Source organism: Oryctolagus cuniculus, chromosome 17 (genome assembly GCF_964237555.1).
Source record: "Oryctolagus cuniculus chromosome 17, mOryCun1.1, whole genome shotgun sequence".
NCBI classification, from domain to species: domain Eukaryota; kingdom Metazoa; phylum Chordata; class Mammalia; order Lagomorpha; family Leporidae; genus Oryctolagus; species Oryctolagus cuniculus.
The window spans coordinates 5,116,828-5,234,860 of record NC_091448.1 but is presented as its reverse complement, the minus strand read 5'-3'; the positions used below and the strand labels follow the sequence as shown (position 1 = coordinate 5,234,860).

At 49.6% G+C, this 118,033-nt stretch overlaps 1 protein-coding gene and 1 long non-coding RNA gene across 4 annotated transcripts; both read right to left on the bottom strand.

Annotated features, from left to right (window-relative positions):
- Positions 1-1,632: 1,632 nt before the first annotated feature.
- On the bottom strand, positions 1,633-87,261 carry GRB2 (growth factor receptor bound protein 2). 3 transcript variants are annotated; one of them, XM_002722939.5, is made up of 6 exons: positions 87,091-87,261; positions 78,814-79,027; positions 12,621-12,718; positions 6,651-6,773; positions 2,668-2,836; positions 1,633-2,167 (listed from the first exon to the last, which is right to left on the bottom strand). In XM_002722939.5, the coding sequence occupies exons 2-6, from the start codon at positions 78,889-78,891 to the stop codon at positions 1,982-1,984; spliced, it is 654 nt and encodes a 217-aa protein (XP_002722985.1). In that variant the 5' UTR covers positions 78,892-79,027; positions 87,091-87,261; the 3' UTR covers positions 1,633-1,981. The 3 variants fall into 3 exon arrangements, with proteins under 3 accessions (XP_002722985.1, XP_069916437.1, XP_069916438.1); XM_070060336.1 differs by lacking the exon at positions 87,091-87,261 and adding an exon at positions 79,444-80,017; XM_070060337.1 differs by lacking the exon at positions 87,091-87,261 and adding an exon at positions 79,213-79,358.
- LOC138846018 (uncharacterized) lies at positions 30,261-54,748 on the bottom strand. The gene is made up of 2 exons (XR_011383367.1): positions 46,709-54,748; positions 30,261-35,344 (listed from the first exon to the last, which is right to left on the bottom strand). It is a non-coding gene; the product is annotated as an uncharacterized lncRNA (long non-coding RNA).
- Positions 87,262-118,033: the final 30,772 nt, after the last annotated feature.

Sequence of the window (118,033 nt, the reverse complement as noted above, 5' to 3'; positions counted from 1 at the left end):
TGGGCCATCAGCAGGGAGCTGGATAGAACTGGAGCAGCCCAGTTGGGATGCCGGCGTGGCAGGTGGAGGCTCAACCCACCACGCCACAGTGACAGGGCTGGCATCACTCCCGAGAGGCCCCGACTGCCTGACCTTACACCTTACGCAGTTTCCAAATTTTTACATAAAATGAAGCAAGGGGGAGCAAAAAGAAGCAGAATGAAGAATTCATTGTACGTTTATTATTCACAGTTAATCACTACCTACCAAGTGCCACCCGCAGAGTTACAGGATTACGTACATAGGTCTTTTTAGTTAAACACGGATTTGTTTTTAAATATATACACACAAAACTTAGTTCAGCAAGGCTTCATGATATACACCAACTCCAAAATAAAACAATCAGACGGTCCAGGTGTGGACGCCAGGTGTTCCTTTGATCAGCAACGCGGGAGGGAGGGCGGGAGCAGTCGGACGGGAGCCAGGAGAGGCGTGAACATGCTCTGTCCACAGGAGCAGCGGCCTCCAGGCCTCCGGGACCCGCAGGCTGAGTCTGTTTCCACACCACAGTCTGGGGAGATGCCACTGAAGGGTCACAGAGGCCCAAGGCCACCAGCACTCCCAGGGAGGGAAAGCAGCAGCCTCGTCCGTGTCCTGGGGAGGAAAAGCCCACGAGCCCAAACGACAAGGGACGGAGAGCTGACACGGAGAGCTTAGAGGGGCTCCAGCCTCTGTCTTCCCAGCGCCCCCCCCCCCCCCCCCCGGGTGGGGATGGTGCTGGGGGCCGGCCTGCTGCGAACGGGACAAGGAACAGTGTGTCCCAGCTTTTGCACACTGCCCTGCTGCTCACCTGGACAGGTGAGGGGACACAAAAGGTGAGAGCCATGACCTAATGTCAGGAGCAAGAAAAACACAAATACTCTCCTTCTGCAACCTAACGCAGGCCCACAGTCCCACCTGCCGCAGCTCAAGAACAGCAGCCTAACAGCACTTCCTCCACTGGCTCTCCTGTGTCTGAGACTTGCTGGCTCCAGGGGTCTGAGCGGGGGTCTCTGGGGTCGGCAGGGTAGACAATACCCGGACCACAAGGCAAGGACTCAGATCCAGCCAGACGCCGTAGAGCTGCAGCCGGCCCTTCCCCGGCACACCAGGGCCGGCGGCTCCCTCAGACCCTGGCCTTCTGGCTTGGTACGGGTAGAACGCCCCCCTCCCCGCCTTCCGCTGTCTCCTCCCTCTACCCTGCTTTCCCCTCCCCTGAGGGAAAAGGATTTACAGAGAGTGGGAGACGAACCGGCTGGAAGGCCAATTTGGACTGTCTTTAATTTATCTGAAAACAAAACAAGTAAGACACATCCCTCCTAAGCAACCCGGGACATGGGGAAAGGCACCATGGGAAACAGCAATGCTCAGGGACGCCGCTCCCACGTGGAGCCAGCGACGGAGGCTTTCAGTCCGACTTTCTCAGGAAGCCGAGGGGCAGGTGACACGCCTCCCTCCCACCCCCGACAGAACAGCCCCAGGCTGGGCCCGCGGACGCCACCCTGACCCGGCAGAAGCTGCCCGCCTGCTCCTTTCTGTGTGCACGCACGGAGAACACAGCAGTAGTTGTTCCAACTAAACAGACATTTTGCATAGAGAAGATACCAGCGCACGTGGTTTCTTTTCTTTTATTATTGGCATCAGCTAGGACTATACGTGGCCTTACACGTCATGCACTGAAGAACGGGAGAAAAAGGACGAGAAAAAGGACAAAGGCGGGGCAAAGGAGCAGCGGTGAAAATCTGTAATAAAAACTCTTTTCTTAATAGGTAAGTTTTGGCATTTTTATATCCAATGCCCCCTCCCACCCCCCGAAGTTCCAACCCAGGTCAGAGAGTCACGGGCGTGAGGTGACCCAGCCAGGTGTCCGGGCTCCTGCAAGGCTGCTGGGAGAGGCAGCCCGGGGCTGTCATTCTTTCGTGTTTTCAACTTTTCACGGCTTTAAATAACCTCCCCTTGATTCTTAGACATTCCGGTTCACGGGGGTGACGTAATTGCGGGGGAACATGCCGGTCTGCCCGTGGCAAGCCCCCTTCCACCAGTTGGGGTCAGAGTTATCCATGACATGGATGAAATCTCCCCGGCGGAACCCCAGCTCTCCGTCCTCCTGGGGGTCAAAGTCAAAGAGGGCCTGGACGTACGTCGGCTGCTGCAAAAGAGGAGCAGGGAAAACACGCGTGTGACACCCCGAGCCTGGAGTCCTTCCTGCGCTGGGCACCCACGCTCGGGGGCTGCACTCCCCAGGGCGTGTCAGCAGCATAGTCAGCACCCCTGGGAGTCTGGGCTCCTGCACAGCCCAGGATCCAACACCTCTGAGCTCCTGTCGCTGCCAACACCCTCGAGGGTTTGCAGTCAAAACATCTGGATGAGCTTGAAAACATAAGGTGGTGGACTCAGCTGGGCCGCCAGGGACAGGCGCACAGGTGCGAGCACAGGCCCCAACCCTCCCTACAGGACACCCCTCACAGTTTTCTTCCCGGGACAGAATAGCTGACAGACAGGTGGTGAGCGAGCCACACACCTGACTGCAAACCGCAGGCCTCTGTGTGAGCTAAGGGTGATGTCCTGAGCACGGGGGCTGGAAGTGACCCTCTGAAAGGCACCTGCTCCTAACCGCTGGAGGTGAGCCCGACTCTGCCCCAGCCTTACCTGCGGCACCTGCTCTATGTCCCGCAGGAATATCTGCTGGTTTCTGGAGACAGACGTCGACCTGTGGTAATCCACCAGCTCATTCAAGGAGTTGAACTTCACCACCCAGAGGAAATACTTCCCCGCTCCGTCTCGGAGCACCTTGAAGTGCTGCACGTCATTTCCAAACCTGGGGGTGGGGCAGAGAACACAGCACGTGGGTCAAAGGGCTCTGGCCTGGCCCATGAGGCCCTCTGCCAAACAGGAGGGGTCCAGAGAAAGCCACTGTCTGGCAACGCTCCTCACAGCCTGCGGGCCGGTTGGCTACACGCCACTGAGCCTGGCTGGAGAGGGTGGGACGGCCGCTGAGCGTGCCGAGACCCTCACCGTGACTGACGGTCACCCGCAACAACACAAAGAGCCCTCACGGGACAGGCCAGGCCCCACTCGGTCTAATTCTACAGGCATTTATGGGATGGAGAATGAGGCCGGCGCTGCAGCACACTGCGCAGAGGCGCTGCCCGTGGCACCAGCATCCCATGCGGGTGTCAGTTCAAGCCCCAGATGCTCCATTTCTGACCCAGCTCCCTGCTAATGCAACTGGGAAAGCAGCAGAAGATGGTCCGATATCTGGGGCCCCTGCCGCCGTGTGGGAGACCTGGAAGAGGATCCTGGCTTCAGACCCGCCTAGTCCTCGTCATTGCGGCCATGTGGGGAGGTAACCAGAGCATGGAAGACCCCCCCCACCCGCCGCCGCCCCTACCGCTCTCTGTCTTTATCTCCTCTGTCTCTGCAACTCTGCCCTTCATGTAAATTACCTTTAAAAAAAAAAGGAATGTCCCAACCCATGCTGTGCCCTGCACTGTACCAACTACATCAGCCTCACTTAAGACAAGGAATATACCTTAATTAACTACGCTTCAAGCAAAAATAATTAAAATCTCAAAGGTGGGATAGAAAATAAGGTGAGGAAGCAGATACGCTCAACAAAGCTCCAGGTACCAGAAATACTCCAGTCATTTCCCACTTGGGGATTTGAGTTCTACTCACGGGATAAAGGCCGTGGGGGGAAAAAGGATGTACTGGGACAGCAAAAGAGGCCCAGGCACCAAAGTCCCCACACCCTCCATCGCCAGAAAATCCACTCCCCTTAATGCTGGCCAGCAACACAGAGCTGCCAGTGACACCTGCTGTCCCGTTCCCTGCTGAATCCTCCAAGGACTCAGTGAGCACGTGTTCCTCAAAGCCCTCCTTTGGGTCGGTATTGCGCCATAACAGGTAAAGCCCTCGCCTGCAATGCTGGCATTCCATACGAGCGACGGTCAAGTCTGGATGCTAATGGCGTAGGAAAAGCAGCAGACGAAGGCCCCAGTGCTTGGGTCCCTGCCACCCACGTGGCAGACTGGGAGGAAGCTCCCGGTTTCAGCCTGGCTTAGTGCTGGCCATTGCAGCCGATTTCTCTTTTTCTCTGCAACTCTTTCAAATAAGTAAATAGATAATTTTAACGTCAAAGGCCCTCCTTCAGTATTAAAGCCTAAAGAAGCCAACACTTTCCAAAAACAGCCAGCAGGTGGCAGGACTGGGCTTCAAGGAAGCCGGAGTGCAGGATACCAAGTGGGGTTGGGGGAAGACAATCCAGTGGCCCTGGCATTCCCTCCCCCACTATCCATAGTGTGGTTTGTGTGTGTGTGTGTGTGTGCTGCGGGGGGTTCTAAGACCCCCAGTGGATGCGTGAGACGGTGGATAGTACCAAACTGCATATATACTGCTTTCTCTTGCAAACACCACACACACACACACACACACACTTCTATGATAAAGTTAAATTAGTAAGTTAGGTATAGTAAACTAACAATACACAAGACAATTGTAACAACCAACAACCACAAAAAAATAAAAGTCATTTAAAATCTGAACTGTTTGTTCCTGGAATGTCCCGATCAGTATTTTTAGACCACAGTCACTTGTGGACCGTGAAGCCGCGGATGGGGGTGGCTGCTGTACTGCTTTCTCACACACCCACACACAACACACAACACACACACACACGGGGGAGAGAGGAGGGGGAGGGGTGTGTGTGGGGGGGTGCAGTGCTAGTGAGAGGGCTTCTGGAAGAAGGGCCTGTCCTGCACCTCTGGCCCTGGGGACTCGCTGGCGGTGGACGCGGTCAGTTTCTTAGGTGCGTAAGGTCCCGGGTGAGCACTCTGCCAACTACAAGGGCTCGAATCACTGACTCAAAACATCTTAAAAACCAGAGAAACACTGCTGAGGCTGTTGATTCTTGAGCCTCCTTGGTGACACATTTTCTGTTGTCACAGGCAGTCTCACACTTTATTTCTCAGACAATGAATAGAGAATTTGATAAAAGGGAGTGCTGCGGGTTTTGGTGTCTGTGGCAGGAGTGTCCCACACTGAGTGCCCGGAGGTGCTGGCCACCAGCCAATGACCAACTGCTTGTATTCCTAGTCGCACGTTTACTTTATACTCAGTCAGCATAAAACACAAGGGACCGAGATGCACACAGATGATGACCCCACCGCCCTCCCCTCCCCGGGCCACGCTCTGCAGCAGAACTTCACTTGCGATGTTCAATCAAGCCCTTCAAGGAGTCCTTACTGGACAGGCCTTTGGTTAAGAAGCCTGCACAAACATCAGTGTCTGAGCCCCAGCTCTGCTCCGACTCCAGCCTCCTGCTCACGCAGATCCTGGGAGGCAGCGGAGGCGGCTCACTCACAGGAGCCCCTGTCACCCACGTGAGACCTGGATGGAGTCTGGGATCCTGGCTTCAGCTTGGCCCAGCCCCAGCTGTTGCAGGCATTTGGGGAGTGAACCAGAAGGGGGGATCTCTTTTGGTCTCTGTCTTTCAAATAAAATGGAAAACAATCAAACAAACAAATACCCACAATCATGGGTCCTAATTCACATTTTAAAAAAGACACATCTCTATATTTAAATCTGCTGTTAAAAAAAAAATCTATACTTTAACCACACATTAATCTTAAACCAAAATACTAAGTTCTCTTTTAAAGTCTCGTGCTTTATATCATTTGTAAATTATTCTCTTACCCTCATGTTAAAAATAATTTTAGGGGCCAGCGCTGTGGCGAAGCGGGTGAAGTTGCCACCTGCAGTGCCACCATCTCATATGGGCGCCGGGTTGAGGCCCGGCTGCTCCACTTCTGATCCAGCTCTCTGCTGTGGCCTGGGAAAGCAGTACAACATGGCCCAACTCCTTGGGCCTCTGCCCCCATGTGGGAAGACCCAGAGGAAGCTCCTGGCTCCTGGCTTTGGATCAGTGCAGCTCTGGCCATTGCGGCCAATTGATGAGTGAACCAGCGACGGAAGACCCCTCTCTCTCTCCTTCTCTCTGTGTAACTCTTTCAAATAAATAAAATAAATCTTTAAAAATTATAAAAATAACTTTAATGTAATCTATAATAAAACGGCAATCTGAGCTTTAACCTAATTTAACCTAATTACCCATATACATGTGTTTATGTGTATAAACACTAAAGTGATTTGTAAAATTTCCGAGGGAGGGTTTCCTATGATAATTTATTAATCAGAACAGGACTGAAAGCAAAAAAAACAAAAGCAAAGAAAAAAACCCACATGGAAATGAGAACTCAAAATCTTCTCCACTCCTGCTTGCTAGCTCCTTACCACAAATCTACCACCTGGGACGGCTCCCCCCAAATCCTCCCCAGCACCTTGTTAGTTACAGGGAGGTCCAGGACGGGACTGGTCATCTGAGCACTGAGTCCACTGCAGGAACCCCCGGCGGATGCCCATGGAGGGACGCTGCCTGCCTCAGTCCTGGAGACGGCTCCCCCGGGGCTCCATCCAGGGCAGCAAGCCCGGACCATCAGGGTTTCAAAATAAAATGAAAATGCTGTCCAGGCTGGTTGGACCCCCGGCAGTCTGCGTGGCCAGACACCGACGCTGGCTGCACGATTCCCGTCAGCGGCAGCCGGCTTCCCGGCAGCGGGGCAGGAAACACTCACTTGACGGAGAGGGAGAAATCGCCGGGCGCGCTCTCGCTCTCGCGGATGAGAAAGGCCCCGTCATGCCGCTGTTTGCTGAGCATTTCTTCTGCCTTGGCTCTGGGTATTTTGCCAAAAAACCACCTAGAGAAAGAAGGCAAGGGAGTCAACAGTTACTTCCCCTGAAAGGAACGGGGACACCCACCCCTGGAGATGGGGGTAACAGAGCACTCCTTGCCACAGGGGCTCCCCGACAGACCACCCTTCTCCTCACTCCAGCTCCCAAGAGACTCAGCAGGCACTATGCAGGCCACTCTCTGTGGATACAGATGCTTAGACTGGCTTCCCAGGCCAGAGGATGTGAAGCCAGGAGGAACCACACAGGCAGAGACAGTCCCTGACTGGTGGCAGCCACTTGATGGGGGACTAATAATGAAGGGAGGAAATCGGGGAGGCAGGGCTACTTCTGCTCAGAGCCCAAGGGGGAAGGCACAGCCTCCACAGTGACCACAGTCGGCGACCTCTCGGGGCCCCCGTGACACCCAGGACACCACAATTCACCGTGTGTGCAGCAGCTACAAAATCACGATTTTCACTTGCAGTCAGCTACAGACTCCTCAGCTTCCCTGATAAACCACCCGGCCCGAAGAAACGTGGCTGAATTCACAGAAAAACTGGAGAGTGAGTGCCTTGTGGCTCACCAGGAGGAGAAGGCAAGAGCTTAGTCACAGCCACCCAGCTACTGCAGGTGAAAACCACTGCTAATTAGGACAAGACACTAAAAACAGTGTGCTCTCTGAAAATCCTCCTTAATGTTTTTGTCTTACTTAAGCAGCACTCACTCAATACGTGAACTATATTAAAGGCACCAAACAGTCCACTAAAGTTACAAATGTAACTGCATCTCTATCTCACTCCTAAGCAACCTTATTACGAGATGTCTCTAAAATAGTGTACCAGACAAAAACCCACAGCGAAACACCTGAACTGCCCAGAAGTCACCTGGCCCCCTCGGAGACCTCGGACCATGCTCCTAAATGGAATTACTTGTGACACCAGCTGCTGAGGAGCTGGGACGTTAAGTCCTCCGTGTCTACTAAGACTCAAGGGTAAGTCCTCCGTGCCTGGAAACCAGGCCACAAGGGCAGTCATACAGGAGGAGGACAGATGACCTCTAAGTACGGAAGGACAGCTGCCAGTGACAAGAGCACCTCCCAGTTTCCAGTGTCAGCTTTCGAGCTTACACTGCCCCTGATGGGGTGCAGGTCAGCGGGAATCCACCCAATAGCCTCTCCCTCAACCCCACAGTCACAATCTCCTCCTGGGCCTCCAGATCTCCCCATAGGGGTGCTCCTTTCTCTTCCTTCCCCCAGGAATAAAGAAATGACTATAGAGTAAAACAGCCTAGCTGTATGTGAAGCAAAAACTAAAAGCAAGGAGCTGGCATCTGGCGTAGTGGTGAAGGCACATCCCCCACATCCCATATCACAGTGTCTGGATCTGAGTCCTGGCTCCACTCCCCTCCGGCTTCCTGCTGATGTACACCCTGGAGACAGCGGGTGATGGTTTAAGCAGTTGGGTCCCTGTCAGCCATGTGGGAATCTGGATTGAGTTGCTGGCTCCTGGCTCAGGCCCTAACCAGCTCCAGCCCACTGCAAATGGGAGCTTTCCCTGTAATTAAGAAACGAATAAAATAAAATAAAAAAGCAAGAATCTTCTTTCAAACTTCCTGGAGGCAGCTGCTGTTGGTAGTTACATGCATTTATTTTCAGTCCCTTCCTTGTGGGGCACGGATACAGTTGCAATGTTTTCTTGTCCTTGGCTTAAAACCAACTTAATTCTGTTTTCAATTTTAAAAAATCACAGTGAAGTGTTAAGTAAAAATACAGAACAGTACTCTAATTGGAATTTTTATAAAATACAACATGCCAGACTCAGATCAAGACAAAATTCGCACAAGGGATCATTTTATTAAACAAAAATTTATTTTCTATCTCCTGTTTCTACCCAACTACCTGTCTCCTCTCTCTCTCTTTTTGACGTCCCACCCAACAGAAGGGACATTACACTCTGTGATGTATGGCTAATCTGTTTTAGTTAAAAACATTAACAGCACCATTCTACATTTCCATAGCATTTTTTATTCCTTGTTAGTTGGATTCAATTCCTTTAATGGTTTTTTTTTTTTTTAAAGATTTATTTATTTATTTATTTATTTTTTACAGGCAGAGTGGACAGTGAGAGAGAGAGAGAGAAAGGTCTTCCTTTTGCCGTTGGTTCACCCTCCAATGGCCGCCGCGGCTGGCACGCTGCGCCTGGCGCACCGCGCTGATCCGAAGCCGGGAGCCAGGTGCTTCTCCTGGTCTTCCATGGGGTGCAGGGCCCAAGCACTTGGGCCATCCTCCACTGCACTCCCTGGCCACAGCAGAGAGCTGGCCTGGAAGAGGGGCAACCGGGACAGAATCCGGCACCCCGACCGGGACTAGAACCCGGTGTGCCGGCACTGCAAGGCGGAGGATTAGCCTCGTGAGCCGCGGCGCCGGCTCCTTTAATGGTTTTATTTATGAGGAACTGCATGTGCCTACGGACAAAACGCTGGAGCAGCTGCTGCGGCGCAGTGGGGTAACCACCGCGGGCACCCACAGCTGAGGGTGGATTTGAGCCCAGCTACTACTTCCAAACCAGCTTCCTGCTAATGTGCCTAGGAAGGCACTGCAAAATGGCCCATGTACTCATGGGAGGGACCAGGATGGAATCCTGGCTTCTGCCTTCAGCCTGGGCCCCCAGCCCTGGCTGCTGTAGCCATCTGGGGGAGTGAATAGTAGATAGAAGATTTCTCCTTCTCTGTTGCTCTGCCTTTCAACTAACAGATAAATCTTATCACCAAAAAAGAGAGCGAGAGAGAGAGACACTGGCATGTGGTGACTGGGTTAGGCACTGCCTGCAATGCTGAGATCCTCTCTGATGAGCACTGACCGAGTCCCTGGTAGCTCCCTGCTACCGCGCCTGGGGAGAGAGCAGGTGATGGCTGAAGCACCCACGTGAGAAACCTGGATGGAGCTCCAGACTCTCTCTTTCTCCCTCTCTTTGTAACTCTGCCTTTCAAATAAATATATAATCTTTAAAGAGGAAAGACACATTTATACTACAACAGAGATAGCAAGGGGGAAAGCGGAAAACCTTATTTCCCAATTTAATTTTTTACTATCCTTTACTAATCCCATATGCTGTCATCTACATGCATTTGGTATGAAAAGCACATACGTGGCTCCACCCTCAGTATAGACAACACACTGCAACCCTAACACCAACACCCACTGTACAGTCTGTTGCACCTGTTAATTCAAATGCTGTATTTGGTGGGGCTGTACTGCTGTATTTTAAACTTTCCTCGTCCTCAGAAACCGAAAGAGGGAGCCTATTACCCTGCACTGTACCTCAGCTAGGACATCACCACCAACCCTACACCTACACTGCAAACATCTACAGCAGTCCTGCGTGTGGCTAATGCCTGTAGGTCACACCACCACAGGCACAGGCATGGTGGGCTTTAGCACAGGGCAGACTTGTGAGGTGGTCTTTCCTATCCTGTTCAAAGTGCCTGTAATGCCTGATACAATCTGAAAGGGAAAAAAAAAAAAAGGATTTAGAACCATAGGCAAAAGCTGATTTAATATAAAAAGTGCAGTATGATCCGCTGTATTCCCTTTCAGTCTGAAAATATGCACAGGAACTTAAGTTGATTTTTGTCATTGTTGGATCTAGTGCAGAACCAGCAAACCATGGCCCTCAGTTGAGCCATGGCCTGTTTTGTGCGGCCAGCAGCCTAAGGCTAACGGGCAGACTGCATGTGGCCCACAAAGCCTGAAATATTCACTGCCTGACTTTCTTCAGGAAAAGCCTTCTGAGCCCTCGACCTAGGGCTGATCGGAGGACAGACTGAAGGTGCAAGGTGCAGGTGTCATTTGCCTACACAGGACGGGGGCTGCTGTGTGACCCAGCCGGCCTCTCACTCTCAGTAACCCCTGCCCAACACTTCTGTGCAGCCCAGCGTGCAGTCCAGAATGAGTCCAGGAGGCCCTCCATGTAAGGGACGCTATAACGCCCGCCCCAAAGCAACACTGCCCTTCACTGGCTTTCTGAGTGAAAAGCTGCAGTTACTGCACGGCACAGGAAACTCTTAAGAACCTGCAGCTTTGCGTTCACCACATCTTAGCAAAAAACTACCATTCACTCACACACACACACACACACACACACACTCTATTCTACATTATATATATGTATACACACACACACACGTACCAGCTACAAGTTAACCAAATCTTACATTCCAAGGAACTCAAACAAGGGAGTTACCAACCCAAGGACAGGAGTCAGGGTGTTTTGTGCACATGTCTCTGAAGATTTATGCTTTTGGTTTTTATTACCAAAAATTTGAGCCTGAGGTTTGATTAGAAAATACTGAGTTATCATGTACAAAAGCAAGGCACAAGTTACAGAACATAGATGCAGAAAACAATTTCTTCAAGAATTCTTTTGGGGGGAAATTAAACTTGTATACTTAATGAACATACAAGATAGCATGAGTTAAAAAAAAAAAAAACTAGAAAAATAAACTGTACAAATTAGACTGGGTTCCCCCTTGTAACTCATTTGATGAAACAGGGATTGAGCCATGATGAGCCAGCTCCTTGAGAACGCCCCAGCTTCTGCACCTTGCCGCGAGCCCACCTCCCATCTCCAGGCGGGGGCTTCCGGCACACGCTCTCACAGGAGCCACACGTGGCTACACAGCATGGTCCCCCACCTCACAAAGCACCTGCCACAAGTCAGCACTCTCGGGAAGACGTCACTGATGGACGGGGCGTGAGCTCCGCACGCAGCTCCACGGGAGCTCTGGTTGTCTCCTTCCTTTCACAATAGGCAAACTGTCTTCTGAGAGCAGGTTTGGGGCTTGGCTTGCACGGAGGTGTCTTGCCTGCATTTGGCTGTGAGTGGCCAATATCTCTGCAAGGGCCTTGTGCGCAGGGTCAAACTCTTACACTGCTCTACGCCTCTGCATCACGGTCTTTTGTAATAAATTCTGGATACTAGCACTAAAATAAAAACACTAGAAACGCTCCTGATGTGCAGGATAAAGGCGGACTCAACGACGCTGAGGTCCGCTCTAACACTGACACGCTGCATGTGTACTGTGTACCAGGGCGTTTTGGGGGATTTAAAGCAGCACATGCAGCATTAAGAGCTCTGCTCCCGGGCCTGGGGGAGAACAGAGCAAACACTGGGGTGGTGCTGGCAGGGCAGAGACCACGGAGCTACCACTCAGCGGGTGCGCAGAGAGCTCTGGCTGCCCTGCTCCCTCCTGGGGTAGCAGCAGGGCCAGAGCAAGAGGACTTGGCATGGTGGGAGGGCTGTAGTCTGCAGGGGTCCCCAGGGCCCCGTGAGTCCCGCATCAATATAAATCAGAGAACAGGATTTAAGATTAAAATTTAATTTAAAATGTTCACTGCTCTCTGCAGCTTGGAAGAGAACGTATTTCATGCTCTGGGAAGTGGGGGCAATAAGAGGAAGAGCAACTGGCCGCTGAGAACTGTCACATGCCGAGTGCCGTGCTCTGGGACACACACCCAGAGCTCATTAAGACGCCGTCCCACAGGGTCGTCAACACCACGTGGGGTAGGCAGCCTTTCTGAAGCTCAGAAAATCCAGAATTATGAAACACATCTAGCTCCAAAGAATTACCAGAAGATTTATGGACTTGCAAAACTTTTACTTTTGAAGATCACTAACCGATCTAAAACATGCTATTACTGATAATTACACTAGCATTACACACACACACACACACACACGTACAGTCAATATGCTTTAATTCCCGAGGCAGACAGAATAAAAGTATGATCTCCATCCTAGTGGTCTCAATTTTCAAATCAGTGTTTGAAACAAGCAAGCGGGTACAACGTCAGAAACCCATGGAGCCCAACTTACGGATGCGGTTTCATTTCTATGTAGTTCTTGGGAATGAAGCCGTCTTTCCCATTGAGCTCTGCCTTGTACCAGTTCTGATCACATTCTTCATTCAAAACCTGGAGAGAAATAAGGCAAGAAAAAAATCCATCACTTCCTTTCCTTTTGAAAAGGGCAGCCACAAGACTTTAGGTCTGCTTGTGGAAGGTCTTGTTTAGAGTATTATCAGCCACACGGATGTGAGGCTCATTTAACTCCAGCCAACAGGCATTATGTTAAATTCTGTTAAAATTAAAAAGAAATGTCTCTGAAAATGAAGTTCAAACATATATACTTAAAACTCCAGTAGGAAAGCAGACAGAGTGACAGGGAAAATACTGATTAGGGCTTTCTGATTTTAGAAAACATGGGAGAAGAGGCACAGGGCCTGGTGGAGGTGAGAGGAGGACGGCCTGGGAGAGAGCAGCAAGACAGACACACACTTGGCCCTCTCTGGAGGTCTCGGTCAACCTCTAGAAACTACAGGGATCCAACCCTGGGAGTCCTTGGTAGCCCCCACAGGTTGTTACGAGTACAAGTCATCCACCAAATGGTTCCACGGTGAGGTGACCTGTGAGCACAGCCACAAACCTTTATATGGGAAAACTGTTCCAGTGAAAAAGCCTAGAGTCCTACTCATCCAATCGCCTCACACACCTCTGCCTGTGTGCAGCAGCCAGCACACTTCTGCAGGAAGACGTGGGGACCCCATAACTGAGCAACGGCACTCTGTAAATATCCTGTAAATGTGGAGCCCAGAAGAATGAAATGGTGACCCGAGGTCAAGAGCTGGTGACCTCACACAGCTGAGACTCACGCGTGGATTTCCAAGTTCCAACTTGGCGTCCTCTCGCACACTGCCTCCTGTGACTCACATGGACAGCCTGTCCACGACACAGAAGGCAGCACAGCACCAGTAAGCAGCAGAACGAGACCAGGTGTGGCACAGATGCCACCTGTGGATTCTAGACTTCTAACAAAAGGCAGAGGTGAGCACAGCTCCAAAATGGTGAGCAAAGGAAACTGACGAGCACAGCAGTGGCTCACTATCCTAGACAACAGGCAGGTTGGAAAATCTTCTTTTTTTTTCCTTAAGATTTGTTTGGGAGCCGGCACCGTGGAGTAGCAGGCGAAGCCTCTGCTTGTGGTGACAACCTCCTTCATGGGCACTGGGTTGTGTCTTGGCTGCTCCTCTTCTGACCCAGGTCTCTGCTCATGGCCTAGGAAAGCAGTGGAAGATTTGGGCCCCTGCATCCACGTGGGAGACCCGGCCCAGCTCCCATAGTTGTGGCTATTTAGGGAGTGAACCAGTGGATGGAAGTGTCTCTCTCTGTGTCTGTCTGTCTGTCTGTCTCTCTCTCTTTACCTCTCTCAGTAACTCTAATAAATAAAATAAATTAAAAAAAAAAGAATTATAGTTTTCTGCAGAACAAAATACTTGGTATGTTCTACTCCAGGAGGCAGGGAAATACAGAATTCAAGCTTTTTAAAGATGTGACATTCAAATACATTAAATGGTTATTTGCAAAACACCCAGAGAATCAGTTTACCACACAGCCAAGGTGTTGCTGGGCCTGTGTCTAAACCTCTTCACTCTAGACTTTAAGGAAAGATTGGTTCTGCTGGACACAAAACACCCAAGGAAGAGTGTATCCGCGAATGCTGGACAGCGAGGGAGGCAGGCGGACCAGGTCTTTCCAGCTGACAGTGTGGTCCCCTCCCTCCAACTGACCGCTGCCCTAGCCCTTCCTTTCTAAGGAAGCTCTGAAACTGTGGGTGGGGGTATAATTTAAAAAATGTTGAGAGATCAAATTTTATTCAAATGTTTAAATGTACAAGACAGTAAAGGGCGCAAATGGGCGTATGTGAGCCTGAAGTGGGACAAAGCAGACACCAGAGCACAGGGAGACAGGTTCGCATCCACAAAGACCATGTGTGAGTTGCTACGGCTTTAGAGGAAAGCTCCCGCTCATCACAAACGATCTTTAAGGCCTGGTCCGAGTTCTGAGAATGAGGAAGCTGCTCCTATCACCACTTCCCCAGCACGAGCATGCTGGCTGCCGCTTGTTCATTACCGTCACAGACACGCTGACGAGCTCACCAACCAGTGTCATTCGCCTCTCAAAATTCCAAGGAAAGTGTCTAGCTCTTACCCCACAGCTGGGTTTCTATTCCAACCCATATTCCCCTGAGTTATGACCCTGTAGCCACACACACACACTGTGGTTTAACGGAAGCAGACTGATCAAGAGGAGAGATTACAAAAGGAGGAAGAGACTAGTTTCAGTGAAGGTTTTAATCTATTTGCTTATTTTTTGGTGCAAGTGGACTCTGAAAATGTGAGTGTCCAAATCAGGAGGCAATTCAGGAGCGGGGAAATGGCCTGAGCTGTGATCAGAGTAAGAACCGCTCCAGCTGCACGAGCGGACACAACAAGGTGTTGCTGCTGTGGGTGTGCTCCATGTTCCGTTTGTGAAAGCTGACTTATTTGCTGACTCTTCTGTGTGCATGTTAAACTTCAGTCAAAAGTTAGAACTGAGACAGGCACTGGCTGCTACAATCAGGTCACTGCTTGGGCGCCTGATCGCGTGTCAGAGTGCCTGGCTGAATCCCAGCTCCTCTGCTCTGACCCAGCTTCCTGCCAATGTGCGCCCTGGGAGGCAGCAATGACAGCGCGAGGACCTGGGTCCCTGGCCCCCATGTAGGGGACCTGGAATGAGTTTTAGGCTCCTTGTTTCAATAAATAAAAATGTATATTTTTTTAAGGGGGGGGGTAGGGAAGAGGGAGGAAAGGAGGGAGAGAGGGAGAAAGAGTTTTATCTGCTGATTCACCCCCCAACGACTTTAACAGCCAGGGCTGGGTCAAGCTCAAGCCAGCACCCAGGATCCATCTGGTCTCATGTGAGTAGCAGGGAGAGATCTAAGTACTTGGACCACCACCTGCTGCCTGCCAGGAAGTGCCTCAGCAGGTAGCTGGAGCGGGAACACAGCCAGGACTGAGCCCAGCACACTGATCTGGGAGGCAGGGTGTCCCAGCAGCATCTCAAGCCCCACCACAAATGCTTGTCCCTATGTGACTTGGATACCACTTCTCACCTCCAATCTGAGACCGTTCAAAGCAATGCAAGTTTCCCACGTACGCCAACACCAGTTTGAAGCTGTATGAACAGTTAAGGGGGCAATGAGCAATAAAAGGGCACTGGACTCATTCAAGAAGCTGCGCACATGGGCTGAACCTCAGTTTCACCAGCAGTGAACCACGCATGGTCTCTCCTCATAGGTACAGTGATGCTACATGTCCCCCAGGCTTACTAGGGAATCAGGTGAACAAAGGTGACAGGCAGGGCAGCAGAGTGAGCACCTCAACCTGCCTGTCTCCACAGTGGGCTTCACACATCAGCAGTACCAGAGCTAACAGACGGTGCCCAGTCTGGGGGCTGGGCTTTCCTTTCCCTAAATTAGGGATGCAATGTTGTCCACAGGCGTCCACAGAACACGCATCAACAGAGGAGGGACTCTTGTTTCATTCTGAAAAGAAATATACGTGTACAAGACTTCTGTGTTTACCTCAGAAAAGACTTTGAGGGGCCAGCATTGTGGTGCAGCACGGCTTAAGCTGCCATGTGTGATGCCAGCATCCCTTACAGGAGCCCCGGGTCCAGTGGTGGCCAATCTGCTTCCAATCCAACTTCCTGCTAACGTCCCTGGGGAGGCACCAACGAAGGCCCCCAATGTGGGAGACACAGAGTTCTGGGCTCCTGGCTTTGACTTGGCCCTGATCTGGCGTTGAAACAGCAGATGGAAACTCTTTTTCCTTCTCTTTCTCATTCTCTGTCATTACTTTAAATTAAAAAATAAATAAATAAATATTTTTAAAAAAGACTTTAAGTGCAGAGCTCAAGGATGGCAACTGCTAATTCTGGTCTATGACACAGCAGAACTGCACCTAATTTTCTTGCCTAAATATACTCATTCACTTGTAAATGAACAACAACAACAACAAGGAATAGTTTTTTGTTTTTTTGTTTTTTTTTTTTAAAGAAGAACTATGGGGGCCTGGTGCTGTGGTGCAGTGGGTTAAGGAGCTGCCTGCAATGCCAGCATCCCACAAGACTGCTGGTTGAAGTCCCAGCTGCTCCACTTCCGATCCAGCTCCCTGCTAACGCACTTGGGAAAGTAGGGGAGGATGGTCCATGCGCTTGGGCCTCTGTACCCATGTGGGCGACAGAAGATGAAGTTCCACGCTCCCAGCTTTGGCCTGGCCCAGCCCTAGCTGTTGCAGCCATGTGGGGAGCGAACAAGTGGAGGGAAGCTCTCTCTCTCCAACTCTGCCTTTCAAAATGAATAAATACGTCTTGAAGAAATATGCTGTACAGTTGTGGTTCTATCAAACCTTTTTTTTTTTTTTTTTTTTTACAGGCAGAGTGGACAGTGAGAGAGAGAGAGATAGAAAGGTTTTCCTTTGCCGTTGGTTCACCCTCCAATGGCCGCCGCGGCTGGCACGCTGCGGCTGGCGCACCGCGCTGATCCGATGGCAGGAGCCAGGTGCTTCTCCTGGTCTCCCATGGGGTGCAGGGCCCAAGCACTTGGGCCATCCTCCACTGCACTCCCTGGCCATAGCAGAGAGCTGGTCTGGAAGAGGGGTAACCGGGACAGAATCCGGCACCCCGACCGGGACTAGGTCCCGGCGCCGCAAGGCGGAGGATTAGCCTAGTGAGCCGCGGCGCCGGCCGGTTCTATCAAACCTTTCAACAGGGGCGGGCATTTGTCATGGCAGCTAAGGCACAACCTTGAGATGCTGCGTCCGTTCTGGAGTGTTCGGGTTCAAGTCCTGGCTTGCTTCCTGATAACATACGCCCTGGGAGGTGACAGCAGCAGCTCAGCAAGTTGGGTCTGTGGCACCTTTGTGGGAAACCCAGATTGAATGCTGGCTCTTGACTTTGGCCTGACTCAACTGTTGCAAGCATTTGGGAACCAACCAGCAGATGTGAGATCTTTTTCTACCTTCCAAATTAAAAACAAAACCAAACCTCACAGCTTGAAGACGGTTCATCATTTCTTCAAGGAAAAGCATCCCAAGCTGTATCAGTCAGTGAACACTTGTGTAAGAGCACTTGTACATGACAGGAACAATCACATTTTGAAGCTCTTAACACATAAAAAATAGAAACGGCATTTATAGCTGACCCCTGAATTAGGTAAATTTCATATAAACCTGCTAGTTTACTCTAGTTCTTCTAAGATCCAGGCAACACTACTTCAGCTTCCTTCCCCTCCCCGAGTATCAACTGATCAACCCCAAAGAAGTAATACTGAAATACTGCCATGACTTGACAAATTTTATGAATATTTTAAAAAGATTTATTTAGTGAAAGGCAGAGAGAGAAAGAGAGAGATCAATTTTCCATCTACTGGTTCACTCCCCAAAAGGCTGGGGAGCAGCAGGGATGAGACCAGGCTGAAGCCAGGAGCCAGGAACTCTGTCTCCGTCCATCCGCCACTTCCCAGGCATGCTAGCAAGGAGCTGGACAGGAGGACCCAGGACTCAAACTGGTGCTCCAACATGGGACACTGGGGTCTCAAGCTGTGGCTTAACCTGCCATAATGCATGCTCACAATTTTAAGAATTTCATTTTACTTTTTAAAGATTTATTTTATTTATTTGAAAGAGAGAGAGAGGGAGGAAGAGACAGAAGTATCTTCTCTGTGCTGGTTCACTCCCCAAATGGCAGCAACGACCCCTGGATCAGAAGTTGAATAGCTGGGACACAAACCAGTGCACTAATGGGATCAGAGTTGAAGATGGCGGCTCAACCTGCCGTGCCACAATGCTGGAACCAATTTTAAGAATTTCAGGGGCCGGCACTGTGGCATAGTGGGTAAAGCCGCTACCTGCAGTGCCAGCATCCCATATGGGCACTGGTTTGAGTCCTGGCTGCTCCACTTCTGATCTAGCTCTCTGCTATGGCTTGGAAAAACAGGAGAAGATGGCCCAAGTCTTTGGGTCCTTGCACCCACTTGAGAGACCCAGAAGAAGCTCCTGGCTTCAGATCGGCACAGCTCCAGCCATTGTAGCCATTTGGAGAGTGAACCATCGGATGGAAGACCTCTCTCTCTGCCTCTCTGTAACTGTGTCTTTCACATAAATAAATCTAAAAAAAAAAAAAAAAAAAAAAAAAGAATTTCAGTAACACTTCCTGCATAAGTTCAAGCTCCTAGGAAATAAAGATGACAGATGCACAATTTTTAAGACTTTTTCCTCTTAAGAACAAATTCTACAGGGCCTTGGCTAAGGTAACAGTCCTGTAAGAGCCAACTAAAATCAGTTCTCTTCAGCTGCCTGTTAAGTATTTTATTAAAAACCAGCAGAATGGGTCTAGCAGGGTGGCACAGCCAATTAAACTGCCACCTGTGATGCTGGCATCCCATATGGGCACTGATTCAAGTTCACGCTGCTCCAGTTCTGATCCAGCTTCCTGCTAATGCACCTGGAAATCAAAATCAGAGCAAGATGGTCCACGTGCTTGGGTCCCTGACGCCAATGCAGCAGACCCAGATGGACTTCCAGGCTCCTGGCTTTGGCCTGACCCAGCCCTGGCTGTTGTGGCCATTTGGGGAGTGAAACAGTAAAAGGACGCGCTCTCTAACTCACCTTTCAAATAAATAAATAAATAAATAAATAAATCTTAAACAAAACAAAACAAAAAAAACATGGCCTGGGAAAGCAGTACAAGATGGCCCTAGTCCTTGGGCCCCTGCACCCACCTGGGAGACCCGGAGGAAGCTCGTGGCTCCTGGCTTTGGATTGGCACAGCTCTGGCTGTTGTGGCCAATTGGGGAGTGAACCAGTGGATGGAAGACCCTCCGCCACTCTCTAACTCTGACTTTCAAATAAATCAATAAATCTTTTTAAAACAACAACAGCAAAAAAACCACTACTAGGATGCTCCACAGCTTCCCTCGGTGGGGGTACTGACTCAGCCGTAAGCTACACTGATTCATTACTAACACTGTAAATAGTGTACAATTACCGTCTCCATCTGTTACAGCCTTTGTTCATCAGGAAAAAAACATCTTGGCTATACTGTGTGCCAAATCATGCAAACGGCCCCCAAGATGGATGAGCCACCATGAACTCCCATGATGAGCTAACCAACCTAGACAGTCCAGTGGTTAAGGTTCCTGCTCCCACCGACATGCTCAACTGCGTTCCGAGCACAGGCGGCGGCAGCCAGGCTCCATTCTGCAAGGCTGCAATCCTGATCGCACAGGGTCAGGTTCCAGGAGAACAGGACAGCAACTTCACCCAGTCAAGCCAGGTGAGATGCACCTGCCCCTGAAGATCAGCAAGCTAGACAAAGCACATTTATCACGTCTTAAAACTCTCTGGATTTTGGCATATTTATAAAGCTGTATATGTAAATATAAAACCGTGCTGTTTTATTAAGTGGTTAAAATAAAATCTACTCATTAAAAATCATACTTTTAAAAAAATTACGGGGTCCAGAATTGTGGTGCTGTGGGTTACGCTGCCTCCTGCGACAGCAGCACCCCTAGGAGCTCCAGCCCAGGCCCCGGCTGCTCTGCTTCTAACAGCTCTCCACGACGGGAAGACGGACCAAGGCAGCAGAAGATGGACCGAGAGCCTGGGTCCCTGCCACCCACACGGGAGATCCGGATTGGTGATCCAGACTCCTGACTTTGGCCTGGCCCAGCCCTGGCCATTGTGGTCATTTAGGGAGTGACAGAAGATCTGTCTCTTGCTCTCTGTAATTCTGCCTTTCATATAAACATAATGAATCTTTTTTTTTTTTTTTAAAAAAGCATGTATGTAATGATACCAAATCACAAGGATATTTTGCCTTATGTCATCATCTCTTTCAGGAAAAGTAAAATATCTTTGCCAGGAAATGCTATCTAAATTGCCTCTGAAATAGATATTTTCAGCAACCCCATTTTTTGAGGAAATTTAAGAGTCCTGAATCCTTGATTTTTTAAATAACATTTTCTTAAAAAAAAAAAAAAAAAAAAAAAAGGAGTCAAGTTAGAAACTAGGCATCTGCAAGGGCATCTGTTGGTTAAAACCACCTTCTTGACCATTACTGAGGTTTGGACTGTGCACCTTTCAAACACAGTTAAGACACCAAGATAGGAAAGGGAAGGCTGGTTGCCTGGTATGGTCGTTTACGCTGTGTGTGTGTTTAAGGTTTGTTTGTTTGTTTGAAAGAAGAGTTGGCCGTTGCCGTGGCTCACTAGGCTAATCCTCCGCCTGTGGCGCCGGCACACAGGATTCTGTCCCGGTTGCCCCTCTTCCAGTCCAGCTCTCTGCTGTGGCCCGGGAAGGCAGTGGAGGATGGCCCAAGTGCTTGGGCCCTGCACCCACATGGGAGACCAGGAGAAGCACCTGGCTCCTGCCATCAGATCAGCACGGTGCACCGGCCGCAGCGGCCATTGGGAGGTGAACCAATGGAAAAAGGAAGACCTCTCTGTCTCTCTCTCTCTCTCTCTCACTGTCCACTCTGCCTGTCAAAAAAAGAAAAGAAAAAAGAGAAGAAAAGGAAGAAAAGGAAGAAAAGGAAGGAAGGAAGGAAGGAAGGAAGGAAGGGTGACGGAGAGAGACAGAAGACAGAAAAGGAAGAAGACAGATAATCCATCTGCTGGTTCACTCCCCCAGAGGACATTGGAAGGAACTCCATCTGGGCCTTCCACATGGGCGGCAGGGACCCGAGTACTTGGTGACGTTCTGCGGCCTTTCCAGGCATGTGAGCAGGGAGCAGGGCTGGAGCCGGCGCTCAGGCACGGGATGCCGGCATCACAGCGGCAGCTTCACCTGCTGTGCTGTGGCGCCTGCGCTGAAATGTTGACTGTACCCTTCAAACATGTACAAGCGCTACATGTTCCTCCAAAACTTAGAAATAAATGTTAAAACACTAAGAGAGGAAGGGAAGGGATGGAGGAAGAAAGGGGGAAAAGAAAGGCCCCTTGCCCAGCTCCCAGTTTTCCCTCGTAAGAACCATTCACCACCTTTCCACTATCCTGCGTGTGCACGGCCCTCCTTCCTGGCTCCTTTCTGAGCAGCCACTCAGTGGGGATCATTCTGAGGGGAAACATTAGGGTTCAGGAGACCCCAAGGCCTGCCAAACGTCCAGGGATCCCAGTTTAAGGCTGAACTGGTCTGACCTTACTCTGCTGGGTGCCCTAAACTGGTTCCAACACCACTGTTTTGTTACGCTTTCATACATCCAATCATGCTTAGTTAGGCATTTCAGTTTTCATAATTTGGCTATCACAACTCATCTGCCCTTGTCCTCACTGAATTCTGCACGTGACTGGCCCAGCCACTCAGCACTGACCTGACCTCCACACACAGCGCGCCTCTCCTGTTCCTGCCACAGCCTGCCCTCATCTTCATCTGTTCAGAACTTCCGTGATTCTCGCCAGAGCTTACAACCACCTTGCCGCACTGTTCTCTGCTTCACTTCTGAGTATTTCAAGGAGAGTTATGGTCGTTAGTAGTATAATCCCTTAGCACATCTTGCCTACTCTTTGCACTGTGCGCTGGCTCCATACCTAATCCTCGGCTGTGTTCCCTTACAGCTTTTTTCTGAAAGATTTATTTGAAAGGCAGAGTCAGAGGGAGAGGGAAGGAGGGACAGAGAGATCTTCCATCCGCTGGTCCACTCCCCAGAGGGCTGCAATGGCCAGGGCTGGGCCAGGCTGAAGCCAGGAGTCAGGAGCTTTTATCAGGTCTCCTATGTGGACAGGGACTCAAGGACCTAGGCCATTCTCCACTGCTCTCCCAGGTGGATTAGCAGGGAGCTGGACTGGAAGTGGAACAGCTGGGACTTGAACGGGTGCTCATATGGGATGTTGGCGTTGCATGCAGCGTCTTAACCTGCTGTGCCCCTCATGTCCCCTAAGCTCTTGGAGCAGCATCTAAGCACACCCTGAGGAACCAACTCTTACTTATTTATTTAAAGTGTGGTTTTCTACTCCAGCTCATCTCTCTCTCTCTTCTTTTTTAAAGATTTATTTATTTGAAAGGCAGAGTTACAGAGAAGCAGAGGCAGAGAGAGAAAGAGAGAGAGAGAGAGAGAGAGAGAGAGAGAGAGAGAGAGAGAGGTCTTCCAACCAGTGGTTCACTCCCCAGATGGCCGCAAAAGTCGGAGCTGTGTCGATCTGAATCCAGGGGTCTGTTCTTGGTCTCCCACGCGGGTGCAGGGGCCCAAGGACTTGGGCCATCTTCTACTGCCTTCCCAGGCCATAGCAGAGAGCTGGATTGGAAGTGGAGCAGCCCATATGGGATGCCAGCACTACAGGAGACAGGTTTACTGGCCACAGCACTGGCCCCTGGAATTGACTTTATTTAGAGTGATGTACACACAGCATCACAGAGCAAGCTAGACCAGGGATAGTCAGTCAAAAGATACCCATATGTTACAAATTCCCTAGTGAGAGAGAACCTCTGAAGTAGATTCTAGAAAAAAGATTGATTACTATGAGTTTGCTCTTTCAAGGAAGGAGAGGCAAAATAAAGGAAGTCACAGTTCAGGCACTGCTGCCAAATGACCTCCACGGGGGCGCTTCATAGAGGGCTGTCTCCAAACCTCTCCCACAGGCTAGCTGTACCCACTCTCTCTCCCCCCAGATAAAGAAGTGTAAGGGCAACTGGCTGGGGAGGGAGGCAGGTGACACCCTGGCTGAACCAGGAGGGAAGGGTGGCTCCGTCTACACATATGCTACAGTGCCAGCACAGGGACAGCTCCTGCAGTGTGAGCACGCCTGGTTCCGTCTGTATGTGTGCCCTGTGACTGACTGACACAGCATTGACTTTACAACTGCAATTCTCAAAGCAACATTTTTATGAAAGATAGCTGGGAAGACCTTGCATGTTTTAATTCTTCCACTGAATGCAGCTAGGTTGATGATAAAAGTGATCACATTACGTTAACAGACAAGGATCACTCTCATGCATTTTTTAAAATGTAAAACTTTATGATGTTTACAATACATATTGGAAAATAACAATGAACATCAATAACCAAATATTTCTCTTTCCCTGAAAACTACCTTAGTTCTCAAAAAATAAATTGGATAAAGGCCGGCGCCGCGGCTCACTAGGCTAATCCTCCGCCTGCGGTGCCGGCACACTGGGTTCTAGTCCCGGTCGGGGCGCCGGATTCTGTCCCGGTTGCCCCTCTTCCAGGCCAGCTCTCTGCTGTGGCCAGGGAGTGCAGTGGAGGATGGCCCAGGTGCTTGGGCCCTGCACCCCATGGGAGACCTGGAGAATCACCTGGCTCCTGCCTTCAGATCAGTGCGGTGTGCCGGCCGCAGTGCACTGGCTGCAGCAGCCATTGGAGGGTGAACCAACGGCAAAGGAAGACCTTTTTCTCTGTCTCTCTCTCTCACTGTCCACTCTGCCTGTCAAAAATAAATAAATAAATAAATAAATAAATAAATAAATAAATAAATAAATAAATTGGATAGTCTCTTCAAGCTCTCCAGGTTCAGCTATCATTCAGAAAAGCTGCTTGTGGTATTTTAACAAAACAGGAAGACAGTTCACACTTATGTGCTATTAACTCCACCCAGATAAATCTGGAGGCAGTGAAACCAGAACACAGGCAATACCTCTGAATACCAAAAGGCACAAAGAGTTTCCATTCAAAATAATGTCTTCTGTGCTTTGTGACTTGTGGAAGCCCTGCTCTGGTAGAATTGCAATGATTCCAAAATGTCAAAATTTCAGCTGCAGGCAGGAGTGTGTGTGTGTGTGTGTGTGTGTGTGTTGGGGGGGGTGGGTATCAGGGATTTCAAGAGAGAAAATCCTGTACATTTCAAAAATTCAACTATCATGATGGCCTGTACCAGATGTGTACTGCAAGCAGAGGTCCACGCCCTGACCTAGGTCAACGGAGGACACAATGGACGCCCACCCAGGGAGCACAGTCAACTGCAGCTGCAATCCAGTGTGGTGGTCCCTGGAGCAGGGGGAGCTACGGGTACTACGTCAAGATGAATTCCACAGGAAAGGCCTGGCACGGACGCCTGTGGCCCACTCTGCTTCACAGGACATCAAGAACACTTCCTGGAGGAGAGGTGAGCGAGGTTACAACCCTGTGTGCTCAGCCTGCACAGCAGTGAGATGAGGGCACACGGCAGTCTCCCCAGCTGGCTGTCCAGCAAATGGAGTGCAGGACTGTTTTCTTGGTTAAACTTGCCATCATTAACTAAGACAGGTAAAGCTTCCTTTAAGCTGAAAAGTAAAACCTTTCTTAATGGCATTTGACCTTCCAAACTGGAAATAGGCAGTACCCCAAACTGCAGCGTTCTTTTCTTTTTTTTTTTTTAAAGAAACCTCTCAGGGCCGGCGATGTGGCGCAGTGGGTTAACCCCTTGCCTGAAGTGCCAGCATTCCATATAGGCGCCGGTTTGAGACCTGGTGCTGCACTTCCAATCCAGCTCTCTGCTATGGCCTGGGAAAGCAGTAGAAGATGGCCCAAGCCCTTGGGCCCCTGCACCACGTGGGAGACCCAGAGGAAGCTCCTAGTTTTGCGTGGGCGCAGCTCCGGTCATTGTGGTCAACTGAAAAGTGAACCATCGGATGGAAGACCTCTCTCTCTCTGCCTCTCCTCTCTCTGTGTAACTCTGACTTTCAAATAAGTAAATCTTTTTTTTTTTTTTTTAAAGAAACCTCTCATTTATCTTCTTAATTTATAAGAGGAGAGAGATGGAGAGAGGAAAAGTGGGGAGGGGAAGGGACAGATTGCGGCTGGTGCTGCGGTACAGTGAGTAAGCCGCTGTCTATGGTGAAGGCATCTCATATGGGCAATAGTTTATGTTCTGGCTGCTCCACTTCTTATCCAGCTCCCTGCTAAGGTGCGTGAGAAAGCACTGGAAGATGGCCTAAGTGCTAGGGTTCATGAACCCATGTGGGAGACCCAGAAAAAGCTCCTGGCTTCGGATCAGCCCAGCTGTGGCCATTGCAGCCACTTGGGGAGTAAACTAGTGGATGGAAGATTTTTTCTAACTCTGCATTGTAAACAAATAATACTACTTTTAAAATCTTTTTAAAAATCAAACAAATCTATTTAAAGGTAACAGCCTTTAAAAGAGAGAGAGAGAGAGAGAGAGAGAGAGAGAGAGAGAGAGTCAGCGCTGTGGGAAGGCAGGCCAAGCCTCCACCTGCAGCGCCGCCATCCCATTTGGGTGCCAGTTCGTGTCCCGGCTGCTCCTCTTCCAATCCAGCTCTCTTTTGATGGCCTGGGAAAGCAGTGGAGATGGCCCAGGTGCTTGGGCCCCTACACCCATGTGGGAGACCCAGGAGAAGCTTCTGACTCCTGGCTTCAGATTGACCCAGCTCCAGTTGTTGCGGCCATTTGGGGAGTGAACCAGAGGATGGAAGACCTTTCTCTCTGTCTTTCCCTCTCTCTGTAACTCTGTCTCTCAAATAAAAAAAAATCTGTATTAAAAAAAAAAAAAAAGAGAGAGAGAGAGAGAGACAGACAGACAGCAAGAAGCACTCCCCCATCCACTGGTTCACTCCCCAGGTGCCTGCAACATCTGGGCTGGGCTGGGCTAGGCCAAAGCCAAGAGCCAGGAATTCAATCCAGTTTTCCCATGTCGGTGGTAGAACTCCAACCACCTGATCTATCACCAATCACCTAAGGAGCCCACTGGCAGAGCCAGAACGCAAACTCAGGCACTGTGACGTGGGATGCGGCCACCCCAAGCAGCATGCTAACTGGTGTATCAAATGCCCATCCCTAACTCTTCACTTTAATAATGCGTATTTCTTATTAAATACACACTATTTATGTCCTCTCCTTGAAAAAACAAAGCCTCCCCCAGGCAAGCAGTCTCCTGATGCTGACAGGCAAACCTGCTCTCCCCCTAAGGTCTATCCCTTCCCACTGCTTCCCCACAGAACAGAAAATAAGCACACACACACCCCCCACCCCCCACCCCCCCCGTAATGCTACAGAAAGTTCATTCAATTCTGTTTAAGACCTGACTGACTGACAGGTGAGCTAAAGGATCAGCTGACTGACAGCTGGGCTGCAACCAAAGCACCACCTCAGGGGATGCTACAGGGAGAAGAAAATTCAAGTCCTCACAGACCTAACTGCCAATCTGCATAAAGATCCAGGACTTCTGCAAACCGGGCTGGTGGTCCATACACCCAGAATTCCCTGTTTGTCAACTAAAAATTCTAGTTCCAAAGGCATCTTTCACTTCCCAAGCAGACAGTCCAGATCCAAATTAGGACGGGTTTACTGCAGTCCCACGACAGACAAAGGGTGACTGGGAAGAGGGCCGAGTCCCCCTCACCTTCATCCTCAGGGTGGAGGAGAATGTAAACACCAAAATGCAAATGTGGGCGAGTATCAGTCAAGCACAGGTTCAGAAGCAAAAACAGAAGGATGGGGTCAACAACACCCTCCCTTGTGAGTGAGTGAGGTTTGAGGAGATCAGAGCTTTCCTGTGGGTGGTCCGGCAGAAGACAACAGCACATACAATACTTGTGTGCTGCAGATGATCATAGGAGTCGCTCAAGAGTGACCTGTGGGTTTGCATTTTTCCAGGGCTGCTCCAGCTGCGCGGTGAGCAGGTGGGCACTGCTGTCACGGTCCAGTGAAGAGGACAGTGTCTGGCGGGGGTGGGGGCAGTGTGGTAGACTGTTGGAGGTAGATGCAAAGAGCCATGCCGCTCATGGTCCCCCCCTTGGGATGGACGTTTTTCTGAAAAATGCTTGAGAAAAACTGCTACAGAGTCCATGGACAAATTTCTCTTTGAGTAAATTCACTATGAGTAAAAAGCATAATTTTAAAACATTTATTTATTTTGAAAGGTAGAGTAATAGAGAGGGAGAGACAGAAAGATCTTCTATCTGCTGGTTCACTCCCCAAATGTCCCCAGTGGCCCAGGCTGAAGTCAAGAGCCCGGAACCCCAAGCGGGCCTCCCAAGTGGATGTCAGGGGCCAAAGCACTTGTACCATCTTTCACTGCCTTCCCAGGGAGCAAATTCCCAGCAGAATTTGCCAGGACTTGAAATGGTACTCCAGTATGGGAATGCCAGCATAGCAGGTGGCAGTTTAACCAGATGTGTTCTAACACCGTCCCCAGAAAGCATAATTAAAACAAGCAGATGGCCATCCTGTGCTGGTTTCTTCTACCTGCCTCTTGATCTGGCTGGTCAACATCATGTTCTTTTTGTATCTGGACATGTATGAACCACATGAACAGGCTCCCTTGTTCTCTGGCTGAGTATTTTCAAGTAACAGCGATACAGGAGAGAGCCTGGCGCTGGGTATCCATTCTCCTTGTTCCTTCTCTGGGGTGTCTGTGGACAGTCTTGGAACCTCAAGTGCAAGTCGCAATCCTTCCGTCCTCCAGGTCTGGCCAGCTGCTCACTTCTCTGCCCCTTCGGCTCCCAGCGTGTGAGGCTCTGCTCTTTACTGTGGTACCCCAGGATCTAGAACAGTCCTTGGCTTAGTCCATGACTTGATTGATTACTACATGCTTGATTACTAGCTTTCTAGAGAACCCTGCTCACACCTTGCACATGGCCTTGTCATTAAAATCATTCAAACGGCCTGATCTAAGTGTGCCATGTGCTTCCCACCAGGACCCCAATGGAAATCACCCTCATTATCAGCTGTCTGTGACTGGCACACATTAAGGAGCTATTCCATTATTAACATGACATTTGCTATGGGGCAAACAGAATGCAGCCAAGTACTCGGGAGAAGAAAACTACCAAAGAGCATTGCTTTATGAAGCCAACCACTCCTGACCAGCCAAGTACCTTCTGCTCTGTCTACCATCAGCTTATGGGGAGATATGGGAGGGGGTGGAGGTAGGAGAAGCTGTGATAGACAATTTGGTCACTGACTGTCACCATGATTTACATCAGCTGTCCCCTTGGACACCAAAAACACTGTGTAAGGAAGTTGCAATGGAAAAAAAAAAAAAAAAGAAAGAGCATGGCCCCTGCCCTCAGAGTGTTGTTGTTGTTGTTGTTGTTGTTGTTGTTTTGACAGGCAGAGTGGACAGTGAGAGAGAGAGACAGAGAGAAAGGTCTTCCTTTGCCATTGGTTCACCCTCCAATGGCTGCCGCGGCCGGTGCGCTGTGGCCAGCACACCGTGCTGATCTGATGGCAGGAGCCAGGTGCTTCTCCTGGTCTCCCATGGGGTGCAGGGCCCAAGCACCTGGGCCATCCTCCACTGCACTCCCTGGCCACAGCAGAGAGCTGGCCTGGAAGAGGGGCAACCGGGACAGAATCCGGCGCCCCGACCGGGACTAGAACCCGGTGTGCCGGCGCCGCAGGCGGAAGATTAGCCTAAGTGAGCCGTGGCACCAGCCCAAAAGTGTTTCTGAACTAAGGATCTGTAGGTAAATAATGAGGGGATAATGTAAAAAGTGATGTAAGAGAAATGCCTTATTGTGAACTGAACATGGATTCAGAGCAACATGTTTCAAAAATCAGCATGGCTGATGCAGAACACTCAGCTCATGTCTGGAGAAGGAGAGAAAGGACAACTTCAAATAGGAACAGAGCAAGAACCCCAGGTAGAGCAACTCAGGGAGTAGGACGTCCAGCTTCCCGGTCAGGGCCTTTGCTGATCAAACGAAAAACGAGTGAGTTAAAAATAGGTGATGTTCGCCGGCACCACAGTTCACTAGGCTAATCCTCTGCCTTGTGGCGCCGGCACACCGGGTTCTAGTCCCGGTCGGGGCGCCGGATTCTGTCCCGGTTGCCCCTCTTCCAGGCCAGCTCTCCGCTGTGGCCCGGGAAGGCAGTGGAGGATGGCCCAGGTGCTTGGGCCCTGCACTCCATGGGAGACCAGGAGAAGTACCTGGCTCCTGCCTTCGGATCAGCACGGTGCGCCAGCCGCGGCGGTCATTGGAGGGTGAACCAACGGCAAAGGAAGACCTTTCTCTCTGTCTCTTTCTCTCACTGTCCACAAAAAAAAAAAAAAAAAAAAAAAAAAGTGATGTTGAGAAAGGCAAGGAGATTCCTGTTCAGAAACGTGCCCGGTGCCACACTGTGGAAAAGGAGGCAAGCACAGGACTGGACCAAATCTCCATGGCCTGTCTGGGTGGGAGACAGGTCAGGCCGCTGGATTCTCTCACAGATGGCAACAAGAACAAAGGCGTCCGCGGGGGAGAGGAACTCTGATGGAGTATTTGGAGAATCACAAGAAATACATCCCCGGAACCAAAAGGATCTTTGCTGGCATTAGGAAGAATGAAAGCGCAGACTTGACAGCTTATCTCAGAAAAGCTACGAGTGAGTCATAGTTGGCCACTGCCTTATTTATTACAAGACAGCAATGTCTCATGACTTTTCTAATGTGCACTCTAATTTAATTCTCTTATACCAGAATTCAGATCATATATGGCTTACAGAATATTTGTGTTCGACAGTCTCAGACTGCCTTGTGTGGTTACACAGGGCTGGGTTTATTGAAATTTTAGTAGTAATTCCAGTTCAGTAAATGCCCTCACTGTTTTCCCCTTCTAAGGATATGATTGGACTTAACTAATAATGTCCAACTTTTTGCAAAAATTGTCAATGCCACCCCCAAACCTGTTGGGAGACTGGATTCATACTGAAATGCTGGGGAAATACTCCATTGTCTCGGAGCCGAGCCAGACTCATTCGCCTTCTCTATCTGCTAAAGGCAAGAGCTGAAGACAGGCAGAAATGTCCACTTACTGTCTGGTCTTAGCTATGTCAATCTAATTAAAATTTCCTATATCTAAGCTGCTGCCTTTTACTTACTGAAAGGCATTTTACTGTGGTTTATGTATATCAAATAAAGAACATTTAGGGGCTGGTGCTACAACCCAGAGAGTGAACGCCCTGGTGCGCCGGCATCCCATATGGGCGCCGGTTCTAGTCCCTAGTCCCGGCTGCTCCACTTCCCATCCAGTTCTCTGCTGTGGCCTGGGAAAGCAGCAGAAGATGGCCCAAGTCCTTGGGCCCCTGCACCCACGTGGGAGACCTGGAAGAAGCTCCTGGCTCCTGGCTTCCAGCCGCTGTGGCCAATTGGGGAGTGAACCATCGCATGGAAGACATCTCTCTCTCTCTCTCTCTCTCTCTCTCTCCTCTCCTCTCCTCTCCTCTCCTCTCCTCTCCTCTCCTCTCCTCTGTGTAATTTTGACTTTCAAATAAATAAATAAATCTTAAAAAAAAAAGAACATTTAACACTTCTCACATTTTATAGATGATTTTTTTCCCCAAAGATTTATTTATTTATTTGAATGGCAGAGTTAAAGAGCGGGAGAGGCAGAGAGAGAGAAAGAGAGAGAGAGGTCTTCCATCCACTGGTTCACTCCCCAGAAGGCTACCACGGCCGGAGCTGCGCTGATCTGTGGGCACGAGCCAGGTGGCTCTTCCGGGTCTCATGTGGACCAGCGCCCATAGAGGATGCTGTCGCTGCAGGCGGCGGCTTTACCTGCTACACCATAGCACTGGCCCCTAGAGATGATCTTTGAGGTCGGGTGTTTTGATAGTCAGCATGAGCAGGTGGAGTAACAAATTAAACTTCACTTTTGAATTCTTTACTGTCTCAGACTAAGTTACAATCCAGGATTGTCTATAAGCAGCCAATGGAAACAACGTAAAATTGAGGGATTACTACATATTTGTGTTTAGTAATGGTGCTTCTGCTGACTCATTAAAAGGACTAAGATAGGAGATACGCCATCAGCACAAATTTTCTAAATTATGTGATCACAGACTTAAGAAAATTAAAAACAAAATTACAGGTGGTGCAGCGGGTTGACACCACAGCCCGAAGTGCCTGCAACCCATATGGGCACCAGTTCTAGCCCCGGCTGCTCCACTTCCGATCCAGCTCTCTGCTATAGCCTGGGAAAGCAGTACAGGATGGCACAAATGCTTGGACCCCTGTATCCAGGTAGGAGACCCGGAAGAAGCTCCTAGCTCCTAACTTTGGACTGGCTCAGCTCCGGCCGATGCGATCATTTGGGGAGTAAACCAGTGGATGGAAGACTTCTTTCTCTACCTCTCTCTGTAACTCTTTCAAATAAATAAATCTTAAAAAACAAAAAAACAAACAAACAAAAAAAACACTACAGATCAAAAAAAAAAAAAAAGAGCAACTCAGAGTGTTAGCTATACCACAAGCAAAGTAACCTCCCTTTTTATTTTTTAATTGGACTTAAATAAGAGGGGGCCAACTGCTGTTTAATCCTACTTTGCCTGCTAGGCTACACTTTGCCCTCCTGCAACAGAACTGTTCCACGATGAAATGACAAATGTCTATGACGTGCATTTTGGACAGCTGGATGTGGCTCACCCAGCAGACGTCTCTTACACTGGAAATGTTACTCACAGCAGAAAAACCACCACCTAATAGAGAAGACAGTTGTCCCCTGCTGCCTCTCTGCCCTGCTCAAGTCCCACCAGGAAGGCTGAAGAGTCCATACCCAAAGGTCTTCAAGGATGTGACCTCATGTAGGCTTGCCGGGGTGACTAGGTCAAGGGGTTCATTCCAGGGGCTGGTGCCGTGGCACAGCAGGTACCTGTGGCATCGGCATCTCATATAGGCACGGGTTTGAGTCCCAGATGCTCCACTTCCAATCCAAGTCCCTGTTAATGGCCTGCAAAAGCAGCAGAGAATGGCCCAACTGCTTGGGCCCCTGCACTCCCACAGGAGACCCAGAAGAAGCTCCCTGGCTCCTGGCTCTGGATCTGCATAGCTCTGGCTGTTGCAGCCATCTGGGGAGTGAATCAGCAGAAGGAAGATCTCGCTCTCTGCCTTAGCTGTAACTCTGATCTTCAAATCAATCAATCAGTCTTTAAAAGGTGTGTGTGGGGGGAAGGCTCATTCCAGTCAGTCCTCTTTTCCTATGACTCACACACTTGATGGACACCTGCTTCTCTTTCTAGATGCCCATACTGGCAAAGGTGCAAACATTCGCACGTGGTGGATGACAGCCTTTTCTATCACTGGTCTATATTAGCCTCAGGTGTGCAGTGAGTGACTGCACTGTGCTGGATCCCGGGCAAACCACAGTAAACACAATACCTTAATTTCAAGGAGCAGACTGACAGCAGGAAAGGCAAAGCTATTACGTTATAAGTTAGTAAGTTGTGTAATAAAACACTTCAGGATGTTTCATACTTAGAGTGCATGCTGGGGTTTGGGAGCCAAGGAAATCTAATGTGAGGAATTAATATTTAAGTGGAAACCCTAAGTGTGAGTAGGATTTAGCTATGGTTGGGGTGAGGATGAAGAATATGACAGCAAGGAGAAACTAAAAACAGATGGAAGAGCCCAAGAAGAGGTTCTTAGTTGGAACGGGGTTTAGCTTAGTCTAGGAACCAAAATGCATTTAAAACCCAAGTGAGCTATGTGACAGTGGAGCTGCTGAGACCTGAGAAAGACCTGACCAGGCTGTGTAGGCTTTGATTCTGGGAATCTGCTCTTTAAGATGATTCTGACTTGCGTGTGGCAGACAGATGTGAGGGACACAGGAGCGGTGGCAGGAAGATCGTCTGTTTAAGAGGTTACTGTAGCAAGTCAGGCAAGAGAAATTTTAGTCCAAGGTAAGGGAATCTGGACAGCTCTGAAGTCTCTACAATTAATACTAAAAAATCTGTATGCATCAGTATTTTTTATCTATTTTTGGGAGAGGGATATCCATCAGGTAGTTCATTCTTCAAATGCAGGCAACAGCCAAGATAGGCCTGAGTTGCAGCTGGGCTCTTAGAAGCAGGAGACTGCAACTCACTCCAGATCTCCATGTGGCTGGCAGAAACTCAACTATGTGAGCCATCACTACTGTCTCTCAGGTTCAAATGTGGGGCACAGGTGTCCTAACCAGATGTCTTAACTGCTAGACATCATCTAAATTTATCAGCCCCTCTTCTAAAATCCCCCCCGCCCCCGCCCATACTTCTGTAGAAACAGGGAACCAAATACAGTAGAGGGTAAGATAGCTAATTTCATGCCATACCATGGGCTTTTCAAGGTGACATAATTAAAAAGTTGGGAGAAAGTTTAATTACTCTCCACCATAAGAAAAGAAAAAGAGGAATCAGTTAATACGCTGCTCCCATATTGGAGTGCTTGGTTCAAGGTCTGGCTCCTCTGCTTCTGATTCAGTGTCTTGCTAACTTAGGTACTTGCCACCACATGGGAGTCCGAGATAAGAGTTTTAGGCTCCTGACTGCAGTCTGGCCTGTCTGTGGCTGTTGTGGGCATTTGGGGAACAAACCATTGGATAGAAGCTCTCTTTGTCACTGTCTTTCAAATAAAAGTGAAAATAAATAAATTTTAAAAAGAAAATATGGGGCCAGTGCTATGGCACAGTAGGTTAATACTCTGTGTGCAGCGCCAGCATCCCATATGTGTGTGGGTTCTAGTCCTGGCTGCTCCTCTTCTGATCCAGCTCTCTGCTACGGCCTGCGAAAGCAGTGGAAGATAGCCCATGTGGGAGACCCAGAAGCAGCTCCTGGCTCCTGGCTTTGGCTCAGCTCCAGTTGTTTGGGGAATGAACCAGTGGATGTAAGACCTTTCTCTCTGTCTCTTCCTCTCACTGTCTGTAACTCTACCTCTCAAATAAATAAATCATATATATATATATATAAAAGATAATCTGTCAATTATGTAGAACGCTCCCACTCTTTGAACAGAACATGGGCATGCTTAACTGTCGTACAAAACTGACATTTTTCACAACCAAGTCAAGTAGACATAATTTGCAGAAAACCTTTATATGAGAACACCTGGTTAAAAAAAGAATTATTTATTTGAAAGAGTGATACACAGATCTTCCATACATTGGTTCACTCCCCCAAATGCCTGTAACAGCCTGGGCTGAGCCAGGAACTCCATTTGGGTCTCCATGGGTGGCAGGAATTCAAGTATTTGGGCCATCACCTGTTGCCTCCCAGGCATATTCAAGAAGCTGGACAGGAAGCAGACTAGGCAGGACTTGAACCAGCCACTCCAATACAGAATATACCACTTTAAAGTGCACACCCTGACTCATGCTTATTTCTTATTACATGTGTTCTTTACTTTCAAAAGTAACATTAGGCATCCTGTAAGACCCCAGATACAGACTCTCATTTAAAAAGTGGCGTAGCGGGTTAAAGCCCTGGCCTGAAGTGCTGGCATCCCATGTGGGCGCTGGTTCCAGACCTGGCTATTCCACTTCTGACCCAGTTCTCTGCTATGGCCTAGAAAAGCAGTAGAAGAAGGCCCAAGTCCTTGGGCCCCTGCACCCATGTGGGAGACCCAGAGGAAGCTCCTGGCTCCTGGCTTCCGATCGCCCCAGCTCTGGTGGTTGCAGCCATTTGGGGAGTGAACCAGCGGATGGAAGATCTTTCTGTCTCTCCCTCTCTCTGTAACTCTGCCTTTCAAATAAATAAAATAAATTTAAAAAAAAAAGGAAAAGAAAATGGGAATTAAGATTTCAGATTTCAGGATACAACAAATTTTTTTTTAAAGATTTATTTATTTACTTGAAAATCAGAGTACACAGAGAGAGGAGAGGCAGAGAGCGAGCGAGATGGCTTCCATCCGCTGGTTCACTCCCCAATGGGCTGCAATGGCTGGAGCTGTGCCAATCCGAAGCCAGCTTCTTTCGGGTCTCCCACGCAAGTGCAGGGGCTCAAGGACTTGGGCCATCTTCTACTGCTTGTCCAGGCCATAGCAGAGAGCTGGATCGGAATGGATGGGATGCTGGTACTGCAGGCGGCGGCTTTACCCGCTCCACCACAGCATCAGCCCCTACAACAAATTTTCTAAGCAACTAACAGAACTGGAGACAAATATAACCACTGTTAACAGGCTAAATTAACGAACCCTCATTTTGCTATTGGAGTAAAGGTCTGTCTAATAATTACCATGCCTTTGTGACCTCTTTCAGGCAGCTTGCCTACGAGGGCTGGGGGCAGGGCAGCCAGAGAACAACCCGCTGCTCTCTGCAAACCCCATCAAAGAAGACAAGCCTGGCCTTGCTCCGCCTATAGTTTTATCTCTAAGCACCTACACACTGCTCCATGTGGAAAATCAGCACTTTCATCCCACAGAAACGTCACAACCTGCAGAGAAGAGAGAGACCAAGAAGGCTAATAATAGGATATATTAAGGCAAACAATGGGTCTGTCAGTCCCTTAGCTCCAGACTCCAAGAACAACTTCCTGATTTCCCATATTATTTAAAGGAGAAACTTGTGTACTGTTCCACGACTCCGGGAGGGCCACAGTACAACATCCAGGCTGCTGGGAAATGGAGAGGTGGCCAAACACAAAGGGCTCACCCTCTTGCCTACAGTAACAAGTGGTTTCCCAATCACAAAAATCATCAACATATTAAGATCAACTAAGACATGACTGCTGCTTGCAGCCACAGAATGCTATCATCAGACCTTTACAGCACCTCTCCATGCAGGAGAAAAGCCAAAGTCTATATATAATAGATTTATAATGATTAAGGCTCTCAAATCTAAACGGACCAGAACCAAAACTCCCCATTTTCTCCAGCTGAAAATTCATCATCAAGTTCACAGTTCTGGGAGAAACAATTAAGCTTGTTTAAAAAAAATTATTATTATTTTGGATTACTTATTGGACAGCTTTCTATGTTTTCAAAGGATTCCTGGTTTGATCATATTAAGTTACCACAAGTTTTCAAGGGTAGTATAAAAATATCTAGAATATACTTTTCCCTCTTGGATATATGTCTTTCATTCTGGGATTTTCCTCCAAAACTCTCCTCAGAGGGGTAGAACAATTACTATATGTCTCATTCTCGGTTTTTATAACTTTTGCATTTTAATACTTTTTCAAGAAAAGATGGTTGGGAAACAAACATTTTCAGTCCTTGCATGTGTGAAAATGTTGATTCTTTCTTAAGATTTTTTTTTTTTATTTAACAGGTAGAGTTACAGACAGAGAGAGAGACAGAGAGAAAGGTCTTCCTTCCGTTGGTTCACTCCCCAAATGGCCACCAAGGCCAGAGCTACGCCGATACGAAGCCAGGAGCTTCTTTCCTGGTCTCCCATGCGGGTGCAGGCGCCCAAGCATTTGGGCCACCCTCCACTGCCTTCTCGGGCCACAGCAGAGAGCTGGACTGGAAGAGGAGCAACCGGGACAGAATCTGGCGCGCATATGGGATGCTGGCACCGCAGGTGGAGGATTAACCTAGTACGCCACCGTGCTGGCCCCGAAAATGTTGATTCTATGCTTTTCTGGTTGAGAGACAGAGAGCTCACATTTGCTGGTTCACTAACAAATGCCTGTAACAGCCGGGAATGAGCCAGGTACTGGGAACTTAACCCATGCCTCCCATCTGGGTGGCAGCACTCAATTACTTGAGCCATCATCGCTGCCTCCCAGGGTCCACATGAGCAGGAAGAAGTCAGAGCCAGGTATGGAATTCAGGCGCTCTGAGTGGGACACAGAGACAGAAAGGTTTTCCATCTCTTGGCTCAATCCCCCAGATGGCTACAAAAGCTGGAGCTGGGCCGTTCCGAAGCCAGGAGCCAGGAGCTTCCTCTGGGTCTTCCACATGGGTGCAGGGGCCCAAGTGCTTCAGCCATCTTCTACTGCTTTTCTAGGCCACAGCAGAGAGCTGGATCGAAGAGGAGCAGCCGGGACTCGAACTGGCACCAATATAGGATGCCAGAGCTGTAGGCAGAGGGTTAGACTACTGTACCACAGCCCCAACCCCTTTGTTTATTCTTGAATACTGGTTCAACCAGGTAAAGAATTCAACAGAACTCTAGGCTGAACAGTATTTTCCCTCAGAACCTGGAAGCCATTGCTTTCTGGCATTTGGAGTTATGTAAGCAACGTTTATAACTGGTCTGACTATCATTCATTACAGGGACTTGCTTCTCTTCCAGATGCTGCTAGAACCTTTTCTTACTATTCTGAAATTGCACCACAAGCTATCTCTGTGTGAACTTACTATTACTAACTGTGTTGTGTGTCTGGTAGATACTGCCCACCTAAGAATTCACATCCATCAACTATGAGAACTTAACTTTTAACATCTTTTCATTGGATAATGTCTTTCCTTCTGTTTGTACTATTCTGGAACTGTGAGAAGACCTTCCAGAAAACCTCAGGGGCTCCTACAAAAGCTCCCTTGTCCACTCACTCTGACACTTTCCTTTGACCATCTCACGCCTTCTCCTAGCTCCTCACGCCTCAGCAACACTGTCCACCCGTCCCAGAAAGTGACCTTATTTCTTACTTCATTGAAAGATAAAAGCAACCATAAAAGATTCTAAAAAGTTGCCATCACACCTACACAACTACTTACCCTGTTTCCTGACTTTTGTCCATACTCCTAAGAAAAATTAGAACTCTACAGCAGTGCCAGGTCCCATCTCTTCTTGCCTGCTCAGGAGCCATCGGCCTGGGACACGCTCTCCTTCTGATGCACCATCCGCGCTTTTTGACTCTACTGGATCTTTCTCAGTGGCAAACAAAAATGCTGTTATTTCTCTCATTTTTGGGAGTGCAGTGAGTGCGGATTTCTTTTGTCTCTACCGCCTCGTCTTCCTTTTCCATGAGAACTCCTTGGAATATCTGTCTGCACTCTCCCTCTCAAATGTCTTCCCTCGCATTATTTCTTGCTCCCCTATCTTACAAGTTTTAGGGGTCACTGCTGTGGTATAGTGGGTAAAGCCACTGTTTGTGGTGCTAGCATCCCCTGTGGGCACTGGTTCGAGTCCTGGCTTTTCCACTTAAGATCCAGCTCCCTGCTAATGCACCTCGGAGAGCAGCAGCAGATGCTCCAAGTGCTTGGGCCTCTGCACCCATGCGGGAGAACCAAAAGAACCTGTCGGCTTCAGATCAGCCCAGCTCCAGACACTGTGGACATTTGGGGAGTGAACCAGCAGATGGAAGAATCTTCCTTCTCTTTCTCTGTAACCCTTTTACTTACATAAGTAAACAACCACAAAAAAAGTTTTAAAACACAAAGTTAAAAGAATTTTATGGGGCTGGCGCTGTGGCACAGTGGGTAAAGCTGTCGCCTGCATGCGGGCATCCCATATGGGTACCGGTTCAAGCCCCAGATGCTCCTCTTCTGATCCAGTTATCTGCTATGGCCTGGGAAAGCAAAAGATGGTCCAAGTCCTTGAGCCCCTGCACTCGCGTGGGAGACCCGGAAGAAGGCCTTAACTCTAGGCTTCAGAGGGCACAGCTCCGGCCATTGTGGCCAACTGGGGAGTGAACCAGCAGGTGGAAGACCTCTCTCTCTGCCTCTCCTTCTCTCTGTAACTCTTTCAAGTAAATAAATAAATCTTTAAAAAAAAAAAAAAGAATTTTACAATGGACACATTAACTCGCCAATTATATTATACCATTAACACATATCTGTCCACCTGCCCATCCGTTAATACGCCGCATTTGAAAATCGCAGGCAGCAGGGCAGGTGTTGTGGTACAGCGGGTTAAGTAAACTGCTGCTTGAGACACTTGCACCTCATACTGGAGTGCACAGATCAAATCCCAGCACCTCCACTTCTGCTCCAGCTTCCTGCTAATGAGCCTGGGAAGGCAGCTGATTCCTGTACTCATGTGGGAGACCTAGATGGAGTTCTGGGCTCCTGGCTTTGGCCTGACCCAACCCTAGCTGCTGCAGGTATTTGGGGAGTGAATGTATGAAAGATCTCAGCCGGCGCCGTGGCTCAATAGGCTAATCCTCTACCTTGCGGCGCCGGCACACCGGGTTCTAGTCCCGGTTGGGGCGCCGGATTCTGTCCCGGTTGCCCCTCTTCCAGGCCAGCTCTCTGCTATGGCCAGGGAGTGCAGTGGAGGATGGCTCAGGTGCTTGGGCCCTGCACCCCATGGGAGACCAGGAAAAGCACCTGGATCCTGGCTCCTGCCATAGGATCAGCGCGGTGCGCCGGCTGCAGCGGCGGCCATTGGAGGGTGAACCAACGGCAAAAAGGAAGACCTTTCTCTCTGTCTCTCTCTCTCACTGTCCACTCTGCCTGTCAAAAATTAAAAAAAAAAAAAAAGATCTCTCTCTGTCATTCTGTCTTTCAGATAAATCTTTCTCTTAATAGTCTCAGACACATCAGTGTACCTTCCCTTAAATACTTGAGCACATGTTCTCAACTATACTTAAATATTCCAGGACACAATACTTCCGAGTTTTTCTTCCTAACTGGCCACGCACCTCGTTTGTTACATTTTCATTATCTCACTTTATTTATTTATTTATTTATTTATTTATTTGAAAGTCAGAGTTACAAAGAGAGAGGACAGGCAGAGAGAGAGAGGGAGAGAGGGAGGGAGGGGTCTTCCATCCGATGGTTCACTCCCCAGATGGCTGCAACAGCTGGAACTGCACCGACCTGAAGCCAGGAGTCAGGAGCTTCTTCCAGGTCTCCCACACAGGCACAGGGGCTCAAGGACTTGGGCCATCCTCCACTGCCTTCCCAGGTAACAGCAGAGAGCTGGACTGGAAGAGGAGCAGCCAGGACTAGAACCGGCGCCCATATGGGATGCCGGTGCTCCAGGTCAGGGCGTTAACCCACTGTGCCACAGTGCTGGCCCCCTATTATCTCACTTTTTAAAAAATATTTATTTGAAAGGCAGAGCAACAGAGAGACTGTCTAACTTCTGGTTCACTGCCAAAATACCTGCCAACAGCCAGGGCTAGGCAAGGCCAAGGCCAGGAGAGAAGAACCCCACCTGGGTCTCCCACATGGGCGGCAGCAGTCCAAGGACTTGGACCAACAATCTGCTACCTCCCAGGTGCGTAGGAGGAAAGTGAACGAGAAGCAGAGGTGCTAGGGCTGCAAGCGGGGGTGTAGGTCACTAATTTTACACCTACTTTCTTCTTTGCACTCATTCCCATAATGTCCTCATCCTCTCTCATAGCTTTTATTCATCCCCAAACTGAACACTTCTCCCATTCCTACCGTCTCACCCTGCTCCAAGCCACCGTTATCTCTTGCCTGGATTACTGCAACTGCTTCCCAATGGGCCTCACAGCTTCCACTTCACCTGTTTCAGAACATTCTGAATCCTGCAGCCAGAATTAGCATCATGAAAACACATGCCAGAGGCGTCACAGCCAAGGAGACTGAGGAGTCATGACGACCGAACGTAACGTGGCATCCCTCACGGGGTCCCAGAAGAGAAAACAGAAACAGGGAAAGACTACAGAAATCTGAATGAGCTTTATTTTATTTTTTGTTTTTAAGATTTATTCTTTTATTTGGAAGGCAGAGTTGCAGAGAGAAAGAGAGAGAAGGACAGAAAGATCTTCCATCCGCTGATTCGCTCTCCACAAACGGCCATAACAGCTGGGGCTGGGTCAGGCTGAAGCCAAGAGTCAGGAGGCTTCATCCAGTCCTCTCATGTGGGTGCAGGGGCCCAAGCACTTGGGCCATCTTCTGTTGCTTTCCCAGGCCACAGCAGAGAGCTGGATTGGAAGTGAAGCAACCAGGGCTCAAACCGGTGCCCATTTGGGATGCTGGCACCATAGCGCCAGCCCCTGAATGAGCTTTATTAATAATACGTAATATTGACTTATTAATTGTGTCAAACTTAACTCACTAATGAGTTAACAGGGGAAACTGGGTGTGTGGTATATGGGAACTCTTTGTACAACCTATCTACAAATCTAAAATACTCTAAAACATAAAATTTCTTGAACAAAAAAAGCCAGACTGTTATGCCATTCTGCTTAACATCTTCAATAGTTTCTCATTCCTCAAATGTCTGGAGCCCCCTGTTAATACATCCAGGTTTAAAATCAAGGCAGTATGAAAGCAGACCAGGAGCTGTGACAATGTTCGTAAGGAGAGTAAATGGGGAAGACTCTGCCTGAGGGTGAGTGAACGGGGCCTGCTGCAGGCTGCCTCCAGGAGAGCAGCTGGATACCATCAGCTTTTCTGAGTCAATCTAGTTATCCACCATCCTCAGTGACAGTCTGACAGCTCCTGTGGCCAACAGTTCTCTCAAGGTACTGTGACTTCCTTCTGAACCTACAGACTGTTCTTTCTATTTCTCCCCTTTAGGATAAGGCCCTGAGGGGCTAGCACTATGGCACAGCTGGTAAAGCTGCCTGTAGTGCCGGCATCCCATATGGGCTCCAGTTCAAGTCTCGGCTGCCCCACTTCCAATCCAGCTCTCTGTATGGCCTGAGAAAGCAGCAGAAGACGGCCCAAGTCCTTGGGCTCCTGCACCCACGCGGGAGACCTGAAAGAAGCTCCTGGCTTCGGAACGGTGCAGCTCTGACAGTTGTAGCCATCTGGAGAGTGAACCAGTGGATGGAAGACCTCTCTCTGTCTCTCTCTCTCTCTGCCTTTCAAATAAGTAAATAAATCTTAAAAAAAAAAAAAAAAAAAAGATAAGGCCCTGAATGGAATAAACACTCAACAAGTACTGGTAGGGAATAGGGAAAAGGGAAAGAATGTGCCACAGACAGAGGAAAGAGGCTATAATCCAATGTGAAGTGAAATTCAGAAAAAACCCACAAATAAAAAGCCCCAGCCATAATGTAAGGGATACTCGGCAACTTTAAAACACCAATCATAATGTTCACTACAAGGATTCTTTTCCCTAACATTTAAGGTAGGATGGAATTTTGAATAAATTCATTTCATTTTTTTATTTAAGAGAAACAAAGAGTGTTCCCATCTCCTGGCTCACTCCCCAAAACCATGAAGGGGAAGGAGACTTTGAAAGGGAGGGGCGAGCAGAGCCAGGAATTCAATCCAGGTCTCCCATATGGGTGACAAGAACCCAACTACTAATGCTGTCACTGTTGGAATCAGGAATTAAAGTCAGGAATAAAACCCAGGCACTTGACACAAGCATTCCAACTGGTGGCTTAACCACTAGGCAAAATGCCTACCCTAGAATCAATTCATTTTAGCAGGTCCTGTAACTCTAAAGGCTAGAGAACGAAGAAGATCAATTCAAGAGAGCTCACTTTTGGCCAACACAGCCACCACCACCACCACCACGCGGTGCACATCAATGGTGTCCCCAGTCCATGAAAATGGACAGAGCACTGAACGTGAAACTCCCCAGGATTCTCCCTCATTTCACCCCCAGTCTCACCTTCCTGTTGTTTCCTGCCTTGAACTCTAAGTTCCAACAATACTCAAGCTACCTGCAGTTTCCTAACTGCTGAGACACGTTATAAGCGTCAGACTTGCCTGTGCTGCCCACTGTGCCTGCATCGGAAAACTCAAGACCCATTTTAAAGACCACTTCCTCTTTTGTTACCAGTGAACCTTGAATTATTTTCACATTTCTATCACCATGCTTGTCTCAACACATTCTAATTGTTTGTCTTTCTTTTCTAGATTGAGCTTGAGGGCTAGAGTCCCATCTATTTTTTTTTTTTTTTTAAGATTGTTATTTACTTATTTGAGAGGCAGAGTTACAGACAGAGAGGGAGAGACAGTGAGAAAGGTCTTCCATTCGCTGATTCACTCCCCAAATGGCCGCAACAGCTGGAGCTGGGAGACAGGAGCTGTAGAATTCTGGGTCTCCCACTCAGGCGCAGGAGCCCAAGGACCTGGGCCATCCTCTACCACTTCCCCGGCCACAGCAGAGAGCTGGATTGGAAAGGGAGCAGCTGGGACTAGAACCACAGCCCATATGCTGGCAGCAGGCAGAGGCTTAGCCTACTACACCACAGCGCCAGCCCTGAGTCCCATCTATTAATCTTGACATTCTCAAGGTCATTCAACAAGTGTTTGACAGTTTGACTTGTCTTGCAAAGAAAAACTTTTACTGGAGAAAGTATGCTAGAAACATAAGCTAGCTCTTTTTCTCGTAAAAGAAACGACAAACTCCTTCCCAACTGCAAATAAGGAAATGTGATTATTATATAAAGAATCTCTGTGCCTAATTTTATTCATAATAAGTACATGCTTCACTAGCTTAAATCTCAAAAATATGGTATCAGATTCCAACCACTTATTTCCCTCTCCTCCTCTTCTCTTTCTCTATCTACTGTCAGATAATTCTAGACAACAGGGACCATTTTTATGTGTTTGGAACAATTCTTGGTGATTTCAAGGCATTCACATTTGAAAAAATATCAAAGGACAGATGGGATTTCGGCGATTTTCCAATCCATTTCCTCTCTTAAAGCCTAAAAACTAAGTCACAAATACAGGCAAGGTAATTTTCAAATTCTAGAGGCCTCCTTAAGGTTCCTAAGAATTCATCTGGGCAGGCATTTGGCGTAGCATTCCATGAGAGAATCTGGGTTCAAGTCCTGGCCCCACTTTCTTATTCCCTCCTCCTGCTGATGTACACCCTGGGAGGCAGCAGGCAGTGGTTCAAGTGGTTGGGTCCCTGCCACCTAGAAGGGAAACCCAGTTCCTGGCTTTGGCCTGGCCCAGGAACAGCTACTGCAGGCATTAGGGAGTGAAACAGCAGGTGGGAGCTTTCTATCTATGCCTATCTTTCAAAAAACAAACAAACAGAACTCCCTACCCATGCAAGTTAGGTCAGATGCAACCAGACTTCACACAGGATGGCGAAACACCCCCATTCCCTGTGTGTCAGTAAAAGGCGATCTGGCATGAAAGCAAGGTGTGACGGAGTGTGAAGAACACAGGACACAACAGCAGACTCTGCACTCCTACTCGCGCGGCTCTGGCCACCGGCTTCCCTGGGCCTCAGAAAACCCCTCGTAGAGTAAGGACACTAATGCTATGCTAGAACTTTTAAAAAGCATAATGTGTGTGTGCCCACTACTTGACCTTTCCATGTATATTAGTGACAACCTTCTCAGAGACGGCACTTCATTTCACTGATGAGCAAATGAGGCTCAAAGATTTCATCCCACACATGGCCAGACAGCCTGAGTGGGCGAGGCTGAAGCCAGGACCCAAAAACTTCATATGCGCCTCTCACAGGGGTGAGAAGAACCCCAGTACTTGGGCCATCCTCCATGGCAGCCCAGGTGCATTAGCAGGAAGCGGGCTCAGAGCACAGCAATTAACATGGGATGCGCCCCGAGCGGCAGCTTAACCTGCCGGGCCTCAACGTCTGCCCCACATACAGTTTCTGAAGCATGTCATATGGGCCTGTTACATGTCAAAATCACATACTGTGTCACAGTGACACAAAAGCAGCCACAGCATTCTTTCAGCATTTCGGATAGCAACACCATTTATCACTGTAGGCAGCCTCAGAGAGGAGAAGGAGGAGGCAGGCGCACAAGCATCCTCAGACTGCCCTGGTTCCAGCTGCCACAGTCTTTATTTCTTGCCATAACCCCTCAGCAGCCTTGTTAACTTTTTTCCTTAATTACCATGTCTTACAAACTGTTGCTATCACAGACATACTACAGATCTATTCATATCCTGCACTGTGTATCTGTGCTTCATGCATAACAAGAGTAAGACTGGTTTGCCCTCTAAGAACCACACTCTGTCCCTTGGGGAAGAAAGCACTCCTGTTAAGAGTAAGATTCAGCTCACGCACCCCAGCAGCTTACTCAGAACACACCTGAGTCTGGAAACAGTAACATGGAGCCAGGAGATATTTTTTAATTTGTTGATTTTACCAACAAGCAATAGATACAAGTATTAAAAATCATTACTTTACCTCTATTCTTAGTGTGTTAAATTCTGGTATTAAAAGACAAGAAAAAGAGAAACAGAAGTACTTTCTGTTGTCAAGTTTATTCCACTGGCCCATCAGGTGTCTGGGCTTTGTCTTTCCTTTAAAAATCTGAACCTAAACAAGATCCCACCTACAGCACCACACTTCTGCATTCAAAACCATGCTAGCTTGTCTCTGTTCCTGTGTGGGTACATAAGCACGATGGTGTGTGGGCCTACCTTCTAAAGGGCAGAACAGCCCTCCACCCCCAGCCAAGCTCACCCCTGCTACTAATGAGACCTATACTGACAACCAAATTAAGTGCTATGCAAAATGCTTAAGGCTTTCCCATTTGGGGTATATAGGAAGGAAGCACAGTCAGTCTAGGGGATGGACACGTCAAAAAATAAGAGCTAAAGAACTGCTGTAGGAGCCCAGCAACAAGCATAAAACCCCTGACAAGCCCAGTCAGGGAGTCTGAGCTCCCACTTCACAATCTATTCCTGCTGCAAAGTGTGTGTGTGTGTCTGGTGGCAGAGGGGAGATCATCTGCTATCATACAGACCTCCTGTCTCCAGCTTTACGGGTGAAGAGACCCTTTCCCAGTTTTTAGCACACTGCCTCACCTAAATTATCTTTGATCACTGTATACCACCCATAAAGAAGCAATTGCCAGGTCACCCTTAAAATCAGTCACAGGGGCTGGAGCCGTGGCATAGGGGGTAAAGCCGCCGCTTGCAGTGCCAGCATCCCACGTGGGCACCAGTTCAAGTCCCGGCTGCTCCACTTCTGATCCAGCTCTCTGCTATGGCCTGGGAAAGCCTAATTGCAGCCATCTGGGGGAGTGAACCAGTGGATAGAAGACACCCCCCAGCTCCCCGCCTCTGCCTCTCTGTAACGCTTTCAAATAAGTAAGAAAAAGAGGAAAAAAGTAAGAAAAGTTACTGCTATTTTCACTCATGGTAGCATCTACTGATTTTGCATTTTCTCTGTGGAGTATCTTTTCCACTTTGGAAAACTATGTGGACTGTGTAGAGGACAATGATAAACACATGGGCCATAATTTCAGGAGTCCTAAACTACAATGCAAAAAATGTTATACCAGATTTGCAAAATGCTTTACTCAGTCTCTTATGAAATTGCATCTCTGAATTTTTGCTGAGTTTGTCCTAAGAGCAAATCAGCTAAAGAATACAGAGAAACAGCCAATGTGGTGTGTGCACCAAGAAGTCAACCCAAGATATTCCTGGTAAAGTTTTACAAAGGCCTCTCCCAGCTTCAGGGATGGCAGAAACGCTTCCATGACACTACTCCATGCTGGCCCCGCCTTAAATGTCTGGCATACCTTGAGATTCTCTTTTTGGTACTGTCCTAAGTCTACACTTTCATTTTAAAACAAAACAAAACAACAACCACCTCTACACAACTTCAATCACTCCGTTCCCCAACCCCCAAATTAGACTATTTCCCACATTACCTTCCTAGTCAACAGTACCACCAACAGTGGGCCAGCACTGTGTCACTGTGAGTTCAGCATCCGCCCGCAGTGCCGGCATCCTATATGCTCCACTTGCAACCCAGCTCCCTGATGATGGCCTGTGAAAGACGGCCCAAGTGCTCGGACTTCTGCATGAGCGTGAAAAACCAGAAGTTCCTGGCTTCTGGGCTTTGGCTCAGCTCGGGCCACTGTGGCCATCTGGGGAGTGATCAACAGATGGAAGACCTGTCTCTCCCTCTAACTCTGCCTCTTAAGTAAATAAATAAATCTTAAAATAAAAGTACCATCAAGAAGCCACCAAGCTGGCTTAGTCAGACTTCCTTATTCCACCCAGCCTAGTTCCTTCTGTTTTCCACGTAGATGCCCTCTTAATAGTGTCTCTACATGGAGCAGCACAAGGTCCTAACACATCTCTCTTCCTTTCCCACTGTGCCACAATTTATTTCTTAAAACGCAACTCTAATTTCTAGCTTAAAGTCCTGCAACCATGTCCTAACTTTGAAGAATCAAGTCTGGGGCCGGTGCTGTGGAGCAGCGGGTTAAAGCCCCAGCCTGAAGCACTGACATCCCAAATGGGCACTGGTTCAAGTCCTGGCTGCTCCACTTCCAATCCAGCTCTCTGCTATGGCCTGGGAAAGCAGAAGATGACCCAACTCCTTGGGCCCCTGCACCCACGTGGGGGACTTGGAAGAAGCTCCTGGCTCTCAACTTTGGATAGGCTCAGCTCTGCTGCGGCCATCTGGGGAGTGAGCCAGTGGATGGAAGACCCCCTCCCCCTCTCTCTGTGTCTCTACCTGCAACTCTGCACTCCCTAATGAAGTTTCTGCTTCTCTCTCTGACTACCCCTGCCCATTTTCCCGCAAAGACCCCACACTATAACTACAGCAGAGCCATCTGCAGTACCCCTCACATTCTTTCATGCCTCTGTTCCATCTGGAATGTCAGGCCCTCATATTTATTCTCCTGTCTTACCCTGCCCTTCAAGACTCAGTGGAATGGGCCATCATCTGTGAAATCTACTGGCACCACTCTCCTTTCTACTACTGAACTCTAACTGCTCTCCCATAGGGTATAAATCTACAGTCTGTGTCCTTCAGGGTAGTCATATCTTTGGTTTTATCGCACACATGTTTGAGGAATGAGTTAATTTCCCTTTAACAAGTCACAGTTTACATTTATTAAACTTTTACTATACACCAGAACTCCACAGGCTTTGAGGGCATTCCACCATCACAGCTCTCTAGGGTAGGTAACGTCCCCTTTTACAGATAAAGAATGCAGGGTGCACAGTGAGAAGCCAGGAAACTTGCCTGAGGGGACAGAGCTTGCAAACAGAAGAGACAGGACTGGAATCCAGGTCTGACCAATCCCAGGGTCCATGTCTGTGCCGTGTAGGCGTCCCTCGCAAGTGCTGCTTCACACTCTCCTCAGTGGACCCCTTACACACACGTGTCTGGTATCCAACCCAACCCTAAAATCCAGCGAAGCAGTGAAGGCAGCTTTTTGAGGTTTGCTTACAAAAGAAGAAGAAAAGCAAAAAACAAACAAAAAACCACTCCCAACTGCTTATTTACTCGGGAACAACTTCTTTTACTTTCTGGAAGGCAGGGCAGCCTGCTTTCTTTCGCGGCAGTGATGGGCCTAACGGCCAACGTTCACGTGGTAGAACGTGAGAACAGCTAAGAAGAGACGACCTCGTCGAGTTCCTCCTGCTCCTGCCATCTCCAACGGCAGGGCCTTTCCCAGCAGTCCCAGAATCCAAGGACTGCTCCAGGAGACGTGTATTGCCGCAGGCTGGCACGTGTCCCCTCTCAGTCCTGTGCAGCTCCACCTGCAGCCCGTCCAAGTGCCTACGTTCAAATCAGGACAAGTCTTTCAAGAGGGCAGAAACAACTCAGCTTAAACCAGATCTCTAACTTCAACTGTCTCAAAACGAAACAAGAAAATCCCAAAATCACTGAATGGTACAGAAAATCAAGCTGACCCTTTACTCAGAATAAATGTTTTACACTCTCGTGGCCACTCTCGTTTACACTCTGTGGCATATTGGGTAAAGCCGCCACCTGCCGTGCCAGCATCCAATGTGGGCAGTGGTTCGAGTCTCAGCTGATCCACTTCCGATCCAGCTCTCTGGTAGAGCTGCCTGGGAGAACAGTACAAGATGTCCCAAGTCCTTGGGCCCCTGCGCCCGTGTGGGAAGACCCAGAGGAAGCTCCTGGCTTCAGAATGGCGCAGCTCCAGCTGTTGCGGCCAACAGGGGAGTGAACCAGTGGATGGAAAACTTTTCTCTCTCTCTGCCTCTCCTCTCTCTGTGTAACCCTGACTTTCAAATAAATAAATAAATAAATCTTAAAAAAAGATGGGGCCAGTGCCGTGGCACCACCTGGGGTACCAGCATCCCATATGGGTACCAGTTCTAGTCCTGGCTGCTCCACTTCCAGTCCAGCTCTCTGCTGTGGCCTGGGAAAGCAGTACAAGATGGCCCAAGTCTTTGGGCCCCTCCACCCACATGGGAGACCAGGAAGAAGCACCTGGCTCCTGGCTTTGGATTGGCACAGCTCCAGCCACTGCAGCTATTTGGGGAATGAACCAATGGATGGAAGACCTTTTTCTTTGTCTCTCCCTCTCACTGTCTGTAACTCTATCTTTCAAATAATAAATAAAATCATTGAAAAAAAAAAAAAAAAAAGAAGAAATCTGTTTTACATTCTTAATAGAAGCCAAACACACAGGGCTAGATGGAGAGGCTAAGGACTACTCTGGTAAAGTGTTGCCATAAAAGCTTCACCTTGAATGCCTTAGCGGTAACAGATTACTCGATTTAATCTGAAGAGGAATATCTGCTACAATCCATCTCAGAGTAAAAAAGTTCACATCAAAGCACGACGGGCCCTGAGAGATATAAAGAATGATGAGTAAAAGAAAAACAAGCACTCTCAGTGCAATTAGTCTAAAGGCCACCGAGGAGCAACAAAGAGAGGAAGAGAGGAGCTGGAGGAAGACCCGCACTTCACACGCCCACACCCAAACCAGCACCTGCCCACGCCGCCTCCTACTGAACTCACCCACGTCTGCCTTGGAAATACCACTTTTCACGATTATTTCTTCTCTGCATTCTCTTTCATACTCACATCTAATAAGATATCAGAACACATTCTTATTTTCTTAAGATTTATTTTTATTTATTTCAAAAGGTGGCGTTGCATAGAGAAATGGAGAGATTTTCCTTCCACTGGTTCACTCCTCAGATGGCTGCAACAGCCAGGGCTGTGCCAGCCCAAACCCAGGAGCCCAGAGCCTCAGCCAGGGCTACCACGTGGCTGCAGGGGCCCAAGTCCCTGGGCCATCTTCCGCTGCTTTCCCAGGCGCATTGGCAGGGAGCTGGATCAGAAGTGGAGCACCTGGGACTTGAACTTGCTGCACCACAGCACCCCCCCAATATAATTTCTTTAAAATTCCTATAAATATATCAAACATAGTCACCTAAGCATTATTTTAGTAGTAGAGAGAAAAAGGAAACATTCTAGAATGTCCAACAGTAGTGGAATGGTTAAACAAATCACAGCATGCCTGTAGAATAAAATATTGTGAAGTGACTACAAATGGTATTTACAGAGCAAAGGTGGAGAACAATCCATGAAGATGCAGAGCTGGAGGCCTGATCAAACCAGGTCGGATCTCTGTCCCACCTTTAAACTTTCTGGTTCACATTCCTTTTATTGTTTAGTCCAGTGTGATTAGTACATTCTGTTATTTGCAATCAACAATACTTAACACAATGGGAAACTTTTTTTTAAAAGGCTATTTTATGTATAATATGACCTCTACTTTAAAAGTGCCAAGAAAAAGAATTACTAAGAAAGACACTAAAATATAAACAATGATTCTTTCTGGGCAGTGGCCTGGACTAGACTTGAGTGCTGACTAGAAATCACATCACACATACACATTTTTAAATTGGAAAACAAAAAAGACTACCAGGCTGATCACTGTCCCTGAAACTCTCTTTCCACTTATACTCTAACTTTGGTGAAATCTGCCATCTGAAACGCCATTCTCTCCCTTTTCTGCCTATTCAAATAGGCTGTTTAAAACCACAGCCTCTCCTCTGCCTGCGGTGCTGGCAACCCAGGTTCTAGTCCCAGTCGGTGTGCCGGATTCTGTCCCGGTTGCCCCTCTTCCAGGCCAGCTCTCTGCTGTGGCCAGGGAGTGCAGTGGAGGATGGCCCAGGTGCTTGGGCCCTGCACCCCATGGGAGACCAGGAGAAGCACCTGGCTCCTGCCTTCGGATCAGCGTGGTGCACCGGCCGCAGCGGCCGCTGTGGGGTGAACCAACAGAAAAAGGAAGACCTTTCTCTCTCTCTCTCTCACTGTCTAACTCTGCCTGTCCAAAAACAAACAAACAAAAAAATCAAAAACAACAACAACAACAACACAGCCTCTCTTACTGCATATAATCCTCAACAACCCCCACTCCCTCTCTTTTAGGTAAGGGAGACTGCCCATGCGTCCATCTGCTGGTTCACTTTTCAAATCCAAAACGGTCCTTGGGTGGAACCGAAGCCAGGAGTCAGAACTCGATTAGGTCTCCCATATGGGTGCAGGAACCCAATCATCTGAACCACTGCTGATGCCCCCCAGGATCTGTGTTAGCAGGAAGCTGGAATTAGGAACTGGAGACAGGTATCAACGTCACACACTCCCAATATGAGACACAGATGTCTCAGCTGTCCACTGGGTTCAGTGTACTCCCCTTCTATTTTAAAAATAAGTTTTACTGTGTATATATTTTTAAAAATTTATTTGAGAGGCAGAGAGACAGACAACAAATGTCCACCCACTGGTTAACTCCCCAAATTCCTGTAACAGCTGAGGCTGGATTAGGCCAAAGCTGGGAACTCAATTTGAGTCTCCCACATGAGTGGCAGGGACCCAAGTCCTTGAGCCACCCACTGCCTGCTGCCTCTCAAGAGTGTATTAGCAAGAAGCTGGAATTGGGAGCAGAGTCAGATCTGGAATGTAGGTGTCCCAAGTGGCAGCTTAACCATCAGGCCAAATGCTGGCCCCAATACTATGCATATTTACAGTACATAACATGATGCTATAGGGACATGCGTGTATGGTGAAATGTTCACTAAAGTGAAAACAACATCTCCATCACATCATAGAGTTAACCATTCTCCCCAGTGTGGAAAGAGCAGCTATCATATACTAATTTAGCAAAAATCCTAAATGCAACATCCAATTATTAACTAGGGGCTTCAAGCTGTACATTAGCTCTTTCTACTGATTCATGCTACAAACTGCTACTCTGTATCCTTCAACCTACATCTCCCTAATTCCTTCCCAACATCCTAACTACTTTTATTCCATATATCTATACATTTGCCCTTTTTCTTTTCTTTTTTTTTTTTTTTTTTAATTTATTTGAAAGAGTTACAGAAAGAGGTAGAGACAGAAGAGAGAGGTCTTCCTCTGGTTCACTCCCCAATGGGCTGTGATGACCGGAGCTTCGCCAATCTGAAGCCAGGAGCCAGGAGCTTCTTCTGGCTCCCTCATGTGGGTGCAGGGGCCCAAGGAGTTGGGCCATCTTCTGCTGCTTTCCCAGGCCATAGCAGAGAGCTGGATAGGAAGAGGAGCCGCCGGGACTAGAACCAGCGCCCATATGGGATGCCGGGGCTTCAGGCCAGGGCATTAACCCGCTGCGCCACAGTGCTGGCCCCTATTTGCCCTTTTTCTTTCTTCCCTTCTTTTTAAATATTCCACATATAAGTGAGATCATGCAAGATCTTTCTGTGTCTGGCTTATTTCATTTAGTACAATGTCTGTCTTTCCAGGTCCATCCATGTTGTGGCAAATGGCAGATCACCTCTTTTTTTATGGCTGAGTGAGTGTGTGTATTCATTCCAGTTCCATTATCCATTTGTCCATTGATGGGTACTTAGGTTGTTTCCAACCAATTACTGCTGCAAAGCAAGGCACATGGGAGTACAGACGTGTTTATGAGGTGGTGATTTCATTTCCTTTGGGTGTGCACACCCAGAAGAGGGGTTGCTGGGTCTAGTCATTGTCACAAAAGGTCATAATCCCACTCATTCCTCTGCTTGGAGAGAGATCATGAGATAGGAACTGGATACAGTAATAAAGTCTCAAAGTGACGCACGTTCCTTACTGTTAAGGCTGCTTCTTGCTGGGGAATATGCGGAAAGTTACCTTGTGAGCACTTCTATGGTTTACTTAATACAGTGGCAGGCAAAGATTCTAACTGTGCATGGCACTTTCAGTAAAAACTTTTCCTATGGTTTGGCATTCAACGGCTTACCTTCGCATTTAGAAATTCCTAGCTCTCCCACATCAGTTACTGGTACCAATACTCCCCTTGCCTCAAAGCCTGGAATCTCACCCAATCAACTCCTGTCAATTCTTCCTACTAACACCCTCTAGAATCTGACTCCCTTCCATTTCACTAGTTTATTCCATCAGCCTGCTTGAAACAAAAGTGGCTCTTACTCTGGGGGGTCAGCACGGAGGCGCAGTGGGTTAGGCTGCTGCTTGTGATGCCAGCATCCCGTATGAGCGCTGGCTCGAGTCCTGGCTGCTCCGCTACTGATCTAGCTCCCTGCTAGTGCACCTGGGAAAACAGCAAAGATGGTCTGAGTACTTGGGTAGCTACCATCCACATGGGAGACCAAGACAGAATCACAGGTCAGGCTGTTGCAGCAATTTGGAAAGGGAACCAGCAGAGGGAAGATCTCTGTCAATACCTTTCAAGTAAACAATCCTTTAAAAAAATTTTTTTAATCCTGCTTCTTATTGATAACTAAATGCTTCCATAGTTCAATTATTTAATCACTACAATTTACTGAGGTAAGACTTCCTGCCCCTATTATCCCTGTGAGAAAACTTGCCCAATGCCACATCATGGCAGATGGCACAGCCAAATGTTAACTGGGATGCTCCGGCTCTATTCAGCCTATACTGCTCAAAGTAATCTAAAACACGGCTCGGCAGCAGCAGGCAGTCCCTACAGGACCTGTGCGCCCGCTACTTCCTTGCAGTGTGCTCACTAGATCCAGCTCTGCTCTCAACAGCAAAACCAACCCTTGGCCTTGGTAAACTCACCGTTCTTTACCTGTGAGGAAATGCTGCTGTCAGCTTCATCAAGGTCAATGGCTGCCTTCTGACTGCTCAGATCTGAACTAGAAAGTCATACTCAGATGCCTCCTCTCCCACGTACGAGCTGGGAAATTTCACACAAGCTACTCGACTTCTCGAAGATTGTGTTAACTCACCTGGAAGTGCTCTCAAGTCCTTGAGGGACCAAACGGCAGACAGAGTAACTGGTACTGAGTCTGCCTGCTTCCAACACTGCTTGAGCTCACTGAGAGAGTTCATTCCCTTGGCCCTCTTGAAGGCTTCACTTCACAAGGTGGCCCTGAGTTCAAGGCCATCTGTACCCCTGAGTCCTCCCACCAGAAGGCCTGGAGATGCAGACTGGAGCTACCATTTCATGTATTTCCTAGGATGTGTCTCCAAAATCGCAGTGCAGAACTACTACATCTGGTACTCTTACTATAAATTCCCCAATTAGTATTTAATCAGAACACCTATTTCAGAGAACTGCCTTCTTTTATTTACTTATTTTTTCAAGATTTATTTATTTGGGCCGGCGCCACGGCTCACTAGGCTAATCCTCCACCTTGCGGCGCCGGCACACCGGGTTCTAGTCCCGGTCGGGGCGCCGGATTCTGTCCCGGTTGCCCCTCTTCCAGGCCAGCTCTCTGCTGTGGCCAGGGAGTGCAGTGGAGGATGGCCCAAGTGCTTGGGCCCTGCACCCCATGGGAGACCAGGAAAAGCACCTGGCTCCTGGCTCCTGCCATCGGATCAGCACGGTGCGCCGGCCGCAGCGCTCCGTCCGCGGCAGCCATTGGAGGGTGAACCAACGGCAAAGGAAGACCTTTCTCTCTGTCTCTCTCTCTCACTGTCCACTCTGCCTGTCAAAAAAAAAAAAAAAAAAAAAAAAAAAAAAAAAGATTTATTTATTTCAAACTCAGAGCCATAGAGAGGGAGGAAGAGACAGAAATCTTTTTTTTTTTTTTAATTTTTTTTCTTTTTTTTTTTCTTTTTGACAGAGTGAACAGTGAGAGAGAGAGACAGAGAGAAAGGTCTTCCTTTTTGCCGTTGGTTCACCCTCCAATGGCCGCCGTGGCCGGCGCACTGTGGCTGGCGCATCGCATTGATCCGAAGCCAGGAGCCAGGTGCTTCTCCTGGTCTCCCATGGGGTGCAGGGCCCAAGCACTTGGGCCATCCTCCACTGCACTCCCGGACCACAGCAGAGAGCTGGCCTGGAAGAGGGGCAACCGGGACAGAATCCGGCGCCCCGACCAGGACTAGAACCCGGTGTGCCGGCGCCACAAGGCTGAGGATTAGCCTAGTGAGCTGCAGCGCCAGCCAGAAATCTTTTTTTTTTTTTTAAAGATTTTATTTATTTATTTATTTGAGAGGTAGAGTTACAGACAGTGAGAGGGAGAGACAGAGAGAAAGGTCTTCCTTCCATTGGTTCACCCCCCAAATGGCTGCAAAGGCCAGAGCTGAGCCAATCTAAAGCCAGGAGCCAAGAGCTTTTTCCAAGTCTTCCATGAGGGTGCAGGGGCCCAAGTCCTTGGGCCATCCTCCACTGCCTTCCCAGGTAACAGCAGAGAGCTGGACTGGAAGAGGAGCAGCCAGGACTAGAACCGGTGCCCATATGGGATGCCGGCACCACAGGCGGAGGATTCACCTACTTCACCATGGCGCCAGCCCCAGACGGAAATCTATTCACTGATTCACTCCCCTGATGGACACAACGGCTGGGGCTAGGGCAGGCCAAAGTCAGGAGCCAGTAGCCCACTCCAGGTCTTCAATGTGAGTGGCAGGGGCCCAAACACCTGGACCATCTACCCCTGCCTTTCCGAGGCCATCAGCAGGGAAATGGACTAAAAGCCAAGCAGCCGGGACATGAACAGGGATGCCAGCACTGCAGGCGGCAGGCAGCCCTACCCTCTATGCCACAACGCTGGCCTTCTTCACAAACTGCTGCACAAGCATATACTGCCTCATCAGCTCAACTCTAAGTTCTGAATCAACTACAACTACGTCTTTGGCACAAACTCAAAAACTTGCACACTGGCCGGTGCCACGGCTCACTAGGCTAATCCTCCGCCTTGCGGCGCTGGCACACCGGGTTCTAGTCCCGGTCGGGGCGCCGGATTCTGTCCCGGTTGCCCCTCTTCCAGGCCAGCTCTCTGCTGTGGCCAGGGAGTGCAGTGGAGGATGGCCCAAGTACTTGGGCCCTGCACCCCATGGGAGACCAGGAGAAGCACCTGGCTCCTGCCATTGGATCAGCACGGTGCAACGGCCGCAGCGCGCCAGCCGCAGCGGCCATTGGAGGGTGAATCAACGGCAAAGGAAGACCTTTCTCTCTGTCTCTCTCTCTCTCACTGTCCACTCTGCCTGTCAAAAAAAAAAAAAAAAAAAAAAAAAAATTGCACACTGATCCACACATAATATATGAAATTACATCACAGAAATTTATTTACTTTTGTCTTCATTTTATATCAATTCACCACTAGCTATCTCAGAGTTTAAAATAGGAAATATAAAAATTTACTTATTAAAATGATCTTAAGCTTGGAACAAGGAGTAGCGGCTCAAAATTCTAACAAAACTGAACAGCTCTTTGCACTCAAGGTCATGAGTCAAAGACATAACAAGTTAAGAAGGGGCAGGAGTTTGGCGCAGCAGTTAACAGCTGCTCGGGACACCCACAGCCCTGTATCAGAGTACCTAGTTTGAGTCCCAGACCTGTTTCCACTCCAGCTTCCTGCTAATGCATAGCCTGGGAGGCAGCAGGTACTGGCTCACACATTTGGGTCCCTGCCACCCGGGAGACCGGAACTGAGTTGCCAGCTCACCACTTTGGCCTGGCCCCACTCCAGCTGTTGCAGGTATTTGGGGAATAAACCAGCAGATGAAAGATTCTCTCTCTCTCTCTGCCTTTCAAATAAACAATACATAAATAAGTAATTTTAAACTTTTTAAAGATTTATTTATTTGCATGGCAGAGATATCTCCCATCTCTGGTTCATTCCCCAAATGGCCACAAGCACTGGGGCTGAGCCAGGTGCCAGGAGCTTCTCCTGGTCTCCCACGTGGGTGCAGGGGTACAAGCACCTGGCCCATCCTCCACTGCTTTCCCAGGTGCATCAGCAGGGAGCTGAATGAGAAGTGGGCAGCCAAGAGACTCCAGCCGGCACTCATGTGGGATGCTGACACTTCCAAGTCAGTGGCGTAACCTGCTCCACCACCACAACGGCACCCAAAATCTGAACCATCTAAGGAGGCTGGCACTGTAGTGTAGTAGGTTAAGCTGCTGCCTGCAACACCAGCATTCCATATGGGAGCCGGTTTGAGTCCCAGCTGCTTCACTTCCGATCCAGCTTCCTGCTAATGGCCTGGGAAAGCCATGGAAGATCTGGAAGAAGCTCCTGGCTCCTGGTTTCTGCCTGGCCCAGGCTTGGCTGTTGCGGCCATCTGGAGTGTGAACCAGCGGATGGACAATCTCTCTCTCTTTCTCTCTGATTTTCAAATAAATAAGTAAGCCTTTAAAAAAAACACTTAAGTCAGCATAATGACCCTTTGCTGAGGACAGCGTCCATCTATTCCATTGCTTTTCAGTGAACTCTGCTGGCAAATTAAAATGGGAGGCTGTGGGCTGTGCTGGACAACACTGAGCGGCTGCCCTTGTCTGGCTAGCTCACTAAAGGACAGCACTGGTCAAGAGCGATGGACTCTCTGATGGCAGCGTACCTAACAGTATGAGAACAGCAATCAAAACACATGTACTCCTTTGCTTTACAGATAGCACTACCCAAAACACCCGGTTCTCACGCAGAGACAAGGTTTCTCAGAACCAATGAATGCTTAAGCAGCACAGATTCACTTTCTGAACATCATGTAATCAGCATGTCAGCACCGGGCGCTGACGGCAACACTCAAGCTCCAACTTTACTACCAGTATGTGCATACTCCAAAGCTGGCTTTAATCTGAAATGAGCTACTAGTGTCTTGTTGATTGAAGCTCACTATCCAGGGCCTGAGAACCGATACGTCAGCGCATGAAAAACCTTCTGTGGAGGGCAGTCAGACTGCCTGCACTTTCAAAGGAAACCCGGCCAGGCTTAGGAGACTCTGCACCACTTGTTCGTCTTGACTTTAGTATCCTTCCCAGTCTGGACATATTCCACCTCGGCTACAGCTATGTTTGGCACCATCAAGCATGCCAGCCAGTCCTAGTTGTGCTAATTAGAGTTCAGAAAGCATCCCTGGAAATACAGGGACACAATTAAGAGTTCAAACAGCTGTTCCTAAACTAAGTGTTCTGGCAAAGCTTGAAAAACAAGAAGCAATTTTTCCACTCAACCCATCTCACTTTGAGCAGCAAAGTAAACTCAAAGAGAACATCTGATAAGAAAAGACTCCTCCCAGAATCTAGTCCTCCGTGAAGCTCTTCTCTAGCACCTCCTCTGAGGCTATGGGTTGTACAAACTACACCAATGAACACAACACACTATTCCTGTGAGGTGTTCCTCTCCTTTCTTGTACATCTAAAGAATAAAGAACAAATTCAGGCAAGAGAGCCAATGTGTTTAGAATCCCTTTTCATTTTTTTCTTTTAATTTTTAAATGAGTATTTTAAATTTCTTTTTTTTTTTTAATTTATTTGAAAGGCAGAGTTAGAGAGAAGCAGCAGCAGAGGCAGAGAGAGGTCTTCCATCCACTGGTTCACTCCCTAGGTGGCTGCAACAGTAGAGCTGCACTGATCTGAAGCCAGAGACTCTTCCGAGTCTCCCACACAGGTGTAGGGGTCCAAGGACTTGGTCCATCTTCTACTGCTTTCCAGGCCAAAGCAGAGCACTGGATGGTAAGTGGAGTAGCCAGGACTCAAACTGGTGCCCATGTGGAATGTCAGTACTGCAGGTGGTGGCTTTGCCTGTTATGCCACAGTGCTAGCCCCTAAATTCATTTATTTTCAGTTGAAAGCCAGAGAGCCAGAGAGAGACAGAGGCAGGCAGAGACAAAGTCCATCTGCTGGTTCACTCCCTAAATGCCCACAACTAGCACAGGGCGAGGCAACGGCCATGAACCAGGAATTGGAACTGGGTTCTCCTATGTGGAGTGGCAAGGACCCAAGTACTTGAGCTATCACTTACTGCCTCCCAGGGTGTGCATAAGTAGGAAGCTGAATTGAGAGCAGAACTAGGACTTGAACCCAGGCACACAGTGACATCTTTTGTCTGTATCTGAACTATCTGCTGAAACAAAATGCTGACATGATCTTGGATATAATGCCCCAGAACAAAGCCTGGTAGAAATTGTGGCATCTTCAATTATCGGGTAGTAGTTTTTTTCTTTTTTAAGATTTGTTTATTTTGGGGGGCTGACACTGTGGCTTAACTGGTAAAGCTGCAATCTTCTGTGCTGGCATCCCATATGGGCGCCAGTTCGAGTCCCAGCTACTCCACTTTTGATCAAGCTCTCTGCTATGGCCTGGGAAAGCAGTAGAAGATGGCCCAAATCCTTGGGCCCCTGCACCCACGTGGGAGACCCAGAAGAAACTCCTGGCTCCTGGCTCCGGAATGGCGCAGCTCTAGCTGTTGCGGCCAATTGGGGAGCGAACAGCGGATGGAAGACCTCTCTCTTTGCCTCTCCTTCTCTCCCTGTGTGACTCTGACTTTCAAGTAAATAAATACATCTTTTTTAAGATTTATTTACTTAAAATAAATAAAGATATTTATTTATTTTATTTTAAAGGCAGGGTTACAAAGATATAGAGGCAGAGAGAGAGAGAAAGAGAGAGAGCTTCCATCCACTGGTTCACTCCCCACATGGCCACAAAGGTTGGAGCTGCACTGATCCAAAGTCAGGAGACAGCAGCTTCTTCTGGGTCTCCCACGTGGGTGTAGGGGCCCGAGGACTCAAGCCATCTTCTACTGCTTTCCCAGGCCACAGCAGAGAGCTGGATCAGAGGTGGAGCAGCTGGGACTCCCATATGGAATGCCGGCACTACAGGTGGAGGCTTCACCCACTATGCCACAGCACAGGCCCCCGAGTAGCAGTTTTAAAAACATCAAAAATCAAAATCTGTCACCCTGCCTTTCAAACAAACAAATCTTTAGAAAGAAAAGTGGGGGGGGGGGTGTTTCAAAAGTAGTTAAGAAAACTAATCAAAATGATGGCAAAAAAATGAAAGAATAAAAATCTACAATGAGGGCCTAAGAGTTCCTATTTCTAGCCTATCACCTAAATAAAGGCAAAACAGTCCAGGCAACCCAAAAGTGTTTCAAACCTGAGCTCTGACAGAACGTTGCTGGGTGACACAAAGATGGAATCAACCCTGTCTCAATTCACAGAGCAGAAGTACAGGGTGTGGATTTCTACAGCTCCCCTCAACACATGAACCGATCCTGTTGCTAGGCACCGACAAGACACTGAGATGCGGGAACCTCTATGACTGGGGAAGCCAGAAACGTGCTGCAGCAAGAGGCGCACCACGGTGCTGAGGGCAGTGGGGGGAGACGGGCGTGTGCAGACGTCTTCCTGACGCACAATCACACCTCCCTGTGCGTGTGCTCCGAAGGATGCTTCATCGAGCTGCGGCTCTGTGCTGTACAAAAGGAACAGCAGGACTGCGGAGTAGAAATGTGGAAGTGCTTAGTTATGGGAGACCAAGCAACCAACCAAAAATGACCAAAGTTTGTTTACATGTAGCCACTAAGATCACCTGCCCCATTATTTCCGACATTACTGGTAAACATGTTGACACAGAACAGTGTAGAGCTTCCCTGGTGAAGATACTAAATAATGCAGAACTCTGGCGCAAGTCAACACAAAGAATCCAAGTGACTTCAGTGAGGGTTAAGATTCTGCCCAAGACTATCAGAGTAACAGAGTTTTGAAAAGAAAACACAGTAATTATGGGTTTGTGGAATGCAAAGAAGTGCTGCCTCTGTTCTCTGGAGGCACTTCAGATGCTGCTGTCTGCACATTTAGCTCAAGACCACATTACACATCCAATGACACAAGGCACCCAAATTAGAAGCGGCAGCACCAGACTGAGAACATCTTACGCACCGCCCCAGAGGAGTGATTCGATGAGGACTTCTCTCCTTCCATTTATTTTCCCTGGTAAACATGTAATGCCAGGAGCGACAGGTCTCAGGATCTGCCTTGTACTGGCCAGAGGTGGAAAAGGGACAGTGATGTAAACAAACTGCTTGGGAACAGCTCACAGGGGAGCAGATGGTGCAGACAGAAGGGGGCTCATGAGAAAGCAGCAGCCCACCCCAACTCTACTCCTGGTCAACAGCCACACTTCAGCTTCCCGCTCGCATCCTCATTCTGCCCATGAAACTCAGCTCCAAATCACCAGACTAAGTACCAAGAGTTGGCCATGAGAGGTTAAAATATGCTTTTGGCATTTCAAAGTGAAACCAAAAATACTCTGAACACAAAAACATTTACTCAGGTAGTGACACTGCACAAGGCCATCCAGTAAAATCTTCTGCAATGATACCGGTGTCCTACATCTGCACTGTCCAACACAATAGCCATTAGCCACCTGAGCGACAGAACTTGAAATACGGCCGGCTCATGTGAAATTTAAATTTTTTATTTCTCAGAGCCGGCACTGTGGCATAGCAGGTAAAGATGCCGCTTACAGTGCCGGCATCCCATATGGGTGCCAGTTCAAGTCCTGGTAGCTCCACTTCTGATCCAGTTCTATGTCATGGCCAGGGAAGGCAGCAGAAGATGACTCAAGTCCTGGCTTCGGATGGGTGCAGCTCTGGCCGTTGCAGCCCACTGGGGAATGAATCAGCAGATGGAAGACCTCTCTCTCTCTCTCTCTCTCTCTCTCTCTGCCTCTTCTCTGTGTAACTCTAATTTCCAAATAAATAAATCTTTAAAAAATATTTCTCTCTCTCTCTGCCTCCCTCCATCCCTTCCCTCTCTGTGTGTGAACTCTTTCAGATAAAATACATCTTTAGCAGAATGGGGGTGTGTAGGCTCGTGGTGTGGAGCAGCCGGTCAGGCCAGTGCCTACAACAGCATCTCGCATGGGTGCTGGCTTGAGTCCAGACTGCTCCACTTCCATCCAGCTCCCTGCTAATGGCCTGGGAAAAGCCGTGGGAGATCTGGAAGAAGCTCCTGACTCCTGGCTTCAGCCTAGTCCAGCTCCAGCAGCTGTAGCCATCTGGGGAGTGAAACAGCAGATGGAAGCACTTTTTCGCTCTTCCTCTCTCTGTGTAACTCTTTCAAATAAAATAAAGAATTTTTTTTTAATTTACCAATATAAATTTAAATGGTCTATGTATGGCTAGTGGCTATAGGCCTGAACAGTGCAGTTTAGATACTATGTAAATCATTCAGCATATGGAGGGTAAGCACCTTGTGACCCAACTTTAACGTCATTACCATGCATTACACAAGAAACACTATTTTACACCAGATGTATAAGCTTCTGGATGTTTATACAGAGTAAAGTTTTTAGGGAAGAAAACTGTCGTGAAGTAGGAACTCTCAAAGAGTTAAAAGAACAAATATTAAATATTCTATTTAAAAATCTATGCTCAACTGTCAGAGCCAAAAGGAACCTACTTGGGGCTGGCACTGTGGCATAGGGGGTAAAGCCACTGCCTGCAGGGCCGGCATCCCATATGGGCACCAGTTCAAGTCCCAGCTGCTCCACTTCTGATTCAGCTCTCTGCTATGGCCTGGGAAAGCAGAAGACGCTCAAGTCTTTGGGTCCCTGCAACCGCGAGGGAGACTGAAGAAGCTCCTGGCTCCTGGCTTCGAACTGGCTCAGCTCCAGCTGTTGTGGCCACTTGGGGAGTGAATCAGCAGATGGAAGACCCCTCTCTCTCTGTAACTCCGCCTTTCAAATAAATAAATAAAGTCTTAAAAAAAAAAAAAGAACCTAATGAAGACATGATTAACAATGTAATATTCTGGAACAAAAAAAGGACATTAGGGAGGACTGATTAAATATAAAGAAACTACGCATTATTATTGGTTCATTAATTGCAACAAACGTGCTATACTGATATAAGATGTTAACAGGAAAACTTGGTGTGAGGTAAGGTAGCTCACAATGCTGGCTCTGTAATTTTTTTAATAATTCTAAAACTGTTGGAAGCTGGCGCCGGCACACCGGGTTCTAGTCCCGGTCGGGGCGCCGGATTCTGTCCCGGTTGCCCCTCTTCCAGGCCAGCTCTCTGCTGTGGCCAGGGAGTGCAGTGGAGGATGGCCCAGGTGCTTGGGCCCTGCACCCCATGGGAGACCAGGAGAAGCACCTGGCTCCTGGCATCGGATCAGCGCGGTGCATCGGCCGCAGTGCGCCGGCCACGGCAGCCATTGGAGGGTGAACCAACGGCAAAGGAAGACCTTTCTCTCTGTCTCTCTCTCTCTCTCACTGTCCACTCTGCCTGTCAAAAAAATAAATAAATAAATAAATAAATAAATATAAATAAATAAATAAATAAAATGTTGGAAAATAAAGTCACTTTTAAAAAATCTATGTTAAGAGGGCCAGCACTGTTGTGGCCATTTGGGGAGTGGAGCAGCAGATGGAAGACCTCTCTCTCTCTGCCTCTCCTTCTCTCTCTGTGTAACTCTTTCGAACAAATAAATAAATTTTTAAATCGGGGCCAGTGCTATGGCATAGCAGGAAAGCCGCTGCCTGCAGTGCCAGCATCCCATATGGGTTCAGGTTTGAGTCCTGGCTGCTCCACTTCCAATCCAGCTCCCTGCTCTGGCCTGGGAAAGTAGCAGAGGATGGCCCAAGTCCTTGGGCCCCTGCACCCACATGGGAAACCTGGAAGAAGTTCTTGGCTCCAGCCATTGAGGCCATCTGGGGAGTGAACCAGCCGATGAAAGACCTCTCTCTCTCTGCAACTCTGCCTTTCAAATAAATGAATAAATCTTTTAATAAAATAAAAATATGTTATAATTATCATATTCACAAAAAAAGGAAAAAATAATTAAATGAAATCAAATGGTTATCAATAGAAGGCTGTACCCAACAACAGCAAAATAAAACATTTGTTTCAAACACACAGTAAAACATTGTTTAAGAGAGACCAGATGGCAGACCATAAATAAGCCCCAATAAATCTAATGGGTTTGAAATCACACAAAGTTATATACTATAACCACGTGGGGTTAAAATAGAAATCAACAACAGAAAGAATTCCAGGAATTCACAAATATGCAGAAATTAACACACTCCTAAATAAACAATGGGTCAAAGACATAACAAGGGAAATCAGAAAATACTTTAAAATGAATGAGAACCAAAACAATATACCCAAATTTATATGAGGCAGCTAAAGCAAAATTTAGAAGGAAACTTACAGTTGTAAATGCCTAACTTAAAAGGAAAAATTTCCCACAGTATATTTCAAATTGAGGTTGATTTTTAGCTATTTATTGTGTACTAAACAAATCAAGTATAAATAAAAATAATTTATATATAAACCCCAACCTGAAAAGCAAATTATAGAAAATAATTTTCACTACGTTACATGAGATGCAGATGAAAGACATGTCTTTTCTGCCAGGCCTTTACTAACAGGAAAGGATACGACAGAGACATGTACAAATCTCGTACTGTCACACACAGTACTAACAAACCAATTCAACCCAAATTGAGAAGGAGCTCAACTGAGTAACTAATTTCAAGGAAAGATCTGTAGGTTCTACCAGTTTTCATTTTTAGCATTAAGTGAGGCCATTACTCACAAAACTCAATTGGATCTCTGACACAGACTACGTGAGCACTTTTTCGAAAATTCAAACAAGTTTCAGGTTCTATTCTAAATCAGCTTTAATCATTATGATCTTCTCTAATGGCCCAGCACAGAAACCCCTTAAGCCACCCAAAAAGCATCTCACCCTTGAACAGAAACCCCGACGCTTCTCCAAAAATGAAGGGCCTACTCACTTTCATTATGAAAACTTTCAATATGATTTCACTTTTTTTTTCACTGTACAGAGAAAGTACAGTAAAAGTAACTATGGCTATCCTCACTGGATGGGTTTCCCTGAAAGGTTCTAAAACCCAAACAATTATTTTCTTTGGGAAAGGGTTTGTCATAAATTTTCTAATGAATGAGATTTATATTTTTATTTATTTAACTCCAAAAAAGTGAAATCGGGGTGGGCATTTGGTGCAGGGGGTAAGTTGCCACTTGGGTGTATGTGTCTGTGTATATATATATAAAGATTTATTCATTTATTTGAAAGACAGAGTACTGGGGGACACACAGAGAAAGATCTTCTGGTTCACTCTCCAAATGGCTGCAATGGCTGATGCTGAACTAGGAATTTCATCTGGGTCTCCCATATGGGTGGCAGGGGCCCAAGTACTTGGACCATCTTTTGCTGCTCTCCTGGGTCCATCAGCAGGGAGCTGGAACAGCAGGGACTCCCACTGGCACTCACACAGAATGCTGGTTTTGCAGGCAATGGCTTAACCCACTATGCTACATGCCAGCCCTGTATGCATTTTTTTATTTGTTTGTTTGAAAGTCAGTTACAAGGAGAGAGAATATCTTCTATCCACTGGTTCACTCCCCAGATGGCCACAACCGTTGGAGCTGAGCCAGGCCAAAGCCAGGAACCTGGAGCTTCTCGCAGGTCTCCCATGGGAGGCAGGGGCCCAAGCACTTGGACCATCTTCCACTGCTTTTCCAGGCCATAAGCAGGGAGCTGGCTCAGAAGTAGAGCAGCTGGGACTCAAACCAGTGCCCATGTGGGATACAGGCATTGCAAGCGGTGGTTTTCCCCACTATGCCACAACACCTCCCCCCCTTTAAGGATGTTACTTTCACACCAGGAGCAAGGAAAAATTAAGCCACATATAACCAGAAATCTGGGCTGAAAATCAGTTTAAGGGCCAATCTGTTTATTCATAAACAGTTGAACATGGGGGCTGTGGCATGGTGGGTTAAGCTGCTGCCTGCAGCAACAGCTTCCCATATGGGCACCAATTAGAGTCCTGGATGCTCCACTTCCAATCCAGGTCCCTGCTAATGTGCCTGGGAAAGCAGAAGATGGCCCAAGTGCTTGGGCCCCTACACCCACGTGGGAGACTAGGATCAACCTCCTGGCTCCTGGGTTTGGCCTGGCCCAGCCCTGGCCATTTCAGCCATTTGGAGAGTGAATCAGTGGATGGAAGATCTCTTTATCTGTAATTCTTTCAAAAAAAAAAATGAATCTTAAAAAAAAGTTTTAATATCAAATATGTTTGCACCAGGAAGCTATGCGCACTGATTTTTTTTTTCCTTGTAAAAAAAGCAGAATAGGCCCTAAAATGTTTTGTGACTTTTGTAAGCTGACATCTGGAGAATTACTGGAAAAGTATTTTTGTTTTTTATTGTTGATTATGAAAATAATTATGCTTGAGCTGGCGCCGCGGCTCACTAGGCTAATCCTCCACCCTGCGACACCGGCAAACCGGGTTCTAGTCCCGGTCGGGGTGCCAGATTCTGTCCCGGTTGCCCCTCTTCCAGGCCAGCTCTCTGCTGTGGCCAGGGAGTGCAGTGGAGAATGGCCCAAGTGCTTGGGCCCTGCACCCCATGGGAGGCCAGGAGAAGCACCTGGCTCCTGCCTTCGGATCAGCAGTGCACCGGCCGCAGCGCGCCAGCCATGGTGGCCATTGGAGGGTGAACCAACGGCAAAAGGAAGACCTTTCTCTCTGTCTCTCTCTCTCACTATCCACTCTGCCTGTCAAAAAAAAAAAAAAAATTAAAAAAATTTAAAAAAAAATTATGCTTGTAAAAACATCCATTATACAAATGCATGCTACAAAAACTGAGTTTCCCATGAGCCCAGCACTCAGAGATGTAAGTACTTGTGAGTACATGTGAACAAGCATGTCTCCTTACATTCTCTTTTTTCTCAAAAGTTCTTGGAACCTACTGGCATTAAGGCTAACCATGTGCACTATTACCTCAACAAAGCCTGGCTCGTCTGTCTTCTCATCTTTTCCCAAACACAAACTGGGGCATCTTCTTCTAAAAGAGATTCACTTACTTCGAAGAAGTGAAGTTGAGGGGGCGGGCACTAGGGTGCACCAGGTCTGAGCTGCCACTTGGATGTAAGTGTCGCTAGCAGAATGCTGGTTCCAGACTCGGCTACTCCTCACCTCCAGTCCAGCTCAGCTACTCCTCACCTCCAGTCCAGCTCCCTGCTAACGCACCCAGGGAGCAGCAAACGATGGTTCAAATGCTTGAGCTTCTCCCACTGATGTTGGAGACCTACATGGAGTTCTGGCTCAAAGCTTCAGCCTGGCCCAGCCATTGAGAGTCAACCATCAGACGGAAGATGGTTCAACTGATCTCTCTCTCTGCCTTTCAAATAATCTTTTAAAAAAGTAAAGCTGAGGGGTTGGTGCCATGGTGTAATGGGTAAAGCCACCGTCTGTAGTGCCGGCATCCCACATCGGTGCTGGTTCAAGTCCAGGCTGCTCCACCTCTGATCCAGCTTCTCTGCTATGGCTGGGAAAGCGGCAGAAGGTGGCCCAAGTCCTTGGGCCCCTGCACCCACGTGGGAGACTCGGAAGAAGCTCCTGGCTCCGGATCAGCACAGCTCCGGCCATTGCAGCCATCTGGGGAGTCAACCAGCGGAGGGAAGACCTCCCTCTCTCTGCCTCTGCCTCTCCTCTAACTCTGACTTTCAAATAAATAAATAAATCTTAAAAAAAAAATTAAAAACTACCATGAATCCATGAGCACATGCCAAATTTCTCTGCTATCACAATTACATAGTAACTTAAGCCAACACAGTTATAAATGCAGTTTAGTCACCTGAAGGAGCAGCAGGAAATAAAATGTGCATCAGAGAAACCGTGTCAAGCATCCCAGACACCAAACATGCTTAACCATTCCACAACCTGATCACACAGTTCTGAAACCACCATCAAACTTCGAAGTATGCTGTTGTTAAGGGAAAACTAGAAAATGAAGCAAAAAATAAACTGTGCTATTAGTATACATTCTGGCTAGGGATTATGGGCCACTCTTATTTCATCTCAAGTTTGTCCAGCTCTTTTGGACAAGGAAACGAAGTTATCAAAAGCCTCCCTTGAGATTATGAACTAAATTAATACAAACAAGCAAAATACCCAGCAAGAGGGAAACAATTAAGTCAATTATAGAACATTAACTTGATGTATTATACAACCATTAAAATCATTAGTAAAACTGGCCAGCGCTGCGGCTCACCAGGCTAATCCTCCACCTAGCGGCACCGGCACACCGGGTTCTAGTCCCGGTCGGGGCGCCGGATTCTTTCCCAGTTCCCCCTCTTCCAGGCCAGCTCTCTGCTGTGGCCCGGGAAGGCAGTGGAGGATGGCCCAAGTGCTTGGGCCCTGCACCCCATGGGAGACCAGGAGAAGCACCTGGCTCCTGCCTTCGGATCAGCGCGGTGCGCCGGCTGCAGCGCACCAGCCGTGGCGGCCATTGGAGGGTGAACCAACGGCAAAAGGAAGACCTTTCTCTCTGTCTTTCTCTCTCACTGTCCACTCTGCCTGTCAAAAAAAAAAAAAAGTTAAAAAAAAAAATCATTAGTAAAACTAATACAGAGGGGCCAGCGCTGTGGCACAGCAGGTTAACGCCCTGGCCAAGTGGGTGCCGGCTGGAGACCCGGCTGCTCCACTTCCAATCCAGCTCTCTGCTGTGGCCTGGGAAAGCAGTGGAAGATGGCCCAAGTCCTTGGGCCCCTGCACCCACCTGGGAGACCCGGAGGAAGCTCCTGGTTCCTAGCTTTGGATTGGCTTAGCTCTGGCCATTGCGGCTAACTGGGCAGTGAACCAGTGGATGGAAGACCTCTCTCTCTCTCTCTCTCTGCCTCTCCTTTCTCTGTGTAACTCTTTCAAATAAATAAACAAATCTTAAAAAAATACTAATATAGAATATGGCAATATGTTATAGTATTTCAAATTCACAATTAGGACATTATAAAAGCGTATACATAATGATAAAGCTTAGAGGGGACTGGAAATAGTCAAAATACTAGAGTGAGAATTTATGCAGAATTTTTGAGTTTCCTATCTTTTTTAAATACCACATGCTAAGGTAATTTAAATGTCAAAGTAAAATGGAAATACTGCTAATAAAATAACCTAAATATGTTTTCCCCAGAATTCCTTTTCAAACCCTGTATAGTTATCTATGAAAATAAATGTACAAAAAAAGATGCCCCTAAGATACACGGAATGAGCAACATTTCCCAGAACACACTCCTTTCTTGTCTCAGTGAATTCTACAGCGTCACGATCCAGAATACATTCCCTCTCATTTCATGACGAAAGCAAGTGCATTTTCCTGAAGGAGAATGTTAACAAAAGGCTTTTGTCATTCTGTTAAAAAACTAAATTTTAAAAGTTGACTGTTCGGGTGGGCATTTAGTTCACTGATTAAGACCTCCACTGGGCCAGCGCTGTGGCTAGTGGGTTAAGCCACCACCTGCAGTGCGGGCATCCCACACGGGCACTGGTTTGAGACCCAGCTGCTCCACTTCCAATCCAGCTCTCTGCTGAGGCCTGGGAAAAGCAGCAGAAGATGGCCTAAGTCCTTGGGCCCCTGCACCGATGTGGGAGACCCAGAAGAAGCTCCTGGCTCCTGGCTTCGGATCAACGCAGCTCTGGCCATTGCGGCCAACTGGGGAGTGAACCAGTGGGTGGAAGACCTCTCTCTCTGCCTCTCCTTCTCTCTCTATGTAAGTCTTTCAAATAAATAAATATATCTAAAAAAAAAAAAAAAAAAAAAAAAAAAAAAAAAAAAGACCTCCACATTGCACACTGGAGTATGTGGGTTGAGTCCCAGCTCCACTACTGATTCCAATTTCCTGCTAATGCACGTTGGGATGCAGCTGGTGATGGCTCAAATGGTTGGGCCTCTGCTACCTACATGGGAGACCCAAACTGAGTTCTCAACTCCAGCTTTTGGCCTGACCTGCCCCTGGCTGTTTAAGGGATCTGAGGAGTGAACAAGTAGACGGAAGATTTCTCTGTCTTGTAATAAATAAAATACTATTGAACTAGAAAATAAATTAGTTGAAAACAGAAGCCATTGTTACGGGAAAACTTCCAATATTTTTCTGCTAACAGTTAGTATCTGTTTTGATATAAACATCAGCACAGAAAATACAAAACCTACTAATGGGACTAAGAGGGAGGCTCTGGGCTTCTCTGGAAACTGAAGAAGGAAACATATTTACAGCATTAAGATTTTAGAAAGTTGTTTGGGAAAATACACCTATTCTTGGCATTGAAACCAGAGAGCATGTTCTCCCATGAGAACATGGGTCCTCACTGAGCACACTGATAGATACTAAAGGAGTCCTCAATACTCTTAAATACCACGAGGAGTTTGTCCCAAGGCTGTTTTATCTAATATCTCTTACTATTAGCCAACAGCATAAGCCAAAAGCTCCATCAGCCAAAGAAATCTACCACAGTCTCTCTCTCCCTCTCCATCCCCTCGGCACTCTCTCCCTCCAAGTAACTCTGCCTTTCAAATAAATAAAATAAATCCTTTAAAAAAGAGAGAAAAAGAGGACACTGCGGAGGTGCAGGTCCCTGCTTTCAGGCTCAATCCTGAGACTAGACATGTGGGAATGAAGGACCTCGTCTCTCAGACCAGCCTCCACCAACACCACACTGAGCTCTGGGATAGGCTTTGAACAGTCCTGAGTCTGAGGTCACAGCAGACACGCCCCAGCCAGGGCAGAGTCATGGGACTAACAGACCCATAAACTGAGGGTTGCACTGCCTGCCTCTTATTAAAACTGTGCCCCCTGAATAACATTAATGAAACCAAAGCAGCTACAAATTACTGTCTACTTCATGCTCTCACTGCCGTAGCACAACATACAGCTCCTTTACTCCTCACTGTGCCCCTCGGGAGGGAGAAGGTGCTGCTCTTTCCATCTGCAGATGGGAGAACCAAAGTACCAAGCTGTCAAGTCAGCTGCCCAAGAGCACAGTGACGAGAGCAAGATCACTGCGTCAAGAGCTGGATTCCAAGCAGTCCTTGGGGCTGGCGCTGTGGTGTAGCGGGTAAAGCCGCTGTCTGCAGTGCCGGGATCCCATATGGGCGCCAGTTGTTCCACTTCCGATCCAGCTCCCTGCTGTGGCCTGGGAAAGCAGCAGCAGATGGTCCAAGTCCTCGGGCCCCTGCACCTGCGTGGGAGACCCGGAAGAAGCGCCTGGCTTCGGATCAGCACAGCTATGGCCGTTGAGACCATCTGGGGAGTGAACCAGCAGATGGAAGACCTCTCTCTCTCTCTCTCTCTCTGCCTCTCCTCTCTCTGTGTAACTCTGACTTTCAAATAAATAAATAAGTCTTTTTTATTTTAAATCAATAAATCTTAAAAAAAAAAAAAGCATGCAGGAACTATTGCTGTGGTATAGCGGGTCAAGCAGCAGCCTGCAGAGCCGGCATCCTATGTGGGTGCCAGTTCAAGTCCCCACTGCTCCACTTCCAATCCAGCTCCCTGCTAATGCACCTGGGAAAGCAGAAGATGGCCCAAGTGCTTGGGCCCCTGCACCCACGTGGGAGACCAGGATCAAGCTCCTGGCTCTGGCCTGGTCTGGCCCCAACCACTGAGGCCACTTGGGGAGTGAACCAGTTTATGGAACATTCTCTCTCGGTTTCTTCCAAATAAACAAACAAATCTTAAAAACAAAAACATGCCGGCGCCACGGCTCACTAGGCTAATCCTCCGCCTAGCGGCGCCGGCACACCGGGTTCTAGTCCCGGTCGGGGCGCCGGATTCTGTCCCAGTTGCCCCTCTTCCAGGCCAGCTCTCTGCTGTGGCCCGGGAGTGCAGTGGAGGATGGCCCAGGTGCTTGGGCCCTGCACCCCATGGGAGACCAGGAAAAGCACCTGGCTCCTGGCTCCTGCCATCGGATCAGCGCGGTGCGCCGGCTGCAGCGCGCCGGCCGCGGCGGCCATTGGAGGGTGAACCAACGGCAAAGGAAGACCTTTCTCTCTGTCTCTCTCTCTCACTGTCCACTCTGCCTGTCAAAAAAAAAAAAAAAAAAAAAAAAAAAAAAAAAAAAAAAAAACAAAAACAAAAAAGCCTGCAAAATGAACAAAGCAAGACTACTGGGGTCAACACTGTGGCACAGCAGGTTAAAGCCATGGCCTGCAGCACCGGCATCCCATAAAGCACAGGTTCAAGTCCCAGCTACTCCACTTCCGATCCAGCTCCCTGTTAGTGTGGCTGGGAAAGCAACAGAAGATGGCCCAAGTGCTTGGGTCCCTGCACCCACATGGAAGACCAGAAGAAGCTCCTGGCTCCTGGCTTTGGATGGGCTTGGCTCTGGCCATAGCAGACATTTGGGGAGTGAATCAGCAGATGAAGATCTCTCTGTTTCTGCCTCTCTCTGTAACTCTTTCAAATAAAATAAATCTTAAAAAAAAAAGAAAAAAAAAAAGACTCCTAATACCCCATGTTTCTCTTACTACTATCAGTACTACTATCAGACAGAGGAGCGAGTATGAACCTGTTGTACAGTGCATACCACAGTCAACCTAAGCTCAAGCCCAGCTCCGCCTCTTGCTAGATGTGGGTACCCGAGTTAGTTTCTTAACCTCTGAACCTGTTTCTGCCCCGATGATGGACATTTACTAATGCCAATCGTCTCTGTGCCCAAGATGTTCAGCAGAACGTGTAACTCAGTGTACATGGACAAGGCCCATAACTGGCAGCTCTTCAGTGGGGACTTCAACCACACAGCTTACAAGGATGCAACCTGGAAGACTCCAGAACACTGCTTCTCCTCATTTCCTTCTCCAGAAAGAGGGAAGACTGCTCTGCAGCCTCGAAAAACTCTGGTCAGGAACCGAAAGTTCATTCTCAGCACCCACGTGGAAACAGTCCACTCAGCTGACAAAGTGAGGATTCGTAAGAGGGGTAAGTTATCTGCTTTCAGAGAACACAAACAATAAACTGTCTTCATTCTTCTTCTTCTTCTTTTTTTTTTTTTTTTGGACAGGCAGAGTTAGACAATGAGAGAGAGACAGAGAGAAAGGTCTTCTTTCCATTGGTTCACCCCTGAAATGGCTGCTACAGTGAGCCAACCCGAAGCCAGGAGCCAGGTGCTTCTCCTGGTCTCCCATGCGGGTGCAGGGCCCAAGCACTTGGGCCATCCTCCACTGCACTCCCGGGCCACAGCAGAGAGCTGGACTGGAAGAGGGGCAACCGGGACAGAATCCGGCGCCCCGACCGGGACTAGAACCTGGGGTGCCGGCGCCATAGGCGGAGGATTAGCCTGGTGAGCTGTGGCACCGGCCTGTCTTTAAAGATTAAAGCAATTTCTATTTTAGTTTACAAGATTGGTAAGAACTATCATTAACAGGCCAAGAAATGCTTCTACAAAGTACACACTGATACAAGGAGTTAAATGAAGAAAAACACCCTCTTACTTTTCATGTTGGAAAACCCAAACACCCAAAATGAGACTCAGGACTGAAATGCAGGACTTAGAGCTATTACAGTGAAAGCTGTAACCAATGAAATAGTTTCTCTTTCAAGGCTGATGAGCAGTGGGCGTTGAAGAGCCTCACTCAAAGGCTAAGAGGCAGGACTCTCATGATTTTCCTCCCAGCATCTCTCCAGTCCCTCCCCTCCTTCATTGCTGCTACCCAAGACCTGTGCGGGCACTTAACTCAGCCTGATCACTGTACTCTCTAGGCTGGGGACTCCAGGCTTTCTTAGAGGGAATGACCACATCCAATTCTTACTGGTTTTTCTTATCTACCTCCAATCCTACCTTATTTTCCCACTGTGTCACAGTCAAGACCCTTATTCTAGCCTTCCTATCACAAACACAACAAACCCAACTTGGCCCCCCAACACTCCTCCTGAAACGTTCTCCGTTCTCTTCATTCAGCTCTGTCCTGCTCATTTCACAGGTCCACTTCAAGTCCCATCTCTTGCACGCACCTTCTTTGGATGTCAACTTTTTTTTTTTTTTTTTTTGACAGGCAGAGTGGACAGTGAGAGAGAGACAGAGAGAAAGGTCTTCCTTTGCCGTTGGTTCACCCTCCAATGGCCGCCGCGGCCAGCGCGCTACGGCCGGCGCACTGCGCTGATCCGATGGCAGGAGCCAGGAGCCAGGTGCTTTTCCTGGTCTCCCATGGGGTGCAGGGCCCAAGCACCTGGGCCATCCTCCACTGCACTCCCTGGCCACAGCAGAGGGCTGGCCTGGAAGAGGGGCAACCGGGACAGAATCCGGCGCCCCGACCGGGACTAGAACCCGGTGTGCCGGCGCCGCTAGGCGGAGGATTAGCCTAGTGAGCCGCGGCGCCGGCCGGATGTCAACTCTTACCTAGTGTCTTCCTTTACTGAATATTTACAGCATACCACACAACTTTTTTTTTAAGATTTATTTATTTATTTGAGAGACAGAGAGAGAGACATCTTCCATCTGCTGGATCACTCCCCAGAAGGCTGCAATGGCCAGAGCTGCGTTGATCTGAAGCCAGGAGCCAGGAGCTTCTTCCTTATCTCCCACGTGGGTGCATAGGCCCAAAGACTTGGGCCATTTTCTCTTGCTTTTCCGGGCCATAGCAAAGAGCTTGATTGGAAGTGGAACAGCAGAGAAATGGATCAGAAGTGGAACAGCGGGGACTCGAGCTGGCGTTCATATGGGATACCGGCACTGCAGGTGGCAGCTTCACCAACTACACCACAGTGCCAGCCCTGCCACACAACTTTTATACTCTTCAAATACTAGATCTCTAGTAAGAATTTAATGGCTGGGGCCAGCGCTGTGGCACAGTGGGTAAAGGCACTGCATCCAGTGCCAGCATCCCATATAGGTGCTGGTTCGAGTCCCATCTGCTCCTCTCTGCTATGGCCTGGGAAAGCAGTAGAAGATGGCCCAAGTCCTTGGGCCCCTGCACCCATGTGGGAGACCTGGAGGAAGCTCTCGGCTCCTGGCTTCAGATTGGCACAGCTGGGGCTGTTGCAGCCAACTGGGGAGTGAACCAGCGGATGGAAGACCTCTCTCTCTTTCAAATAAATAAATAAAATCTAAAAAAAAAAAATTAATGGTTAAGTATCTGATCTTGGGTAGATATTTAACTTTTATGAACCACTGTTTTCTCACCAATAAAGTCCAGGCTAAAATGTCTTCTCAGGGGCAGGCATTTGCGGCACAACATGTTAAGCTGCTGCTGGGAACAGCTGCTTTCCATACCGGATTACCCGGTTTGAGCCCCAGCTGCTCTGCTTTGGATCCAGCTTCCTATGAAGTGCACGTCCTGGGAAGCAGTGGATGATGGCTCATGTACTTGGGTCCCTGCCATCCACATGGGAGACCCAGATGGAGTTCCAGTCTCCTGGTTTTAGCCTGGCCCAGCCCTGGCTGTTGCTGGCATTTAGGGAGTGATCAGTGGATGGAAGATGTCTGTGTCTCTGTCTCGCTGTCTTTCAAATAAAAATAAACTTTTTTAAAAAAAAGTCTTTTCCTGGAACCGGTGCAGTGGCTGCAGTGCCAGCATCCCATTGAGTCCTGGCTGCTCCACTTCCAATCCAGCTCTCTGCTATGCCCTGGTAGAGCAGTGGAGGATGGCCCAAGTCCTTGGGCCCTTGCAACCGCAGGGGAGACCCAGAAGAAACTCCCTGGCTCCTGGCTTAGTGTCAGCACAGCTCCAGCCATTGCGGTCATCTGGGGAGTGAACCAGATGGAAGATGGAAGATCTCTCTCTCCCTCTCTGTATTTGAAATTAATTTCAAATAAATAAATCTAAAAACAAGGGGGGGGGGTCTTTTCCTGTTCTAAAAATCCTGTAATGTGACATGTTGCTTTGCATTATTTCACATATTAGTCTTGCTTCTCGTATCTGACTTTAGAGCTCCTGAACAGAGAAAATACGTCTTCTGTAGCTTCTCAAAGCAGCCATCCCAAGGACTGTTTCCAGAAACGCTCCATAACTGTGACGCCGACACAGGCCAAGCTTTGTAACAATGGAGGACGCTTCGAAGATCTGCTTATTTCAGGGAGTTCAGGAAACAGGCAAGGGTAGTGCCACACAGCACAGAAGACACTCAGATGACCCATGCAGGGCTGGTTCTCTCCCAGAGCTAACAAACGCAAGAAGCTGGCTCTGGAGGCGAACGAGCACAAGTCTGAGATGAGAGCGGCCTTTTAACTCCCACGCGGCGCTATCTGAAGCACACACACATCAGTCCCTAAACGGCAGCTCCAGCCCAGGAGGTCCTGTGTGCTCCAGGGCAGATTGCTGAGGGAGCTCGTCAGCGCAGCACCTCAGGGACTACCTCCAGCCTGCCCTACAACCGGAGGGAAGGTGAGCTCATTTCAGCCATACAAGGCCTGAAGCCTGCAACAGAAGAGCAATTTCTTCCATTTTTTAAGCCTCAATGCCTTCCTCTTCTCTGCCCAAGAAAAATGCAAGCTTACATAAGTCGGACAGTAACAAATGCAGATACATTGAAGCATTCAGTCCTATCTTAGGTTCCCAGTGAAACCTCTCTATTTTCTTCTTTTCTCAGGCAGTAACAGGTCAATGTGCGCACAGACACAGAGTAAGGAACTCATCGGCTGGACAGGAGTCAACATTAACTAAAAGTTAACCAGGAACTCGAGATAGGGAAAGCATACAATCCTCCTGACTCTAGCTGAAGGCACAGGGCTAAGCCCCCTCCTTTCATTATCTTGAAGTGAGATGCATTCAGTACCCACGCGCCCACCTCCTTTCAGCAAGAGGGCCGGTACATGCGGACTGCAATCAAAGCTAAGTGAGTTAATGCTATTCCGGCCTCTTCTGAAATGTTTCAGCTTACAACTGACATCCTGATGACTTATCAATCAAACCGAAGCCACTCAAGTGAAGCCAGTTTACTTCCTGAAGAATCAAACGAGGAAAACTCTGTTTTGCTGTTTGTATTATCGGTTTTGAGGCAAAGCATGTGTCTCCTCTTCACTCGGCTGTTACAGTTATGAGACAAAGGGCAACTACTGTACTGGCACTTTTTTTTTTCTTCTTTTTGGAGTAAAGCCACATGATTACTAACAAACAGCTAATGGCCACCGTTCAAAAGCAATAATGGCACTATGACTTCATATCCCAGTCATCTCCCAAACTGGGAAGAATCCAGTACGTGTACTTTTCTCTCTCCCAGAGAAAATCTGAAACTAAACGTGAGCCCTGTGATTCACTTTCTGCCCAGACACTAATTTCTGGGGAAATGTTAAACAGTATCATCTTCTCTGATTATGGGATGAGAGGAGGGTTTTACCCTTGTCTAAGAGCTGACCAGCTTATAAAACATTCAGGGGCCAGGACAAACCTCAGAGACACTAATCAGGGAAAGTTCTTGTCTAAAAATTCTTAAAAAGAGACCTCAAGCCCTCTGTTTTATTTTGTTGCTTCAGTGCTAAATTGTCGGTGGGATGTACTTAGAGAAAACATGCACTACTGGCTTTCCAGGTTCAAGTTTCTAGGGTAAGTTTAATGGAGAAATTTAAGTATATATTTACAAAACAACAAGCTTAACTCAGATGGCATTTGTACAGGCTACAAGTATGAGTACTTGAGTTGCCAGACTTCATATCACAATGGAGTTAACTGCTGAAAACAGTAACTACCTCCAGGAACACCAACTATCTCCTCTGTATACCAGGATACAAAGAAATTAGTTGTCTGAGTTAAACTGGCTCTGACTGCTAGTTCTCTAAGACATTCATACCCATCTTTCTGAAACCTATAGCAGCTGGTTCTATTTCCTTTCTGACCACTTAGTGCTGACACTGAAACTCCTCTCAGAAAACCTCAGTCACACACACACACACACACACACACACACACACGGCTGTGTTCTCCTGTCCCGGCTCTTCAGCACCACCTTCAATGGAGCTCACCCTACGTCTGTAACACTAAGAAACTACCACGCAGGTTACTTCAGAAAAGAACCCCACGCCTTGGGCCAAGAAGACAAACAGTAACTAACAATAGGTCCACATAAAAAAATTACAAAGGATTGTATTTCTACGTCCCCATTTTCTTCCTCTTTACAAAATTCTAAGAATTTATTCAGGGTTAGCACACAAATGGTTGGCAAATTCCAACAATCAGATGAAGGCTCAGAAGAAAAAAATGTCAAACTTGAGACACAGTGAATACTTTGATAACACCCACCCTGTAAAAATAAATGACACATCCAAAAGGGCAGACTGCCCTAGTCAGCCGGGTAAACAGCATAATTAACACGTGCCAGGTGGAGCGCGTCCTCACGTAAACACTAGGGCTCAGAATAAGCTGTGAACTGTACGGCAGCTTACTTTTAAACTGTCAGCAGGCTTCTTTTGTGCAATTAGATTTTAATGGAGGGTAATTGTTCCTCAAGTTTAAGAAAAGCGAAATCTGAGTTGTACAACAGTAAGGTGAAGCATATTATTTAGAGCTCCATTAGTTTTCTGCACAGATAATAAAAATACACAGAGGTTATTTAATGAATTTTGGCACATATTCCTAACCACCACTCTAAACTGGGAAAATTAATTTCTAACCTGCCAAGATCATATTACAGAATGCAAAAATCTCTTGGCTGTGTAAAATAAGACTAATGGAATGCTTCTACATAAATACTTCACGTTTTTAGTCTTTAAGAAAATCCTCTGATTTTAAATAAAATCCTGCATGGTAAATGACTCTACTCATAGACTTCCTTTCTGCAGCCACACTGCTTTGACTTCACTTGAAACAGTGCTCCCAGCAACACACACACACTCAAGGAATTCACACAAAGGCAGTAACACACATCACACCAGCCCTCTAAGTCCAATCTGATATGCACTCAGCACGCACACAGCTCTCCAGATACACATGACGGTAAACGTGCAAAGTGTGCAATGAAGAAAGACCCAGCGAGGCTCCTTTGTGTTGCCAGGGGAAGGAAGGTGGCTGAGTGCGGGAGGGAGCGCGGCACTGTGCCTGCACCAAGGCTTACCTTGAGGATGTCCCCCCTCTTGAAGCTCAGCTCATCATCTGCAGTGGCTTTGAAGTCATATTTGGCGATGGCTTCCATTCTGAGCGCTGCTCAGTGCTCAGCAGCCTGAAGCAGGGGGGAAGGGAGGCTTCCCTGCTGAAGCAGCCCAGCTCTGGGCTCAGCCTCGCCTCTCTCCAGGGACTCGCCTCTGCACGCCGGGACACACAATGCCACCCTGGATCAGAAGAGGGAGATTAAGAGAAGTGGCCAGGATCGAAGGCAGCCCCGCCCTGCCAATCGGCCCGCGGTCCCAGCCCCCACGCCCCCTGGCTCCCGGGGCTCAGCCCTCCTCCCTCCCCCTCCCAGGCAATAGCCCTGCTCCTTCTTCCCCTTTCCAGCCTCAGCCCCCAGGCGACTGACAGGCCTGCCGGCCAATGGCAGCAGCTGATCAAGCTATTCCAGAACACACTTCCTCTTCCTTCCCGCTGGGTGTGCGCGTCGTGGAGAAACCGGCTGAGTGCCGTTCGGTCTCCGCCTTCCCTCATCCCTCGCACTCTCCTCCCTGGGCACCGAAGGCAGTCCGCTGGAAGGGGCCCAGTCTGGGGAGGGCACCCAACTCCTGTCAGCTAAGCAGGCCTCCTCCCTGCCGACCTGCAGATCTGACGGGAATGCCGGCTCCCCTCCTCCACAGTCCAAAGCAGGCGATGCAGGCGATGCAGGCTTCGGTCCCAAGCTGCTTCGCTCTTAACTGAACCTTGAGCCGCTCCCAGGAAGTGGAGAGCCGAGCTAGGAACTGCTGCTTCCCTCCACTCACTATGAAGGAGCCCTGGCGGCTTTCCTCCCTACCACTCCCAACCTGCTCGGCAAGCGCGCTGACCAGGGAGACCCAGGGAGACCCAGGGAGCTTCGGGCCGTGGGGGTCTGGTCCCCACCAGCCCTTCAAACAGACGACAAGGGCTCAGCAGTAAGAGCAGCCGCCCCGGTTCTCCTGAACAGCCTAATCTACATCCAGCATCCGAGCTGCCAAGCGTCTAGTCTGGAGAAAGAACGCGCAGGGCTGGTGCCAGAAGGTTAAACAGTCTCCAGCAGGCACTCTGCCTACAGCTGCTTCTCTCAGAGAAAGGGCAGTGTTAAAAGGATACAAATTCTATTTTTCAGGTGACGACTGTGTCAGAACCCCTGGGTCACACATCAGGGGTGGTGACCTGGGCACAGCACCACCACTGCTGTAGCAGAGTCCCCTGCCATGAATGTAGGACACAGCCCGGACGCTTTCATAACTAAAGATAAAGACCCATTCTTGTTTGCTCAGTCACTGTTTCCAGACATGCTAAACAAAAGCAGAAAACAACAAGGGCACTGGCAAAATGGGGACAGATTATTTATAGAGACACCTTTCTTGGATAATTACCACCTAGAAGCTCATCTGAGTGATTATTATTCTTTTGTTCTAAAGTTAACAAGTAGGGCATTAATCAAGCATAGCTGCAAATGGACTAAGCAGTAAACCACCCGGGAATACGAAGACGAGCCCAAAACGGGATCACCAAGACGGAAAGAAAGCACCAGGCAGTAAGTCCTTCAGTCAAATTCTGTGAACGGGGGCCAGGACTGTGGCACGTGGTTTAGGCTGCCACCTGCAATGCCGGCATCCCATATGGGTGCAGGTTTGGCCCTGGTTGCTCCTCTTCCAATCCAGCTCCCTGCTAATGTGCCTCGGAAAGCAGTGGAGAATGGCCCGAGTCCTTGGGCCCCTGCACCCATGGGCTCCTGGCTGCAGCCTGGCCTTTACAATCATTTGGGGAGTAAACCAACAAATGGAAGATACCTTTCTCTCTCTCTTTTTTTTCTCCCTCTCTCCCTGTCACTCTATAACTCTGCCTTTCAAATAAATAAAATAAATCTTTTTATAAAAAAATTCTGCAAGCTAAATATTTGGTTGCAGATAATCAAAAAACTAAACCAATGTTTATTCTTTCAGGCCACACCTAAGATATTGCATTTGGTGCTGGCTGCAAGAAAGGAAAATAAAGAAAGCGGTCCAGGAGGGGCCGCTGTAGTGTAGTAGGTAAAGCCACTGCCTGCAGTGCCGCCATCCCATGTGGGCGCCAGTTCAAGTCCCTGCTGCTCTACTTCATATCCAGTTCTGCTATGGCCTGGGAAAGCAGTGGAAGATGGCCCAAGTCCTTGGGCCCCTGCACCTGCATGGGAGACCCGGAAGAAACTGCTGGCTCCAGGGTTCAGATCAGCACAGCTCCGGCCATTGTGGCCATCTGGGGAGTGAAGCAGCAGATAAAATACCTCTCTCTCTCTCTCCCTCTTCTCTCTCTCTCTCTCGCCGCCTCTGGCTTTGTAACTCTTCCAAATAAAGTAGTTAAATCTTTAAAAAAGAACAAAAGAAAGAAAGCAGTCCAGGAAATATTTTAAAAATACAAAGATTAATCTAAGCATTTATTTTTGTGTATCCTTAAATGCCCTTTATTATACTCTCTGTAGTTATGTTTTCTCATACTAACCCATATACATAATTTTAAGTGAGAATATTAAAAGTTTTAAAAAGCAGTTTCCTATCAGCATCCACAGGCAACACCCTCAATTCTGAGTCCAGCTTTCTGTTTGTATTTCCTCACAGTATTTCAGAGTAATAAACGTCTACTGCCACTCCTTAGCTTATTACAGCCACTACCTGCCGTAGGTGAGCGCCTGGCTGTCTCATCCCAGTTTCCCCTTCCCCATCTTATCTTATATATATATATATATATCTTATACATTACATTACATGTCACAGTTTAATCAGCAGCATTACATTATCAAATATTGCTCACTGACAATTTAAATAATGTGCTCTCACCAAACTTCCTTTTCTGCACAATCTTCCAATTTTCCCTGGCATTAATAACTGCTTTTTTTTAAACATGCTTAGTTTCCAACCTACTTGTTTTCACTTTTTAACACATGTCCCAAAAACTCTGCTATATGCTATCAATATTTTTCACTGCTTATTTAAATTTGTCTCCAGGTCTGCTAAGATTATGCAATCAATGGTGGGAAGCTGAAGACCTGAACAGATCTGAAAAAATAAGGAATTCAAACATATAAATAAGACAGCAACCCAAAGCACTGTCACTATCAAGGTGTACTAGAGTATCAGGACATAAACTTGTGTCCCTCAGAACTTGAGACTTGTAACCGAACAGCAGTAGCACAAAAACCAAGACGGCTCTCCACCAGCTTTCCCACTGTGCATCAAGCACCTGCCACAGTTCCTCGGAGACAGCTTTATGGGCAAACCTCTTGAAAACTGTCACCGTTCGAGAAACTGCTCCCGTACCTACTGGAGGAAAATTAATACAGCCATGGCTGTATCAGCCAAGTAAGAATCAGCACCTCGTATCAGAAACCTGAAGAGGCCCAGCGAAGAGCACATGGGCTAAATAAAGGAATTCAAAAGGGTGTGCATCAGTAAAGACAAAAAAAAAAAAAAGGTATCACTTGCATGAACTGAAAGAAATAAATCGGCAGGCAGACACAGTGTGTCAAGATTGTAACAGAGCCGCTGGCTCAGGGTTTCACTCAGACCACAGGGTGGTAGTGCACCTAACACTGACTCCCAGTCACAGCGTCTCCAAACTGTCACCAGTCCGCCACAAGCATGAATCTTAACAAGAGCAAGCATGGTTTTCATTGTTCATTTACCTCAATTTTTTGGAGAGCAATTCGATAATAACTACTGAGAATTTTAAAATGAACATTATTCAAGCAATTGCACTTCCTAGATTTACCTCACTGAAACAAAACACAGTATATAGATGCCTGATGAAGTTTATCTACGGATTATCTTTCTAAGTACCAAGATGGAATAAAAGTGTTAAAAACTGCAGAAAAATCAGTGTATCCCATTTCTGTAAAGCAAAATAATCTATCAGAATGTGCTAAAAGCATTCCAAAGGCTAACGGCAGTTATTTCTAGGGTGAGGTCATGGGATACTTTACTTCTGCTCTGCACACCTCAACTGTATTTCTGTTGTCATTTACAACAATCATGATCAATCTTGTAGTCACAAAGAACACAAACTCACTGATGCTCTGGAGGTGGACCTCGATCCAACGATCACTTTGCTACCGAAAAACCCAGCAACCCTGCAGCAGCAACTCAGACTCTCCTATCCTTGCTAAATCTCAACTGGAAAATGGGGCGAGAAACCGCAAATACCTCTTAAGTTCATTTTGATAAAAACAGACGATACCTGTGAACAGCCAGGTGGCCTCTGGCATAAGGAGATGCTGTGCACCAACCCTGTGGCACAGCAGGTTAAGCTGCCGCCTGCAAGGCCACCATCCCATGAGAGTGCTGGTTCAAGTCCCAGCTGCTCCCCTTCTGATGCAGCTCGGCTGCCTGCTAACGAGCCTGGGAAAGCAGGAGACCACGGCCAGAGTGCTTGGCTCCTGCCACCCAAGTGAGAGATCTAGATGGAGCTCGGGGCTCCTGGCTTCAGCCTGGCCCATCTCTGGCCATTGCAGCCATCTGGCGAGTGAACGAGCGATGGAACATCTCTCTCCCTCTCTCTCTCTCTCTCTCTCTCTGCAATTCCCTTTCTCTGTCACTTTGCCTTTCAAATTAGCAAATAATATTTTTTTTTTTTTACAGGCAGAGTGGACAGTTAGAGAGAGACAGAGAGAAAGGTCTTCCTTTTGCCATTGGTTCACCCTCCAATGGCCGCCGCGGCCAGCGCATTGCGGTCGGCGCACCGCGCTGATCCGAAGGCAGGAGCCAGGTGCTTCTCCTGGTCTCCCATGGGGTGCAGGGCCCAAGCACTTGGGCCATCCTCCACTGCACTCCCTGGCCACAGCAGAGAGCTGGTCTGGAAGAGGGACAACCAGGACAGAATCCGGCGCCCCAACCGGGACTAGAACCCGGTGTGCCGGTGCCGCTAGGCGGAGGATTAGCCTAGTGAGCCGTGGCGCCGGCCCCAAATAATAAATCTTAAAAGAGAGAGCAGGCTATTAACCAGCATCACCAGGACTTTTTCAAACACCTGTCCACCTGTCCTGATGATAAACCTAGAATTCCCATTTACACATAGACTCAGACGACCTCTCTCTGGCAGGCAAATTAACAGCCCTATGGAATATAAAGCTAAAAGTTAAATCACTCCACATCACAGTCCTGGCAATGCTCTCAAGTTCACACATATCAGAACCCACCACACCGACAGTCACTGACTACCGGGCTATTCTAGTATTTACTCTGCACGTACAGAGAGCGTCCTGCTCGAGTTCAGTGACTCCCAAGTCGCTCAGCGGTCTCACTAGTTTATGCTTCACGCCCACTTCCTGCAACGATTTTGGTCCTCGGACTATTGCACCAAAATCACCCCCATTCAGAGGCTAATTCACTTTTTATTTAAAGATTTATTTATTTATTTGAAACGCAGAGTTAGAGAGAGGCAGAGGCAGAGAGAGATCTTCCATCCGCTAGTTCACTCCCCGGATGCCCATTAGCTGGGCTGATCTGACACTAAGAGCCAGGAGCGTCTTCACAGTCTCCCACATGGGTGCAGGGGCCCAACATTTGGGCCATTCTCTACTGCTTTCCCAAGCACACAAACAGGGAGCTAGATTGGAAGTGGAGCAGCTGGGACTTGAACTGGCACCCATATGGGATGCAGGCACCACAGGCGGCAGCTTTACCCACTATGTCACTGCGTGAGCCCCCAGGCTACCATTATGGGGTGCCTCATGGAGCTCTGCCAGCTTGTTTTCAAAAAACCCCCAGTGATTCTTACGCACACGAAATGTAAGAATCACTGCTATACTGTAAGGGTGCCTTAACCCTTACAGAAGATGCGTTCCAAACAATGCACAGGTCTTCGCATAAAATGAAAGCGATACACATGCACTTGGCACAACCAGGAAAAGCCAACCTTGACAAAGTTGAAAACCAGACTCTTGGTGCCCGCTCTGTGTCGGTGGGGAGTCCTCTGAATCAAGCAGATGACCACAGCGGCTGCCTGTGTCACCTCCGCTCTCCAGTCTACCACTCTCGGGTTCTGCGGAGCAGGCAGGGCTGCAGCTGCACAACAGGGACACAGCGACAGGAATCGCTCAGGGAATGCCGGGAGTCCCACAAACAAGTCGTGTTGGAAACCCGGCGGTTCTCTCAAATCCAAGTGACTCGTGGGAAAGTAAACTGACACAAGCACATAAATGCTTGTGTTTGAGACGGGTGCTGTGGGGTAGCGGGTAAAGCCGCCGCCTGCAGTGCCGGCATCCCATGTGGGCGCCGGTTCGAGTCCTGACTGCTCCACTTCTGATCCAGCTCTCAGCTATGGCCTGGGAAAGCAGAAGAAGATGGCCCAAGTCCTTGGGCCCCTGCACCCACATGGGAGACCTGGAGGAAGCTCCTGGCTCTGGATCAGCCCAGCTCCAGTCATTGCAGCCATTTGGGGAGTGACCAGAGGGTCGAAGATTGATCTCTCTCCTCTCTCTCTCTCTCTCTCTCACTTTTTTTTTTTTTTTTGACAGGCAGAGTGGACAGTGAGAGAGAGAGACAGAGAGAAAGGTCTTCCTTTGCCGTTGGTTCACCCTCCAATGGCTGCCGCGGCCGGCGCGCTGCGGCCGGCGCACCGCGCTGATCCGATGGCAGGAGCCAGGAGCCAGGTGCTTTTCCTGGTCTCCCATGGGGTGCAGGGCCCAAGCACCTGGGCCATCCTCCACTGCACTCCCTGGCCACAGCAGAGGGCTGGCCTGGAAGAGGGGCAACCGGGACAGAATCCGGCGCCCCAACCGGGACTAGAACCCGGTGTGCCGGCGCCGCTAGGCGGAGGATTAGCCTAGTGAGCCGCGGCGCCGGCATCTCTCTCTCACTCTCACTCTACCTCTGCCTTTCAAATAAATAAATAAATCCTTAAAAAAAAAAAAAAAAGCTTGTGTATACCACTTCCCCTTCCTCCCTCCAAAAAAAAAAAAATTGATTATGAGAATTAACTTTTTAAAATTTTATCTTGGGATCAGAAAACTTTTGAGCTAGGGGCACATAAAGGTATTTCTTTTCTGGGCAAAAACAACAATGAAGGCCGATTACAACAGATGAAGAAAAGAGCCCCAATCTTAAAAAGAAGTCCGATAAAGAATCAGCGCTATGAAAACGGGCAGGCTTTAACTCACCAGCGGCATAATTTCTATCCGCTTAAACCTCCCAGGCTACCTTAGTTCTATCTTAATAGGGGTCTATGGTTGATTCTCGCTTGTTAACACTCACCACCCCGGCTAAACACCAAAAAGATGGCTTATGAGCCCCCGAGTGACCCAACACGGGGAGGACAGCCGAGGCAAGCGTGGTCCTTAAAGGCGGAAAAACCGAAAACGTCAATCACACGAGCAAGCCGCGCCTGACCCAGGGGCAGTATCGATTACTTACGGATGCGCCTGGCGGTTCCCAGGGGGAGAATGGAAGCCCCCACGGCTCTGGCCGGAGGACCACAGGGCGCGCTCAGAGCACGGGAACGGAGCAGCAGGGAAGGGGGGCATTCCCGGGGAAGAATCGGCGTCCCCCCCAAAGGGCAGAAACCTCACAAAATTATGCCAGCGAAGAGGAAGGGGAAGTAGATGAGGGTGGGGGCAGGGGCCAGCGATCGCACTGCCCGGGCAGCGCAGAGAAGCCCAGGGAGAGGGGAGGCCGTAGCCGACGCAAGCCCAAGTCGCAGGGGCCGAGAAAGGCCAAGGAGCCCCTCGCCGGCTTCGCGCGCCCTGGAAGTGAACGGCGCCGCGCCCGCGCCCGCGGGTCCCCGTCCCAGACCAGCCGAGCCCGGGCACGGCCGTCCGCGGGACCCTGCCCGGAGCACGCCAACCCGCCGCCGCGGCTCCCTCCGGACCAGATACCTGTTCCCCGGGCGGGCGGGCGAAGCGCCGGGCTCCGGCAGCGCACGCCCCAACCCACGCAGGGTTCCCGCACAAAATCCGGCCCCAGACGCCGGGAGCTGGCGACGCGGTTGCCGTGCGGGTCGAAGGAGCATCCGGCACCGCACCGGCACCGCACCCCGCGCCCTGCGTGCCCGTCCGCCGCGGGGCCGCACACGACGCGGGCAGGCACCGGATTTCACCAGAGAGCCCCAGGCTCTGCCCGGGTCCCGGGGCCGGAGGAGGACCGTCCCCAGGAAGGAAGCGCCCCACACGGGCAGACGGGCGCTCCCTCGCCCCGGCGCCCCGAGGGCCGTCGGCGGGCCGGGCCCGGTGCCCCCGCCGAGGAGCGGCAGGAAGAGGCACGGGCCCGCGCCGAGCGCCGCCGGCCGCACTCACCGTGGCGCAGCTGTCCGGCCCCGCGCCCGGCCCGCCCGTCCGCAGCGCCGCGAGCGGCCGCCGACCTCGCTGCTGCCCCCGGAGCGCAGCGCCCGCTCCCGCGCCGCCGCCGCCGCCGCCGCCCGGTCTCCGAAGCAGCAGAGCCGCCTCGCTTCCGCTCCTCGTCCCGGTCCCGCGAGAACTTCCCCACGCCGCCCCGCCCCGCCGCGCCCCGCCCCGCCCCCGCGAGACTTCCCCCGGCGGAAAAGGCCCAGAGCGCAAGCGCCCGGCGTCTCTCAGGTAGACCCTCTGGAGGCCAGGGCGCATGCGCAAGGCGGCCCCCAGCAGGTGGCCCCGGCGTGGCTCCGCCCCTGCGCCGTTGTAACCCTCTCGGTGCCAGAGCGGGTGGCTGACAGCTCAGCCCTAAGGAATGACATTTTACAAGCTCTGATCACTGTCCCTTCCCCTTCCACCAAGTCAAGGCAATGACGGAGCAGGGGAGAGCTTCTTCCGGCATGAAGCACTCCAAATGGAGGACCAGACCTTGAAATCTTTGCGAACCCACTCCACACTGCAGTATTAGATAAATTAGTGGATTCCTTCCCTCTTTCAAAAATTCATGGGAAATGAGTACTGTGGAAAACACAGTCCACACGCATTCAGATTTTTTGCACCCAAAATATTTTTAAAAATATGCAATTTAAATGAATTATTTGTATCTATTTTTATTTATTTGAAAGGCAGATAGACTGAGGCAGATTCTCCATCTGTTGGTTCATTCCTGCAACAACTGGAGCTGGGCCAGGCAGAAGCCAGGACCCTGGAATTCAGTCCACGTGGGTGGCAGGGACCAAGTTCTTGAACGAGCACCTGCTGCCTCCCAGTGTACACATTAGCAGGAATCTGAACTCTGGAATCGGGAGTGAAGCCAGAACTCAAACCCAAGCATTCAAGTATCTGGAATGCGGGTGTCTCAAAGGGGTTATTTTTAAAATTTATTTGAAAGGCAGAGTAACAGGCAGAGAGAGAGAGAAAATCTCCCACTGGCTGGTTCGCTCCCCAGATGACCACAACGGCCAGAGCTGTACCAATCTGAAGCCAGGAACCAGGGGCTTATTCCAGGTCTCCCACGTGGGTGCAGGGGCCCACAGACTTGGGCCATCCTCCACTGCTTCTCCAGGCCACAGCAGAGAGCTGGATCAGAAGTGGAGCAGCCGGGACTTGAACCAGTGCCCATAAGGGATGCCGGCACAGCAGGTGGTGGCTTTACCCGCTACACCACAGTGCCGACCCCTCAAAAAGGAATCTTCACCACTGCCCCAAATGCCTGCCCCTTAGTTGTCTTTTAATTCCATCCTTTCACACATTTCGAAGCGCCCTCCTATCACCGAGTAATGTGCTGGGTATAGAAATCCTGGCCATCAGGGGAGGCAGATGAGAAGCAAACACTAGGACGGGTAGAGTTATTTGGGAAAGGCCAAGGACGGTAAAAAGATAAGGGAGGAACTGCTACTCTGCCCGCTGCAGACAAGACTCTGCTGAGTCTGGGGCGAGGAGGAGTTCGCAGGCGGAGAAGCCAAAGCTGGGGCAAATCCGGCAGAGAACGGCACGGAAGAGCCAGCGCCGAGGGGCGGAGGCGGGAGAGAAAGTCGTGTTCTGTGCAGTGCTGAGTAGCTGGTCCCTGTGCGCAGCCGCTGAATGTGGGGGAGTGGCAGAAGGTGCTACTTGAAGTAACACTTAGTCTTCGTTCCAAAACCTCTTTCCAATTAAAGGAGAGAACAGAACACAGCTGACATTAGTGCGCTCTCTGGAAGCCAACAAAACCGTGTGAGCTGAGAATAAAACGTCTGATTCTACAGAGAAAATAAGCCTACTGAAATAATAAAAATGAATTATTCTTTCACCAAGCATTTATTCTTTTTAAAAAATTTATTTACTTGAGATGCGGAGAGAGAGAACTCCCATGTGCTGCTATACTTCTCAAATGTGTGCATGGAAGCCAGGAGCTGAAATTGCAATCCCGATCTCCCACATGGATGGCGGAAACTCAGGCCTTGAGCCATCTCTGCTGCCTCCCAGGCTCTGTTGCCGGAAGCGTGGTCAGGTGTCAGAGCCTTGTACCGAACCCGTCTGAACTGGCATGCTAACAGCGAGACCGACGCTGGCCCCTTGCCACGTGCTGAGAGCATCGGCTGCACACAAAGTGCTCCGTAGGGTGAAGTCTGAGTCTGGAGTTGCCTACTCTGCAAGACGAGCAGTGGACCCATTGCCCCTGCACTACACAGAGGGCTGCAGAGGAGAGAGCCAGTGCTTGGTTGCTGAGGTCAGCAGGGAGGACACGGTTTAACCTGCGAGGTGATAGCAGCCAGTATTCCAGGTCACCCGGAGTTCAGCATCTCGGGGGAGAAGTAATAAGAGATCAAGACCAAGCTAGGTCCCCAATAGCTCGCGGCCGGCACTGTGGCCTAGTGGGTAAAGCTGCCACCTGCAGTGCCGCCATCCCATATGGGTGCCGGTTCGAGTCCTGGCTACTCCACTTCCGATCCAGCTCTCTGCTATGGTCTGGGAAAGCAGTAGAAGATGGCCCAAGTCCTTGGGTCCCTGCACCCGCATGGGAGACCTGGAAGAAGCTCCTGGCTCCTGGCTTCGGATTGGTGCAGCTCCAGCCATTGGGGAGTGAACCAGCAGATGAAAGACCTCTCTCCCTCTCTGCCTCTCCTCTCTCTGTGTAACTCTGAGTTTCAAATAAATAAATAAATCTTTAAAAAAAAAAAGGAAGAAGAAGAAGAAGAAGAAGAGAAGAGAAACAAAGAGGAAGGACTTAGCTGCTGAGCCGAAAGAAGGAGGAGGAGGAATTGGGGAGAGAGTTGCACCTCTTTGTGCTGAGTGGGCCTGGACAAGCAGGAGAACAATGCAGAAGTTTGCCCGTCAAGAGGAGCACAGAGCACGGGGAAGGGGCAGGAGAGATGGCGATGACCTGATTTTGGAAACATGAAGTCAGACAGGTAGAAATACCCACTGGGCATTGGAAAGCTCAGGGCCCCTTCTTTCTGGCCACCCAGAGTGCCTGGGGATCTGCTGTGGAGCCAGCAGGCCGACCTTTCCCAGAGCTCGCAGCCCCAGGGGGCAGACATGCTTCTGAGAATACGGCAGGAGAGGCCCTGGCGACTTGGGGAGCTGCAGCAGGGGACCCCACCTCATCCAGGATCCGAGACGTGGAGGAAACGACACCTTGGCCGGCCTAAGAACAAAGAAGATTGGCGTGTGGGTGAGGCAGTTGGAGAGAGGCTCACCCAGGGCCTAACAGCACCGCTAAAGACTTGGGACTTGACTCTGTGGGATCCAGAAGCAGGCGTGGCTGCTGTCAGTTTCATTTTCCAAAGACTTTATCGCTCCAGCTGCAGAGTGGAAAATGGATTGGAGCTAAGATATTTCTCGTCTATAAGATGATGTCTCAGGTCCCTTGGCAAGGCCCCTAAAGATCTGGTCCCTACCTGCTAGCCCCGCCCTCTCAATCCCCAGCCAACAGACGCTCCGCCAATGCTAAACCACTTGTGGCTTCCGGAAAGCGCCATGCTCTTTTGACCGTCCCTATCTCCCCACATGCAATTTCCTCTGCTCAGCTGGCCCTCTGCCCTCATCTCTAAGTCCCCGAGTCACCCTCTGCCCTCATCTCTAAGTCCCCGAGTCACCCTCTGCCCTCATCTCTAAGTCCCCGAGTCACCCTCTGCCCTCGTCTCTAAGTCCCCGAGTCACCCTCTGCCCTCGTCTCTAAGTCCCCGAGTCACCCTCTGCCCTCGTCTCTAAGTCCCCGAGTCACCCTCTGCCCTCATCTCTAAGTCCCCGAGTCAGCTGCTTCTTCAAATTCCTCACCAGGCCTGCCATCTCACGGCCTCCTTAGCCAGGAGTTTGTTCCCTGACCCCAGTGATCTCCCAGCTTGCAGACAGGGCCATGCCAGTCCACACTGTATTCCCAGGACCCCACACGGCGTGGGAAGTGAATAAATGCATGAATGGATGCATAAGTAGTGGCGGTTGACGAAAAACGTGGCTGTCTTTCTGTGCAGTGGTGATATTTGAAGCTAAGGAAGTGGGCGACGGCTCCAAAATAAAGTAGATGCTTAAGAGAACAGGAAAGAAAAAAAGCTATGTGCTTCCTTCTAAAATGCAGCACTGAAGAAACAGACTCTGAGTACATCCATGTCAAAATATATGCACATAGAACAGATTTAGAAGGAGAACATTAAAAAAAAAAGTAACATTCCTTGCACTGAAATGGTGCCACCATGGGGGACTTTTTAAAGGGTGGAAACCGTTACATTGTCCTTTTGATACACTTTTCTCAAGCCTCAGAAACTTGAGGGAACATTGCCCAAAGTGATTCTATGCAGTGAACAAAAAGAAAACAAAACACAACACTAAAGGCAACAGTAGTTGGAATGCGTGTGTGGCTAATGTTGAAAGAAGAGCCAAGTTGTCAATCAGAAGTCACACGTTGGTTAGAAAACCTGGTGTAACTGTAGCAGACTTGCTAGTTACGAGCGGGTCACATCAGTCAGCTCAGTATTCACAAAATCATCCCCGGAAAGGTCTTTCCAGTCCCTTGGGGTTTGTGGTTCGCGCAATGGGAAGGGTATTTCTTGCCTTGTTTTCACGAGTGATGGTGCTGCCACCTGCAGGTAGGAACTGGACACTGTCTCTGAATTGACTGCACCTGCCAGGCTGACCGGCTCACTCACTCAGGAGCTGGCTCAAGACCATCTCAGGCCCAGCCTCTGAATTTCTTTTCCAGGGGATAGACCCAGGCAGCCAGTAGCAGTCTGAACTTGGTTATTTAAAATTGTACTCCCACTTGCCCAATTTTACAAATTCTCATCTAGAATTTTCTTTGCGTAAGTTGTGAACTGAGGCCACACACTCTTCTCAGGCTTCAAGGGTTGCCTTTGATGCTAAACCTACCCATGAGACACTCCATGTTACAGAAAGAGAGAGAGATCTTCCACCTGCTTGTTCACTCCCCAGATGGCCACAACAGCTGAGGCTGGGCCAGGCTGACGCCAGGAGCTTCATCTGGGTCTCCCACATGGGTGCAGGGGCCAAAACACTTGGGCCATCCTCCACTGCTATCCCAGGTGCATTAGCAGGGAGCTAGGTTGGAAACAGAGCAGCTGGGACTTGAACTGGTGCCCATATGGGGTGCCTGTGTTGCAGGCGACAGCTTACCTCCCTGTGCCACAGCGCTGGCCCCTGTGTCTGGTTTTTCTTGGCTTGCTGCACCTAGTTGAATGCCTGGCAAGAGCATAGCCCAGAAATAACTTAGTGACTGGCGTGCTTAAGGCACAGCAAGAGGCTAGAAAGAATAATAGAGAGGGAAGTAGGAAAGTCAGGGAGTAGGAGGGTGGATGAAAAGGGTGAGGGGTGGGAGTTCGGCCAAGTAGTTCAGGCCCTTGTCCCATGTCAGAATGCCTGGGGTCAACTCCTGGCTCCAGCTCCCCATTCCAGTTCCCTGCTGATGGGCACCACAGGATGTCTCAACCACCCGAATGAGTTCCAGGCTCTCAGCCTTGTCCATTGTGGGCTTTTGGGGGAGTGAACCAGTGGATGGTTCTCTCTCTCCCTCTCATGAATATGCAAAAAAGATAGAAAGGGAAAGAGAGAAAGAGAAAGAAAGAAAGAAAAGGGGTGGGAAAAGGGATGGAGGAAAGAGAGAGAAAAGAGAAACAAGCATTTCAGATGGAGAAAACTAGTGCTCCTTACTTGTCGCTGGCACCGCTGAGGGACGTAATGCCAAAATTTGTTATCTTTCCCTAAAATGTTGACCAGTGTCTATTTTTCTTATACAATGACAGTTAAGTAGTAATTGCAAAAATATTCAATTAAATTTTATTAAGCCTCTGGGTGAGTTATTGTAGTGCAGAGGGTTAGGCCACAGTTTAGGAGGGACGCATCCCGTATCAGAGAGCCTGAGGTTGACTCTGGCTCCTCTGTGTCCAGGGAACTGCTGGTGTGCCTAGGAGGCAACAGATGAGGGCCCAAGTACTTAGCTTCCTGTGGGCCATGTGGGAGACTTGGGTGGAGTTCCCAGCTCCTGACTTCAGCCTGGCTCTGCCCCGTTTGGGGAATAAACCAGTGGACAGAAAATTTCTCTCTGTGTCTCTCACTCTTCCTTTCAAATAAATAAATAAACCTTTAAAAATAAAGAAATTTTGAGGGCCAATACTGTGGGCAAAAAAAGTGTGGCACTAGAGATGATGTGTACAATGCTAATACCCAGTAAAAATCTTGTATCTATTTAAGACGGTAGCTATTTTGTATCTACCCATGGTAGATTACTAACAGAATAGATTTTATATCACAAATAGAGACAAAATGTCTTTGATAGAAAAGTTTTCTATCAAGGCACGAGAACTCTATAAAGTTACATGGTGATAAAACCTGACCCCAAACAGTGTGATACAGCTTGACAAGTGCTCGTGGGTCACTAGGACTAGTGTTAAGGGAGTCTAAGGGACAGTAGTAACTTGGGGATAGGGAGTCCAAGAAGGCTTCATGGAGGAGGTGGTAATCTGAGTTGTCTATAAGAGTATCTAGCATTCCATTAAGTAGAACCCAGTTGAGGCCCCTCCAGACCAAATAGCCAGCTTTTTAAAATGGAGGAAAGAGCCAACAATTGTCAAGTGCAATGTTCCTCATGTTTTAAAATTGGAGACAATTATCTGGAGACCTGTTTAACGTACAAGTTCCAGGTTCCCAGTGATATTAAATTCATTATGTCTGAGAAGGGCCCAGAAATACGGGTTCTCAGGCTTCCCATCTTTGGAACACACTTCAAGTCAATGTTTACTGAACAACCGAGTCTTGGGAATTCCGGGATTCTCCCAAAGTGTCCTGGCTTACAGGAATCAGAATGTTAATTGCCAGGGGTGGGGGGAGCTGGGCGCTGGTTTCCCAATTTCTCGCCCCTGGGATCTCACCCCCCTGCAGTTGAGAAATGCCAGGGAAGTGCTTGGTGTGGTCAGGGTCTGAGTGTAAATAAATAAAAGCCCAGATAAGCAAATGGACTTTGGTCCTGACAGAGCTCTGTAGCAATGCCAGGGTCAAGTCCAGAGCAGCCTGGCCCTTTTCCATCCCTTCTGTTTTGATTTCTACATCTCTCTTTCCTTAGGACGCAAGCATTCTGGTCATTAAGGAGATGAAGTCAATTCCATTTTGGCCAGGAACTAAATTGCAAGGGATGCATCTAGATGGTGGAAATGTCTCCAGCTCCTAAGTCTACGAGAAAGAAGTGTCAGCGGCTTAATGCCAGGAAGTCCTCCAATGTTGGCTTTATTATTTTTTACTTAAAAACATGTTGCTGACAAATGATAATTGTGTATGTTCAAGGTGTACATTGAGATGGTTTCACCTATGATCACATATTGTAATGACGATCGCAGCTGAATTACATCCAGTCCCACCCGTGCCATACACTAGATTCCCAGAACTTGTGTATTTAAAAAAAAAAAAAAAGATTTACTTTATGTACTTGAAAGACAGACTGGCAAGGAAAGAGAGAGACAGAGAGAGATCTTCCATCGGCTGGTTCACTCCCCAAATGGCTGCAAGTGTCAGAGCTGGACCAAGATGAAGCCCGGAACCAAAAACTCCATCCAGGTCTCCCACATGGGTGACGGGGGCCCCACGTGGCCACCGTCTGCTGCGCTTCCACATGCATTCCAGGGGGCTGGATTGGCAGCAGAGCGGCTGGGAGTCAAACTGGCACTCTGATGTGGGATGAAGGCATTGCGAGCAGTGGCTTAACCTGCTGTGCCGCAACACTCGCCCCTAGAATTTGAGTATTTTTAAAAAGTAATAAAATATGCTGGCCAGTGCCGCAGCTCACTAGGCTAATCCTCCGCCTTGCGGCGCCGGCACACCGGATTCTAGTCCCGGTCGGGGTGCCGGATTCTGTCCCAGTTCCCCCTCTTCCAGGCCAGCCCTCTGCTGTGGCCCGGGAGTGCAGTGGAGGATGGCCCAGGTGCTTGGGCCCTGCACCCCATGGGAGACCAGGAAAAGCACCTGGCTCCTGGCTCCTGCCATCAGATCAGCGCGGTGTGCCGGCCGCAGCGTGCCGGCCGTGGCGGCCATTGGAGGGTGAACCAATGGCAAAGGAAGACCTTTCTCTCTGTCTCTCTCTCTCTCACTGTCCACTCTGCCTGTCAAAAAAAAAAAAAAAAAAAAGTAATAAAATATGCTGCCCATGAGAGTCTCCCTTTTTTTCTCCTTAACATCTCCCATCTGTTAAAACTTCATTTCAGGGGCCAGTGTTGTGGCATAGCCAGTAAAGCTGTCAGTTGCAATGTTGGCATTCCATATAGGAGCTGGTTCTTGTTCCAGCTGCTATATCTCCAACCCAGATCCCTGCTAATGCACCTGGGAAAGCAGCAGAGGACAGCCCAAGTGCTTGGGCCCCTGCCATCCACATGGGAGACCCAAAAGAAGCTCCTGGCTCCTGGCTTTGACCTGGCCATTTTAGTCATCTGGGAGTGAACCATCAGATGGAAGGCCCCCTCCATAACTCTGACTTTCAAATAAATAATACATTTTTTAAAGAAGTTTGTTGGAGTCTTTGATGTTCCTTTTTTTTTTAAGAAAGGTTTTATTTAATGAATACAAATTTCATATGCACAGCTTTAGGAATATAGCAGTTCTTCCCCCCATAACTGCTCTCCCACCCCCACTCCTGTCTCACCTCCTACTCCCTCTCCCATGATGTTCTTTTGCTTTTTAATATTTTTTTACAAACTGAGTTGTAACTAGATGAGTGTTACATGAGCCCCATTCTCCCTTGGTGCTGAGTACTAATTGGGGGCTGAGAAAAGCCTAAGGACTTTATACACATTGTCAGTTTTGTCCCCACATAAGTATACATTAGAAATATCACAACTGAGTGTCAATGGGGGTGCAACAATGTGAAGGTGTTTAATGGCCTTTAATTGTACACAAAAGCAGCAAACCTGGTCAGTAAAATTTGGAATTTTTTGAAGGATATTGATATCTGACCCTATCCCAGATAAATCGGAATTCCTGGGGTTGGAGCTTAGACTTCAGTATTTCAACAGACTTTAGAATTTCTGAATGAGTACGTGTTCTTGCACTCATTCATTTAACAAACATATATTGCATGTGCATTACAAGCCTGACCCTAGCCAGGCACTAAGGATGCATTGGTGAATTTAAAAGGTTGGAGGGAGGGGCAGGCATTTAGCCTAGTAGTGGTTAAGCTGGCTATGTCCCTAGGTGGTGCAGGGGGTTAAGCCACGGCCTGTGATGCTGGCATCTCATATGGGTGCCAGTTGAAGTCCTGATGGCTCCGCTTCTGATCTAGCTCACTGCTAAAGTGCCTGGGACAGCAGCAGAAGATGGCCCAAGTCCCTGGGGCCCTGCACCCATGTGGGAGACCTGGATGAGACTCCTGGCTCCTGGCTTCAGCCTGGCCCAGCCCTGACCATTTTTCCCATTTGGGGAGTGAACCAAGGATGGAAGATCCCTCTGTCTCTCTCTCTCTTTTTCTATAACTCTGCCTTTCAAATAAAGTAAATAAATCTTTAAAATAAATAAAAGATGCCCATATCCTCAAGTCAGAGTACCTGGGCTTATATCCTGGCTCTGGGCTCTGGCATCTGACTCCACCTCCCAGCAAAGGTGACCCCTGGGAGGCAGCCATGATGTTGCAGATAACTGGATTCCTGGTGTCCGTGCGGGAGACCTGGATTGAGCTGCAAGCCCCCAGCTTCAGAACCTCAGTCCGGCCCCTGTTGCTTCAGGTATTTGGGGAATGAACCAGCAGGCGGGAGCTCTATCTTCCCATCTGTCTCTCAAACCAAAGAAGAAAAAGAAAGAAACAACAGGGTCCTTATGATTTTGGAGCTCATGATTCTGTGAGGAATGTGGACAATGAGCCCCTGCAAACGAACACAAAGTCACAAGCCTGTTTCTGCTAAGTGAGCTTGGGCCAGCGCGGTGGGTGGGAGAAGCACAGAGGAGCCCGGCGGATGACTGAGGACTTGAGACATCCCTGGCGGGTGGGGGAAGATATGAAATCTGGGTGCTCTTCTAGAGAGGGGACACCAGCCCCAAGGGGTGTCCCTAGTGCCCCACGTTCAGCGCTTTCAGGTTTTACAAGAAAGCACTCTTCACGGTTTCAATAAGCGAGTGGAATCACTTCAGGCCAACCAGCGTCATCACGGGGTCATCAGCGGGGGACGCCGTGGAGACGCTGCTGGCGTGAGCTGTCCAGTATTTCTTAGGGCGCTCCTTGCGCAAGCTGGAAAATTGGGCAGCCCCTCGCTGGCCACTAGATGTCGCTCCTGACAGGCCGGGCTTGGGGGCCGTTGGCGAAGGCGCAAAGGAATGCGGCCGTTTGGCTCCAAAGATGGAAGATGGACTGGACCTCGCTGCCCCGGGACCGCCACAGTGAGCAGCAGGAAGCGCCGCGCGCCAGGCCCCGGCGACGGAGCGTGGAGGAGCTATCCAGTTGCACCCTGTGCAATGCAAACCTCACTTTCTTGGAACCAGAACAGAACTCAGGAGCCAGCAGCCCTCCCTAACCCCTAAATCTTTGCTAACCACAAGTTTTAGTTCTCTGTGGTTACAAAGAACAGAAGTCATATTTTCCCATTTTTTTTTAAATAAACCCAAAAGCTGTATTTCCTCTACCTCCTTGAGCGAACAAAGCCCGTCTTCCACGTCCACCAGACTCACTTTTTTTTTTTTTTTTGGTTTCATGCTTCAAGGACAGAGAGCTGTGGAACTTCGCTCTTTCCACTTCTCACAGTCTTGCAGGCTGAGATAATTCGGTGGCAAGGTCTGGTGTCCTTTTTGGCAAAGAGCCTCGGTGTCTGGATGATTTGAGTTAGGAGCCAAAATTAAAATAACGCAGGTAGAGTTTTGAACTTAGAATCTGGCTCAGGAAGCTCGTAAGAAATGTTGGCTGCTTTGTCATGTCATCGTGTATTATTAATTATTAATTATTATTATTATTATGACAGAGGGACCGTGGCACTAAAGTAATTATGTGTCAGGACCTAGAGTAGCCAGGCTGGTGGGAAGGACCCAAGGTACCCCATGGCCCGTCCCAGGGTGCCCGGGCAGCCTGAACCGGGCTCTCACTGCCCCAGCCACTCCCGGGGCAGTCTGACCACAGAAGCTGAGCAAACCCGGCAGCGTGGAGCCCGTGATTTGTAACGGGTGGGTGCTGCCGTGGGTTAAGGGGTTAAGCTACTGCTTAGGATGCCACATCCCTTATCAGTGTTGGTTTGAGTCCTGCCTATTCCACTCCTAATCCAGCTTCCTGCCAGTGCAACCCGGGAGGCGGCAGACGCTGGCTCAGGTGTTCGGGCCCCAGATGGAGTCCCAGTTTCCTGGCTTCAGCTGGACCCAGCCCTGGTTGTGGACACTTCAGGAGTGAACTAAAGTATAGAAGATCTGTGTGTGTGTGTGTGCGTGTGTGTGTGTGTGTGTGTAGCTCTGCCTTTGAATAAATATTTTAAAAATAATTTGGGGGGACAAATTTGTGGTGCAGTGGGTCAAACTCTCCGGCGATGTAGACATTCCATGTGAGCATTAGGTAAAGTCTCAGCTGCCCCACCTCCAGTCCAGCTCGCTGCTAGTGCACCTGGGAAGGCAGTGGAGGATGGCCCAGGTGCTTGGGCCCTGCACCCCATGGGAGACCTGGAGGAAGCACCTGGCTCCTGGCTTTGGATCAGTGCAGCGCGCTGGCTGTAGTGGCCATTTGGGGAGTGAAGCAACGGAAGGAAGACCTTTCTCTCTCTCTCTCTCTCACTGTCTAACTCTGCCTGTCCAAAAAAAAAAGAAAGCAATTTTGGGGGCCGGTGCTGTGGTGTAGCAGGTAAAGCCACCATTTGCAGTGCCAACATCTCATGTGGGCGCCAGTTCGAGTCCCGGCTGCTCCATTTCCGATCCAGCTCTCTGCTATGACCTGGGAGACCAGTGGAAGGTGGTCCAAGTCCTCGGGCCCCTGCACCCACGTGGGAGACACGGAAGAAGCTCCTGGCTCCTGTTCCGGATTGGCACAGCTCCGGTTGTTACAGCCATTTGGGGAGTGAACCAGTGGTTGGAAGACCTCTCTCTCTCTCTGCCTCTGCCTTTTAGAAAATTAACTTTGTGGCCGGCGCCGTGGCTCAACAGGCTAATCCTCCACCTAGTGGCGCCGGCACATCGGGTTCTAGTCCCAGTCGGGGCGCCGGATTCTGTCCCAGTTGCCCCTCTTCCAGGCCAGCCCTCTGCTATGGCCCAGGAGTGCAGTGGAGGATGGCCCAAGTGCTTAGGCCCTGCACCCCATGGGAGACCAGGAGAAGCACCTGGCTCCTGCCTTCGGATCAGCACAGTGCGCCGGCCGTAGCGCGCCAGCCGCAGCAGCCATTGGAGGGTGAACCAACGGCAAAGGAAGACCTTTCTCTCTGTCTCTCTCTCTCACTGTCCACTCTGCCTGTCAAAAAAAAAAATTAATTTTGTAGCAGTCATCATTTACCGGCTATGCTTTATGTGATGGTTTGGTTTGAATACCACACTCTGTTTTATGTGACACTGTAGTTTTAATTGGCAACTAGAATGCCAACCTCGTTATGCTAGCCTTTAACCCTTCTTAGTATCAGCAATGAGACTGGGAGGAGAACTAACGCGCATTGAATACTGAGCATGGTTTAGGGCCCCGTGCTGGGCACTTGGCATAATTTATCTCCTCTGATTTCACTAAGCCTCCGAGTCCTCATAATGATAGCCTCGCTTGGTGAGAAATAGTACGGAACATGTCCTTGTTTCGGTGCGCTTGTTTCGTTTGAAAATCAGATAGGGTTGCTGGCAAATCAATTGCAGGGCTTTTTGCTTCTGCAGTCTCTTCTCTTTTTTTTTTGTCCAGCTGAGGGTTTTATGAGACTTCGCTCAGTCGCGAAACCTCTGGAAGGTTACCGATGCCGTCTCTGTTCTACTCTGAGTTCCAAAGAAATAAAACAGCTTGCTCCGAAGTTTAGCTGGCAGCTTTTCCAGGGCTAGGAATGAACACAGCCCAGAATCTTTGGCTTTGCTCAAGAAATCAAATCTCCATCCTCTTCCAAATTGCCATGAGGATTTGGTCATTAGGAAAATTAAATCTCTAAGAGCATATCGTGGGCTGAGACCAATATAAACATGAGCGTTGCCTAGCGACTGGAGGGGACAGCATTACTCACTCCGGCTCATATCTTGAGCCTATCAGAGGGGAAACCTCTGGCTTGCAGTCCCCGTGCTGCTCCACACGCTACAAGCTGCTCTCCGTGCAGGAAGGGTGGGAAGGGGGTGGAGCCCACGGTAACACAGGCAGAGTTAGGAATCCCTGACGCTCTGCACAGGGGAAGTTCTTCACCAGCCTCTGGCCGGGGTTTTGGACACCATGAAAGGGGAAGCTTGAACCACAGAAGTAACTGAGGCATTAGACATCGAATGTGGGGGCTCGTGCTGTGGCAGAGGTAAAGCCGCCACCTGCGGCACTGGCATCCCGTATGGGCACTGGTTTGAGTCCCGGCTGCTCCATTTCCAATCCAGCTCCCTGCTAGTGTGCCTAAAAAAGCAGTGGAAGATGGCCCCAGTCTTTGGGACCCTACACCCTTGTCAGACATTCAGAGGGGACTCCTGGCTCCTGGCTTCAGACTGGCCCAGCTCTGGCCATTGCAACCATTTGGGGAGTGAACCAGCGGATGGGAGATACCTTTCCATCTCTCTCCTCTCTTTCCGTCTCTCTCTGTCTCTTTCTGTAACTCAAATAAATAAAATATTTTTTAAATTTTTAAAAGGAGGACCGGCGCCGCGGCTCAATAGGCTAATCCTCCACCTAGTGGCGCCGGCACACCAGGTTCTAGTCCCGGTTGGGGCACCGGATTCTGTCCCGGTTGCCCCTCTTCCAGGCCAGCTCTCTGCTGTGGCCAGGGAGTGCAGTGGAGGATGGCCCAAGTGCTTGGGCCCTGCACCCCATGGGAGACCAGGAGAAGTACCTGGCTCCTGCCATCGGATCAGTGTGGTGCGCCGGCCGCAGTGCGCCGGTCATGGCGGCCATTGGAGGGTGAACCAACGGCAAAGGAAGACCTTTCTCTCTCTCTCTCACTGTCCACTCTGCCTGTCAAAAAAAAATTTTTTTTAAAGGAATGCAGACAGGACAAAGGTTTAATGAGTGGATGTCAGGTACTTATGGTGGCAGTAGGTGATCACGCACCACGTTCCTTATCTGTCACACACCAAATTAAAGCTTGGCAAACTCAGCGTAGGTTCAAGAGGGAACTTTCTGATGGAAGAGTGAAATACCCGGATGTTTGGTTGAGGCCTCAGCCTCTCTTTGGGTTGGGGCTGTTAACCGCCCGTTTGTTTGGCTGAAGGTTGGAGGCAGGTGAGTGAATGTCCTGGAGCTCTCAATGCACACAGCAACCCCACGGACAGAGTGCGGCGAACGGCCCTGTTTACCTGATGAGCAGGTGCACCTTCAGATGTTGCCGCTTTAAACTTACCAAGCTGACCCTGGGGACGGGTAAGAGACCTGGGCACAGTTACAGGGTGGAAACTGGGCGCCGGTAGCCACAGGGAGAACACGGGGAGGGCCTCTGGCCTCTGATCGCTGTCTCTGGGAGCCTCCAGCACTGAAGCCAAAGCTATGTGACCCCACGCGTCTCTGTCCAGGGGAATGTGGGCAGTGAGGGTTTGGCGGATGGGGAATGCCGGGAATGAGAGCCCAGTCCGGAGTTCAGAGCTGTGAGCCAGCCTGTCGGCCCCGCCCTGACATCGCTCACGAAAGATGACACCGCACAGGGGCTCTCGCCCCGGGAGCCGCGAAGCCCCATCCTGAATCACGTTCCTTTTCGGACCCCGTGTGTCTTATTATAGCTGGAAAGACTTCACCCCGTCTGGCTCAGGCTGCCGAGAACTAAATATGCAGTCAACATGCCCCCCTGAACCTGGGCCCGGGGAGCCTGCAGGGACAGCTGTCTCTGTTATCAGAAGGCCCTGCTTCGTTCTTAGCACAGCGTTTGCGACGGCGCTCCCGGCACTGGGCTCGTCACTGCCCATTTCCCTCAAAAGTAGTTATTGAGTTACTGAGAATTTCTGGAAGGGTACTTGGAATATTGCTTGTCTCCGGGGAAGAGGACAAGGACAAAGGGCACAGGGCTGGCAGGCAGACGTGTTTTTCACTGTATGCCTGTTTATATCTTTTTATTATCCATATGCATGTATTGCCTATCCCAAAATGAACATAGGATTTGTAAACTTCTGTGTGTAATTTTTTAAAATGCCTATTTATTTTTATCTACTTGAAAGGCAGAGTGAGAGAGAAGCAGACAGACAGAGCCAGACAGCTATCTTCTATCTGCTCACACTGCCAGTGTCCCAGACAATCAGGGCTGGGCCAGGCTGAAGCCAGGAACCAGAACTCCAACTGGACCACCCGTGTGGGTAACAGGGACCCAAGCGCTCGAGCCATCATCTGCTTCTCCCAGGATGCATTAGCAAGAAGCTGGATTGGAGTGGAGGTGCTGGAACTGGAACCAGGTACACCACCTACATGGGTGGGGCTAGCACTGTGGCACAGCAGGTTAGGTCACCACCAGCAATGGCAGCATCCCATATGGGCACCGGTTCAAGTCCCAGCTGTTCCACTTCCAGCTCTCTGCAAATGCACCTGGCAAAGCAGCAAAGGATGGCCCAAGTGCTTGGGGCCCGCCAGCCACGTCAGAAACCCGGAAGAAGCTCCTGGCTCCTGACTTCGGTCTTGCACAGCCCTGGCCATTGCAGCCATTTGGGGAGTGAACCAGCTGATAGAAGATATCTCTCTCTGCCTCTGCCATTCTGTAACTATGCCTTTCAAGTAAATAAACAAATCTTAAAAGGATTGGCGGGGGGCAGCACTGTGGTGCAGTGAGTTAAAGCCCTGGCCTGAAGCACCGGCATCCCATATGGGCGCCAGTTCTAGTCCCAGCTGCTCCACTTCCGATCCAGCTCTCTGCTATGGCCTGGGAAAGCAGTGGAAGATGGCCTAAGTCCTTGGGCCCTGCACCCATGTGGGAGACCCAGAGAAAGCTCCTGGCTCCTGATTTTGGATCGGCTCAGCTCCAGCCATTGCAGCCACTGGGAGTGAACCAGCGGATGGAAGACCTCTCTCTCTCTCTGTATCTCTACCTCTCTCTGTAACTCTGTATTTCAAATAAATAAAAATAAATTTAAAAAAAAAAAAAAGGGACACAGGCACCTCATGCTGCAGCTTAACCCACTGTGCCACATTGCCTGTTCCCGTGTGTGATTAATTCAGCTATCTCTCTTCCAAATCAGATGAATTGCCCCTTGATTCTCAGTTCCCATTTCTCTAACAGGCACGACTGTGTCTACCTTTTGCTGACCACCTACTGTGTACTGGGCGCTGGGCTCATTTAAGCGGCCATTGAGAAGGTTCTGTCATTATCCCCATTCCCCAATTCGGCAGATGAGGAAGAGGAGGCTTAGAGAGGCCCCATTCCCAGGAAGCCCCGCATGGAGAACTCCAACCTGAGTCTCTGAGTTGCCACAGCTTGTGACGCCCACAGTCTATTGCCTCAGTAGCTAGCAGCACACTGCAGCTTTTTTTTTTTTTTTTTTTTTTTTTTTTTTACAGATTTTATTTATTTATTTATTTGAGTTGCAGACAGTGAGAGGGAGAGACAAGGAGAAAGGTCTTCCAACTGCTGGTTCACTCCCTAAATGGCTGCAATGGTCAGAGCTGCTCCAATCTGAAGCCAAGAGCCAGGAGCTTCCTTTGGGTCTCCCACATGAGTACAGGGGCCCAAGCACTTGGGCCATCTACCACTGCTTTCCCAGGCCACAGCAGAGAGCTGGATGGGAAGTGACGCAGCCAGGACTAGAACTGGCGTCCATATGGGATGCTGGTGCCGCAGGCAGAGGACTAACATACTGTGCCACAGCACCAGCCCCTGAAATTTTCATTATTTATTTATTTATTTATTTGAGAGGCAGAAGGGGGGAGAGAGAGAGAGAGAGAGAGTGAGCTAGCTCCCGTCCACTAGTTCATTCCCCAGGTGTCCACAGTGGGGCTGGATTGGGCTGCAGCCAGGAACTGGGTGTCAATCCAGGTCTCCCACATGGGTGTTCTTGAACAGTCATGGCTGTCCCCCAGGTCTACACTGGCAGGAAGCTGCCGTCAGGAGCCAGTGCTGGGAATTGACCCCAGGTACTTGGCTGTGGGATGCAGGCACCTAACTACTAGGCTAGAGGCCAAATCCAGGACACTGAAGTATTAAACTGCATCTGACTTACTGGGCACCTCCTTACAGATTCTTTCATTGAGCAAACCCCTGAAGAGCACGGGAGAGATGGAGCACATTTAACGCGCACGCTTCGCCTGGCAGCAAAGCCGTTTCCAGTATGCACGCTTTCTCGTGCTGGGGGCCCGGAATCTTTCTGTAGAGTGACAGCCAACTGGCCCCTCAACACATGAGGCCTCTGGCCCCTCACCACCAAGTCCTCAGCCAGGACCCCTCTCGGGGACCCATCGTGAGCAGCGTTCGGGTGGGAGGGAGATCCCTGGGTTTGTTAGCAGAGCCACCGACAGACACGGCAGCCCTGTTTCTGGCTCCAGGAGGGAAGCTGTGAGACTCTCAGAGGCCCCCACGAAAGGGCAAGTGCCTGCATTGCGGGAGGTTTCTATGGACACAGAAGAAAGGACAGGACTGCAGTGAAAAATAACCAGGCGGCCTGCAACCCGAGACGAGGCTGCAGAGGGCCAGGTGGGGGAACAGCTGACGCTATATCACACGGTCTCCCAAATTCCCTGTCACCCCCAGATAGAAAAGGGGCTGTATAAGCAGTCAGCAGTGATTCCAACCTTTTGCGGTGAAAATCAAGACAAGGTCTACTCATCTTAAATCTTACATGAAACTGCTTTCCTTCGTGCGGCATATTCACACCGTTAGGGGGTTTAGAAGAACGTACTTTTGGGGCTGACGCTGTGGTACAGCAGGTTAAGCTGCCATCTGCAGTGCCGCCATCCCATACGGGCGCCGGTTTGAGTCCCGGCTGCTCCACTGCTGATCCAGCTCCCTGCTAATGCACCTGGGAAAGCAGCAGAAGATGGCCCAAGTGCTTGGGCCCCTGCACCCACGTGGGAGACCTGGAAGAAGCTCCTGGCTCCTGACTTTGGACTGGCCCAGCTCCGACCATTGCAGCCATTTGAGGAGTGAACCAGTAGATGGAAGACCTCTCTCTCTCCCCCCACCTCATCCCACCTCTGTAACTCTGCCTTTCAAATAAACAGATAAATAGATAAATATTTTTTAAGAAAATATACTTCTTTTACAGTTCAAGAGCACCTTCATGGGGCCGGTGTTGTGATACAGCAGATTAAGCCACTGCCTGCAACCCCAGCATCCGATTTGGGTGCCAGTTTGAGTCCTGGCTGCACCACTTCTGATCCAGCTCCCTGCTAATGCACCTGGGAAGACAATAGGAGATGGCCCAAGTGCTTGGGCCCTGCCACTCACATGGAAGACCCAGACAGAGCTCCAGGCTCCTGGCTTTGACCTGGCCCAGTCCTGGCTGTTGTGGCCATTTGGAGAGTGAACCAGTGAATGGAAGACTTCTCTCTCTCTCTGTCACTTTGTCTCTCTCTCTCTCTCTGTCTCTCCCTTTCCGTCTATAACTGCTTTTTTAAAACTTATGTATTTATTTATTTATTGACAGGCAGAGTTAGACAGTGAGAGAGAGAGAGACAGAGAGAAAGGCCTTCCTTTTCTGTTGGTTCACCCCCCAAATGGCCGCTACGGCTGGCGCACTGTGCTGATCCGAAGCCAGGAGCCAGGTGCTTCCTCCTGGTCTCCCACGCGGGTGCAGGGCCCAAGCACTTGGGCCATCCTGCACTGCCTTCCTGGGTCACAGCAGAGAGCTGGCCTGGAAGAGGAGCAACAGGGACAGAACCGGCTCCCTGACCGGGACTAGAACCCGGGGTGCCGGTGCCTCAGGCGGAGGATTAACCTAGATTAACTGCGGTGCCAGCCAATATAACTGTTTTGTAAAATAAACAAATAAATAAGTCTTTAAGACTAAAATAAATTTTTAAACAATCTTCAAATACATTATTTGATCAAGCAGAGGTCCTGCCCTCCTCCACTCCTTTGTCCAATAGCACCTCTCTCCACACCCCCGACAAGCAGCCCAGTGGGTGGGGGGCTGTCCTAAGAGAGCAGACCCTGGAAGGTGCAGCAAGTAGAGTTCCAGGTCTGCAGGCTTGTCCAGGGCACAGCATGTGGGGTCATGCACTAGACTTTAAACAACAAGGATCAGAGCGACTCCATGTCGGCACCGTAGCAAAATGTAACAGAGCTTTTCCCCATCTTCCCCTTCAACACATGCATTCCAAACTAGCCACATGCAAGCAGAAGCACCCACCGGAGAGAGCAGGTGGCTGAGACCCACAGGTGATGGGGCAGCCTGACGGGGACTTTGGTCTCCTCCACATGAGTCTCAGTAGGATGTCAGCTTCCAGATGACCCGGGACTGTGATCCCTCTGACCACGTGACCCTGGAAACCTGACTCCCATTCATGATAAGGATTTCAAAGGGTCTGAGCCAAAGGTGCGTGCGCTGTGGCTGGTGGAGGTTTTCCGCGAGAGAGTGAATTTTCTCATAGAGCAAAGCTTTGAAGCTTTACATTTTTCTTCTTTATTTCCCCTGCAGATACAATGTTTTAAATTCTGGGACCATGGCCGGCGCCGCGGCTCACTAGGCTAATCCTCCGCCTAGCGGCGTCGGCACACCGGGTTCTAGTCCCGGTCGGGGCGCCGGGTTCTGTCCCGGTTGCCCCTCTTCCAGGCCAGCTCTCTGCTGTGGCCAGGGAGTGCAGTGGAGGATGGCCCAGGTGCTTGGGCCCTGCACCCCATGGGAGACCAGGAAAAGCACCTGGCTCCTGGCTCCTGCCATCGGATCAGCGCGGTGCGCCGGCCGCAGTGCGCCGGCCGCGGCGGCCATTGGAGGGTGAACCAACGGCAAAAGGAAGACCTTTCTCTCTGTCTCTCTCTCTCACTGTCCACTCTGCCTGTCAAAAAAAAAAAAAAAAAAAAAAAAAAAAAAAAAATTCTGGGACCAGCATTTGGCACAACAATTAAGACACAGCTCAGGACACCCTCGTCACGTACCAGAGCTGAGGGTACCCACATCACATCCCAGAGCTCAGGATACCCTCGTCACGTCCCAGAGCTCAGGGCACCCACATCACATCCCAGAGCTCAGGGCACCCACGTCATGTCCCAGAGCTCAGGGCACCCACGTCACGTCCCAGAGCTCAGGGCACCCATGTCACGTACCAGAGCTCAGGGCACCCTCGTCACGTCCCAGAGCTCAGGACACCCACGTCACGTCCCAGAGCTCTTGGGTCTGAGTGTTGGCTCTGCCTTTTTTTTTTTTTTTTTTTTTTTTTGACAGGCAGAGTGGACAGTGAGAGAGAGGGAGAGAAAGGTCTTCCTTTTGCCGTTGGTTCACCCTCCAATGGCTGCTGCGGCTGGCGCGCTACGGGCTAGCGCACCGTGCTGATCCGAAGGCAGGAGCCAGGTGCTTCTCCTGGTCTCCCATGGGGTGCAGGGCCCAAGCACTTGGGCCATCCTCCACTGCACTCCTTGGCCACAGCAGAGAGCTGGCCTGGAAGAGGGGCAACCGGGACAGAATCCAGCGCCCCGACCGGGACTAGAACCCGGTGTGCCGGCGCCACAAGGCTGAAGATTAGCCTAGTGAGCCGCGGCGCCGGTTCGGCTCTGCTTTTGATCGCAGCTTTCTGCTAATGTGTACCTTGGGAGGCAGCAAGTGATGGTTCAAGCACTCGGGTCCCTGCCACCTACATGGGAGATCCAGATGGGTCTCGGTCCCTGGTTGGTTTGGTTCTGGTCCAGCCCTGGCCATATGGAGAGTGAACCAGCAGATGCAAGATCTTTCTCTCTCCCTCCCTCTCTCCTTTTTAAAATAATTAAGTTATACTTAATGAGAACAATTTATATGCATTTGAGGGCAGAGAGACAGAGAGACAGAGAGACAATGAAAGTTCCTATTTGCTGGTTCACTTACCGAATGCCGGCAGGAGTTGGAACTGGGCCAGCCAGGCCGAAGCTCTCAACTGGCCCAGAGCCAGGGCCTGGAAATGAAATCTGGGTCTCCCATGGGAGGGGCAGCAACCCAGTTACTTCAACCGTTTTCGCTGCCTCCCAAGGTCAAGAGCAGAGCCAGGAATCACATCCAGGCATTCTGAGGTGGGCTGCGGCCATCATAACTGCCACGGCAAATGCCTGGCCCTCAGCAGGGAACGCAAACAGGAATAAGATTTGGGGGGGGGGGGTAGAGCTGAACTTCGGAGGACCACAAACTACAGTAATATCTAAGATTTTCTCATTTTGCACAAACCAACTTTTTGCTTTTGGGGGTGATTGCACTCCTGTTGAGACAGAGGCCATAGAGGAATTCCCAGTTGACTGTGTACACGCTATTATTAGGTTAAAAATTGTGAGCTGTATAAAGCAACTGGCGTCGCAATGCTGAAGGGAGAAAAGAAGTCTGTTGCGCGTGTTCTCTTGCTGGAAGGGCCTTTCTGAGGGGTCAGTGTTGTGGTGCAGTGACTTGGCTGCTGCCTGGGATGCCAGCATCCCACATGAGCACTGGTGTGGGTTTAGCTGCTCCACTTCCGATCCAGCTCCCTGCTAACGCGCCTACGAAAGCAGCGGAAAATGGCCCAAGCGCTGGGACTCTTGTCACCCAGATAGGAGACCCAGATGGAGTTCCAGGCGTCTGCCTTTGGCACTATTTTATTTATTTGAAAGACAGAGTTACAGAGAGAGGTAGAGAGAGAGAGAGAGAGAGAGAGGTCTTCCATCTGCTGGTTCACTCCCCAAATGGCCACAATGGCCAGAGCTGAGACGATCTGATGCCAGGAGTCAGGATCTTCTTCCAGGTCTCCCATGTGAGTGCAGGGGCCCAGGCATTTCGGCCATCCCCTGCTGCTTTCTCAGATGCATTAGCAGGGAGCTGGATCCCAAATGGGGCTGACTCTAACCGGTGCCCAGATGGGATGCTGGCACTGCACGCCAGGGCTTTCATCCGCTGGACTTCCATTTTAAAACCTGTGGCCCAGAGATGGACATCTCTTTGGCCAAGTTGCTCCTGTGCAAGCCTGGAAGAGCCTGGTTGGTTCCCAAAGATAAAGAAAATAAGACTGCGTACTGTACCTTCGGGCTAAGCTCGGATTTTCCCTTCCAGCCTAGAAGCTGGAACGGGCACGTTTGACTCAGCTGGGACCCCGGGGTGTGTGCGGCAGGCATCTGCTCCCCGCATAGCACCCCCTCCCCGCCTTGCAGTGGAAAGGCAGCCTAATCTCTCCTGCGTGGGAAGAGGGTGATGAATGACAAGCTCGGGTTTATTTTCAGCCTCAACACATGGCCCGTTTATTGTGTGATCCCGAGGAAAACCACTTAGCCTGGTTGTCCCACATTTCTGCCTCCCAGAACATGCATGTGATGTTCCTGGCTCTGCAGCCTGCTCACAGGGACGTGCTAAGAGGAAGAGGGGCTGCTGGGCAACGGACCCAGAGCCGAGGTGTGTGAATGCGAGGGTTTATTACTAGAATTGCAAATAGATCCGAATGCCGGTCCACGCAGACACCCAGGGAGTTCTCCAGTTCCTTTGGCTCAGAAGGCCACACCCTGCTATAAAATCAAAGCAGAACCACGATAACCAGCTGCGTTTGTTGCCTTTTCACCCCAGACCAAGGGACTCTGCGGCAGGGTTGTGGCCTGAGCATGGCACCTGCATTTCTCAACTGACACGGATCACGCAGTCCTAGCCACGCCCATTGGCTCCTGAGCCTGCGCCTCACCTGGGGACGGCAGCAGAGGGACTAGTGACAGTTGGCCATCTGACACCACCACCCTGGAGAGGGATTGTCCAAAGCTAAGCAGAGAAACCTGAAGGGGCGGTCCGAGGCTGTCCGTCTCTCAGACCCCATAGCTAACTTGCAGTCATCTATCCATCCCCGTCCTGGGGAGAAAGACTCATGGCTGTGGGTGGACATGGATTTGTCCCAAGGAGCTGGCATGGCTGAAGGGTTGGGAAAGGTGCCCATGAGCCCTCAGGTGTGCTCGATCTCAAAATGACACATGATTTTGAGCAGGAATGTCCTGTTCCCAGCTATTGACAACATCTCTAGTCACAACCGGGCACCTTGCAAATTCCTGCCGTTGCTCAAGGGTCCTGGGAGAGGGGGTGCAGGTGCACTGAGACAAGGAGGAGCATCCCGGGGCGGGCGAACGAGCATCCGCAAGGCAGTCTTTCTTCCTCCCCAGGTTCAGTGCCTGCAGAGGTGCCCAGGCCCTCGGGGCCGGCAGGTGCTGACTGCGCAGCCAAGACCTCCACCCTCCAGACTGATGAGTGAGCCAAACCCGTGAAGCTCTTGTTCTGCTTTTTTTTTTTTTTTTGACAGGCAGAGTGGACAGTGAGAGGGAGAGACAGAGAGAAAGGTCTTCCTTTGCCGTTGGTTCACCCTCCAATGGCCGCCGCGGCCAGCGCGCTGCGGCCGGCGCACCGCGCTGATCCGATGGCAGGAGCCAGGAGCCAGGTGCTTTTCCTGGTCTCCCATGGGGTGCAGGGCCCAAGCACCTGGGCCATCCTCCACTGCACTCCCTGGCCACAGCAGAGAGCTGGCCTGGAAGAGGGGCAACCGGGACAGAATCTGGTGTGCCGGCGCCGCTAGGTGGAGGATTAGCCTAGTGAGCCGCGGCGCTGGCCCTGCTTTTTTTTTTTTTTTAATTTATTTTTGATTGGTTGATTTATTTGAAAGGCAGAGTTGCGGAGAGAAGGAGAGACAGAAAGGGAGAGAGAGAAAGAGAAAGAGAAAGAGAAAGAGAGAGAGAGAGAGAGAGAGAGAGAGAGAGAGATTCCATCCACTGATTCACTCCCCAAATGCCCACAACAGCCAGGGCTGAAGCCAGGAACCTGGAACTCCATCCAGGTCTCCCATGTGGGTGGCAGGGGCCTGAGTACTTGGGTCACCATACGCTGCCTTTCCAGGCACACTAGCAGAGAGCTGAATTGTGATAGAACAGCCAGGACTCTAACCAGTGCTCCTATGGGATGCTTAACCAATTAGGTCTTTATTCAACCCAGGGGGAGACAGAGTAGAGCAGTTAAGAACATGGGCCGTGTACGCACGTGACCCAGGAATCCTACCCAGGAGGAATGAAAACAGTGCACGCAGACAGGAAGGTTCAAAGCAGCGTGACTCATAACAGCAAAACGTGGAAACAACTCAAGGTTCACCAGCTGCCGAATGGGGAGACAGTGTGTGACCCGTCCATCAATAAGAAGGAACGAATCCCCAAAGCAGCGACAGCTGGGGCCGACCTTGAAAACATCAGCCCAAGTGCATGAAGCCGGTCACAGGAGATCATGGATTGTGTGATCCATTTTTACAAAATGTCCAGAGTAGATAAACCCATAAAGACAGAAAATGGGTCAGGGGCATGCCGGGGGCTGGGGGGGACTAGAAATGGTTGTGGAGTGATGAAATTGTTCTAAAATAGGTTGCGGTGATGGTTACACAACTCTGTGAATATACTGAGAGCCACTGAGTGGTATACTTAGAGTGAGTTATGTGGTTTGTGAATTATATCTCACTAAAGCTGGTTAAAAAAAAGAAAGAAAGATCATGGCTTCTGGAGCCGGATGGCCTGGCTTGAATCCTGCTCTACCGTGTACTGTGCACCCTGAGAGCAACTTACTTGGAGCCCTGAGCCTCAGTTTCCCATCTCTGAAATGGGAGTGATCGGATGTAAGGCAGTTGGGGGGCCGGCACTGTAACACAGCAGGTGAAGCTGCTGCTTGCAATGCCAGAATCCCATATGCACGCCAGTTTGAGTCCCGGAGGCTCCACTTCTGATCCGGTTCTCTGCTAATGCACCTGGAAAAGCAGTGCAAGATGGCCCAAGTGCTTGGGCTCCTGCACCCACGTGGGAGACCCAGAAGAAGCTCTTGGTTCCTGGCTTCGGATCGGCTCAGCCCTGGGGAGTGAATGAGTAGATGGAAGACTCTCGCTCTCGCTCTAACTCCACCTTTCACATACATACATAAATAAATCTTTAAAAAAGCAGTTGGGACACTGCTAATACCATTAAGTCCTAAGTAAATGTTAACTCTTACCGAAATTCTCATTAGTATTGCTTGTCTGTGTCTCCTAGGACACCTCTCCTAGCTGTTTTTTAAGTTATCTTTTCAGAGGAAAAGAGACAGACAGAGCTCTCGTCTGCAGGTTCACTCCTCAGTACCCACAATGCCCAGGAGTGGGCCATGTCGAAGCACGAGAGCCATGGAGCCAGTGCTGTGGCGTAGTGGGCTAAGCCTCCACCTGCGGCAACAGCATCCTATATGGGAACTGGTCCGCGTCCCGACTGCTCCTCTTCTAATCCAGCTCTCTGCTGTGGCCTGGGAAAGCAGTGGAAGATGGCCCAAGTCCTTGGGCCCCTGCACCCATGTGGGAGAACTGGAAGAGGCTCGTAGCTCCTGGCTTCGGATTGGCCCAGCTCCCGCCATTTGACCATTTGGGGAGTGAACCAGTGGATGGAAGACCTTGCTCTCTGTTTCTCCCTCTTTCTGCCTGTAACTCTGCCTCTCAAATAAACAAAAATCTTAAAAACAAACAAATAAAAAGTGGTGATTCAGGAACTCGATCCAAGACTCTCACATGGGTAACAGGGACCAAGTACCTGAGACATCACCAGCTGCCCCCCAGAGTGAGCATCAGTAGAAAGCAGGCTTTGGGAGTCAGAGCAGGGACTTGAACCCAGGCACTGTGATAAGGGATACAGGGTCTTAACCTCTGCTTCCAATGCCTGTTCCTTCCATGTCCAGTTCTGAGATATCTAAGGGGCCAGCACTGTGGTGTAGCAATAAACCCGCCACCTGCAGTGCCGGTTCGAGTCCTGGCTGCTCCTCTTCTTTTTTTTTTTTTTTTTTTTTTTTTTTTTTTTTTTTTTGACAGGCAGAGTGGAGAGTGAGAGAGAGAGACAGAGAGAAAGGTCTTCCTTTGCCGTTGGTTCACCCTCCAATGGCCGCCGCGGCCAGCGTGCTGCAGCCAGCACACCACGCTGATCCGATGGCAGGAGCCAGGAGCCAGGTGCTTTTCCTGGTCTCCCATGGGGTGCAGGGCCCAAGCACCTGGGCCATCCTCCACTGCCCTCCCTGGCCACAGCAGAGGGCTGGCCTGGAAGAGGGGCAACCGGGACAGAATCCGGCGCCCCAACCGGGACTAGAACCCGGTGTGCCGGCGCCGCTAGGCGGAGGATTAGCCTAGTGAGCCACGGCGCCGGCCTGGCTGCTCCTCTTCTGATCCAGCTCTCTGTTATGACCTGGGAAAGCAGTGGCAGATGGCGCAGGTCCTTGGGCCCCTGCACCCACGTGGGAGACCCAGCAGAGGCTGAGCAGCTGGACTAGAAACTGCACCACAACACTGACCCCAGGGGGGTAATTTTTATCCACTTATTCACTGCTGTGGCTGTCACTCATCTCCCCATAGAACTTTATAATTATTTCCCAAAGTCGTACTACTGTAAAAAGAGAAATCAAAATGAAGCGTTAATCATTTTGTGGTTTTTAATTACTTGCTATTGGATGGCCCAGTAGATACTGTAACAATCTACACTGCCATCAATAAGTGATGTAAAAAAATAATTTAAAAAACCCCAAATTCCAGTTTCACCCCAGCCTCAGCACCACGAACTTTATCTGACTGAATAGGTAAGAACTGGCATCTCTGTGTTATTTTCTGTCCTTATTAGTGAAATCCAACCCCTCCCCCCACCCCCGTCCAATTCCTTACATGCCGTGTACAGTGCCTGCACACGTCTTTTATCACCCAGTCCAGCTTTTCAAAGAGCCCGGAGGCCCCGCCAAAACTTCGGCCGACAAATCCAGGCTTCAGCCATTCGCGGCACGTGGACCGCAGGGGACTCGGATTCTGGCTGTCGAGTTGCAAGGATTTCAGCCCAGGGAGCTAAAGCTGCCACCTTTAAACACACGCCTGTTGGAGGAGATGGCGCAACCCTGCTGCCGCTCCCGCGGGCGGCAGGTGGGAGGCGCCTGTCGCAGCTTGCAGGTGAGTCAGCCTGTCGCTCCTCGTTCCGTGTCTCCACGAAGCCCTGCCGAGTCACCCTGTGTTTTCTGACTCACTTCTCTTATCTGCATCTAGACGGGGCGAAGTCTTACAGATTAATGAGAACATTTTCTGGATGAGGCTCTGTCCGGCGCTTTGCCTTTTCCAGGTTAGTCTGGGCTGGGCAGATGCAGTTTGTGTCACAACAGCTGAGAGGACAGGGGGTCCTCCTCCTTCTCCTTAAACCTGTCCAACTACTATGTGGGGTCCATTCTCCCTGCTCAGTATCTTTCTCTCTCTCTCTAAAGATTGATTCATTGATTTGAAAGGCGGGGTGACATAGAGGGAGACAGAGAGAGAGATCTTCCATCTACTGTTGACTCATAAATACCCACAACAGCGAGGGCTGGGCCAGGCTCAGGCCAGGAGCCTGGAACTCCATCCGGGTCTTCCACGTGTGTGGCAGGGACCCAAGCACTTGGGCCATCATCTGCTGCTTTCCTAGACGCAGCAGCAGGGAGCTGGATTGGAAGTGCAGCAGCCAGCACTCCCTCTGGCACTCTGATGTGGGATGTTGGGTTTGCAGTGGCTTAATCCACTTGTGCCACAGGGCCAGCCCCGTTGGCATCTGTTCAATACATTGACTTCTTTCCCCCAGGCTGCTGCCTCCTTCCCCCAGGGCTCAGGTCGCCCAGTTCATTGCCAAGCTCGCCCTCCAGGCTTCACAGCCTGGCTCTTGTGTCCCTGCCGTCCTCTCTCCACACGGCAGCCAGACTGAGATCGTGCCTCCCACGGCTTTAGTAGGGCTGGGGGACGTCCATACAAGGCCCAGAAATCCTCTGGTCTGGCCTTGACAAGGGAACTGCAAGGTGGGACTTGAAGATTAATACACCTGCAGCAGGTTAATGTTTAAGCTGACACTTTCACATGGCCCACAAATGACGCTATAAACAACCAAATGGCCCTTGGCAGAAGAAGGGTTCCCCACCCCTGCTTTGCAGTGTCCTTGGGAGGAAGCACAGACCCTCGGCATGGTGCACAAGCTCCCTTCTCCAGCCCTGCCTCTGCCTCTCTCCCCTGCACGGCTCCTGCCGCACCGGGACTGCCTTCAGCTCCTCCAGCTCAGACCCTCTCCCCGCCCAGCCTTTGCATGTGTGTCCCCTCTGTCTGGGATGTGTTTCCTCCCCTCCCTGGCTAAGTGGAGTCACCCCTCGGATTTGAGCACCACTTCTTCTGGAAAGCCGGCCTCCGTCACCCACGACGAGGGAAGGAACGAGGCCAGGATGTGCTCAGAGATGCACCTGTCTAAGGCATCGTCTCCTCCACCAGAACATTAGTGACCGCAGGGCAGGGATCCTCGGAGTCTGGGTCACCAACACGTGTCCAGCATCTGGCCCCTGCCTGGCACACCCAAGGGCTCAGTCAGTGTGTTTGGGAGGGGCAGAGAGAGAAGAGAAAGAGAGAGAGAGAGAGAGAGAGAAGACTCTTGTCCACCAGTTTACTGCTGAAGCCACCGTCCCTGCCTGGCAGGGGATTCATTAGCAGGAAGCTAATCAGAAATGGAGCTGAGACGCAAACCCAGCACTATGGTATGGGATGTGTGTCCCAAGCTGGTGTGTTAACTGCTAGGCCAAGCATCTTCCATGGCATGGAATTTTTTTTTTTTTTTTTGACAGGCAGAGTTAGTCAAAGAGAGAGACAAAGGTCTTCCTTTTCTGTTGGCTCACCCCCTAAATGGCTGCTATGGCCAGCACGCTGCGCCAATCCAAAGCCAGGAGCCAGGTGCTTCCTCCTGGTCTCCCATGTGGGTGCAGGGCCCAAGTACTTGGGCCATCCTCCACTGCACTCCCTGGCCACAGCAGAGAGCTGGCCTGGAAGAGGGGCAACTGGGACAGAATCCGGCGCCCCGACCAGGACTAGAACCCCGGGGTGCTGGAGCTGCAGGCAGAGGATTAGCCAAGTGAGCCGTGGCGCCGGCCCATGGTATGGAATTTTTGAAGACCCTCATATATGCTTATAGGCAGGTGGGTCAACAAAGTATTACGGGGGTCCAGCGCTGTGTGCCACAGTGGGTTAAAGCCCCGGTCTGTAGTGCCAGCATTCCGGATGGGCACTGGTTCAAGTCATGGCTGCTTGAGACATGTATCTTTTTTTTTTCTTAAGATTTATTTATTTGAAAGGCAGAGGCAGAGAAAGAAAAGAGAGAGAGATATCTTCCACCCACTGGTTCACTCCTCAAATGGCTGCAACAGCAGGAGCTAGGCTGATCCGAAGCCGGAGCCAGGAGCTTCTTCCATGTCTCCCACGTAGGTGCAGGGGCCCAAGCACTTGGGCTATCTCCTACTGCTTTTCCAGGTGCATTAGCAGGGCGATGGGTCAGAAATGGAGCAGCTGAGACGAACTGGCACCCATATGGGATGCCGGTGCTGCAGGCTGGGGCTTTAACCCGCTGTGCCACAGGGCCGGCCTACAAGACATGTACTTAAAGTCATGTGACATTGAGTTTTTCAGCTGTAGTTTACAAATACTCCCAAAAAGCTGAAGGAAGCAGTCACTGTTTCCTGTAACAGCTGAGGTGGAGTCCCTAGTGCCGCTGTACTGGCTGTAAAACAGATGGCGCCGAGGGGCCCTCTTCCTGGTTGGCTCAGTAGCCATACGGCAGAGGAATGTCACATAGAGCAGTCCTCTATCACCGAAGGCAGCAAAGGATCCATACAACTTCTTGAGGTTGCTGGACAACCAACAAGACAGGGCGAAAGGACTCAGAGCTGCAGAATTCAGAGCAGGTGCACTGGCATGTCCCGGCTCGAGTGATTTGATTTACTCCTGCAGACGTCTGTGGCTGAGGGCACCGACAGAGGGCGTGGTCAGTGGGTGAAAGAGTATCGTTGCACAGCCCCTGAAACTGGCAGGCACTCAGTTCAAGTTCACCGAATGATTTCCATAAAGCCCAGTGGAGCGGAGAAATGAGTGTGGCCACAGGAAGCAGGGTGACTACGCCATACTGGTTGCTTTTCCAAGGGCAGCTATGTAGATGGACCCTCTGGGATGAAGGAGAAAGACAGAGACACAGGCAACTGGCTAGCTCAAGTCAACAAACGTTTAATGAATCCAAGGTGTCAAGTAAGGGGCTTTGGAACCTGCTGGGGTTAGGGACCTTGAGGTTTTATAAAAATAGTGATGCCGGGCAGGCATTGTCCTGAGAACTAAGACATCTTTTGTCATCTGCATCTGCATCTCATCTCAGGGTGGCCGGGTTGGAGCCCCACCCACGCTCCTGACTCCAGGTTCCTTCCAATGTGCACCTGTAAGAGGCAGCAGATGATGGCCCCAGGGATTGGGTCCCTACCACTCACATGGGAGACTGGGTTGGGTTCCTGGCTCCTGGGTTTGGCCTGGCTCAGCCACGGCTGTTGTAGGAATTTGGGGGATGAACAGCAGATGGAAGATCTTTGTCCATCTGTCTCTGTCTTTCAAGTAAAACCAAAATAAGTTTTAAAAAGCAAATGCTATACCAAGCATATTCTTGTGAAGGTAGCAAGGTCTCCCATACTTTTAAGGGATGGTGGTGAATCTATGTGGGAGCAGTAGTTTGCCTAGTGGGGAGTGAGGCCTGAATGTCTAAGTGGATTAATGAAGGCTTTGGAGCCCAGGAGGAGTGATTTGAATTTGTCATCTTACAAAGATAAACTGCAGGCCGGCACCGCGGCTCAATAGGCTAATCCTCCACCTAGCGGTGCCGGCACACCGGGTTCTAGTCCCGGTCGGGGTGCCGGATTCTGT

What these genes read in the sequence shown, in the direction of transcription:
- GRB2 (XM_002722939.5), bottom strand. Translation starts at nt 78,891, where the DNA reads ATGGAAGCCATCGCCAAATATGACTTCAAAGCCACTGCAGATGATGAG. An exon ending in GATTTCTCCCTCTCCGTCAA is followed by an intron (nt 2,837 to 6,650) that starts GTGAGTGTTTCC and finishes CCCCACCCCCAG; the next exon opens with GTTTGGAAATGACGTGCAGC. An exon ending in ACATAGAGCAGGTGCCGCAG is followed by an intron (nt 2,168 to 2,667) that starts GTAAGGCTGGGG and finishes CCTCTTTTGCAG; the next exon opens with CAGCCGACGTACGTCCAGGC.